General features: G+C 37.7%; 1 protein-coding gene across 1 annotated transcript; it reads left to right on the top strand.

Annotated features, from left to right (window-relative positions):
- Positions 1 to 34,945: 34,945 nt before the first annotated feature.
- Positions 34,946 to 119,048, top strand: LOC149234286 (putative receptor-like protein kinase At5g20050). The gene is made up of 4 exons (XM_089368212.1): positions 34,946 to 35,666; positions 36,663 to 37,648; positions 43,833 to 44,054; positions 118,839 to 119,048. Exons 1-4 carry the CDS (start codon positions 34,946 to 34,948, stop codon positions 119,046 to 119,048), a joined length of 2,139 nt encoding a protein of 712 aa, XP_089224338.1.
- Positions 119,049 to 144,179: the final 25,131 nt, after the last annotated feature.

The raw sequence follows: 144,179 nt of genomic DNA, 5'->3' as shown, positions 1-144,179 counted from the left end.
GAAGGGCTTATGTTCTTCATTTTAGTGTCCCCATTGGTCTCTCGGATCGGAAAGATACCCTCTACTCTTTCTCCATTCCCCTTAGCATTTTTGTTTTCAGCCATTGTCTCAGGAGGGATGGTGTCTTCCTCTTCTTCTCCTATAGGTTCTTCAAATATCTCAGGTTGTTCTCCTAAAGGATCTTCTGGATCACTGCCACCAAAGAAGAGAGAAGGGTGACTTTGTGATGTGATGGGGATGTTAGGTAGGAATTTCCTTGAATTATCTCTATTCTTATGAGGCATGAAAGGGAATCTCTTTTTGGGTAATTTTTGTTTTTCTGCTTGTACCTGAAAAACTTAAATTGATTGAACAAACAAATTGCAACTAACTGAAATGACTAATCTACTTTTACTTAAATGGAAATTGCAGAATTGAAATGAAAGCAAGGAAATGACTAACCTACTTTTGTTGAAATGGAAATTTCAGAATTGAAATGAAAGCAAGGAAATGACCAATCTACTTTTACTGAAATGGAAATTGTAGAATTGAAATGAAAGCAAGGAAATGCAGAGATGGAAAGAAACAACTACTCTACTTTTACTGAAACAAACAACTTAGTGGAATATTGCAGTAGAAAATAGAAGAAAAGCAGTAATCACAAAATACTCTAACGCTTCCCCAGTAACGGTGCCAAAAAGTGGTGAGCACCAGTATTGCAGCAAGAATGCTGCAACTCCTGGGGCTTCCTACTTTACTTTTATCAACCCAGTAGTTCGTAACAAACTTGGAAGCGACGGTGCTGTATGCACAAGTACTATCTCTTACTGCAGGCTGTCACTTGGTCAGCTAGCGCAAGATCACTAGGAGCTCAAGCCAACTTCTATGAGTTTCCAGAAGAAGCTTTTAACTGTGATGAAAGAAAGCTAACTCTACGGAGGTTATCCTACTTGTATAAAGAGAAAGAAGATTGGAGTATAAAGCAAACCCTAATTTACCCACTAACCCTACTTTTGCAGAAGGAGAGATAAAAACCGATGGAATGAATGCCATTACTTACTAAGGAGGTAAACTACATCTATTCAAGCTATTTCCAGAAAGAAATGAGAGAAAAAAACATCTTTTTGGGTTTTCATGTATTTTATGTGAAATTGTTATACTTGTAATTTATATGTTTGTGGGTGTGGCAAACATTTGGTGGCGATGGAAGGCAACCTTGGGGTTTGCAGAGGTGTAGGAAGGTGTGGAGGGGTCCTAAGAAGCCTCTAGTAACCTTCTGGAGACTTTCTCTACAATCGGACTTAAAAAAGTCACTTTCAGGAAATTCTACAGGAGGCTGCAGGGGATCTACAGGAGGATGCCGAGAGCTGTTTTTAGAGGTTTTAAAGGTGGAAAAATGGTGGGAAAGGGTAGCTGAATATTAGAGGGAGGTGTCAAGGTGTCTGAAGCTCATCAAGGAGGATTAGGAAAGAAAATGATGGTTGGATTCGTTCAAAGGACGAGAAGAAATCTTATGAGAGAAATGCAAAAATTAGGGCAGATTCGTGAAGGACTGTGAATGACTTGTGAAACCTTTAAGAAAAGAGATGATGATGCCTGCTTTATTGATGTATTATGAGCAGAGGTGTGTTGTAAGAGCTCTTCACATCTAAATACTGAAATTGAGAAAGAAAAGAACTAGCTGTACCCAATGAACAGAACCATATCTCATGTTAACCTAAATTCTGACCTAGAAAAATAAAATGATGAACAGTGCTATATGAACAGGAAAGCATGGAAAGAGAGTTATTGCAGAAACAGAAATGAACATGGCAAAATGGATCTAAAGCAGAGCATTAACTTTTAAATCAAACCACAACACTAGAAATTGCATGGAGGAAGAAAAATTGTGTTTTTAGTGGCAGCAAAAGTGCCTTGACCTCAGCTCATGGCCCCAAAGGGAGGAAAGGAGATCAAGGCTCTGTTGATGGCCTTTTTGGATCTTTGCCTATCTCTATTTAACCTACTTCAGCAACTGAAATGGAAACAGCTATGTAAACCAACAAAAACAACCTATTCTAACCAAGGGAAAATGAATCTATCTAACAGAAATTAATTCATGAATTGAAGCAAAAACATATAAGTACAAAGCAAGAGGTGTTGGGTAGCTTGGGTTGGGCCCTAACCCAAGAGCTTTAGCCCTCTGAAAGAAATCAGTGCTGGCTCAGAAAATATTTCATCTCCATTATCAAAATAAAAGTCACATTACATAAATTGTTCACAAAAGTAAGCTCGAAAATGAGTTGAGCAAGAGCTGCAACAAAAGTGTGAAAATTTGACTAACAACCAACTAAACTACTGAGCACCTAAGCCCTCCTATTTATACAACTGGAGCCTCCAATAGCTCTCTTAAAATCAAGGAAGCTCGGCTCCCAAGACTAGAGATAGGCAGCAGTTCTTCTTCACTTGCTCGGCTGCCCCTTTGATGCATCAATGTGGCTGCTTGTGCTCTAAGTTTTCTGAAGGAGGATTCGAGGTAGGGAGTCATAAATGAGGGGGACACCCTCCTACAAATCCTCTCCCTTGTTTTCCTCAAATATTGGCTACCAAATGCTCATTAATCCTTTGACTTTGTCCCAAAATTGACCAAAAATCTGCATAAAGCACACATTAGACTTCATGGCATAATGACTAACCCAATTCACTCTATTAGCATAAATATAATAAAAAACATGCAACAAACTAATGAGAATGGTGGATTAAGCTGAGTTAAGAGGCAAAATGAGCCCATATAATTACCCATTTATGGGGCTCATCACTTAGAAATTGTTTTAGGATCGATTTTGGATCATGGCCCGCCCAATTATACAACATATTATATGGGGGGTTCGGCAAGGGTGGCGACCCGCTGACCCAAATATATTTGGTTTTTTTGTATGGTTACGGGGCTTCGTTCGGGGGTGGCAGCGTTTGTCCACCTTCCACCCCATTCTTAATACATTTTTATACAACCGACAAGTGGAGGTGTCAGGGGTGGTGGCCCACCACCCCTATTTTATATATTTTTTTGTTTTTTAAACTATTATGGTCATTTTCAGTGTTTAACAAAAAAAAGGGATATTAGGCAAATTAAACATCCAACAAATTTTCCTACTTTTGGGAGCTAGGTTTCATGCCCTGGTGTCAGTCAAATTGTAGGACACTTAAACCTGGCCCACTGCCGAACTTTGACCACAACTTTGACTAGTTCTATCTCCTCCATACGAGCTTGGATTTGAGTTTCGTTCACACCATTGGAATCATGGTGATGAGCACTTCGATATGGTGTTGGTTTGGGAGAAACCTGACCACTTTGTATTTTGACCATTTCTGAGCCCTCTTGGACTTCTACATGTGTGTGGAGCCACCTGGATCAATGGAGGACTAGGATTTCAATGATCACAAGTATCCTCAATTCAAGCCCAGCTAGTACCTCCAATTTGTTTATTAGGAAGAAGCTGAAGTGACAAGCGTTGAGCAGATGAAGTGGATAGCAAGGATTTAGCACGCTGGATTGCTGAATATGCTTTATGTTCCACACTTTTGGCGCAACAACATAAACACAATATGTGTGCACCAACTATTGGCATTGGTACATGACGTGTGTCTGTAGATCAAAACACCAATCCCAATTGATGATATGTTAATCCGAAGGATTATTGCATTGCCTTACCAATGAGCGAACCTCGATGATGCATTTGTCGGGAAGTCTCAGGAGAAAAAGTTGGCCAATCAAATGAAATTTACTTTTGCTTAGTCAAGAATTCTTGGGGCTATGTTATTAGTTCTATTAATAATGAGTCTGTGCATTTTTACGCATCCATTTTGGCTGGTAAAATCATGAGGAAATGTCGAGCGGACGAAGTGTCGGCCCTAGTTGTATCCTGGGCTATGCAATGCAGCAAGGGGGTCCAATTTAACTGGCCTAGATATCTATGTCAAGATTTTTTGGATAACTTTCGAGAAGTGCATGAACAAGGGAAGAAATTACACTACGCATGGCTATTGCTCTTAGTCGTATTGGTAGCATGGAGAACGTCAAAGGAGTCACAGTTCCCCACTGTGGACCCTAATGTGTGTGAGGCTGAGAAGTATGCCTCACTCTGGGAATCTAAGGAACCAACCCAGGTTACAAAGAAAAAATGTTCTAGGTTCTATTTGAGATGGATCTACGCATAATCATCAACCAAAGGTCATGGCTATCACTTGCATTATTTCAACAATATAGAGACACTGCCGACTTTAAAGTGGATTTTCAGAGTGTCTTTATCCGCGCTAAGAAATACTTGGATGAAGGTATGGTATGAGTTACCATACTTATTTTCTGAAGAGAACCTCCTAATGGTCATCAGCAAGTGATCGAGTAATTTGCTCACCCCAGTTAGAAAAGAGACAAAGAAGGCGGGCACAAGGAAGACCACTAAAGGTATGCAGGATGAAAAATTAGCGGCCAAGAAGGATACAAAGAAGGTGCCTCCGATGGTCACAATTGACCTCGAGGAAAAGACTACACAGGAAACCGAGCATGCAATTGAGCAGGAAATTGATGAGGGGGATCAAGGTGGTGAAGACCCTATTGTGGAAACAGAGGACATTGATTCCCCGTTTAGAATAAGGAAGCGGCAAAAGAAAAGTGTTGGTGGTGCGCGGAAGAAGCAGAAGTGAAATAAATGCTCTAGTGCAGAACCATTGGTCCTCACTGAGTGGGACTTTAATGAAATTAGCGACATCGTCCACGCTGTGATGGAGGAGATGTGGGGGAATATTGAAGATCAATACAAGGCAGTATTGACAAAGGTCCAACAAGGCCTTAAATAATTGCAGGCTCAGACGAGTGTGATCCATCAACGAGCATGGTTCAGGTGAGTGTGAATCAAGTGAGTGCATTACCTTCGATAGAAGAGATTACCACAGACCTCCGAGCAGTAAATTTTCCAAAAGGATCACTACACATTGAGACTGCAAAAGAAAGGGGGAGCACACAAAAATTAAAGAATATGAGCCCCAATCTTGCGGTGGCCCCCCTTCAAACGTTACACGTGCTACATTAAGGTGTCACAAATGAGCTCAAGGTAAAGGAGCAACGAGCTTTGTTGGTCATAAATGAAGTCAAAATCAATAACCAATAGATGTTTGAAGAAAATACTAAAGCGTTGCAAGATCGCGGGGAGGTAGCTGTGCACAGCCAACAGTTGGAAGAGGCCATAACCAAAGTATGCAATGAGCTTCCAAAGCTCCAGATCCCAACCGAGGTAGCTTCAACAGAAAAACTTCAGAAACTGGCAGCAACAATCAAAGAATTGAAGGAAGAGGTGGGCAAGGTTAGATTTGAATTGCAGATGCAGATTACAAAGCTTCATATGAAGTTGCAACCTACAACGCCACCCGGAAGTTTGAGAGAAACGCAAAGTGCCATAAAAGTTACTATGGAACAGATAGCGACTGTAATCAAGGATTGTAGTCAACTTTTTCAAGATACAATGGAAGTGTGGGCCTCGCTGCAAGAGGACCCACATGTGCAGAAGATCGAAGTGGAAATCAGAGACAAGAAACTACAGTTCGATGAGATTAAAGCCACGATGCGGACCTTAGCACCTGTGCAATGGTTCGCCCATCTTCAGGAAGGAACACTTCTGCAGGGACAGATTGATGAGTTGCGGAGGAAGGCACATATCATCTCCACGCAGACGCAACCTTAGGTAGATGAGGTTTGCCAACTCTCACAGGAAGTAGAGGGAAAATTGAAGAACATGCAGCAAACATAGAGGACAATCATCCTCACAGTAGAAGGGCCGATAATAGAGAAGCTCGTGGATGAAGTTTGACAGGCTGCAGAGCAATGCACAACATAACTTCATCCATTGAAGTCTGCATACAGAGGCCTAAAAGCAAAGATCGAGAGTGTACCAACTAAGTGACTCGAGGAAGAGTCACATATTTGTGTTGGGGTCCTATTGGGTAGGGGTCCTTGTTATAGACATTTTTGTGCCTTACATCACTAAGCATGAAATGTCAATAATTAAGGGATCCAAAGTCCCTAAACATGTTGTTCCTACCCCTAGAGGAACAAGGCCAGCAAACCACAGCAATTCACAAAAGTTCTCCACCTGAAAACACTAAAAAACAAGCCATTTCTGGATCATGTCAACTGCTCCACTAAGCATCTGCGTTGAATGTCAACTGCTCCACTGTCTACCTGCGTTGAATGTCAACTGCAAAGAAGGCTACCTGCGCTGAGCGTAACTGGACAAGTGGCAGACTCATTTCTCAAGGTGTCAATGCCCAGGAAGCTTCCAAAATGACACTTGGATCAGGGAATTCGACTGGTGATGAGTAAGAGGTTCCAAATCTCCAAGTGGAAGCAAGAACCTCCAAGTGGACTCAAGAACTGAAGTGGGAGAGGACACTAGTCAGCTCCATGCCAGCCTCAAGCTGACTCATCCTCTCTCCAAAACTCCTATATATAGATCTCTCTCAGGAGGTCATGGGGGGCTGGAATATTGTATTTGCAAAGAATTGCTGTTGGTTTGTGGTTGGATCATTGGGTGCTTATGCTTTGAAAGGGGCTGAAGAAGGAATTCTATTTTGCTGGGAAGGAGATGCTGGGTTGGAACCCTATGGGTTGTATCTCTTCCTGAACCTTGTTTATCAATCAATAAAGCTTCTTGGTTCTTTCCTATATGCTGGTGTTTATTGTATGATTTGCATTAGTGTATTTGATTTACTTCTAATCCTGAATCATTTATGAATATGTATATTTGCCTTTGTATTGTGTCCTTCTCGTGTTGCATGTAGCTGTTCTCTTGTCACAAGTAGTTGTTCTCTTGTGATCTCGTGGGAGCAAAAGCGAGGAGGGAAGTAGCTGTGGACACACAAAGAGGAGAGGATCTAGATCGAGGGACAACCGAAAGATAATGGTAAGTCCACCAATCTCCTCTCTTTCATATTTCATAAAGGAAGAAACCGAAGTAGCTGTATTCGTTTGTTGCTAAGGTACTGTCACACCTTAGGTGGATAGGATCGTCCTGCATAGGCATTTTTCCCCACAACAAATTGGCGACTCCACTGGGGAAGAACTTTGTTTTAGTCATTTTGTTTGTTTGCATCATTGTTTACCTCATAGACTTAACAGCAACAATCAAACTGCTTTGCAAAGTAGAATGTTGCTGCTTTGATCCTTCACTGGGTTTTTGTCTATGATTTCAACAATGGTCTCACAAATGACTTGATGATCCTTTGTGATAGTCTTTAGTACCCTCTCAAAGCATCCCTCTGTTTATACCTTGCTTGTGTTTCTGATTTGGCCTGAAACAGTTGATTTTTGAGCATTTTATGACCCGGAAACCAAGAGAAACGAGAGTTTCTCCTTTCAGCGCAGACACTGTGAAGGCAGTGTGCATTTCAACGCAGGTCCCGTGAAGGCTACCTGCACTGAATGTCAAACTGACAGTGTTACACTTGTTGAACCAGTGTGGCCTTGTGCAGCTGGGGTTCCTTGCTGTCTTTTGCCCTGTTTTGATCTTTGTTTTTGCAGCCTTTAACCAGCATAGGTACCAGTCTGATAACCCCTTTTCTTTGCTTGAATTCCGCCTCATTTTTGTACAAAAAGACTGTAAGTGTTTTTATGTGTTTGTGGCGTTATTTACAGTTTTCCTTTGCATGAGTAAAGTGATCATCCTATAGCCCTTGATTCAGATCTGATTGATTGATTGATTGTGATCTTAGGAGAGAGTTCATTGGCTGTTTGCAGTTTGATTATACATTTGCTTTTGCTTATTGGTTTGAGTTTGTCACTTTTGAATGTCAAAACAAGTATTCATTTCGAAAATCGCAAAGTGATTGTAATCTCTTCTACCCTTGTTGATTTTGGAAAAAGTAAACTTGTTTGTTTCAGTCATTTAAAAGCAAATTCAAAATTGTACAAAAAGCTTTCTTTGTAGGCATTTATACTAAGAAAGTGGAAAACAAACACCTGCATTGTGCATTTGCATTTTGATAAGTTTGCATGCTTGGTTTAGGAAAAGTGCATTAGAGTGTGCTGATTGCTCTTTGAGAAAAGATAGTCGCTCTCTTTTCCCTTAGTAGCTAGGATTTTCAAAGTTGAAAGATTATAAAGCTTGCTTATCATCTTAGACTGCATTTAGGAATTTGTACCATACATCTTGTGGTGATCCTGAAAGACAAACTTTAAAAAAGATCAACTTAAAATAAACTGAATGAACCTAACAACGCTTTGCAACATAACGCACAACATAGAGGTCTAGGCTAGAGACGTGTTCCGGCGTCGTTAAGCCTAGTGACTGCCGATCTCGTGGAAGGTGGGTGATTCCTCCTGAGGGACGATAGCACTAGTACGGATTTGTGCTCCCACGTACCGTCGCGTATATATTGGGAGACCCCTATAGGCATATATCCTTTATCCTTAGGAAGCCGTGTCGGCCGCCCTACTGATCGCAATGCAGTGAACACAGCATTCACGAAGATCGACCACCCATACCGTAAAAAGTATTCTGTGGTTTTGCGAAAAGTTTGGCACACCCTCTGCCTAGATCTCCAGAGCAGTTTCTTTTGGCCTTTTTCAGACTCTATAACAGAAAAAGTCCATCTGAGCATTTGTCACTTCGGGCTCGTTAAAACATCGAAGGAGACTAGAGTCATCTTTAGCTTTTTCTCGACTCTTTAAAACTGAAAAAGCAAGTTGTGTCTAAAGCGTCGTTAACAATTTATTTTAAACGGAACAATCACCCTTTATTCCTGCGTTGATCTTCGAAGTTAGTCTACCTTCATCACAAAGTTCTTGTAGAATCGCTAGGAAATCTTTTGGATAGACTAAATATGTCTGAACAACCGTCGACATCCAGGACTGTGTCGTCCGACACAACAGCGGCAGAGCCTCCTGCTGCTACTCCAACGATGTTCGCTGGTATACCATCTGTCCCGGAAAATTGTCAACAACAAGCTGGAGTCCAATCAGAGACTGTTTCGACGACATGGTTAGTTCCTATTTCTTCATCCGAATTATCATCTGGTATTTCTTATGTTGAAACTCAACAACTTGATCCAATGTGTCTTCAAAGGCCAATCTACCCTTTAAGCACTGGATTGCCACCATATGGAGGGCAGTATGCCTTTTCATTGTTCACCCCCGGAGAACAACCATATGGGAGTTTACAACAAAGTTCAGGTCAAACTGGAATTACATCCAGCGGATGGGTACCAATACTGCCTCAGCAACCAAGGGTTGCATATTCAATGCAACCAGTCCACCCTGTGTCGAATGCTGCCACTATACCTGGTATGTTGATTGCGTCGCAAGTACAAGCGCTACCTGTTGTATGTCAACCCCAAGTTTCTCAGGTTGCCATACAACAGCCTCTTGTCTCGACAACTCAATCACAACCTCTGGTTAGTGCCTCCTTATCTGGAGCGACTCAGGCTCAAACAAGTACTATGACTCCTCATCTTGGTCAATCATCCAGTATTGGACAACAGCAAATGGTCCAACAACCGGAGCTGGTTCAAACTCAACAACCGCAATTCCAGCAATCATATCAAGGACCCGAGCAACAAGTCATTGTAAGTAATGGGCAACCGTATAATAACGGTTATGCCCATCAAACTTGTCAAAGTTGCCAGCATCAAATACATTATGCTGGTATGCAAAGACCCACTGCTCAGGCAATTCCATCTTATCCTAGGTATGCTCCGCCTAACCTGAATCAACAGTTTCCCTTTGTAGCAACTCTAGAATTACCAGATCTAAACCGGCTGACGAATGATCCAATTGCTTATGCCCCTTGGTGGCCAGCGATTCCGCATAAACTTCCATCGGACATTCCTAAATTCAATGGAAATCCAGGTGAAGACCCATCGAATCACGTCATGACTTTTCATCTGTGGTGTTCGTCGAACACCCTGAACGATGATTCGATAAGGCTTTGCCTTTTTCAGAGGACATTGACGGGTCCAACGGCTAAATGGTATATTGAATTACCTAGAGCCTCTTTCGACAATTTCAGTTCCCTAGCCACGACTTTCTTAACCCATTTTCAATTACCGATAAGGTATGAAACTGGAACGGAAATCTTAACCAACTTCAAGCAGACGACGGCCACACATATATCCGATCATATACATGAGTGGCGTCGTCGTCGCAGGATGGTAAAGACTTACGTTCCAGATCAGCTATTAGCTGAATGGTTTATAAAGTCATTACTTCCTGCCATAACGGAAGATGTGGCCAAGGGGGGAGTCGTAACGGAGGAGCAAGTTATTGCTCGTGCACAATATCTAGACTTAGTATATACTCAGTCCGGCACGCTCTATGATAAAATACCTGACGCCCCTAGACCGGAATTTTCAATTCCTCCTCCTCCTAAATCAAATAGTGACTCTCATGCCGGCGATGGCGTGATTGGCGCAACAGACATGAAATCGACAAAGGCTATATCTAAAAAGGCCCGTATGATTTCCGGTCAAAATGCAAATGAGGAACTTCTTGCCTCGGAAGTAAGTGTCGTGTCGGACGACAAGGGCAAACGACTGAAGCAACCAGGGGGCAAGAAGAAAAAGAAAGGGAGAAAAAGGAAACCCCCTACGGGGTGTCATATATGCGATGAGGATCATTGGACAGCAGATTTTCCATACAAAGCTGAGCTTAAAAGATTCTTTAAGAGTTCGAAAACCTCAGTTGTGTTGACTGATCCGTTTCCAAGCCCGAGAACCGAACTGGTTGCTAATCAAAATGCTTCCCGATCTCAAGTGCTTATGTTGTCTGTATCAAAGCAGCAAAATGATGCTTTGACGAGGAATAAGGATTACAGGAATCCAAAGCTGTCGAACAACAAGGCTAATGAACAACCTAGTAGTTCGACAACAACTTTGACCGAAGTTGTGCCACCCATCGTCCCTGAGCCAATGATAAAGTCGCAAAAGGGAGCAGTACACAAATCGACATTTAATCCTTGTGCGAAAATAGCACAAATAGAGGACCTGGCCCAATCGCCGTCCGTTATGTCGACACTTGAGGTACCGCAAAATTACTTCTCCCAAGAGCAAGCTTTATTATCAGCAATAGGTGGAATTGACCCAATGGATTCCAATCTTGTGGCCTTTGATCATAAAGGATATGACCCTCAGTTACTAGCTCAACTAGCTTTCCTTATTCAAGTGAAAGCCCTCAACAAAACTGTTCATCGAACAATTATTGATGAGGGGGCATCTACATGCATTATGTCGATGAGTTGCTGGAAAACTTTAGGATCTCCAACCTTGTCGAGGTCTGCGACGACGTTAAAAGCACCTCGATTTGCGTTATTATGCTGGGGGTATGCAAACTTATCATCGAGCAGTTTTACCGCAGAATTTATGCTCGTTAAAAAATAGAAAAGCGAGATCCGAGCAGTTTTAGCACATAGTTCATGCTCGTTAAAAAATAAACATAAGATTGAGCAGTGTTTTGGCGCATTCAAGCTCGTTAAAAATGAACCCATCCCGGTAAATAACCATTGAGTATGTAACCTGATCAACCATAAAAGCCTTGGTCGTGTTTGTGTACCGTCACCTCCACCGTTCATTTGGCCGATCGTTTACCTCCATTTGATTGTTTACCCATTTTGAGGAACAGCTGCGAAGAGTGATTTCACCTAGCCATCCTTGTGACACTGCTGTGATTGCAAAATTCCAACCTGTACCTGGAATCTGCTGCTAACCCTGTTCGTCACTCGTTCCTCGAAAGATGAGTCATCTTTAAGCTCTTTTCTATTGACTCGTAAAATATGAAAAGATTGCCGAGTTTTGGCCTTCCAGCTCGTTAAACGACCGGAAGAGCTATCCCTCCTCTAGATTTTAATCTTTTTGGACCTGAGGGATTATTGCACAAAAAGATCGAGCGCTTGTTTTATTCGGCTCGTTAAAACTATCGAAAGCTCATCCCTTCTGTATTGTTTTATACTTTTTCGGACTTAAGGGATTAGATGACGAAAAAGGAATTTTGGAGTTAACTTTATGTACCTTTTTAGACTCTCTAAAAATGAAAAGGGCCGAGTTTTCCTTGTCGTTAGACTCGTTAAAATCACTAAATAGCGACAAACTTGTCTTTAGACGAGAACGAGTTTCACTATCGCTAGGCTCGTTAAAACATAGCGATGGGCTTGCCCGAAGGGCAAGTTATAGAACAAGCATATGTTATCCTCCTCAAGCTTGACAAAAATAAAGAGGTACTAGTCAGCAATGACTGGGGAAAAATTGGGAAAGAATCAAGAAAAATTTGATGGTAGCAGGTCGCTCTTGAACATGACACTTTTCCTCCGTACCACAATCGGGTTCAGTTGTTTCATTCACCGGTCACATCACCATGGTCTCGCCTTACCATCCATTCTTGGGGTAATGCTACCAATCCATCGCATCAGTGTCGCCATATGTTCAAGAGAAGTCGTTCAGAAAGAGTCAACCGGGTCCCATCCACTGCCATACATTATCCTTCATCCATTCATGACCGCCACCCTGAATCATATGTCACAGATCGTTTTCACCTCCATTAAAATCATTAGCTCCGTTCCGTGTCACTGATGTGGGATTCATTAAGGCCCTCCTTTGACGGACCGCTTCTTGTCGACATCAGCTCATTATCCAAGAAGTTGATCTAGGAACAACCCCTTCAGTACTTTGAAGCTTGCATGCCTCAATGGCAAGTTTCTCACTTCCGGCGACAGGTATACATCAATGACCTTCGACCAGAAGATTTTGCGTGGTGTTCGACGCCAAGTCCTTTATTCAAACCACGTGAATTGTACTGCAGTACCTTGAGGGTCATTATCATTATCGGTGATTCCTCTCGCGCTTGTTAACGGTTTACATCATTGACCGGTAATCAAGCGATGTCTTTCCATGTTCGACTTCAGCGCAATTCTCACATGGATCGACTTGTACTTAGAGTGAAGACCGAACGAGATTGAAGACCCCGGATCTAGTTTCATCCATCCGGGCTGCAATATATATTCAGGAAATATAAAGACATTTGACATGTACATCATTGCAGCAGATGATCATCCTACTCAAAGGATGATAGTTTCGCCAGAATTATCAGTCTACCATCAGACGATCGTCTGTTCTATGTACCAAAATGTATTTATAAAGCTGAGCATTGGAATGCCCGCCTCAACTAGATCATGAAAGTTGTATGAATCATAATGTATTGTATTGTATCTTATTACAGGTCTCCTCCCAGCAAATGGATGAACTTCGGACTCCCCTGGATAAAGCATTTCACCCGATAAACGGCCTCATACTTTAGGGGGCAACTGTTATAGACATTTTTGTGCGTTATATCACTAAGCATGAAATGTCAATAATTAAGGGATCCAAAGTCCCTAAACATGTTGTTCCTACCCCTAGAGGAACAAGGCCAACAAACCACAGCAATTCACAAAAGTTCTCCACCTGAAAACACTCAAAAACAAGCCATTTCTGGATCATGTCAACTGCTCCACTGAGCATCTGCGCTGAATGTCAACTTCTCCACTGTCTACCTGCGCTGAATGTCAACTGCAAAGAAGGCTACCTGCGCTGAGCATAACTGGACAAGTGGCAGACTCATTTCTCAAGGTGTCAATGCCCAGGAAGCTTCCAAAATGACACTTGGATCAGGGAATTCGACTGGTGATGAGTAAGAGGTTCCAAATCTCCAAGTGGAAGCAAGAACCTCCAAGTGGACTCAAGAACTGAAGTGGGAGAGGACACTAGTCAGCTCCATGCCAGCCTCAAGCTGACTCATCCTCTCTCCAAAACTCCTATATATAGATCTCTCTTAGGAGGTCATGGGGGGCTGGAATATTGTATTTGCAAAGAATTGTTGTTGGTTTGTGGTTGGATCATTGGGTGCTTATGCTTTGAAAGGGGCTGAAGAAGGAATTATATTCTGCTGGGAAGGAGATGATGGGTTGGAACCCTATGGGTTGTATCTCTTCCTGAACCTTGTTTATCAATCAATAAAGCTTCTTGGTTCTTTCCTATATGCTGGTGTTTATTGTATGATTTGCATTAGTGTATTTGATTTACTTCTAATCCTGAATCATTTATGAATATGTATATTTGCCTTTGTATTGTGTCCTTCTCTTGTTGCATGTAGCTGTTCTCTTGTCACAGGTAGTTGTTCTCTTGTGATCTCGTGGGAGCAAAAGCGAGGAGGCAAGTAGCTGTGGACACACAAAGAGGAGAGGATCTAGATCGAGGGACAACCGAAAGATAACGGTAAGTCCACCAATCTCCTCTCTTTCATATTTCATAAAGGAAGAAACCGAAGTAGCTGTATTCATTTGTTGCTAAGGTACTGTCACACCTTAGGTGGATAGGATCGTCCTGCATAGGCATTTTTCCCCACAACAGTCCTTGAGGTCTAAGTTTTGTCCGAGGCATGTAAACACTGCATTTTAAGGAGTGGAGCACGATTAGCATAGGGTTATAAGAGTCAAAGGAGCTTTAGGGCGGGCCAAAGCTCCTTTTTCTGTAAAGGGATGGGATTATCTAGAGTATTTTGAGTTCCACCCATGGTTTGTAGACCATGGTATTGTAAGGGTAAAAAAATATATAAAGGGATGTCTTAGAAAGTCTAAGGCAATAAATGGATGAGATGATATGTTTTTGAGTCTATAATTGTGAGATATTTCTGTATTCGCGCGAAGGGGAAGGTTCCTACAACTATGTGCATAGAGACCTTGGTAAGTATGCAGTTGTGTGCGTAGGCCCCTACAACTGTGTGTGTGGGCTCATAAAGATTGCATCTGTGAAGAATTGAACTAACAAAGAATAATTTGAGACAAATCTATGCATTTTGTTATGTTCACATAGTTTCTATGTTTTTGTCTGTTTATGGTTCATTTTTGTACATTTCTTTTGCAATTGCATCACAAAGGTTCAATTACTGTTTTATATGATGAATAATACATGTTAGACTAGTTACGCACAACTCACAAGTCTGTTAAGTAGGAAAACACTTTACGACTGTAACAATAAGGTTAATGGTTCGTGAAGGTCGAATTAAGCCCTAAACTGATAGAAACCTTACAACCACACTGCATAACCCCTCTAGATGCAGAAACCTGGTTCTAGCATCCCCTAATATTGCCTCGGGTGAGACTGTGGTCTATGCTACATAGATCGTTGCTGAAAGGGCTGGTAGTATATGGATTTGTGTGTGAGCGCAACTAACTCTGAACCTGGGTCTAAGCCCTTGAAGCCAACAATTTTCTTTGGAAAAAATAAATAGAAGACAATGATTTTACAATAACAAGTTATTATATTTTAAATAAACCAAATTATATTATGTTACTAAATCTCCTTGAAAATTAAGGAAATATATATACAACCAAAATCCTAGAAAATTGAGTATATATATATATATATATATATATATATATATATATATATATATATAACCAAAATTCTAACTCATAAATCCTCTAAACTTTCTCTTTATAACAAGAGATAAAAAATTGAACACCAATTATCTTACATTAAATACAAGTTACCTATATATGGCATAAACAAATTAAAATATGTTTATATATATATATATATATATATATATAGATAACTAACCAAAATTTTAGGCTTAGGCTTTGAAAGGGAAATTTGATTGGCAATAATTGTGATATGAAGCCTTTGTGAAGTATATTGTTTGAGGTTCAAATCCCCTCACTAGTCATTTGGGCTATGCGTTGAGTGACATATAGGTTCACCTAAAAATATAATGGTAGTGGTCCGAATCAAATCCATATCACTTGAATACAAGTCCACTCAAATTGCCAATTGTTGGAGTTTGCATTTTCCAATGCTTCATTTCCTTATGAGCTAAGTATGGTGAGTTGTAAGCTCACATAGGGACTTCCATCTATCCATTTTTCGTAGTTATCCTTATCTGACACTAGGGATCCTCCATTGCTATATAATGGAGATATTCTATGTACTTTTACACAAGATTGTGAGTAATTCAATACTCTTACATGGTATCAGAGCGGGCGATGCCTGCCCTACTGAATTCTTTTTTGAGTTTCATAATTTTTTAAGATCTGAATGGAGCATCGTGCTTGATTTTTTGAGTTTTGTAATTATTTCATGATCTGATTGATGATAATTTGGAGCTAATTTATCACGATGTCCCACCCTCCACAACTATTTTTGAGTTTAGTTTTTATGATTATTGGATTATTCAACATCAAATCTGCAGAGAGTTGTTCTTTTTCTCTTTTGGTGATCTAGCATCTATAGGTGTAGCAACTGCCTTTCTTAACGAGCAGCGAAGTAGTTCTGGAACGTTATTTTCTTGAGACGGTCAAGGAATCTACACCTGACCCTCTGATAAAAATCGAAATTATCTGGAGTAATCTTCTATGAGAAGATTCCTGGAACAAGGCATTTCAATCCACGGATTTTGGAATATGTATGAAGTGTCATGTAGAAGCCAAACCATTAGGGATTTGAAGCACCAAGTGGTTTATTATCTGAGGCAGGATTTAAATTATTTATGTTGGATCAGAATAAGATCCCTAGAATTGCAAGTCTACCAAATGCTCAAACACATACAAAAATTTGCTACACCATGGTCATGACCCTAGATCGACATTCCCTAGATGATTAGATTTGTAGTGCACATAAGAGAAGTTTGTGTATTGATAACACCATTTTTTGCGTCAAATACCACTCTGGTTGCTTATCTTTTTGGTAAGGAGATTTGGGATTCTAGTGTCGGACTTGCAGCAACGAAACCAGAGCCTTGGCCTAGGTTTGATTCCCCAATTTGCGTTTGATGGGGGGTGTTAGATTTTCACACTCATCTTGTTGGGAACCGATCACGTGGACTAACCGCCACTATGAGATCCACCCTGGGACCACTTAAAAAGGTAATGCTAATGGTTTGGAATTTCACTATAGCTTGTGGGTTTTTGGTGTAATGGAAAACCTAACATGGTATCAGAGCAAGTTTTGGATATGATCTTGTTGCTTCCTCATAACCTACATCCAACTGTGAGGTGATTGAAGGAAATGCCCTTGTTAATTGTGATAAACATATTGATGACATAACTGCTAATGTCATTCCAGATGAAAATGTTGTGGAACCCAACTTTGAGTCTACCAAAACAAAGATTGAGGCATCTCCACATCCTCATCAAAGGAAATCATCCAAGCATCAACATTATTGGTCAGCTAGTAGTCCAACACTTAGATCGTTATAGAAGAGACATGAAAGAATGAATTATGGGCCAGTGCTGACCATTAGGATCGTTTGTCGATGGATCGATGGATGGTCATGTTTTCATTTGAAACAATGCTTAAAGATTTCATATTGTCATGTTGCATCAACTATTCGTTGTTGATTTCCTTTGTTCCCTTAGTTTTGTTTTTTTTGGGGGGGCGGGTGGGAATTTGCTAACAATGGAGACTATTGATTCCCACTGCTTCTGCAGTTATGTTTTGGGGGACAAGTTAGATGGTGACAAATATTTTTGTGTTTATCAGTGTGATGTTGATGGTCTTCAAACAACTCTAGGAGTGTTTTTGTACAATGGTTGAGTTGAGTTTTCCATACTGACAAGCCTCATTGTTTGTTTGTTGGTTGATGGTGTTGCTTCTGTTTGAAGCCTTTGAAGGTTTTTTGGGATAAGTTGACAATGTTTGGCACCCTCGTGCCTCTGCAACAATCCTACCACAGAGATCGACTGACCTCATTGAGGTTTCATGGCTCTCATCTTCACAATTTTGGTACTTCAGCATTTCGTACTTTTTCATTGGAGCAGACGTATGTTCTTGCCATTGAGTGGATCGTTATGGGATCTACAATTTCAGCTCCATGATAATTTGAGCATTGGCATCTTTCTTTATTTTTGCGGGGAGTTTTTTCCTACAGGTTTTTCTCTCTTTCTCTATTTATGAGAATTTGTACATGGGTACCTAATCAAGCCTTGTTGTTGGGACTCATTCTTTGTTTTCTTTTTTCTTTAGTTACTCCATATGTTTCACTTAAGGGGTGGGGGGGTGTTGGAGTTTGTATTTTCATACGCTTCATTTCACTATGAGCTAAGTGTGGTGAGTTATAAGCTCACATAAAGACTTGCATCTGCCCAATTGTCGTAGTTATGCTTATCCGACAAAAGAGCTCATCCAATACTATATAATAGAGATCTTCTATATACTTTTACACATTTATGAGTAATTCAATACTCTTACACCATTCCTCTTTGAATTTTTTTTTTTAATTAAACTTTAAAAAAACTCGCACCAAAATCCCAAGTTTAAAAAACCTCAAACTTTATCTTTTATAATAAGAAAGAAAAATCTTAACCAATTACTTACATTAAACAAAAACATACCCCCAATATTATATTTCATGGATATATTCTGACCCATTAATTCGTGTTTGTAGTTTTTTAAATGTAAGTGGACCTAACTTTGATTAGGCTTCTTTTTTCCTCCTTTTCTCTACCAAAGTCGTACCACCCTGCATACTTCTGTTTCTTTTGAATTCTTTTTTCTACCACGCTTATTTCGCAGCACTGTTCATTCGTTTGCTTTTCTTATCCCTTTTTTTGAGCGAAGTTTTAGCTCTGCGAGCTTTCAAAGTAATCATGGACTCCAGACTCCTTTTTTGACGTTTTGCAATTGACTCCAGAGAAAACGTGTTTGTTACGTCTGGACTTGGAAATAGTGATGCATTCTACCGGTGTTCTCGCGATTTGGGTGGAATAAAAGATTCCCGGAAGCCCGAAAATACCGCATTAATTAGATAGCTCGATTCATGAACATCGAACTATCTAACCCTAGATAGCTCGATGTTCAGGAAGTTGTCCAACACCGTTTTTCATCTTTTTCAGTGGATATTTTCATTTCAAACTTCTTTTGAAATGATAATGGTATCCACTCAGAATGTTTTTACATTTTGGAGAATTTTTTAACATATTTTTCTTTTAATTCCTTTAAAATTTAGTAAGATTTTTTGGAATTATAAATTTGATTTGTATATTCTTAATCATCTAAGTTTCTAGATATTAAATTTATATAAGTAGTCAAAAATCTATTTTAAATAATAAAAATTAAAATTTAGTTAAAAAAATGTTTTGACAAATTCCAATTAAAAATTTTAAAATTTAATATTTAAACAACACCCCATTATAATTGTAATTAATGAATGATTTAAAACTATACTAAATTTTATAATATTGGTAGTCATCATAAATTAAAGAATAAGAATTATAATTCGTGAGACATGTGATATTAGAGCATTTATGTTACTAATTCATAATATTGTTAAAGCAAAAACCATAATATTGTATCACAATTCACTGTAATCTAAAATTTTTTATAATAATTTTTATTGTAAAGTAAAAATAATAAAATGAAATTAAAGTTACTCTAGGTTTTTTTTTTTTTTAAGAAAGAGAAATTCATATCTTTGGATGTTCACCTATCTATATTAAAACTAATTTATATAAAATAATTTAAATGATTGGTTATTTTAGTTTAATTTAATAGAATTCCTTGAGCTATTTAACAGTAGCTCCGCATTATTTTGTCTTCCAAATGTTGATTCCATGCGTATAATCTCACCCACTCCCGATGGAATTATATGTTCATCGCCTTCATCCTTCCCTGCCCTGAAACCTATTCTTCTTTATCTTCATTATCCTTACTGCATGCTATGCCATAGATCATAGCTATCATAAAACATACTTATAACCAGCAAATAACCATATATATATCAATGAGGGAACAACCATTAAAAACACATAATATCAAGCACATTTCCTCATGAAAATACCAAGGAAAATGGGCTCTTACTAACATATGAAAATCCAACCTGACTTCCACATACCACTCGACGATAGATTGGGCTGAATCAAATCTCTCTTTCAGCCAACCACCTCGCGCCATATTCCAAGCATGAATGTGGGATCCCATGCAACAAATCAAACAAAACCAAACCAGGGCTTCCAGAGGCCAAACCACCTCAACCCTCAACTAGTGACTCCACCTCACAGTTGGACATCACTGACCATCACCAGATCGGTCTCTACCCAAGTTGTCAAGGACTCTAGAGCATTTGTTCCAACCAAGGCGTCTAGGACTAGTAACTCAACCCATAATTGTTGCAAGGCTATAGAGTGTTTGTCCAACCAGGGCTTCGAGGACTAGTAACTCAACCCACCAAGGGCTCTAGAGCATTTGTCCAACCAAGGCTTCTAGGACTAGTAACTCAACCCATGTTGTTATAGGGCTTTTAGAGTGTTTGTCCAACCAAGGCTCTGGGAACTAATAACTCAACCCACGACCATAAGGAACAAGAGAACCAACTAGAAAACAAAACGAAAGAAACCCACAATAGCATCGTTATCCAGGAAATGATAAGGATAGGAAATTCCACTGTCAATCTAGACAATCCTTCATGCCAAAGACAGATCATAACCAAGAAACCACATGCATGTGCCATGCATTCCAAAACTACCAAGGAAATCATACATTCAACTCGGTACTTGCAAGCAAAATATGTTGTAGTTGTTGATCCTGATGTCCTCTTGCACTTTTTTGCTCTTCCTTTGCCTTCTTGCTCCAAATCCCAAGTATGCCACACTCCTCCAAGAGTGCTCCAAGAAACTCTAAGTTTCCAAGAGTATGAGAGAGAGAGAGAGGAGATAGAGAGCTCCAAGCTAAAAAAAGAAAAAAGAAAAAAAAGAAAGAAGAAGTGTCTATCAACTGATCCTCAAAAGCCTTTTTATTAATGAGGACTCTAATTTCTTCAATTTTCGATTATTTTCGTTCATTTTCCTCCTCACATATAATCTGTGACCTTTCACCTTCCTTTTCTCCTATTTTCCACTATTTTCATAAATAAAATGTCAATTAATGTCAATTTGCCTTTTCAAAGCTTTTGTCATTGCCTTTACCAATTTCCATAACCATTAGTTAATCACAAGTCATCCCCGTCACTATGTTTTTTCCCAACATTTAGCTTGGAATACATGTCCCATGACCTTGGTTATTATTTTTCCTTTATTAACTTTATTAAATGGATTATTCACGTGGCTTGTTACATACCCCACCTACTTTATTAAATTAAATAAATTAAAAAATATCTTTTCTTAATGCCTTTTCTTGACTTAAAAAGAAAAAGAAGTTTAATATAACAAAAAAATTAGTTATGTGATAGCTTTTCCCTCCAAATACCTAAGGGAGGTATATAACTAAGCATAAGATAAATAAGGGAGGATGAAAAATGTTAGTAAAGAGAGATATGCACAAGTTTTGAAAGTTACCATTTTTCCTCTGATTCATTTATTCTAAAGTGTTAGAGCTTACCTGTTTTGGTGACAATGGAAATCCTTTCAAGAGTGACAAGAAGAAAAGTGAGCTCATCAAATTTTTTATTCTTTCTAAAAGGTTGCTATTCATTTCTTGTATCAATAAGTGTTTTGAAAAGGTCTGATAATTCGTCATATCAGTGCTAACTAACATAATGTTTGCAGAAAAATTTGTTGTCCCAATCTTATCGAAAGATTCCATGCTACCCAACATTTCATTTTGCTTTATTATTTGCCATCCTCGATGTCTATATATGAATTTTGTTACATCTTAGACATTTTAAAGTGATTTATGGTCATGATTTTCACATAAATTGAATAAAATAATATGATGTACTCTCATTTTATCAATAAAATCAGCATTTTGACAACTGATATATCTTTGGCATATTTTCTCCAATGGTTTTTCCTTATATTTTTAATCTTTGAAGGCATATTCCTCTAATATTAACAACTAAATTTACTATTAAATTTATATCAGATTGTATAAACACACGTGTGTAGTCCTATGGCTAACAAGGTATGATTTTTTCATAAATATGCCTATAAATTTATTCATCAGTTTGTTGTTAGTTTGTTTTAATTTTAGTTATTTACTTACAACGATGTATATGTCCATTTATATAATTTCTTTTTTGTTTATTTTTCCATTGTATTCTTTAATTTTCTTATATAAATAGTTTTCCTTTGTTCCTTTGTACGAAGTTGTCGTAAATAATTGCAACATAATTTTTGGCATTAAACCCTGGGCCTAGTCCCATTATCTCACCAACCCATTGAGACTCAAGGGTGCTAGTATTGAAGCATAAAACTTTTCTCGTCAACGGAAAGGAAATGAAATAGTGAAAACCTTACTTCTATGAATAAATAAAATAGAAAAATATTGTAAAACACAAACCAACTAGAATGGTGGGAGTTTTATTTGAAGAGAGAGAGATGACGACTACATGCATTCGCAAAAGGATATTACAAGATGCCAAAAGAATGACCGTTTAACAAAAAGAAAGAAACCTAGAGGTCCAATACCCTAACCCTAAAAGATGAAGTGCCAAAAGGTTTATGAGCCTCGAGGTGATTAGTTTTCACATCATCTTCCCTATGGTGCAACATTTGAATATAATGCTTGTTTGGGATATTTGGTAGCTTATTGGAAAGAACAATAAAATGATTACAAGTTTTAGCCAGGGATTGGGTATACCATGGTAACCCATAGACACTCGAATGGACAAGAAACATCATTTATGGTCTCAAAATTTCCTCATAAATTTTGGACTCGGAAACCCGTAGAAAAACTACTAAGAAGAAGGGAACCATTGAGTTAGTGGAAGAGATGGTTGGCCACTAATATCCACTTGGGTTATCATGATCATGATAATCATTTTTATGATCATGATGGTGATGGTGATGATGATAATGATGATGATAATGACGATGACTATGGTGGTGGTGGTAATGATGATGATGACGATGACTACCCTTTATTGATAGGTTATTAGGTAGTATAATGATTATGGTGATGATGATGATAATAATGACAATGACGACAATGATAGTGATGATGATAGGTGTGTTGAGAAAGGTTAGTTAGGTCAGAGATATCACTGAGTTAGGTTTATTAAGTTAGGGGTTTAATATGTCATAGTTGTTGGGTCACTTTTTTGAAGGGTTTATTAAAACACATAGTTTCGTTAAATAATAGAAAGTTTATGTTTTGACTCTTTATAAAGTGAATATTATCAATTGTGGATAATACATAAATATTGTACTTAAACTATCATACATATAAAAAATGATGGTATGATAAATTGATATAGATTTACATTCTAGAAAGCCAAATATTAGGTTTGTTGCAATCGTTATATTTTAGATTTTGAAATATTAATATTTTTATATATATGTGAAAATTGTAATTTCCATTCTACTAAAACTGAAAATATATATGTTTTCTTTGAAAAAAAAAAATGATTTTACAATAACAAGTTATTATATTTTAAATAAACCAAATTATATTATGTTACTAAATCTCATTGAAAATTAAGGAAATATATATACAACCAAAATCCTAACTCAAAAAATCTCTAAACCTTCTATTTATAACAAGAGATAAAAAATTGAACACCAATTATCTTACACTAAATATAAGTTATCTATATATGACATAACCAAATTATATTATGTTATTAAATCTTCATAAATATATAAAATCAAAATTTTAGACTTAGGCTTTTAAAGGACAATTTGATTGGCGATAATTGTGATATAAAGTCTTTGTGAAGTATATTGATTGAGGTTCAAATCCCCTCACTAGTCATATGGGCTATGCGTTGAGTTACAAATAGGTGCACATAAAAATATAATGGTAGTGGTCTAAATCAAATCTATATCACCCAAATAAAAGTCCACCCGAATTGCCAATTGTTGGAGTTTGTCTTTTCCAACGCTTCATTTCCCTATGAGCTAAGTATGGTGAGTTGTAAGCTCACATAGGGAATTACATCTGTCCAGTTGTTGTAGTTATGCTTATCTGATACTGGGGCTCCTCCATTGATATGTAATGGATATCTTATATGTACTTTTACACAAGTTTGTGAGTAATTCAATAGTCTTACATGGTATCAGAGCAAGTGATGCTTGCCCTGTTGAATTCTTTTTTGAGTTTCTTATTTTTTTAAGATCTGAATGGAGTGTCTTGTTTGATTTTTTTATTTTTGTAATTATTTCATGATTTCGTTGATGATGATTTGGTGCTGATTTATCATGATGTCCTACCCTACTCAATTATTTTTTACTTTAGTTTTTATGATCATTGGATTATTAGACATCAACTCTACAGAGAGTTGATCTTTTGCTTTTTTGGTGATATAGCATCTACAAGTGTAGCGACTGCCTTTCTTAAGGAGCAGCGAAGTAGTTCTGAAACGTTATTGTCCTGAGACAGTGAAGGCATCTACACCCGAACCTCTAAGGAAAATGGAAATTTTAAGGAGTAATCTTGTGCAAGAAGATTCCTGGAACAGGTCGTTTCAATCCACATATTCTGGAATAAGTCCAAAGTGTCACGTAGAAGTCGAACCACTGGGGATTTGAAGCGCCGAGTGGTTTATTATCTCAGGCAGGATACAAATTATTTATGTTTGAGCAGAGAAAGATCCTTGGAATTGAGAGTTGATCAAGTGCTAAGACAAATACAAAAATTTGCTACACCACGGTCATGACCCTAGATCGGCATTCCCGAGATGCTCAACTTTTCAGTGCACATAAGAGAAGTTTGTGTATTGGCGACACCATTTTTTGTGTCAAATACCACTCTGGTTGCTTATTTTTTTGGTAAGGAGATTTGGGATTCCGATGCTGGACTTGCAGCAACCGAATTAGAGCCTTGGCCCAGGTTCGATTCCCCAATTTTTGTTTGAGGGGGGGTGTTGGATTTTCACACTCACCTCGTTGGGAATCGATCACATGGACTAATCACACTCTAGGATCCACCCTGAGACCACTTAAAAAGGTAATGATAATGGTTTTGAAGTTCACTAAAGCCTGCAGGTTTTTGGTGTAATGGTAAACCCAACATGGTATAAGAGCAGGTTTTGGATATGATCATGTTGTTTCCTCATCACCTACATCCAACTGTGGAACTTGAAGGAAATTCTCCTGTTAATTGTGAAAAACATATTTATGACATAGCTGCTAATGTCATTCCAGATGAAAATGTTGTGGCACCCAACTTTGAGTCTGCAAAAACAAAGACTGAGGCATCTCCACATCCTCATCGAAGGAAATCGTCGAAGCATCAACATTATTGGTCAACTAGTAGTCCAACATTCAAATCATTACAAAAGAGACATGAAAGAATGAATTGTGGACTAGTGCCAACCATGAGGATCATTTTTGGATGAATCGATGGATGGTCATGGAATCATTTCAACCAATGCTTGAAGACTTCATATCGTCGTGTTGCATCGATTGTTCGTTGTTGATTTCCTTTGTTCCCTCAGTTGTGTTTCAGGGGGGGAATTTGCTTGCAATGGAGACTATTGATTCTCGCTCCTTCGAAATTATGTTTTGGGGGGGCAAGTTAGATGGTGACAAACATTTTTGTGTTGATTAGTGTGATAGTGCTGATGTTCAAACAACTCCAAGAGTGTTTTTATACGATGATTGAGTTGAGTTTGACATACTCATAGGCCTCATTGGTTGTTGGTTGGTTGATGGTGTTGCTTCTGTTTGAAGCTTTTGAAATTTTTTTAGGAGGAGTTGACAGTGTTTTTTCGCCCCTGTGCCTCTGCAAAAACCCTACTTCAGGGATTGACTGACCAAATTGAGGTTTCATGGCTTTCATCTTCAAAATTTTGTACTTTTTCATTGGAGCAGGCATATGTTCTTGCCATTCAGTTGATCATTATGGGATCTACACTTTCAGCTCCATGATAATTTGAGCATTGACATCTTTCTCTCTTTTAGGGGAGAGTTTTTTCCTATGGATTTTTCTCTCTTTCTTTGCTTATGAGAGTTTGTGCATGGATACCTAATCAAGTCTTGTTGTCGGGACTCATTCTTTGTTTTCTTTTTTCTTTAGTTACTCCCTATGTTTCAGTTAAGAGGCGTTGGAGTTTGTATTTTCATACGTTTCATTTCCCTATGAGCTAAGTATGATGAGTTGTAAGCTCACATAAAGACTTATATATGTCGAATTGTCATAGTTATCCTTATGAGGAGTTCCTCCATTACTATATAATGAAGATCTTGTATATACTTTTACATAAATTTGTGAATAATTCAACACTCTTACACCAATTCCTTTTTTGAAAAAATAAAATCTTTAAAACTAACTTAAAAAAAAAATCCAACCAAAATCCCAAATTTAAAGACCTCAAACTTTGTCTTTTTATAATAAGAAATAAAGATCTTAACCAATTACCTACATTAAATAAAACTAGTTTATATATATTTTATATTTGCAACATAAACAAAAACATACGCAACCAATATTATATTCCATGGATATATTCTAATAGTTTTTTAAATGTAAGTGGACATAACTTTATTATACCAATATTATATTCCATGGATATATTCTAATAGTTTTTTAAATGTAAGTGGACATAACTTTATGAATAATAGGCTTGTGTTTTCCTCATTTCTCTCCCAAACTCGTACCACTCTGCATACTTTTGTTTCTTTTGAATTCTTTTTTCTACCACGCTTATTGCTTTTCTTATCCCTCATTTTGAGCCAAGTTTTAAGTCTGCTAGCTTTCAAAGTGTTCATGGACCCAGGTCCTTTTGCTTACGTTTTGCTATTGACTCCAGAGACTCAATAGCAACTCCAAATAGTGATGACTCCACAGTAAACGTGTTTGGTACGTCTGGACTTGGAACTCCAAATAGTGATGTGCATCGTATTATATTCCATGAATCATACGCTGCCTTTTTCTACCACGCTTGTTTCGCAGCATTGTTCATTCTTTTGCTTCTGAGCGAAGTTTTAGCTCTGCGAGCTTTCAAAGTCTTAATTGACCTTTTTTAAGTCCTTTCTTTACGTTTTGCTATTGACTCCAGAGAAAACGTGTTTGGTACGTCTGGACTTGGAACTCTACCGATGTTTTGGCGATTTGGGTGGAATAAAAGATTCCTGGAAGCCCGAAAATATGTTGGTCGATGGAACGTCAACCATAGATAGCTCGATGTTTACGAAGTTGTCGAACACCGCTTTTCATGGCGTTTTCAGTAAATATTTTCATTTTTTTGAAATTCCCAGTGGTATTTATTGGGAATGTTTTTACATTTTGCAGATAATTTAGTTTGTATATTTTTCACAATTTAAGTTTACAAACATTAAATTTATAAATAAAATTAAAAATTTATTTTAAATAACAAAAAATATAAAATTTAGTGAAAAAAAAGTTTTAACAAATGTTAACTAAAAACATTAAAATTACACATATTTAAACAACACCCCATTATAATTGTAATTAGGGAATGATTTAAAACTGCAACTGCACTAGATAATTTTATAATATTTAGTAGTCCTAAATTAAAGAATATTTCTAATTAAAATAATTAAAATTACACATATTTAAACAACACCCCATTATAATTGTAACTAGTGAATGATTTAAAACTGCAACTACAGTAAATAACTTTATAATATTTGTAGTAGTCCTGAATTAAAGAATATCTTTTGTAGTAATCATAAATTACAGAATAAAAATTATGATATGTGAGAAACGTGATATTAGCTAATTTATGATATTTATTCTTAATATTTATAACATATTAATTAATTTATGATATTAATTCTTAATATTGTTAAAAACTATATCTGTAAATTAATTTTTTATAATAATGTTTATTATAAAATAAAAATAATTAAATTAAATTAAATTAAAATTATTCTGGTTTATTTTTTATTTAATATTGAAAGGAAAAAAAATAAAAATCATATCTTCGAATACTCACCTATTTAAAATACTAATTTATATAAAATTAGTTTAAATGATCGGTTGATTTAGTTCAATCTAATAAAATTCCTTGAACTATTGATTTAGTTCAATTAAATAGAATTCCTTGAGCTATTTAACACCAGCTCCGCTTTATTTTTGTCTTCCCAATACTAATTCCATGCCTATAATCTCATCCTCTCCCGATGGAATTATATGCTCATCGCCTTCATCCTTCCCTCCCCCGACACCTAATCTTCGTTATTCTTGCTGCTTGTTGTGCCTCTCTATTCCCCTACTTCTTATCCTTGGACGAACAATACCAGTATTGCCAAAATACTAATCAATGTGGGAGTATGAATATATCGTATCCTTTCGGTGTAGGGAATCGTGGTTGCGGCCTCCCTAGCTTACAGGTCGACTGTGTGCAGAACTTCAGTCTAGTAATCGCAAGTCAGGGACAAAATTACACAATACTAGATTTTTCCGACCATTATAACACCATCATTATTGTCAGAGGTGAAAAGTGCAAATTCTTAGATGATCCCATTGACATGTAGATACCGCCTCCAAAACAAACAGACATCGCTTTGAAAATTGGCAGAGAAAACTGGACTCTGAACGTGTACAAGTGCAATAAACAGGATCAATTGGACCAGTCAAGAATGCTTAAAGGGAAATGCAATTCTAGTGTCTCTTACGGTTTGTATGACAATGGGAGTTTGATCCTGGGATGTTCTAAGAGACAAGTAACAGTTGATGTGGGAGTAATGCATGTGATTGAGAATGATACAAAGAGAGATGAAAGCTGTAGGTCATGTGAAGCAAGTCGGGGGTTATGTGGTTACCGTCAGAACACTTCAGATTCAACTGAACCGTTCGTGTGTTATTGCAAGGATGGACCCCGTACGGACAAATGCCAGGGCCACGGTATGCTCTATTTTTAAAGGGGTTGATGATGCATCAACACTTTTCAAAATTAGTATAAAAATCGCTAACATTTAAAAAAAATGTTCATACTTGATACTAAAAAAAAAAAAAAGTGTTAAAAATATGCTCCAAAAAAAAAGGGTTGATGTTGCATCAACACTTTTCAAAACAACATGAAAATCACTAACATTTAAAAAAAAAAGTCATAAGAAAATTTAAAGTTGTAAAAATATACTCCAAAAAAAAAGGTATACTCTTAATCACAACTTTTGAAAATAGGGTGACTTTTTGCTACTTCAAAAAAACGGGTACTAGGTAATTTTCTCATTTGATCGGTACCTATGTGACCAGCGAAGGTGGAGGACGAATAAACAGAACCTTGAGCTGGCAGGGGGTGTGTAACCCTGAGCGAGGGCATCAACAAGATTCTTTGAAGATTCCCTTAGAGGGCGAGAGGTGTCAGTGTCAGAATTGGGCAAGTTTATAGCGTTTTTTTGCACGATTTCATGCCAGGAATTCATAGCGAAGTCCATTTATCCAGTTGAGCTCTCCATTTTCGAGCCATCATCTGGATTAGGGATATAAAGGTCATTTTTGTGAAGTTGCTTCTAACATATTTCTTTGATGCCACTTAATAAAAGAAGGCCTCCCCACCGTTGAGCAGCGCTTAGAGATGTAGCCCACATTGGGTGAACTCTGTAATCAAATCGTTGTGTCTTTGATCTCATGATTGCTTATAGTTTTTGCTTCTTTTCATGTGGTTTTAATTTACCTAGTTAACATGTTCTGTTATATGTAATTCTAAATGCATCCTTGAAGTTAAAAGATCTAGATCACTGCCTTATGGGAGGCCACCACGAGGCTCTATTTTACTGGCTAAAATTTTGTTAACAGATCGATCGACCTTGGTGGGGTTCGGCCTCGAGACCTCTAGCAACACAGTTGTTTGACATACCAACAAACCACGTGGTAGTTCTTGTTATAAAAGGCCTAACGATTATTGTTAAATTGTTATAGTAGTTGGTTTGGTTGGGGGGTCGAGCCTGCAGGCTTGCCCAACTGACCCAACCTTGAGTCTTATGGAACTACACATAACCATGGGCAGAGCCAAGGTCGAAGGGGTAGGGAGTTAGCCCTGGCCCTGGTCCCATTTATTACACCGTAACCAATAGATAACACCACGGGAAGGGCGGGTGCATGGCACCTTGTGCACGCACATCTTGCATTGCTATAAACTGTCATATGACCTAGAGTGGGGAGTCGGCGAGCGCGTGGCCTCTGGCTCACACCCCCAGTCACATTGTTGCCATGTGATTACACTAGAGGCATAAACTTGGGGTGCGGGGGTCAGTTAAACGTTCGATAATTTGCACCAAAATCGGTGAAAATGTCATCAAACCTGCGCCAGTTTGTTGACTTGCATATATGCCAAAGACAGAATTCATTGCTAGTTTTAACAAAAGGCCAATTTTGCAAGACAATTAGTAGGGAAATGAAGAAAGAAGCCTAACTTGGTCATTTTCAGTCTTTTTTCGCCCAAGAAGAGCCTACATGAGGTATTTTGGGTGTTCTAGACATAATGATAATGTTGCTTTTGTGATTTGAGCATTTCATGTTGATGTAATTGATATTTTGAGCATATAATTTAATGGACCAACATTGGAAGATGGACTCGAAGATGTAGCCCAGGAGGGGTGAATTACATCACCAAATTGTTGTTTTGTGATGTTGTGTGTTGCCTATTTTTCACTGTTAAAATTTGCAAAACTTAACTAAATTTACTATTTTTATGTGCTTTTGCAATTTAGATCCATTGCCCATAAGACATAAATTAGCTTGCAAAAGTTTACAAGAAACCCTCATTTTTAAATTGCTAGATCAGTATGTCCTCATTTGAAACTTCTATGTTATAATAGACCAATTCATACTTCTATTAGTATGTCCCCATTTGAAACTTTTTTTGGATATTTTCCACCTTCACCTTTGGATACTTAATATGGGCAATAAGGAGGAGTGAGGGAGGATCTTACATAATATTCCTTAAGGGCCGTAAAAATTGTGGAGAATATTAGGTAAATCCTTCTACAAGTACAAGAGACACTACAAAAGTCATATGGAAAATACAAGGCTAGGAATGATCAACACGAAACGAAGGAGTTGTTTAAGGTGGGAGATAGAGTATGGTTACAGTTGAATAAGGAGAGGCTATAGGGTCTTTTTAAGAAAATCAATGCTCTTCCATATGGTCCCTTTGAGATACTAGAAAAATTTGGAGATAATTCCTATAGATACAATCTACCCCCATAAATGTGCATCTACTTAATGATGAATGTAGAGAATCTGAAACTCTATTAGCCTTCCACGGTATACTAAGAAGAGGTACACCCTTTCTGTAGAGGATTTGGAGGTAGAGGTTCAATCAAATTTGATGGAAGATACAGTTTGTAGAAGAGGTCCAAACAACAATACAAGGGAAACATGACCTTTCATAGATTAGGATAAAAAGATATTCTAAATGGTACATCAACGAGAAGGTGGAGGAAAAAATTCCTCACATCATAATTTAGTAGAATTTTTTGGAGACCAAAATCATCCCAAAATGGGGAAGTATGATCGAGATTGGATCATTATCTTATTTTTCATTCATTTTTATGCCTTTAGAGTGGGAAAAGGGGAAGAATCGACACACATGACCATTTTTATCAGTGGTCATAGTTTGGAAAGTTTTAGGTCAAAAAATTTAAGATCCATTTTGATTCCTTCAATAAGCACCTTTCATGGAATATAGTTCCTTAATATGGAACTACATTCCATAATGTATACCCCAATGCCTTTCCAACAATGTAGGAGTTGCCTCAAGCAAAGCTCATATGAGAAAGTCAGGCATCTTAGAAGTTGACCTATCAAAATTGACCACTATAATTCGAGGGGATTCCATGCCATCCCCCATTATTCTTGGAAAAGGGGCTAGCCACGTGATCATGATGAATAATACTCTAGAGGAGTTAATATTATAATTCCAGTTAAGATTTGAAGGAGTGAAATGTATCGACTAGTAGGATATCGAGTTGTGTTATAATCGGGCCATTGGGAGGAAAAAGGGTTTCATTCTATTGGAGTGGATTTTTTCCACAGATGAGTAGAGTGTTTAAGAGTGGATAAAGACAGAGAGAGAGAATAAAGAGGATTTGTGCACTTTAGTAGCCCATGGGTCATAGATCATACTTATTTGTACTTGTATCCATTTCCATTTAGAGAAAGAGACTGCAAAAAAGCCTCACCTTCTAGTTAGGTTTTCTCTCGAAAGGTTTCCTAAGTTATATTTTATGTTCTTGTGATTGTGAGTGATTGTATTTTTGAACACTTGTAGCTTAATAATTTACCTCATTTTATGAAAAAATTCACAACCTGAAATGTCCCAGAAAATATTTATAGTGAAAAAGGTAAGATGACTTGATTGAATGAGAAAAACCCTACGATTGTAGCTATGAGACCAAATTTAATGAATCAATCACCTTAAAAATGATAAAATGCCAATGAATACAATCTACTTCAAGGGGAAAACCTTCTTTTGCAATAAATCCCATACACAAGATGAGATGACAATAATACTTAGTCTCCTTTATGTGTGTGCATGTGTGGGGGGGACACAGTAGGGTACAATTATAATGAAAGATTACAATGAAAGGTTATGGTTGATATACTAATATAACATTAGAAATGTAATATTTCAATATCTAGGACTTAATAAACGATTTTATGTTTAACCATGATGACAGTGATGATGACCACATGATGAAGATGAAGATGAGTAGGATGATGACAATGAAGATGATGATGATAATGAAGATAATCTTTGGGTTAGTGGGTTGGGACAAGGTTTTTGGAGTTACAAAGAGTATTGAGATAGCTTTATTAGGTTATGGTATCATTGGGTTGGGATTATTAAGTTAGTTGATTAGGTGGTTTGTAATATGTTTTATTCCATTGGGGTCTAGGGGTTACTAAATTAGGAATATCAGGGTTTAATGTTAACAATCAATGGGTTAATGTTAAGGTTTAGGGGTTGTAGGTTCATTTTTAAAGACTTTAGCAGGTAATATGCATCTAAAGGGGTGATTGCATAAGGAGTGAAAAAGTTGAAGGAACCTGTGTCAACTAGGTATGATTTAGAGTGGTATGGGTCAATGGGTTATGTATTGTTGAGCATGTTAAAATATATTAGCATCAATACCATCATAATCATGATGATGATTCACACACCTTTGATGATGATGAGAATGATGGCGATGATGACGATGATCACTCTCTACTTAATGGATTATATGGTTGGGTCCCATCATGCCCATCAAGTTTGATGGCTTTATGGTTTGGAAAGTTTAGTCGTCATCATAGTGATGGCAATGATGATTATGAGAATAAGATGACAATAAAAATCATGATTAGTGGGTTGGTTTAGACCAGGTTAGCGGAGTTAGAGAGACTAATAAGTCAAGTTTATTACTTTAGGGGTTCAAGGGATTGTAGCTATTAGATTATTTATTTTCTTTTATTAAAACATCTTAGTAAATATTAAATTAATTATTATAATTATATTTTAAACTTTATTCTATTTATAATTTTATACCTATCAAAAAATATTAAATTAATTATTGTAATTATATTTAAAATTTAATCTATTTATATTAGTGTACACATCAATTTTTTTTTACTAAAATAAAAATAGAAATAACCAATTTAATTATTTTTAAAAAAAATTTATAACCATAAAAATCTATAACCATAATAAAAGAGAAATGCTTTTGAATAAAAAAAATAAAACCAAAATCTATCTTAAAGATACCTCTTCCTAACATTTTCTCTCTTCCATGCATTGTCTCTTTGCAATGGACATAACCTGAAACTTACATACATATGACATGTCTCCAATATAAAGCATATACAATTTTACCATAAACAATACACTACATTGCACCAAATCCGATCGACTTGGTGTCGCTCACCTAAAAAACTAATCGCTTGTGATATCCCATATCGTTTTTTAATATAAATATATGAGCCTTTTTCTCCGTTTTCTTCCCAAGAATTATTGTCTTTCGGATATAACTCAGGAAAGGTCGGATATAACTCAGGGAGAGAGGTATTGTTAGGATGGTTAGAATTTGGGTAGAAAAATTTCAAGTAATTTTGCAGTAAAAGTACTTGAATCATGTTTTTATAATAAAATTAAATTTAATATTATTTAAAATTTTTATTAGGTATAAAATTTAAAATTAATAACTATAATTTAGATTTACAAAAATATATATTATTGTATGAAAATATTGCCAAAATTTCTTAATTAAATTGTCAAAATTTCCTAATTTCAGAGAGAAAAAAAGCAGGGAGTTAGAACACGGCGAACTCAGCAGCCTTCTTTTCGGTAGGTCGTCTTTTATTTTGATTGAAGTTAGAGTACGGCTAACTCAGCCTTCTTTTGGGTATGTCGTCTTTTATTTTGCTTTTGTGCGAAGTTTTAGGTCTTCGGGCTTTCAAAGTCTTTGTGGACATTATTTTTACATTTTTCTATTGACCGACAAAAAGTGTTCCGGTGATTTCGGTGGAAGAAATGATCCCTGGGAATGCGATTCTCTCGGCACAGTGTTCACGATACTGTCCATACTCTGAAAATGGTTGTCTTCGGGCTTTCAAAGTTTTTGTGGACATTATTTTTACATTTTTCTATTGACCAGACGAAAAGTGTTCCGGTGATTTCGGTGGAAGAAATGATCCCTGGGAATGCGATTCTCTCGGCACACTGCTCACGATACTGTCCATACTCTGAAAATGGTTGTTGTTGACCTCAAAGACTTTGTAATGGAAAATCCCAATACTACTTTTGACAGCATCTTCCATAGATTTTCTTCTATGAAGATGGCTGTTGTTGACCTCAAAGACTTTGTAATGCAAAATCACAATACTACTTTTGACGGCATCTTCCATAGATTTTCCTCTTTGAAGCTTGTCCGTTGAAATGATTAATGTATGGAAGACTGACGAGCCAATGAAATTAATTTAAGAGGAAGGGGGATCCAAATTAAATTATTGGACGTTAATTTCGATTTCGTTCAGTTTAATTGGCTTTCTTTACTTATTTAACACTACCTACGCTTTATTTTCCTTCCTTTGCTGATAGCGGGTCAGTTTTTTCTTCTCAACCCTGATTATATGCCTGTTATCTCATCTTCTCGCGATGGTATTATATGTTCAACGCCTTCGTCCATTCCTGCTTCGACAGCTATTCTTCATTATCTTTACTGCCTGCTGTGCTTCTCTATTACCCTGCTCCTTATGCTTGGACCAACAATACCAGTATTGCCAAAATTCTAATAAATGTGGGAGTATGAATATATCGTATCCTTTCGGTGTAGGGAATCATGGATGCGGTCTCCCTGGCTTTCAGATCGACTGTGTGCACAACTTCAGTCTAGTAATCACAATTCAGGGCCAGAATTACACAATACTAGAATTTTCCCACCATTATAAGACCTTCGTTATTGTCAGAGGTGAAAAGTGCAAATTCTTAGATGATCCCATTGACACGCAGCTACCGCCAGAATGTACAGACATTGTCTTCAGAATCGGTAAGGAGAACAGGACCCTGAACGTGTACAAGTGTAATAACCAGCATCAATTGGACCATTCAAAAATGCTGAGCGGCAAATGTAATTCTAGTGTCTCTTACGGTTCGTATGACAATGGGAATTTGATTCCGGGATGTTCTAAGACACAGGTAACAGTTGATGTGGGAGTAATGCACGTGATTGAGAATGATACAAAGAGAGATGAAAGCTGTAGGTCATGTGAAGCAAGTCAGGGGATATGTGGTTACCGTCACAACACTTCGGATTCAACTGCACCGTTCGTGTGTTATTGCGAGGATGGTTCCCGTGCCGACAACTGCCACGGCCATGGTATGCTCTATTTTTAAATTTACCCAAAACTATTTCAGTTAAGATGTTATTAATTTATCCATAGGAACCACAGAAATAGGGCTGTTATACGTAGAATTATATGGCCAACCTTCATCGCTCTCATTTGAAGCTTGTAATGTTAATAACAATGGCTGAACCGAACTCAAAACATCTAAGGGGAGGGTTCCCCTTATCGTCGGCCGTCTTTACCAATTCAATGTCTCTCCCCGATTATGAAGTTTGCTTTTCTTGTTGCAACTGCCATTCTCCTCCTCTTATTCATGATATGCTATACGCTGGTTTGGAAAACTATCATGATATGCTTAATAACAGTTGAGATGAGTACCTTGCAACCGACAGTCCTCAACAATAATAGGGTTAGTAATCATATCCTGACAATTGTTAACAACAATCTATGGAAGGAAGACTACGCCGCGGGGTAAGTGCAAACCTTTAGATAACTACTCTCAATTTTTGGGACCCGCCTGTTATTTTCGTGTAGCTCATGGATACACCAATCTCCCGCTTTGGGATCAGTGCAACGAAAGTAACGGAAGAGTATATATGTATATGTTTTTCTGGATGTTGTCAAGTATTCATTCTCTTTGCAAAAACCATGCACCGTTGCTTTTACTCATAATAGTTGCCATGCAACGGTGCTTTTATTCATAATAGTGTCATGCACGGTTGTTTTTATTTATAAGAGTGGTTATGGTTGTGATCACGTAAAATTTTAGCGGCTAATATTTTCAGGTGGGTTAATTTTCTATCATTTAAAAAAATATTCTCTAATTTCTACTTTTATAAAAATGATTGCCAAATTTTACCATATAAAATTATTTAATCTTAAAAATCCCAAATACATCTATAAACATTTCATAGTTTACAACATTTCATAGTTTACCAATTAAAAAATAAAAAGATAGTAAAATTCTCAATATCTTTAAACTTCCAAAAAATTTATCATCCTTAATATTTTCTATGGCTGCGATGCAGGTCGAAAAATCAAATCGGCTATTGTAATAGGTACCTATGGTTTCTTCGAATTGAAAATCACTGTGAACTTGTCTCTTGTTTCCACTATTTTCGTTGGGGTTATTGCACAAAGATCGCATTCATATCGATCTTTTCATTCGACTGCAGGTTGCATCTTTGGAGGAGTTGCGCTGACAATAATAATAGTGCTGTCCTTAACATTTTATTGCAAGAAGAGAAGAGATCCTCCTGGTAGCTCTACTTCAAAGGTGGAGAAATTCTTGAAGGATTATGCTTATGAAATGCCAATGCCAACCAGATATTCACTCTTTGAAATTAAGAAGATGACCAACAATTTTGCGGAAAAGTTGGGCGAAGGAGGTTATGGCGTGGTGTATAAAGGAAAGGTTGGGAACGACATTTTAGTGGCTGTCAAGCTTCTTGATAAGCATAGGCACAGCGAAACCCAATTCATGAATGAAGTCGCCACAATTGGACGGGTCCATCACTTCAATTTGGTTCGTCTGTTGGGGTATTGCTTCGAAAGCCCCACAAGCGCACTGGTATATGAATACATGCTTAATGGATCTCTCGACAAGTTTACATTTGCCGGAAAAGAGAATGGGCAAATCTTAACGTGGGAGCAATGCTATTCAATTGCTTTGGGTGTGGCTCGTGGAATTGCGTATTTACACCATGATTGCCAAAAACGCATCATACACTTCGACATCAAACCTCACAATATATTGCTGGACGCCGACTTCACCCCTAAAGTCGTTGATTTTGGTCTAGCAAAACTTTGTGGGAAGGGAGACGACCATATATCGATGACGGCGGCGAGAGGGACGCCGGGATACGTTGCCCCAGAGTTGTGGTCGAGAGAAATGGGTCCTGTTACAGATAAATCAGATGTCTATAGTTTCGGGATGCTCTTGCTAGAAATTGTTGGCGGCAGAAGGAATATTGATGTCCAGGTGAGCCAGTCCAGCCAGTTATACTTCCCTGATGTTGAAATATTAATTTCCCCTGCTGCGTACTGTTTCCAGAAAACCAGTACGCTTCCCAGCACATATTAAAACAGCAGACACCTAGACAACAGTTTTGCCAAAGCAATTTTCCCTGGAACAGATAGAACCGTGCGATATGGATGGGCAACTGTTTGATTGAATGTACAGGGCCTGCAGCAATGAGTTTGACGTGAAGTTGAATCTTCATTGACAATCAGATTTATGAGTCAAGCGATAAATGAAATTTAATGCGGTTGACAGAGTTGGTAAAAATGGTAAACAACAGGTTTTATTGCGGACATGGGGAATGTACCGCAACATCCAGAAATCTCAGGAATTAGATTTATTTTTCTGCTGCTCCATACCTTGTCTTAATTTCCAGTCTTGTCATAATAATTTTAAGCAGTTTTTTCTAGTGTGCTGTTTTTAATGTAATGAGCAGCAGCATAGAAGTAGAGTGAGAGTAGTGTTAATCTCTTAGCAATGTAGCACAGCAGTGCTGGAATGTAATTTCTGTGTTTTGAAAAAGAATGTGCAGCAGCACGAGCTCAGATGAATGAAGCTTTCATGCACAGCAGTGCAGGGACTGTAAATGAAATGTAAGAGAGAAGCGGAGCAGCGCTTAAATGTGATTGTGTGCTGCAGAGAAGAGTAGAAGCAGCAACGAAGGCACATCAATGCAGAAAAGTAGACACAGCAGTGTGTAAGTTTTTTTTGAGGAACAGAGATAGAGCTCTCTTTGTAATGCACAGCAGTGCAGAAGTTTTTTTATGTGTGCAGCAGCATGAATGTATAAATGTATTTTACACACAGCAGTGTAAAATGTTTCAAGGAAGAAACAGAGTGTTACAGTAGCGTGTTACAGCAGCGTGTTACAGCAGCGTTCTGAGCTAAAACAGAGTGTTACAGCAACATGTTTTGTAAATGCACAGGAGTGCAGTCACAGCAATGCAAAGTGCAGACACAGCAGTCAAAAAGAGCGTGTTGATTTTTCAGAGGAGACAGAGTATTCTGGTTCTCTGTAATGTACAGTAGTGCAGACACAGTGATGTATTTTCTGTTTACAGCATGAAATTTTTAAGTCTTGCACTGTCTCTAAAAGTAGCCTTGTTGAATCCCTCTGTCAAGAGGAAAGTTTTTTAAAGAACATTCTTTTATGAAATTCCTGTAACAGTTAGTTTACTTTTAATAAACGCAAGTTAAAATACTTGACGTCAAAAATTTACGTTGCTGAAACACCACGAACAGCGTTGCTGAAACACCAGTTACAGCAACCAAAAAAACTGTGTTGCTGAAACACCGTTTCCAGCAAGCGATTTTCTGGGTTTTCTGTGTTAAAACAGAGTATAAAAACAGAGCATTTTTTTTGTCTGTTTGTTATGGAATTTTCATAGATCTCCAACATGGTATCAGAGCTAGTCCAGGCTCTTTGAAGTGTCAAAGAAGCTGAAGGAAGGGTTTATTGCGGTAGCAGCTTCACCAGCAGAGTGAAGGCTCAGCCAAGAAAGGATCCAGGTATTTCTCAGATTAATTTTCTGTGTTGTTGTTGAAGAAACAGTCAGTGATTTTAAAAACACAGTCAGAGATTTTAAAGCCTAGATAAGAATGGCAAGGTCAAAGAAGAAAGCCTCCAGGGCTGTTAAAAATGTGTCTCCCCCCTCTACTAAACTAGAAGGCAATCCATTAGAATACATTCTATTTGAAGTTCCAAAGTTTGATGGAAACTTTGATGTATGGGAAATAAAGATGAGGGCTTTCCTAATGTTTGAAGGGATTGAAGTCTGGGAGTCAGTGATTGATGACAACAAGATGGATAAAGAATCCATGGAGTATGATGCACAAGCAGCAAAGACTATCTTGGATGGTCTCCCTGATTCAGTGAAGAAGAATCTTGGAAAATATACATCAGCAAAGGATATATGGGACAGACTGCATGACCTTCATGCAAAGGGAGCACTGACCATGACAATGAGTCAAGAAGAACCCATCATAGAAGCTGAGAATGAAAAGCTTGACCTCATCAAGCTTCAAGTAAAAGAAAGGGATGAAAAGCTTACAAAGCTTAAGAAGGAACTTGATGAAAGCAAGAGGAAACATCATGAAGAAGTCATATCCATGACAAATCAGCTGAATGAAGCAAGGAAGCAGGCAAAAGGAGCTGAAAAGAAAATGGAGAGCAGTCAAGCAGAAATCTCCAAAATGAAGTCTGATATTATCTCCCTTAAAATAGTAGCAGCTGAAGCTACTCGTAGCAAGGAAGAAACTGAGGGACAACTAGCAAAGAAAAATAATGAATGTGAAAAGTTAGAAGAAGAGATTGTCCTCCTCAGGAAGAAGGTTGAAGGGATGAACAAGATCATGAAGAGCTCTCAAGCCTTGGATGATATGCTCAGCTATCACAGATCTCCATATGATAAATCAGGACTTGGGTATGTAGGTGAACCCTCAAACAAGTATGAGGATGCCTTAAGAAAAGGAGATGTGAAGAAGCCAGAAAGAGATGGTGATGCTCCTAGTTCCAGCAAAGGCAAGGAGAAAAATGAAGGCTGCAATAGAAGAAATCCTGCTCCAAGCATAAAACCAGCTCCAAGAAGAAATGTAGCTGATGTCAAAGAGGCAAAAGGCAATGGTTATCATCAAAGGATCTCAAGGCAGCAAGGCTTCAGAAGTACATCAAGGAAACCTCCATATACCAGGTATCAAAGTTCATTTTTTGGTTATTGTTATGCTTGTTCAAACTTTGGTCATATGGCAAAAGACTGTAGAGCATTTCATGGAGATAGATGTTGTGGTCCCCGACAATCTCCAAGAAATAATTTCACAAGAAGAAATCATGAATTCTTATTCATGAATAAAGTTGAATGCTTCAAGTGTCATAACATTGGGCATATGGCACGTGACTGTAACTTGACATGGGCTCCTATGCAAGCTAGACCCATGCAAAAGAAGAAAGTTAAACAAGTATGGAGAAGGAAAGAAATACAGTCAGAAAGTCTCTTGAGCTCTCCAGCCGATCTAAGTTTCTTTTGAGAAGATTCTGCTGAAAGAAGATAAAGCATACACTAAAGGGGAGCTTGTAATTTTGTTGCTGAACTGTCTTAACAATCACTCTTTGTTGAAGACCTTTTCATAAGGGAAAGATATGAAGTTAAATCTTCCATAGAAGCAGAGAAGAAAAGTATGCAAAGCAAGAAGAACCTCACAGCAGTGGGAAGACAGAACATAAAACAGCAGTTTGGAAATTTTTGTTATGGAGCACATGCATTGAAATGCATAGCAATGGAAGGTAGTTTCCTTCTATGTAATGTGAGAGAACACACTCACAGCAGAGTGAGTACAATACATAGCAGTAAAAAAAATGTAATGTTTTTCTTCATATGCAATGCAGCATGCAAAGGAATGCATAAAGAAAAACAGGGACAGCAGATTTTTAATGCACATTGGATGTATAAGAATGTGTGTGGCAGCAGAAAGCCAAAGGAATTGCACAGCAGTGCATTGTGTAAAAAAAATGATGAATGAAGACTAAGATTGTGTGAAGCAAGGGTGTAAAAAGAAAAGGCAGCAGCCTGTGTTATTTTTTTTGTGGAGAATGAAGTGCCAAGAGTATGGGCACACAGCAGTATGATGAAACAAAAGGCAGCCACAGTGCAAATTACAGAGGCAACGCAGCAACAAATAAAAACCCAGGGATGACAGAGTCTATGGTTATGGGTATGGACAGCAGTGCATAAGAAAAGGCAGCAGCGTGATGGCAAGAAGGAGAAGCACAGTAGTGCGAAGAAAATGAAACCAGAACTAAGAGAGAATGAAGAAATGTGTTTTTACACAGCAATGCAAATAAGAAAATGCAGCAGCATGAAATTTTTTGTTGAAGAAATGAAAGGTAATGGCACAACAGCAGTGCGAATGTAATCAATGAAGGGGAGCACGCAGTGCGTATTTTTGTTGTTGAATGTGAAAGGAATGCACAGCAACGCAAGAGCAATTTGAGAAATTATTTTATGCACAACAGTGCAGTGATAGAGAGAATGCTGAAACAACAGTGCTGAAACAGCAGTGCTGAGATAGAGTTGCTGAGATAAAGTTTTTTAATGGAATATGCAGCAGCATAAATGTATTGAAAATTTTACACATAGCAGTGTAATGTTTTTCAGGAGAAGACAGAGTCTGTAATGAATAGCAGTGTAGAGCATATTGCAGCCTAAGCACTATTGTGAAGATGCTCTCGCTGTGTTTTGGAGCAGCAATGCATTCTACAGGCGTGTTTCAGCAACTGTCTGCGAGATGCTGAAACACGTGTTTCAGCAACAGACTGTGTGACTGAAACTGTGTGTTTCAGCAACAGCCTGGCTAAAACTGTAATTTTCTGAGATAACAGAAATTGGTTTGTGGAACAAAAGCGTTCCTTGGTGAATCCCTCTATCAAGAGGAAGATGCTTTTTAGCATACACATGGTAAATCCCTCTATTAAGAGGATGATGCTTTTCAGCATAGTCACAGGTGAATCCCTCTCTCAAGAGGAAAGTGCTCTTCAACACATTGTTATGGTGAATCCCTCTGTCATGAGGAAGGTGCTCTTAAGCACAGTCTCAGGTAAATCCCTCTATTAAGAGGAAGACAATTTTAATTGGTTGTGGAACTGCATCAGAAGCAGTTGGTGAATTCCTCTATGTGAGGAAGTGTTTGGGTACGACAGAATGCCCAACAGTTGAAATTAAAGGGGAGTGTTGAAATATTAATTTCCCCTGCTGCGTACTGTTTCCAGAAAACCAGTACGCTTCCCAGCACATATTAAAACAGCAGACACCTGGACAGCAGTTTTGCCAAAGCAATTTTCCCTGGAACAGATAGAACCGTGCGATATGGATGGGCAACTGTTTGATTGAATGTACAGGGCCTGCAGCAATGAGTTTGACGTGAAGTTGAATCTTCATTGACAATCAGATTTATGAGTCAAGCGATAAATGAAATTTAATGCGGTTGACAGAGTTGGTAAAAATGGTAAACAACAGGTTTTATTGCGGACATGGGGAATGTACCGCAACATCCAGAAATCTCAGGAATTAGATTTATTTTTCTGCTGCTCCATACCTTGTCTTAATTTCCAGTCTTGTCATAATAATTTTAAGCAGTTTTTTCTAGTGTGCTGTTTTTAATGTAATGAGCAACAGCATAGAAGTAGAGCGAGAGTAGTGTTAATCTCTTAGCAATGTAGCACAGCAGCGCTGGAATGTAATTTCTGTGTTTTGAAAAAGAATGTGCAGCAGCACGAGCTCAGATGAATGAAGCTTTCATGCACAGCAGTGCAGGGACTGTAAATGAAATGTAAGAGAGAAGCGGAGCAGCGCTTAAATGTGATTGTGTGCTGCAAGAAGAGTAGAAGCAGCAACGAAGGCACATCAATGCAGAAAAGTAGACACAACAGTGTGTAAGTTTTTTTTGAGGAACAGAGACAGAGCTCTCTTTGTAATGCACAGCAGTGCAGAAGTTTTTTTATGTGTGCAGCAGCATGAATGTATAAATGTATTTTACACACAGCAGTGTAAAATGTTTCAAGGAAGAAACAGAGTGTTACAGTAGCGTGTTACAGCAGCGTGTTACAGCAGTGTGTTACAGCAGCGTTCTGAGCTGAAACAGAGTGTTACAGCAACATGTTTTGTAAATGCACAGGAGTGCAGTCACAGCAATGCAAAGTGCAGACACAGCAGTCAAAAAGAGCGTGTTGATTTTTCAGAGGAGACAGAGTATTCTGGTTCTCTGTAATGTACAGTAGTGCAGACACAGTAATGTATTTTCTGTTTACAGCATGAAATTTTTAAGTCTTGAACTGTCTCTAAAAGTAGCCTTGTTGAATCCCTCTGTCAAGAGGAAAGTTTTTTAAAGAACAATCTTTTATGAAATTCCTGTAACAGTTAGTTTACTTTTAATAAACGCAAGTTAATCTTTTCCTTTTGCTGTTACACCGTAACTCAAAAATACTTGACGTCAAAAATTTACGTTGCTGAAACACCACGAACAGCATTGCTGAAACACCAGTTACAGCAGCCAAAAAAACTGTGTTGCTGAAACACCGTTTCCAGCAAGCGATTTTCTGGGTTTTCTGTGTTAAAACAGAGTATAAAAACAGAGCATTTTTTTTGTCTGTTTGTTATGGAATTTTCATAGATCTCCAACACCTGAGTGGGCTTTCAAGCTGATTGAGAGTGGCGAGTTGGGGATGAGACTGAGAGGAGGAGAAATAGAGGCTGCAGATGAGGAGAAGGCGAAGAGACTCGCAAAAGTTGGATTGTGGTGCATTCAATACCACTCCAGAGATCATCCTTCTATGACTACGGTTGTCCAAATGTTACAAGGAAATGAAGAGAACGTCCCCAATCCTCCGTTACCCTTCAATGAAGAGAATGTCCCCAATCCTCTGTTACCCTTCAATTCCTCTAGTACCCTCCAGTACTCCTGAACGTCCTCTACGGTCTTTCATGGTGAATTCTTCGTCAATTGAAAATAGATCCTAGATCTCCATCTTCGAGCCTGTTTATATGCAAACTAGTCTTCGCATTATTTGTTTGTGAAAATGACTGGGTGACTGCTGTGGATGAAACTAAAGACCCCGATAACTTTGTAATTTTAAAGGAGAATCAAGAAAATACTTTGTAATATTGGGATTTTTAATGACATTATACTTGGGAGATATTCCTTTATGAGAAAACTACGACGTTGGAAAAGATTGTTTTACCATTTATTTGTGTAATAAGATTGGAATTTATTGAGAAGAATTTCTGGTGAAAATCACATCATAATTTATAATTATTTGTGATTAGCTTTGAATCAATAAATGTGGTTCATTGTAAATATAAGTTGGTCTTGACCATGAACCATATTTGTTAGTTCGAAATGAGTCTCAAATGAATCATGATATGATTTTAGTCTAAAACTCTCCTCAATAAAAATTGGAATTTCTTTAAAGAAAATCATAAAATCATATTTAGAAAAATATGTTTATGTAAAAAATTATTTCCATATTATTGCTTATTCTCTGGTAAGATTGCACTTTATTGACAATATTAAAGTATCTCAGTTTGTTTAATATGGTTTATATTATTATATATTTTAAAATTAACAAAATCCTTTCATATTTTCAAAAATATATATTTTTATTTTTAAAAATTATATATGCAACCGACTTTCTTAGCCTTTTATGTTGTCAAAATTACACTGAGCTTGGGAGGCTTCTCTCGAAGCTTTTTGAGCATAAGAATGAAATCTTAAATCAAACTAAATAATTGGTTTCTTTAGGTCCAATAGACTAAAGTTTGGTCTCAATGGACGTTAACCATCATCATCATCATCATTTTTATTTTTAAAAAATATATAAATATTTATTCCAGTCAATTCAATTTTTTTCAATATGTGTTAGACTTTAGAACCATCAACTAGTAATATTTTATAAATAACCTATAACTAATATATAATCTGTAAAATACGATTCCAAATTTATATAAATCATAATGTGGTATTCGGAAATTTAATATCTGATGCACATTCAATATTCATCTTTAATTTTCACATAAAAATTTCATTTTCTAAAAACTTTGAAATAATATACAATAACATTAAAAATGATTTGAAACATTAATTCAAAATGCTCTTATGATCTTGCTCTTATGATCTTAAGTTCATGTGGACATAACTATTGAAACCAATACAAATATCATACAACTAATTAAAAGCATAATGAGGATCCATTTTTTCTCTCTAAAGCTCGAGAAAGTAGGCTATAAGATTTGGAGGGGATAATGGTATATAAGTTAGTGTGATAAGAATCCACAACTATTCTACCATGTTTGACTCTCCATCATTCTCACCTATGATACTATGCACCCTATGTTGCTCCTAATATGCCCGTAAATTTTTGAGCGATGCAACACCCAAAGGTAGCAGCTTCACCTATCGAGGTTTTACCCATACCAGATCTCCGTATAAAAGTATATAAATTTGTATTAAATATAAATTAAAAACTAATCATATTTTCAAATTTTTAGTTATATTATTATTATTATTATTATTATTATTATTATACACTTCAAATTATATATAGTTAGAATTAATACTTATTTTAGAAATGGTTAACGTTAATGGGAGATTATTGAGATGTTCTTTCAACTTTTATATCTATGTTAGAAATAAGTTGGATTTCATAACACATTCTAACTACTTATTTTAGAATTGGTTAATGTTAATGGGAGATTATTGAGATGTTCTTTCAACTTTTATATCTATGTTAGAAATAAGTTGGATTTCGTAACACATATATGAATGTATTGTATTTGAGTTTGAAAATGTAATAATAAAAGGTGTGATTGTCTTCAACATGCATTCTTTCAATTTGTTAAGAACATGAGAGCAGACTATTTACTTGTTTTGTGAGTGATATTATTTTGTGAGTACTTGTTTTATGAGTGATATTATGTTGTGAGTTTTATTTCTTTGTGTTTTTGTTGATGTGTAACAACCCCGAGTTAAAAGTTCATGTAATAAAGCTAATAAAGACAAAATAAGACCAAGGTCATGGGACATGTATTTCAAGCTGAATGTTGGGAAAAACATCATAGCGGGTGTTCATTTGGTTTATTATGGCTAAGGAAATGGGCAAAAGAAATGACAAAGGCATTGAAAATGAAAAGATGCATTAATTGACATTTATGAAAATAATGGAAAATAGGAGAAAATAAAGGTGAAAGTCGAGGAGTAAATTGAACGAAAAAAGAGGAAATTGAAGAAAATAGAGGCCTCAATGATAAAAAGGCTTATGGTGATCAATTCACAGTTTTTTGTCAGTTTTAACTTGGGGCTCTCTCTCCGTTCTCTCTCTCTCTCATACTCTTGCACACTTAGAGCATTCTTAGAGCACTCTAGCATTGGAAAAACGAAGGAAAAGAAAGAAAAGGGAAGCAAAGACCGAGCAAGGAAGAGTTATATCAAGCAGCTACAATAGGATTACTTTACAGGTATCGAGTTACATGTATGTTTTCCTTGCTAGTTTGAACATGCATGGTACATGCATGTGTGTATTTGGTTCTCTTGATTTCACTGGCACGAGTTTTTCCAAGTGTGACAGTGGTTTCAGTTTTGTCTTGCCATTTTCGGATAGTCGTGGTGTGATGGGGTTTTTTAACTTGGTTGAGCTTTGGATTGCCGGATGGTTTTGGAACTGGGTGAGGTGGTCTTAGGAAAATTCTCAAGGGCCTAGGAATCCCTTGAACAATAATGATAGGATTGCGGCTTAGCTTGAGGGTGGAGACGGGAAAATTCCTCAAGGTATTGGTGAAAAATCCAGAGGCATCCAAGGTTGTTTAGGGCCTAGTGATTTTGGAAAGATTGAGATAAAGCCTGGTAATGTATGTTTTTATTTGGGCCTAGGAATCCCTTGACCGATAATGACAGAATTGTTGTAAATCCTAGTTGTATAGGTGAGGGTTTCGGGCCTAGGAGTCCCTTGACTAGTTTTGGTGGGATTGTGGTAAAACCTAAGGAATCCCTGGTTGTTTTGTTATGAGTCCCACATTCATGCTTTGAATATCGCACAGGGGTGATTGGCTGAAAGAAATATTTGGTTCAGTGCAATCTATGGTTGGGTGGTACATGGAAGTCCCTAGATTAGTTGGATTTTGCATATTTTAATGAGAGTTCTTTTCTCTTGTATTTTATGAGTAAATGTACTTGTTATGATGTGACTTTGATGGTCGTTCTATCGTAGTTATTATTATTGTAATATGCTAGTCATAAGCATGGTTTCATGACACACTTTAGTTATGGCTCTCATCATGTTTTGATTAGTAAATGAATGGATATTGAATGCACGACATAATAGATGTTATTGCAGCTATTATGAGAGGGAATTAGACCTTCTTGATGATTTCCAAATAGGTATGAGGCCCCTATGCTCAGATATGGATTTATAACCTGTAGATTACATGTTCACAATGTTTTTGGTGGAATGCCTATAATGGTTAGGCCCTGTTAGGTAAAATTATTGTCTTTATTTTGGATCAATGGCTTTGTCCTTGTGTCATTCATCATTCTGGAAATTTCTATCAAGTTCTGGGCAGAGGTCTGGATCCTAGCCCTAAAAAAGTGGTTCATATATCGAGGTCGCATGCATAAAACTGGGTAATTTAAACTGCAGTTGCTAGGACACAGGGTTATCCATGTTACTAGAGGCTTACAATTATTTCCTTGCCTTGTTATGCATGTGACTAATAGCCTAGGTCAGTGAAAAAGTAGTCTAGCTTAGGGTCTAGGCCTCTAGAGTGGTTGTTTAGCTCCTGGGAGTCCTGTAGCTCCTAAGGAGGGTTAGTAAATTTTTGGTTTGTCGATTCCACTTCCTTAACTGTACTTAGGAGGTTGAGTCATATCATAGTAACTCTTTGTCACATGTTTACCTTGGTAGACCAGTGAACTTGGGTAAATGTGGGAGGAGGTGGTTACAAATTGGTATTATTCATGCGACTAGAGGCTTACAGTCATTGGCCTGCCTTGCTATGCATGCGACTAGCAACCTAGGTCAGTGAAAAAATATTCTAACTTAGGGTTTGGGCACCTGGACTGGTTTTTTAGCTCATGGGGGTCTTGTAGCTCCCGAGTAAGGACAATAAAATTTCAATTTGTCGATTCCACTTCCTTAACTATACTTAGGAGGTTGAGTAATATCATAGTAACTCTTCATCACATGTTTATCCTTGTAGACCGATGAACTTCGGTAAATGTGGGAGGAGGTGGTTACATATTGGTATCCAAGCATTATTCAATACTTCGACTAGATGGGAAGAATGTGTTTTGCATGTATGCATGTCAGTTTTCTATGTGGATTTTATGCATGCATTGTCATGGTTATGGTTGTCATGCATGAGGTAATGGTATGCAGTTGGTATTTTCATGCATGAAGTTGGTATATTGATATGATCATGATTATACATGTATCTTCCTAATTTGGACTAAATTTGCAGATGAGATGGACTCCCCTGAACTTCACTGAGGTATGTTTATTATGTTTATATTTTGGTTTAGTTGACATGGTATACTTGTAGGAAGAATAAGATCATAGATGACTAGTAAAATGGTGGATTATAGTCTACGAGACTCCCTATATAGATTATATGAGAAACCAAAAGATGAGTACTCCCCTCACATAAGAGACACTTTGCGGAGTTTAAAGGCAAAGATCAGAAGTTGTAAGGAGGACAATGAAGAAATTATTCAGTCACAGGAAAGGCTTCGCAAGGCACATGAGAAACAAGCAGAGGCCAATGCAGTTATCCTTCAAAGTTTGTCAAACTTGGAGAGACATGGACAACCACAAACCATTTATGGGCAAGGGGACATGAATAATGGGGCATATGCCAGTAGGTCTCATGGTTGACACAAGCCAAATAGAGATGAAATAGTTAGAGATGGCAATTTCTTGGACACATCAGATATGAGAGGCAATATACATGGGTTCTACTCTAGTTCCAGTTTAGACAAGTATCATGGTCATCATAGCTATCATCCTTACAAGAGGAATGACAGTGAATATTTTTCAGATGAGTTCAAGAAATCCAAGCCACCTACGTTTGATGGAGAGTTGAAGAAACTAGAATATGTAGAGGCATTGTTACCTAGGATGAAGAAATTGTTTGCACTGCATGACTATATAGAGAACATGAAATCCAAGATAGCTATTTTCAACCTCAAAGGGAAAGAAAAAATATGGTGGGAAGATGTGAAGCATGTCAGAGACATTAAGACAAAGGAGTTCAGTTGGCATGAATTAAAGAGACTCTTAAGGAATAATTATTTGTTAGAGAGGTACTACAACAAAGCCAAGGTGTTCTATGAGCTAAATATGGGATCAATGATAGATGAGGAGTATATGACCAAGTTCTTGGAGTTATTGAGGTATGTACCATATCTTAAGGATGGGAAGGACAAGGTTCAAAGATTTGTTAGTGGATTTCCATTAGCATTTAAGGATAAGATTGAGTATGATGAGCCTCAATCACTTAAAGAAGTAATTGGAAATTTGAAGCACTATTATGAACAATCGAAGTGTAAGACATATTCTAAGCAAGTTTGAAAAGGGAATGACAAAGCTAAAGGTAAATGGCCACCGAAGAGAACAAGACCTCAGGTTTTCAAGTTTGTTGGTTTGGTTGTTTACAGGTTGTTGACAGGTTTGCAAGTTTGCAGGTTTGATTTTTTACAAGTTTATAGGTATACAAGTTTGCAGGTTTGGTTATTTACATGTTACAAGTGTAGTTACAGGTTACAGGTTATAGGTTAGTGTAGTTAGCTACATGTACTAAGAAGAGAGTTCATAATTGGGTAAGAGCTTGTGCATTTGAGTTGAACGATATGCCTACATCAACACATATAAATGTACTACCATTGGGATTGTACATTATGATTTTGGGTATGGATTAGTTGTATCTTCATAGGATTAAGGTGGACTGTTATGAAAAGGCTATTGAGTGCTTGGATGACAATGAAGAACAAATAATATTGTAGGATAAGAAGAAGGCAACATTGGTGAGGATGGTTACAACTATGTAGGTAAAGCGAAGTTGCAGGAAGGGGTGTGTATTGTTTGCAGTGCATATTTCTAGTGATAAAGGTAAGGATGTTGATGATGTAGAAGTCTCATAGATTTTAGAGTTGTTTCCTCATAGGGAAGTGGACTTTTCTATTGATTTGGTACCAGAGGCAACACCAGGAACAAAGGCACCTTACAGGATGAGCACTCTAGAGCTAGTGGACATGAAGTTGCAATTGAAGGAAACACTTGATAAGGAATAAATTGGGCCAAGTGAGTCACCTCGGGGTGCACCAATAATTTTTGTGAAGAAGAAGGATGGTACTCTTAGGTTATGCATTGATTATAGGCAATTGAACAAGTCGATGATCAAGAACATGTATCCCTTTCCACGGAAAGATGACTTGTTCAATCAAAGGAAGGGAACAACAGTATTATTGAAGTTTGATTTGAGATCAAGTTATCATTAGGTACACATCAAAGAAGAGGACATCTAAAGACTTCTTTCCAAACCAGGTAAGGGAATTATGAGTTTATTTTGGTTCCTTTTCCTCTGACTAATTATCCAGCTACTTTCATGTGTTTGATGAATAGTGTGTTGCATCCTTATTTGGACAAGTTTGTGATTTTATTCATTGATGATATATTGATATATTCTAATATGTGGAGGAACATTCTGAAAACTTAGCAGTAGTACTGAGATTGCTAAGATAGCATCAGTTGTATTCCAAGCTTAGTAAATGTAGTTTCTTTGAGACAGAGGTACGTTACTTGGGCCATGTCGTTTCCAGGGAAGATATTGCAGTGGATCTGGAAAACATAAGAGCTATCATGGAATGTAAACTCCTAGGAATGTGGATGAGGTTAGATCATTCATGGGGTTAGCAGGTTATTACAGAAGGTTTGCCAGGAACTTCTTGCGGATTGCATATCCCATTACATCATTGTAGAGGAAAGGAAAGAAATTTGAATGGACAAAGGAATGTGCAGTAAGTTTTGAGTAGTTGAAGTAGTTTCTTACAAATTCTCTAGTTCTAAAGATTGGAAATCCAGATAACGAGTTCGTGGTGTGTATATATGCTTGAAAGAGAGGCCGTGGTGGAGTTCTAATGCAAGAAGGACATGTGGTATGTTATGAGTCAAGGGAACTAAATGATCACAAGTATAACTATGTGACACATGATCTGGAGTTAGCAGCGAGCATTCATGCCTTGAAATTGTGGAGGCACTATCTTCTTGGTAGGAGATTTGTGTTGATGAGTGATCAAAGTGGGCTAAGGTACTTGTTTGAACAACCTAATTTGAATGCCAGGAAATCTAGGTGGTTGATCACTCTGAGTGAGTTTGAATTTAATATCAGGTACATTAAGGGTAAGGAGAATGGGGTTGCAGATGCCCTTAGCATAAGAGTGTAGGTAAATCAAATAGTAGTTATGAGTTCATATGGGACATATTTACAAGATCAGATCTTACAGGTGGGACAATAGGATGACAAGTACATGAGTCTTAGGCATAGGTTACAGGAGCAGGGTACAGGTGAATATGATGTGGACTATCATCTCACAACAGATTGTTTGGTAAGATTTAGGGACATGATCTATGTGCCATACAACAACGACCTCAAGAAGTTTATCTTGAGGGAATTTCATGTTAATATGTATTTAGGTCATCCAGGATATCAAAAGACATTGACAATGATGAGTAAGTTCTACTACTAGCCGTGTTCATAACATAACTCCATGTGTAGAATGTAACTCCAGTAATCATAATCACAATCCAGGGTCATCTGTGTGCAGAACGTAACTCCAGTAATCACAATCCAAGGTCATCCGCGTGTAGAACATAACTCCAGTAATCACAATCACAATCTAGGGTCTTCTGTGTGCAAAATGTAACTCCAGTAATCACAATCCAGGGTCATCTGCGTGCAGAACATAACTCCAGTAATCACAATCCAGGGCCAAAATTACACAATACTACAGTTTTTTGATAGAACCTTATTTATTGTGAGCGGTGATAAGTGAAAATTCTTAGATGATCCCATTGACATGAAAATACTGCATCCGAGACGTATACATATCACCAAGATAATTGTTTAGTCAATTTAGTGTCCTAAATTTCTTGCATAAATTATCAACCAAGGTTCATAAGCTTATGAAGTGTAGTGCACTATATGTGCTTAGTTAACCTTTCTTACTTCGTTGTTTTGTATTTTATATTGTTTTGGGGGTTTCTGTTCTTTGATTCCTAATGATGTACAATCTGAATTATGAGAAACTTAAGTGAATCTAATGGATTTCTTTTAAGGGAAAAATGTTCCTAAGTTAATCTAACTTCCTAAAGGTGAACCAAGAGTTGAAGCTAGTCAAAATCTAATTTAAAGAAAGGAAAAACAGAGCATCTATCCTATCTCATCATTAATTCTAAGTCATGAATCTATTTGTTAAAATTAAGGGCGAAGTTGTAATGCATGTTGAAATAAATACAGAGAATGAAATCAACTGAAGTACTTCTAGTTACTCTAGCCTTCAATTTTGAAATATAACCTTCTTGAGATGGGATACAAGCAACTCTATGTACTTTATGATCTAGAGAACTCAATGAAACTTGTAGAAGGTAACTCATTGATTTCAACCATTGTGTGAAGTGAATGTTTAACCATTTAGTTTAGGATGAGTATCAACTTGAAATGGTGTTAAAAAGCATTCATTAACGCAGAGGATTGAAAAATTTGTCCTAGGGAATAAATAAAAAAACAGTGAGTAAGCTAGACAAAAGTGCATTCTTATTACTTCAACCTTACTCAGTTTAGAAACAAAATCGCTTCCTTTCATAAAATGTGTTGGAAGAACAAGACTGCACAATTGAGTTTTAACATTATGCTATTGATCAAAACTAAAATAAATCAACCTAAGTTAGAAAAACTGCTAAAAGAAAAGTAACGAAATTAAAACTAAACAGAAAACGAATGGAAAGAAAACCTCCTTCCGTGCAGGGGCCCTCTGCAACTCACTTGGTTGAGCTGCTAACTAATTAAAAATGCTCTCTTAAATGATCATTGGAACACACGAATTATATTATAGAAAAGAACGAAGTAAAAAAAACAGAGCTGAAAGTCTGAAATTAATACATAAAATTCTCTGAACCCCCTCGGTTCTATACAACCATTATTTAAAAGGAAATAATCATAACCGTCTTTGAGGAAAACTAGCTACAGGTGGCTCATACGTATTACAACAAAACTGTGTAAACATCTGATCGGCTACAGGTGGTTTAAATTCAAGCGAGATGTTTGCAATAGAACCATTAACACAGGTGGTTGATCCGAGTTAATGCTTGCAACATAACTGTTATATTAATTGATTAACCACGAAAGAGCGGATGAAGAGTCATATTGTTTTCGGGTATCATATGTTTGAATCCACCTTTGACTATGATATTGAGCTTGCTTTCTTGTCGATCTGGGCTGAGTGAATAGGATAGAATCCATGTGGAGACGATTTTAGAGATGCCCATGTGAACAAATTCTTCATTTGACACCTGGAACCTGCTAGACCATGAAAGTAGCTACGGAATACACAGTTAGCTGCAAAATAGGTTTCGTTTTGTAGCTAATTTGCAAAAAATTATTCAAATAGCAAAATCATAAAAATATAACATGTCAATCATTTAATGCCTTCCTTAAGACAAAACCTATCATTTATCATTGATTGGGATCTGTAATCTTATGGAAAAGCAAGGGAAAAAGGTGAGAAAAGCTATCAAGGAGAGGATAATTATGGGGTTCAACATACCCCCATTGCAAAATCATTGCATGTCCTCATGCAATTTGCCAAAATTGTGAATTCTCCTTTCTTATTGGATTTGCTTAGACACTTCTGCTAGTACATCCAATTTTCTTCTTTTGCTCTTCTTTGAAGTGACTGCTATTCTGGGTTTCTTCATGAGAAGCCTGTATTTAAGGTTGATGACTGTTCTATTCAGACTTCTATTCTTCCTCTTCAACTTCCTATTTTTCTTATACCATAAGCCTAGATGCAGAATGGTATTATCATGAATAACCTTGTCCAATTTACTTTGTTCCCTCAAGGTTTCATTTTATTTCTTGGTATGTCTGTTCAATATCTCTAATTCATAGATTTCCTGTTTGAGAGAGTCAACTAGAGGTTCTTATAGATTGAGAGAGGGTTCTGGATTGACAGAGGATTCTGGATCCATTGAGGCACTTTTCTTCTCCAGTGATTCTATATAGTCATATATTTGTTGCTGTACTAGGTCTACACCTAGAGATCCTCTGCTGGGGTTGCCTTTGAAATAATGTTTATGAGAATTTTGAGGACTGTGTGTAGAGGGAATGTTATTAGGAGATGGTACTGGGGTTTCTTCTTCTAAATTTATGAAATCTGTCCCCTTTGATGATATCTTCTTTACCATACATCGAAGTCTAGAGCTCTTTCTAAGTCGTAGAGGACTTACATTCTCCTTCTTTGCACCCTTATTCTCCATTCTTATTAATTTTTCATCATCTTTTTATAATGAAGATTCAGGTTTGTTTTCAGTAGTTTCACTAGCTTTCTTTTTCATCTTCCCTTTTTTATTGATTTGCTTCCTAATCTCCATCAGTTTTTAGAGATTAGCTCTTCATCATTTTTCTGCATTGAGGACTCAGGTTTGCTTTGAATGGATATACCAGTCTTCTTTCTCCTACTCCTTCTAACATTACCTTCTTTAGGTGACTCTGGTGCCTCTTGGTAATAATTTCTTATCAGGAAATTTTCCCAGGTATCTCCTATGCTTTTCAAATGAAACTCAATCAGTATCTTTACCAACCCATGATGGTACATGGTTGTGTCTATGAATTCTATTTTCTTCTGTACATTTGAAGCCATCCTTCTTAAACTATTTAGCAGGAAGAAAGGAAGATTGATTTCTCCATTTTCTAGAAAGTTCATCAATAATCGTATATGGTAGACATACATGCACCCGAGTCTCCCCTCACAGGTGATAAATTTATGTAATATCAAAAGCATGCTTCTCCATTTACTTTTAAGAGATGAAATAGGAATTCCTTTTCTAAACACAAGGACATCCATACCTGGGTTCCTGTGGATTACTTTCCATGATTCACTGTGGAATTCCTTGTTTTTGAACCATCTTTCACCATGTCTTGGAAGTCTTGTAGCCTCTGTTATGAAGGATTATGTTTCTGCAAACTTAATGTCTCCAATTTCTACTTCTATACCATCAAAAGATCTAGCAAAAGATTTTGCGATCTCTTTATGAAAACCATCAAATTTTTCAATGAAGTTGAGCCATCCAGCCTTCTGCAACATTTCCTTGAGTTGTGGGTATCCTTCCATATATTTTGCTCCTACTGGCTCAGTCCTGACAATGAGTCCCATGGCTTCTGTTTCGCAAAATTTCTTAACCTTCAGAACTACTCTCCTGGTCTAGGAAATGGATTGACTGCGAGTATGGTGAAAACGAACTATGGGTTTGCGTGGAATAAGTAGATGGTGAGGGTTTGGAGAGACATGGACAAGTTGGTCACATCGTAGCCATGACCGTTAATAGATGGAGTTATTAGGGACTGTTAAGTACAGAGTATGGAGGATGTGGTATGATGAAGTTATTATGGACCGTTAGGTATCGAGTATGGAGGATGTGGTGGAGATGTGGTATGATGAAGTGGCAGTCAAATCAAATGATGAATCGTTAAGGAGACATACGATTATCCATATTATAAATGCCTTATGTTTTTAACTAGCTGTTTGAAATAAATTTTGCATTTTACCTTTAGAACTTAACCTTTCTGTTTGGTGTTTATCCGTAGGTGCCTTTTAGCATGTTTGGTCTCCAAAACTGGATTCTTCAATTTCCTGCATTCATGATTTATTTGTGAGTTGTACAATTGTGCCAGATGTGATAAATAAGTTGTAGCTGTAGAATCAACTTAGCTACGGAATGGAATCAACTACAGAATATGAAAAGAAGGAAAATTGAAGTATACCTATGGAATATGAGTGTAAAAATGAAATGGAAATGGGTTATGACAGTGAAATGGAATGAAATGTAAAAATAAAAATGGAAAATAGGGTGAGATGGAGAGAAACTATAAAAATAAAATGTAAATGAAATATGACAGTGAGATGAAATGGAACTATAAAATGAAATGAAAACAGAATGAGATGGAATGAGACTATGAATTTGCAGAATTTGAACTGCAAATGAATGTAGCTTTTTGTCACTGCTTATTACAAAAAGGAAATGGAAAATATAGGATGTCAGAAATCTCTGATTTTCACCCTGTATTTTCTGTATAAGTATGCCAATCAATGTTTGGTTTTCAAACTTATACAATTTACTATATATTTTATTATTATTTTTTTTTTATGATTATTTTTTTTTTGGAAAAATAAAGGCTAAGTTAGTGGAGAAGAAGAATTCTTCTTCACTAGATTTATTTAAGAGTTATTATGGAAAATCTTAAAAACTCCTCTCTTGAAATTGGCTTCTGATATATCTTCAATCGATGACCATTCACAAGAAAAGGTATTTTTATTTCATCTATTGTCCTTATCCTTACTGCTTCGTTATTAAAGAATTCTTCAATCTCATATGGCCCAAGCCAATGAGTCTGAAACTTCCCTTGAAAATCTTTGAATTTTGAATTGAACAAAAGTGCCCAATCTCTTGCTTGAAACTTCTTCTCGTTGATATATTTATCATGTCATTTAGCCCTTTGCTATTGGACTACACTAGTTCTTTGAACTACATCTTGCCTGATTTCATCAAGCTCATTGAGTTGCTCCAATCTATGTTTTGCTGCCTCTGATAAATCTAGTCCCAATTGGACTGCCATATTGAAGGTTTTGATTTGAAACTCTATAGGGAACAGGACTTGTTTCCCATAAACAAGTTCATAGGGTGTATGTCCGGTCGTGTTCCTCCATGTAGTTCTATAGGCCCATAAGGCTTCGGGAAGCCTTTTTGCCCAATCTCTTCTATGTAGATGCACTGTCTTAGTGAGAATTCCTTCAATCACCTTATTGGTAGATTCAACTTGACCATTTGCTTGTGGATGATAGGGGGTAGATTTCCTATGTTTGATCTTGTAATCTTCCACAAGACTTTTCACCATTTTATCTGTAAATTGAGATCTCTGATCTATCACAATTTCTATTGGAACACCAAAACGAGTGAAGATTTCCTCAAAAAGAAAAATAACTACAGATTTTTCATTAGCAAAAGGTAATGCTTTAGCCTCTACCCATTTAGTTACATAATCAATGCATACCAATATATACTTCTTTTGCTTAGATGGGGGATTAATTGGTCCAAAAAAATCCAAGGCCCCTTTTTCAAAAGGTTCAATGAGTACCTAAATTTGTAGTGGAATTTCATTTGAAGAAGCAGGTTTTCCTATCCTTTGGTAGCTATCACACCTCTTGACATATTCTTTGGCATCTCTGAAGATGGATGGCCAATAATATCCTAAAGAAAGGATTGTATAGGTTGTCCTCTTGTCAGCAAAGTGTCCACCACACGGTTCATCATGACATTCCTTAAGAATCTCAGGCATTTCATCTTCCCTAACACATCTTCTAATCATGAGATCTAGACCTGTTTTATACAATTCATTAGTGATCCATGAGTATCTTGCACTTATTTGAATGACTTTTCTTTTCTCTCTAGGAAACAAATGTGAAGGTAATTTTCTTGTGACTAAGTAATTGGCAATATCTGCAAACCAAGGGGTATGAGTAGTCACTGCAAAAAGATATTCATCAGGAAACTTATCTTCAACCGGAGTGTCATCTTTGACATTTTGAATTCTGGATAATAAATCAGCAACTGTGTTTTGTTTTCCAGGTCTATCTAGCATAGTAATGTTGAATTCTTGCAAGAATAATAGCCATCTTGTAACTCTACCATTAGTAATAGGTTTATTCATTAGGTATCTAATTGCAGAGTGGTCTGTATGAACAAATGTTTCATAGCCTGTTATATAATGTCTGAACTTATTGATAGCATGAACAACAACTAAAAATTCCTTTTCAGTTACAGTATAATTTAACTCGGTGGGAGTCAAATTATTACTTGTATAGTAGATGGCATATGGAATCAAATATTTTTGTCCTAATACAGCTCCCAGAGCTGTATCTGAAGCATTTGTTGAAATGTGAAATGGTAGTTTCCAATTTGGACCTCTCAAGATGGGTGCTTCAGAAATTTTTGCTTTTAAAGTCTCAAATGTTAACTGGTAATCAGGATTCCAATTGAATTCACAATCCTTGGTGAGTAATTTGAAAAGTGGGGATGCTATTTTAGTGAAATTTTCTATAAATCTTCTATAGTATCTTGTAAATACTAGAAAACTTCTAACATCCTTTTGACAATTTGGAATTGATAATTTAGAGATGACTTCAACTTTAGATTTATCAACTTTAATTCCATCTCCTGAAATGTGATGTCCTAAAACAATCCCTTCTGTAAACATCATAATGTAGAAATTGTCACTATAGATTAACCTGATAATGCAATATACTAAAGCAAAATACTTAATCTACTTCTACAATCAAACTTGCAGAAGCTTAATCGATTTGATCAAGATCAAACATAACACATATAACATAGAAGAAGAATCAATACACATGAAAAATAGAAGAATACTCTGGGGAAAGCCTCAGCTAAAAACCCCACTATATGTATTATCATACAAGGTGGAAATACATCAGAATTACACAAAGCTTTAGCTCTCACAGCTAGCCAGATCTCAGTACAATCCTCCTAGATGCTCATAGGCTAACAAGGCTTCTCACAAACCTTCTCCTCAGCCCTCCAAGCCTCCTATTTCCTTGCGTAGTTTCTCTGGGTGATCCTACTGTTACCAAGTGTAACATTGATCACTCACAGTGATCTCACACCCTGCTCTAACACACTATTAGAACTGCGAAATCCTCAAGGAACCTTATTCCTTCTGCATGGATGAGTTTCCTTTATAGGAAAATTTATCCAACTGATAGTACACTATCCCTGTCTTTAATCTCAACTGGGTCTTTGTCTGAACTGACATGCATGAGTTATTTATGAGAGAATCTTCAATTATCTGGAGTACACTAGTTTGATGCATGCATGCATTAACTGACTAAACTCACAATTAGTTCCTCCAACAGTTTGGAACTAATTTAACTGGACTTAACTCAATTAACTAAGCTAATTAATTACAACTGAAATACAACTCATCCTTATCTCCTTAATTAAGGGATAATCTCCTCAATCAAAGGAATAACTGTTGCATGACTTCACAAAGACTTCTAGCTTGAATTTCTCCAACTAATTAACTCAAGAAGAATTAATTAATTATTTTGCAAGCAGCTAGTGAGACTAAATTCGAATTTTGATTCACAATTATAATTCAAGGACAAACTAAAATTGGAATATACTGAATGTTATTTTTAGCATTTCTTGTTGCTATTTTCAACACTCCCTCTCAACCAAAAAGGAATTCAACTCGATCCCGATCCTGAACCTTTGGAATGTTCTCCATGCAACGCTTCTCACTAGTGTTGTTGCTCCAACAACTCCAGAAATAAAAAATATCCAACCTGAATCAGAATGATGCCTATGTCATCAAAGTCTCTGACTGTTATTGCCTCTGTTGACTGAAAACTCTGCCCTTCTACTCACTCAGCCTTTCTGCACTGTTTTCAATCCTTCTCTGTGCTCTTCAGTATCTGACTTCTCTAGCCTCTATCACTTTGATCACTGAGTGCATCAATCCCACTGATTCCTCCCGCTACTATCTACTTTGGGCTCTAGTAGCAAGGTACGATCCATGAGATAAAACCTCTCAATGGACCCTGCCCATGTTTAGCCTTCTTGGGATTATCACTTCACATCGACCCACCTCACACCTGGAGGTATTGTTGCATGTGATCGCTCTGTTGACTTCTCCAATTGTGGCTCCTCCACAATTGTCAGAGACTTCTTCTGGCACTGCATGTTGAGAGGTAATTTACTCTCCCTCTCAACCACCAAGTCTCCAACATTTGCCTTGCTCCTCAAGGCTTTGCATGCATCTTGAACCTCAAGAGCATACATGTTCTTGGCTAGCACACCAATATGTTTCATCTTTCTCGTCGTCACGAAATTTTCTGGAAAAAGAGCTGATTTTAAATCAATGATATCTCCCTCATCCAAACTCTAATTCAGCTGATTTTTTTTTTGAGTTTAGGTACTTTTTCGCAAGGAATCCAGATCTGCTATTTTTTTCGGAAAATTTTGCACAAAAATTTTCATATCTGCTCTGCAAACTCGCGGCCCAAATTTATTTATTTATTTATTTTTAACTTCGAATTCTCTTCTTCGTATACTGTTTACTGCTCTGATAAACTTGGCTCCGATACCATGTAGAAATTCTCACTGTAGATTAACCTGATAATGCAATATACTAAAGCAAAATACTTAATCTACTTCTACAATCAAACTTGCTGAAGCTTAATCAATTTGATCAAGATCAAACAGAACACATATAACAGAGAAGAAGAATCAATACACATGAAACACGGAAGAATACTCTGGGGAAAGCCTCAGCTAAAAACCCCACTATCTGTATTATCATACAAGGTGGAAATACATCAAAATTACACAAATCTTTAGCTCTGACAGCTAGCCAGCTCTCAGTACAATCCTCCTGGATGCTCACAGGCTAACAAGGCTTCTCACAAACCTTCTCCTCATCCCTCCAGGCCTCCTATTTCCTTGCACAGTTTCTCTGGGTGATCCTACTGTTACCAAGTGTAACACTGATCACTCACACTGATCTCACACCTTGCTCTAACACACTTTCAGAACTGCGCAATCCTCAAGGAACCTTGTTCCTTCTGCATGGATGAGTTTCCTTTATAGGAAAATTTCTCCAACTGATAGTAAATTGTCCCTTTCTTTAATCTCAACTGGGTTTTTGTCTAAACTGACATGCATGAGTTATTTATTAGAGAATATTTAGTTATCTAGAGTACACTAGTTTGATGCATGCATGCATTAATTGACTAAACTCACAATTAGTTCCTCCAATAATTTGGAACTAATTTAAGTGGACTTAACTCAGTTAACTAAGCTAACTAATTACAACTCAACTACAACTCATCCTTATCTCCTTAATTAAGGGATAATCTCCTCAATCAAAGGAATAACTATTGCATGACTTCACAAAGACTTCTAGCTTGAATTTCTCCAACTAATTAACTCAAGATGAATTAATTAATTATTTTTCAAGCAGCTCATGAGACTAAATTCGAATTTTAATTCACAATTCTAATTCAAGGACAAACTAAAATTGGAATATACTGAATGCTATTTTTAGCATTTCTTGTTGCTATTTTCAACACATAAAACATTTTTCATGGCTTAGTAAAAGGTTTGCTTCCTTACATATTTTAAGAACCTTTTCCAAATTTTCTAAAACTTCTTCAAATGTATTCCCTTAGACTGTAAAGTCATCCATATATACCTCTACACAATCATGTATAAGATCAGAAAAAATTCCTAGTACTGCTCTTTGGAATGTTGTAGGTGCATTACACAATCCAAAAAGAAGTACTCGGTAGGCGTAGGTTCCCCATGGACAAGTAAATGTGGTTTTATCTTGATCTTCAGGTGCCACTTGAATTCAATTATAACCACTAAAACCATCCAAGAATGAGAAATACTTCTTACCTGCTAATGTATCTAACACTTGATCTATAAAGGGCAAAGGAAAATGATCTTTAAGGGTAGCTTTATTCAATTCTCCATAATCAGTGCATACCCTCCATTTACCATTCTTTTTAGGCACAATCACTAGAGGGGAAACCCATTGGCTATCTGAAATTGGTTAAATGAAGTTTACATTCAACAGTTTTTGCAGCTCTTCTTTCACAATTTCCCTAAGATTTGGATTCATCCTTCTTTGAGGTTGTCTGATAGGTTTACAATTTTCGTCAATGTAGATGTGATGTATACAAGTCTTAGGACTAATTCCTTTCATGTCAGTATATTCCCATGCATATGCAGCAAAATGTTGTTGTAATGTTTTGATTAGCTTCTCCCGTTGTAATTTCTCCAAGTTATTATTTATGTTCAATGTTCTCCCTGGAAAGATTTCAATTGTAGAGCTACCAAATTCTTCCATAAAATAAAGAGACATCTGCCTAGATGACAAATATTCAATATTGGATTTTTCTTGAAATTGATCATGTTCATATTCTGGAGATGATTCAAAATTTTCCATTGTCTTCAAGATTTGACTATCTTCACTAATGTCTGAAATAGTAAAGAAAGGTTGAATGTCATTTTCATCATCAATCCATTCTTTGTCATCTATTTCTGTGATTCTTCTTACTGGAGGATATAGAGTGAATTTCTTAGTTGAATTACCATCAGAAATATACATGTCACTAGATCTACAGCTAATGAAAACATCAACTGTGGCCAACCAAGGTCTTCCTAATATAAGTGGATGTCCTCCTAGATTGTTCTTGGGGGTTAAGATCATAAAATCAACAGGGTATTCGCAAGAATCTAAGGACACTGAAATATCTTCTAACACACCATCTGGTTTGATTACAGATCTATCTGCTAGTTGCAGTAACGTAGGTGTGTAAAGAAGATTAGGAAGCTTTAGCTGTTCCATGGTTTTCTTGCTCATGATGTTTATTGCTGCTCCTAAATCAATCAATGTATTCAAAATTTCAACTCCATTGATATGTGTTTTTACAATTGGACTTCCTAGATCTACATATTTTTGTATGGCAATTTTTTGCATCATTATGTCTGTTATTTTTCTTACGAGGTGAATTCTTTTTATTTCTTTTGTTTTTCTTCCTAGTTTCTTTATGCTCAACTCCTTTATCGTTTTAGCTAGAATTGGAATCTCCTTAATGGCTTGTAACAAAGGGATTTTGACACAGAATTTTTTCAATTCATCTAGAAAATCATAATTAGGCAACATAATCTGGTTTTCTACCCCTCTATCAACTTGTAATGTTTCAGGAAAAGGAGGTGCGGAAGTAGATACTGGTTTCTCAATGATAGGAATTGAGTTCATTGGCTCTTTCTATTTTTCATTTTTAGTATTTTGGTTTTGGAGAGATGTTCCTTCAAAACGTTTATTGGGCTGTAGAGAATCTTCCTCAAAATTGTATTGTTCCTGAATAACTACAGAAGGCTTTTCGTTTTCTAATATCCTAAGGGATCTTAGTTGAACATCATTGAGATCTAGAAGAGTGATCATATAAGTTGGAAATTGTTGTCCTTCCACCTTGTAAGTATTCTGAGGATTTTTATTGTTGGGGTTTGGTAATGGTTGGGCAGGTAGCTGATTTGGTCTCTGCTAAAATGGTAGTAAGAGTTGAGGATTTTGGTTTTGAAGTTGAGGTTGCTGGTTTTGTTGTGGAATTTATTGTGGGAATGGTAGTGAAAGTTGAGGATTCTGATTTTGAAGTTGTGGTTGCTGATTTTGTTGTAGAATTTATGGGGGAGGATAATTCTGATATGATGGAGGATATTGATAGTATTGAGAGAATATTCCATAAGGATTTTGTATTCCTTGAGCCCAAGGTTGAGATTGAGATTGAGGTTGAGGTTGAGGCCAAGGTTGCTGCCAAGAATTCCAATTTGGTGGGGGCTGAATATACATTTGATTGTTAAATCCCTGATTTTGTGGCCCCTGCCAAGGTCTTCTAAAGACAAAGCAAAGAGATTCTGCTGGATTTGGAATTGTTTCTTCTTGAAAAACAGCCATAAGACCTGGAATTGAAGGAAAACCCTTGGTCTCATGGTTTTCTAAACAAATCACACAATTCTGTATGATTTTTGCATCCAAAGGGCATTCTCTTAAAGTTTTTTTTTTTTTTTTTTTTGCATTTGGGACAGAAAATAGCTAAAGCATCAGCCTCGGTTTTCTGCTTGTTTTGTAACTTAAGGGTGTCTATTTGTTCACTAAGTCTCCCTAGAATATCTGTTTTGAATTCATCAAGCATATTCCGAATTTCTTCCCTACTCACTGATCCAATTGCAGATTTATTCACTCTAACAAGAGAAGGATCTCTTGGACCTTTCCTAGTTTTGGATTTTCCTCTTAAGAGATGAACACATAATTCTCCTATGTCACTTAATGGGAGTTGAGAGATATCTCCCTTCCCCATCATGTTAAGGATATCTATCCACTCATCTCTAATGGATTTTAATAGAAGAGCATTTAAGGCATCTTCATCTAAGTTATCCATCTTTTCTCTTTTCAAGTTATAGTTGAATCTCTCAATTAAATCCTCTAAATTTTCATCCTCTCTTTGCATCATTTTGAACACTTCATCCTTGTGATTGATGGGCATGTAATAATCCAAATACTTGTCCAAAAACACTTTCTTCATGTCATTCCATGTTCTAATGGATTGAGTGACCAACCCCATGAACCACTTTAAAGTAGCTCCTTTCAACATTCAAGGAAACAACTTATGTTTTTGAGAGTCCTCTAAATAATCATAAGTTTTGCACAAGACTTCAAATTCACATAAAAGCATTTCAGGATCTTCACTTTTTAACCCATGGAAATTTGGGAGGACAGAAGGTGAGATATTTTTCATTGTGGCATTTGTTTCTTCATCAACTATAGGGAATCCAAAAGAATTATCAACTTCCATATTTCCTCTACCTCCTCAATTATTTCCTCTGCCTTATCCATTATTTCCTCTACCTCTTCCTCTACCTCCTCCTCCTCCAAACAATGTGAATTCTCCATCATCTCCTTCTTCTGCCATTATAGTTTCTTCAGAGTCAATATAAGATTCAACCTGCAAGGTTAATTGTTCTTTCTCTGGTTCCTCTATTAATGGTATGTGGGAGAGAGGTTCTCATTGTTCTTCCTCACTAGGTATTCTTAATTCTTCAACTAAAATATGTTCCCCTGTGGAGGTGAAAAAGGCTACTCCTTCTGTTGGAGATCCAAGATTTTTCTCCTCTAAGATTGCCTCAGTAGATGAAGTAGGAGATCCTCTTGATTGAATTCCTGGCCTTAGAACTTCAGGAGGTCTATGACTAGGAGTATGAGCTTGAGATGGAGGTGTATCTCTTCTTAGTCTTGGTGGAGTAGGTGGTGTTATAGGAATTGAACTCCTACCTCTAGCTATAAATCTACCCCTAGAGTCTCTTTCTCTACGCATATCATTTTTTTTTTTTTATGTAAGAGATGTGGTTACCTAATTTACACTTCCTCGGAAACGGCACCAGAATGTTTAGTCAATTTAGTGTCCTAAATTGCTTGCATAAATTATTAACCGAAGTTCGTAAGCTGATGAAGTGTAGTGCACTATATGTGCTTAGTTAACCTTTCTTACTTCGTTGTTTTGTATTTTATATTGTTTTGGGGGGTTCTGTTCTTTGATTCCTAATGATGTACAATCTGAACTATGAGAAATTTAAGTGAATCTAATGGATTTTTTTTAAGGGAAAAATGTTCCTAAGTTAATCTAACTTCCTAAAGGTGAACCAAGAGCTGAAGCTAGTCAAAATCTAATTTAAAGAAAGGAAAAACAGAGCATCTATCCTATCTCATCATTAATCCTAAGTCATGAATCTATTTCTTAAAATTAAGGGCAAAGTTGTAATGCATGTTGAAATAAATACAAGAGAATGAAATCAACTGAAGTACTTCTAGTTACTCTAGCCTTCAATTTTGAAAGATAACCTTCTTTAGATGGGATAGAAGCAACTCTTTGTACTTTATGATCTAGAGAACTCAATGAAACATGCAGAAGGTAACTGATTGATTTCAACCATTGTGTGAAGTGAATGTTTAACCATTTAGTTTAGGATGAGTATCAACTTGAAATGGTGTTCAAAAACATTCATTAACACAGAGGATTGACAAATTTGTCCTAGGAAATAAATAACAAAACAATGAGTAAACTAGACAACAGTGCATTCTTATTACTTCAACCTTACTCTGTTTAGAAACAAAATCGTTTCCTTTCATGAAATGTGTTGGAAGAACAAGACTGCACAATTGAGTTTTAACATTATGCTATTGATCAAAACTAAAATAAATCAACCTAAGTTAGAAAAACTGCTAAAAGAAAAGTAATGAAAATAAAACTAAATAGAAAATGAATGGAAAGAAAACCTCCTTCAGTGCAGGGGCCCTCTGTAACTGACTTGGTTGAGCTGTTAACTAATTAAAAATGCTATCTTAAATGATCATTGGTCAACACACGACTTATATTATAGAAAATAACGAAGTCCAAAATATAGAGCTGAAACTCTAAACTTAATACATAAAATTCTCCGAACCCCCTCGGTTTCGTCCAACCAATATTTAAAAGGAAATAATTATAACCGTCTTTGACGAAAACTAGCAATAGTTGGCTCATACGTATTACAACAGAGCTGTGTAAACATCTGATCGGCTACAGGTGGTTTAAATTCGAGCGAGATGTTTGCAACAAAACCGTTAACACAAGTGGCTGATCCGAGTTAATGCTTGCAACATAACTATTATATTTATTGATTAACCACGAAAGAGCAGATGAAGAGTCCTATTGCTTCCAGGTATCATATGTTTAACTCTACCTTTGACTATGATCTTTGTTAGCCTCCTGCTGCAGCAGGTTAATCATCTTTCATGATCGACATTTTTACATGCCAAATATGTCATACTTTGCTTGCTGCAATGCTCCATATTTGCTACAAATGGTCAGAGAAGTATCCATGAGAGTGTGCTAGTCTAAATGCCACTGCTGTGTTCCATTTTTGATGAGTTTATCCATTTTCATAAGTTTTCAGCTAAGGGAGGTCCAAACAACTTAATCTTTGTCTCCCTAGGTTTCAATTTCCTATTTTAGAATATAGAGAATAAACATCTGTCCAAACTGTTTAATCTTGGCAGATCTGTAAATAGGTAGAGAAACAAGGGTGCTCAACAGCCTAATCTGAGCCCCTGGATGCAATAAGTGTAGATTTAGATAGGAGGACAGCAAGAAGAAAAGAATGAAAAGCTGGGTATGCTAGTTCAAATGCACCCAAACCAAAAAGAAGAGAAAATGCTAGGTGAATAGGCCGGGTAGGTAGCTTTGTGGTTGCATAATCATGGCTTGTGATCCATTTCATATTGTCAAGTGTTATATCTATCATATCACAAGTTGAAGGTGATTTTTCAGTTGGATGACTTCAAGAAATGCATGTCTAACTTCCCCTTCTCCCTCTTTCCCAAATAACTCACTAACTTCCCCTAAAAGAGGTCAAGATCTGCTTGATACCTCTTAGATTCATCATTCTCCATATCATCTGCCTTGGTGAAGATCTGCTTCACTAAAGGAATGTTCACACTTCTTCTATCAGTCATTTTCACCCCATTGATAGCCTAAGACTTCATTCTTAGCGCTTTTTCTCATCATTATCATATTAACTACTAACTTTATTATGTAACTCCCTATCTCTTTTCCCTTCCCCTACTAAAACTATCTCTATAACTCCCCTATATACTTATCCCCTCTCGTTGGTTGAAAAATAACCATATACATCCTTGGGAATTGCTAAGTTTATCTGAAACTCAGCAAGAACCCTCATTGACCCCTCTGACCATCTTCCAAATGCATAAGGACTCATTCCTTTGCATAGTTTCCCTTCATATGTATAAAAATCATCTCTTTGGCCTTGGTTTGCCTTTATAAGGCATGAAACCCTCTTTGGCCACTAAACCCCTCTCAAAACCACATCACTTTCCCCCTAAATGCCTTTGGACTCCTTCCAAGGCATAAGAATATGCAAACCATGCAAAAACCATGTAAAAACCTTCAAAAAATTGAGAAATCCTCCTTTTTCGGGCCATCGGACCCCTTCCGATGCCCTAGAAATCCATTTAAAGCACTTTCATTACCCCTCCGAATCCATTTACATTTGAATTTTAATAAAATGCATGCTCCGATGAGAAAAGGATCTTTGGGACCCCCTCCGATGTGATATCGCAGTCGGGAGGGAGGTCTTGTGTTAAAACAACAACATTTTTGCATGCCCGATCAACAATGGCCGATGCGATATCGCTTATCCGCATATCGCAAGTATTTGAGGTTATAAGGCATGTGTTATAATGAGCCACCGATCGCCGATTGCGATATCGCATCGGCAGTCGGTGGTAGCATATGTTATATATCAAACAGTCCCGCCCCATCTGCCGATGCGATATATGTGTTATATCGCATATATATCATATCGCAACATTTTTTCGCATCGCAACATTTGTTATGACAGCACCCCGGCCCCCTCCGATCTCCGATCTGCCGATGAATCCAGGACCGTTGGATCGGGCCCCAGATCTGACGGTCCAGATCTTGTCGCGCGGCCCCCCACTTCGTATCGCCCCATATACTGCTCCGATTTGGCAGAGCCGATGAGTTATCAAATGCAGTGTTAAGGGTTTTCGGGTCCGCGGACCCATTCCACTGTTAAAACCGCCGATTTGGGTTCCGCCGATGGGTCGAACCCGAAATAAAATAAAGAGGGCCTGTATAACTTATCGGGTCCGATGGGTTTCGGCATTTCTATGTGGCAACCCCATGACCCCGCCGATAGAGAATTGCCGAGTTAATCTCAGCCGCCCATTCAGGCCCAGAGATCAACGACCCATATTTAATCGCATCACTCCTATATGGCTCCGACCAGCGGAGCTGAAAAGTAATAAAGCGCGGCATAAAGGCATATCGGGTCCGAAAGGGTCCGCACTGTGTGCTCCTATATCCCGGAGCCGAAAAATATTAAAGGGCAGTTTTAAAGGATTTCGGGTCTGCATATTGATTTTGTTAAAATCCGCCGATATGAAATCGCCGACGGACCGGACCCGATCTCCATAAAGAAAGGGCATATAAGCATTTCGGGTCCGCCAGGTTCATCGCTATTCGGAGGTTTTATGTGTTGGGACCAATGGTCCACCCCGATGCGATTTAGCGCCAGCCGTTGGATCTGCCTTCGTGCGATCCAACAGCCAGGATTTAATCTCCGCTACAGTGCCGCTCCCGCCTATGTTTTTCACGAATTTTACATAGAAATTGGTATTTTTCTGTGTAAAAGAAAAGGCGGCATTTGTTCATATTTTCACATATATGCCCGCGCCCGGCTCCCAATAAGGGAATTCATGCATCCCTAAGCTTTCTGAGATCGCTCCAAGACCTAGTTTTGCTTCAGATAGCCAGTCTCAGCCTCGGCACAATTGGCAACACTTTTTCCTCCTGTTTGCACCATTTTTCAAAACGTTTAAGGCTAGTTTTGATCGGCCAGAGCGCCGATAGCATTCCAAAGGCCACGGGAACCTTTGCAGCAGTCAATTTTGCATTAAAAGGTAGAAAAAGGGGCGATTTGACAGCGTAAAGTGTATTAGAGGAAAGAGAAGGCTCAAGTGCATGTCAAAGTGTATCAGGATGCGGCAAAGAGTATCAGTCCAGTTTTTCAAAGAAGATGAAAGCAAAGCAAGCCCAGCAAAGTCAACAAAGCATCATTTAGCCATTAAGGCTCACCAACACTTCTTTTGTTGCTTTAAAGCCACCTAAAGGCATAGATGAAGGCTTTCAAGGCAGAGTTATTGCAGAGACATTGTTCCCAGTCATATTTTTGGAGCAGCGCTGCTTCCTTAAATGCATAGTTATCACACAGAGGACAGCGCGTGGCTCAAGGAACTCTTTCAGTCCATTTGCGAAGCTGCAGGACCATGCGCAGCCTTAGAAAGACATTTGTATGAGGCTGCTGCCTTATGTGTAGCTGTTTTAGATATTTTATTGCATTTATTTCCAGCACAACTTAGCATTAGAAGCAGTTATTGCACAGATCTCTTTTGGCTCTGTTCTGATAGATATTTTGAGATATTTTCTCCCTTGACACCTGTTCAAGGGGATTTCTCCCTTGACACCTGTTCAAGGGGATGTTTGTAAATATTTTCTATTTAAACCACCCTCTGCACTGTTTTAAGGGTTGGTTGGTCGATAACTTCCTCTAGACTTGCATTGTATTTTCTGAGAGTCTCTATAATCAAAGATCGCTGGAATGTTTGGGAGATGAACTAACTGTTGTGTTTTAATGTCTGAAGAGTGACTATGGAATCCTAACGCTTCTACATAGCCCAATAAGTGTTTCTTATCTCTGTTTACAGTTTATATGTTTTATGCCATCATTGTTTCACTATCTAAATAGCAAAAAGAAAGAATAGTTTAGAGCTCACTTAGTTGTATTATGTTCTCAATTTCTGTGATTTATCTATGTTTTCCTCTGAATTAGTCCTGAATATGAATACTAATTTGCTCATATTTACACTAGTTCCTTCATATATGAATGTTGTTTAGGAATCCTTGATTGCTCCTATATAAATGTTCATTCACCTTCCCTTCGTTAGCATAATGAGAGCTACTTAGTTGCCTTTCATTCACTGACCTTCGTTCCATCTTTATTCTAGCTAGATATTGTTTTATGTGTAGCTATCGTGCTCTGTATTCCTCTTGTGACCAAGAAAACGCAACAGCAAGCCTAATCCACGACTCCATGCCCAATGGTTTGAACTTCTCACACTATGCATCCCAACTCTGTTTAAAAGAATCCTCCATCCCACCAAAATCAAAACAAAACCCAAGAAAATCATAACTAGCCTAAAATCAACCCAAAACAAAGCTAAATTATATAGAGAGATCCCTCTCTGATTGCAGGTAGGCTAGGACCTGCAGTCCAAAGATTGGTTTGTGGTTACCTCGGTCGTATCCTTTAAGGAGCTTTAAGGACAACCTGAGTGATAACATAATGGCGACTCCACTGGGGAGAATCCTCAGATAATTTCACAAATCAAGGTGGAAAGCTCCACTGTGAAGCAACCAGACCTTCAAAAGTTTCTTTCTAACCCTTATATTCTTAAAAAAATCCCCAAAAAACAAGCTAGAAGCTGGCTCCCAAAAAGAATTCACGTTATACAAGGTCAAATCCAGACCCAAATCCCCCAGCAGCTTTTGAAAATCCCAATATAATCCCAAGGAACCTCAGGAAGCTAGAGCGAAGAGAGGATTTTGCTGATAATAGTCCTGAAGCAGTTCACCCACGCTGTGGCCCAACCCCTATCAAAGTTTTATTTCATTCAACCCCTAGTTCCCCTTGTTCTTCATCCACCTCTCAAAGCACTCCTTCCACACCTCCATTCACTGCACATACTACCACTACTACTCCTATTATCCCAGTTGTTCCTATTGTCCCTCTTATCCCTGTGAATATGGCTAACAGATATGCACCTTTGCAATTGCCTGCAAATCCCGCGGCTATGCCTCAGGATTACCAAACTAAAATCACATATTTGATGGCACAAGTGCTGCACAGCCCTTCAGCATACAAAGAAAATGCAAAATTACTTTGAAAGCTATGAGATTGATGATGATGGTGTGAGAATGAAGATTTTTGTCCAAAGTTTGACAGGCGATATCAGGACTTGGTTTAGAGCACTCCCAACTAATTCCATAGTAGACCCAGAAGCCTTATACCAGTCATTTATCAACAGATGGGAGAAAAAGAAAGACCCCTTGCACATACTAGCTGAATACGATACAATTAAAAGAGGCCCTCAAGAGACTGTTTTGGACTATTATGCAAGATTCAATAGCGTTTATAATGCTATCCCACAAAACTTAAGGCCCCCACCTGACCTTGCCTTATATAAATTCCCTGATGGATTCGACTCAGATATGGCCTACGAGTTAAAAGAAAGAGCCCCTAACAGCCTTGCAGACATGCAAAATGTGGCTGTCACTGTGGAGGCAAATTTAATTTCCAAAAGAAATAGAGCTAGAACTAAGAGAAGAACCACCTTCAAAGAAGAACCCTTAGCCTTAGATTAAAAGCTAGATGCTATTATCAATGGCATGCACAGGCTGGGAGACAGAGTAGAGAGTGTTGAGAGGAAATCATCATGGGAAGGGCAACAGCCCAATACCATAAGGAACCCAAATTTCAGGAAAACTCAAAATCCAAACGCTGGTAGGTCTAGCCCAGACCATGATATAAGACCTCCTTTCCAAGAAAACTATACAGAAGCATCCACATCTAGTGATGCCATAGAAGACACTCACATGAACTTAATAGATTTGAAGGGTGAGCAACAAATTTTTCTAACCCAAGAAGACCAAGATGACCATGAGATAAATCAATTTCAGACTAAGTCTGGTGAGTCTTTTGACTTTAAACAAGGTTATGATTCAACTGTTTATGAAGTCCACAAACAGTATAAGCTGAGGACAAGAACCATAGATGTGCCCGAAAGAGTTAAACCAAAGGAGGGCAAACAACCCAACCAGATTAGAGGCAAGGCTATTATAACAGAAACAGCTGATATAATTGTCCCAAACCCGCACGAAGTGATTGTAGAGGACATAACAGACATACAGCCTTCTATTGATCGGCCTCTGCCACCTTCTTCCTCGAAACAGAACTTGAACAGCACTCCTAAAAGCCTTCCCAAAATAGAAATACCGCAAGGTATCACTCACCATAACACTGATAATCAAGAGGAAAACACAGAAAATACACTTGAAAAGGGGAAATCTGCTATTGCCAACACAAAGACTCCATTGGAGAAACCATTCAACTTAGAAGCAAAAATAAGCAAACTTAAGATTCCATCCCCTTATCTGAACTTGCAAAGCATGATGTGTATAGGCAAAAAATCCAAAGATCACTGCAAATGCCAGAGAATAGGGATGATGTAAATGTTTTAGATGATACATCTGAGTTGCTTTTTGGTCCAGAAGTTGATGGCAAATCAGCACATGGAGCTATTCTACCCTTTTATGTCAGTCTGCACATACATGATAAAGTTTTACATAATGCAATGTTTGACTCAGGTGCCTCACACAACCTTATGCCCAAAGCTGTAATGGAGAAGCTAAACCTTGATGTCACAAGACCCTACAAAGATCTATTCTCCTTTGACTCAAGTCAGGTCAAATGTTTAGGCCTTATCAAAGACTTGTGTGTCTCCTTAGTCCAATACCCAAACAAGACAATCCTCATGGATGTGGTGGTTGCTAACATTCCACCAAAGTATGGCATGCTGTTGTCAAGATCTTGGGGGGGAAACTCCAAGGATCTCTCCAATTAGACCTCTCCTATGCCACTATTTCAGTCTTTGGGCAACCAAAGAGACTATATAGAGAAACACTGATGAAGTATGTGGTAAGTAGTGAGGAAAAGCCCCAGAATTTCCCTATCTATTCAATCCATTCTGATATGGATTCTTTCATTTTGTTTAATGATGAAACAATTCCACCAACTAATAAGAGGCCTTTGCCTTTAGAACAAGAAACATGCATCAATCAAGAATCGGTTGCTCATACCCAGGAAACTGTCAAAACAGTCAGCACAACCAGCATACAAGAAGAACCACATGAAGCACAAAACTTAGGTCTGCCCAATCCTAAAATGACTGAAACTCTTAATGTCAACCACAAGCAAGAAATCACATGGTATTTAGAGTTTGATGGTTCTGTTAATAAGCTAGGAGCAGGGGCAGGAATATGGATTCACAATACACATAATAGCCATGCAGAGGGTCATGCTTACAGACTTAACTTCAGATGTACCAACAAAATGGCAGAGTATGAGGCACTCCTCTTAGGCCTTAAGCTGCTCAAAGCTTTAGGAGCTGCCGAAGTTTCCATTCTAGGTGACTCAGACCTAGTAATCTAACAAATGAAAGGCAACTTTGTTACCAATGATAGAAGGCTAAGAGCTTATAGGACTGCTGCCACTGCAATACTTGATACATTCACTGAATCCAAGCTTGCCAAGATTTCAAGAAATCATAACATTCATGCTCACATCCTAGCCACTTTCGCTAGTACATGCAAGCTTCCCTTTGAGCCAAATCACCATTTCACTGCTGAGATAAAACATAGGCCTTCTGTTCCAAATAACATTAAAGATTGGCAAGTGTTTGAGGATGATGCTCAAATCAACAATTTTCTTACCTTAAAACATGAGTTTTCAGGCCTAAACATTGATATGGATGCCATGGATGATCCCCTGCAAGTAATAAACCAAATCCAGCAAACTGTAACAGCTGAAACAGCTAGAAAATTACTACAGCCAACCACCTTTGATGAAGAAAACATAGAAGAGCTGAAACAGATGCATTTGGAGGAAATAGCCAAAACAAAGGCTGAAATCATTGATCTAAAGGACAATTTTCTCCCGGTTGGCCTCAGTCCACTAGAAGACATGTTTGATGCAAATGATGTGCCCAAAAAGCCAAAAATGTAGCCTATAAACACTGCCATAGAAGAATACAACATTGGAACAGCAGAGAAGCCCAAAATGATCAAACTGTCTAAATCTTTGCCTCCTGATAAAAAACCAAAGTATGTGGATTTGTTCAAAGAATTTCGAGATGTATTTTCTTGGAGTTATGAGGACTTGAAGTCCTATGACACCTCAATTATTCAACATACCATTCCCTTAAAGCCAAATCAAAAGCCCTTCAAACAGAAACTTAGGAGAATCAATCCTGTGCTTCTCCCTTTAATTGAGAAAGAAGTGAAAAGGATGTATGAGGCAGGAATCATAGCACCCATTAGATTTTCTGAATGGGTATCCAATCTTGTTCCCACAAGAAAGAAAACAGGTGAGATTAGGCTTTGTGTAGATTTGAGAAACTTAAACCAAGTCTCCCTTAAAGACCACTACCCATTGCCGAAAATGGACCACATCCTACAAAGAGTAGTGGGGTCATCTAGAATCTCTTTGCTAGATGGCTTTTCAGGTTTTAATCAAATACTGGTTCACCCGGATGACCAAGACAAGACAACCTTTACCACACCGTGGGGAACATTTAAATATGTGAAAATGTCTTTCGGCCTAAAGAACGCAGGTGCCACCTTTCAAAGGGCCATGGACATTGCATTTGCCAAGGAAATCCATGATTTCTTGGTTGTCTATCTTGATGATCTTACCCCTTTTTCCAAATCTGATCAAGAGCACCTAAGACATTTGAGACAAGTGTTCCTAACATGTAGGAAATATGGCATTTCCTTGAACCCCAAGAAGTCTTTATTTGGCCTTGAAGAAGGAAAATTACTGGGACATATCATTTCAAAAGATGGGATTAGAATTGATCCGAAAAGGATCCAAGACATATTGCAAATCCCATATCCAAGAAACATAAAAGAGCTGCAAGCATTCCTAGGAAAGATCAATTTCCTAAGGAGATTTATCCCAAATCTAGCCGAGCTGATAAGACTGTTGAGCAACATGTTAAAGAAGGATGCCAAGGTAAAATGGTCTCTTGAAACCAAGCAAGCATTTGAGAGTATCAAAGTTGCCCTAACTCAAGCCCCAGTCCTCACAAGTCCTCAATTTGATAGGGACTTTATCATATTTTCATTTGCATCTGATAATACCATAGTTTCTGTCCTATTGCAAAAGGATGACCAAGGAAATGAAAAGCCAATTGCTTTTTTCAGCTGAGCCTTAAGAGATGCACTCCTGAAGTACCAAATCATGGAGAAGCAAGCCTATGCCCTTGTTAAAGCAATCAAAGACTTCAGAATTTACATTTTATATTCACACGTGATTGCCTATGTCCCAAATGTTGTTGTAAAAGACATATTAACCCAAGAAGGATTAGAAGGCAAAAGAGGCAAGTGGATTGCTAACATTCTTGAGTATGACATAGAAATAAAACCAACCAAGCTAATAAAGGGACAAGGTTTAGCTAAACTGATGTCCTAAACAAACTTTCAAGCCTTAGACATCAACCAACTGGACAATGAACAGGAGCTGGCGACTCCACAGATCAGTGACACCTTTTTGCAATCCCCATGGTATGCTGATATTTGCTTTGTATTGATAAACCTGTGTGCTCCCCCAGGATTGTCCAGGACCAAGAAGAGATTTTTAAGAATGAAGGCTTTGAAATTTTGTGTCTTAGATGGTGCTTTATTTTGGAAGAATAATGAAGGCATATTTCTTAATTGTTTGACCATGAATGAAACTAATAATGTCATGAAAGAATTCCATGTAGGGGACTGTGGAGGACATCTATATTGGAAGTCCACTGCTGATAAAATTTTAAGGGCTGGTTTCTATTGGCCCTCTTTGTTTGCAGATGTAAAGAAGTTTTCTATCTCATGTCACAAATGCAAAATCTTTGAGGGCAAAAGAAAGCTGCTCCCCTTGCCTCTGAAACCCATCTCAACCGAAATGCCTTTTCAACAATGGGGTCTTGACTTCATTGGAGAAATCCATCCCTCCTCCTCAGGCCAGCATAACTGGATCTTAACAGCCACTGACTATTTCACTAAATGGATTGAGGCCATCCCATGTAGGCAAGCCAATGACACCACCATTATCCAATTCCTTGAGTGCAATATCCTTTCTAGATTTGGCTGCCTGAGAAGATCATCATTGACAATGTCGCTGTTACACTAAAAAATGTCACCATGAATATTTACAGTTAGTATGGCTCAATCAACAGTCATGCTACCCTCTTAGGCAAGTCTTATGCCTCTGCTCTCCATGTCAAACTCCAAAAAGAGAGAAAGTCTTGTATAAATGTATTTATCTCTGGGGACACAGGTTCTCTCAACCTTACCTGCGAGGACGCTCCCAATGTTCACAAAAGCTGCGTCCAAAGACGCTCTATATGTAAAGGGACAGGTGCGTCCCCCTGTAAAAGTTAGAATGCGCAAGTTTCATCTTTAAAAAGTTACTTGTGGTCATTTCTAGAGCATTCTAGAAGGTTGTTCGACGTGTATTGGGCGCCTCCAGATGGTTCATGCACTCCTATCAAAGAGGAACTTATCCCATCAATAGGGGAGCTATCCCATCCAAAGAGGGGATTATCCCATTGATGGTGGACCTGATTAACTTCCTCTTGAGCACTATAAATACAGGCATTGGGCCAGAAGGAGGGGAGGTTGAAGCTATACATTTTCTTTGGGTAAATGCTGTAGGAATTAGGACTCCCATTTAGAACCTTGTGAGGAGAGATTGTCTTTGCTTGATTCTACTTGGAAGTGGGTGAGCTTTGTCAAAGTAGAGGAAAACCCTTGATGGACCCTGGGAGGAACTTGCACAACACCAAGGCCAGGTTGTAAGAGTTTCTTTGTTTCGTTATTAATACAAACTGGTTCATTTTTCTCAATAGCTTGTGTTAATGAGTTATTTCATGTGTTCCTTGGTCTGCATGTTGAATATATGTTTTATTATATGAGATGCAAGTGCTTGGTAATTGTTTGATTGTTTGTGGTTGCAGGAATTGATGTGAAGGAGGAGCTCATCCGGATCGGCAAGGACGGACTACAACAACAGCGTTTTGGAATAAGGTAAGCCTAAACACTTGTAGTTTTCATGTTTTAAAAGATGTATTTAGAGAAAGATCACTCCATTTTGTCTTGTTTGTCGCTAGAGAGTTTAGACTCCTAGGGAGGTCAGTTGTGTCCGCACAAACGACTTTTTCCGCCATGACAAATTGGCGACTCCGCTGGGGATTCCATTAATGTGAAAAGTCTTTTCCTTTGTATGAACTTTGCTCTGAGAAAATTAGTTTATTTTTCTGGTTTTTGGCTCTGTGACTTTGTCTTTGGGTGGGTTAGCTTAGAGTTAGAATCCTTTTAGTTTTTCTTGAGTTTTTCAGTAGGACGCACCCTCTGAGTGCTGCACAGTGCGTCCCTGGACGCACTTTTGCTGTGTGCACAGAGCGGGCCCGCACCTGTTCTAACGGGTCGCCTGCGTCCCCCTGCTAAAATTTAAGAAAATTCCATTTTTTGCATTTTTGCTCTTAGATTTTGCTTTTTCTTAGTTTTTACTGCCCAGATCCATTAGTCTCCTGTCAAAGATGTTCACCTAAGCTTGTTTCATTGGCATTCCTGCTTTAAGCTTTCATAAATTGGGTGTTTTGAGTCTCTTTTTTGAGAAATTCTTGATTTATTTTCCTTTGGTCATTACTTGGAGGTTTCTATCAGTCCTTTCACAATTTTGCATCTTTTTTCTTGTGTTTTTGCAAAAAAATTTCCCCCTCATTCGCCGGGGGGGGCTAAATTGTGTATGAGTGTTAATCGCCTTTGAGTGTTTTTATTTTTTGATCTTTGGAACTCTCACCCAATTTTCTCGACTTGCACTTGATTGGTTCTTAGATCACATTAGAATCATCTTGTGTTTGAGAATTCTCTTGCATAGATCACATTTGCATAATTAGAATTCTCATTTTCAGAATATTAATGAAAAATGTGCATAGATTACATTTGCATACTTTTCAAGTGAATTGTGCTTAGATTACAATTGCATAGTTTCAATTCTGGAAAATCAATCGTAGATTTAGATCAGTTTTCTTTGATTTTAATTTACACAAAAAAAAAAAAAAAAAATGGTTTGGAATTGATTTGCATTAGTTTTTCTTGATAAAATTAGTGCATTAGAGAATTTGTTATATTTTCTCTTAGTGATCAATTTTTGCATTGTTGGAAGTGAATGGAAACTCTCTCCTTACTTTAGTTAGGATTCATCGAATTGAAAAGATTACATTATCATATTCGATTGCATTCAGTTGAGTCGGGTCATAACACCATTGGTTTCATATCCATTTACCCATTTGAGTAATAACAGCCTTAATAACACAGCGCTTAATTAAAATTCATCTAGTAATTTTTACATTTCTAGGGCTCTGAAGCACCAACATAGCTTAGGCTAGTGTCTTGGAGTAGGTGAGTACTTAACTCTCCAAGACAGTAAAACCAAACAAGTAGCTGATCTTGTGATAGAATCAAATCCAATTGTTACATTTACACTCTGGGAAAGCTCCTCTTAAAGGAGAAGCACGAGCTCGTGTCCGAACCAGTGAGGGGATCCATCCTCCCTCGTTGGGAACGACGCCAGACAGTACGTATTACAAACGGTAAACCTCGGATTAACCATTGTCGAGGAGCCAGGGGTCACTTATCGGTAAACCTTGGATTACTGTCAAGGAGCCGGTAAGGGGATTGAGCTTGCTACTCTGCCCTTGCGTGCTGTCGGAGTTTAGACTGTTCCCCCAGGTGTACTTGTGGCCGTTGGTAACCTTAGTGACCATAATCTTTAGGATTCTACCCAAGGTGACGGTGGAGGGAAGATCCCACTGTACCTGGAGCAGACGTCGGTTATACTCACTTGGATTTTCCGGGGGGTTCACTTCACTCGAGACGGTTAAAGTGGAGGAACTTGGTCCAGTCTATTCATTAAGCAGGTTGCCGGGGTAACTGTTCCACCCACCACTTCTGTACTGAATTCGGCGATGTTGGGCTTCATCACCAACTAGTGTTTTCGGTCCGGAAGGCTACTGTTTGTGTATGGTTTGACTCCTAGATTTGATAGCGCATGTTAATTTGTTTGTTTTTACTTTTAGAGACCATAGGTGTGAATTGTGAATTTTAATTGTTAGGTGTGAATTGTGAATTGTTAATTTTAGTTTTAAATTTTTAATAAAATTCACAGAAGTTGAATATAATGGCAAATGTTCAGGAATTTATCAACCTAGGAACCCCTCCTAATGAGAATCCTAGTACTTTTCCTTACTTTGGAAATGTTGGTCCTCCTTATATGGCTACTTTGTCATTACCTGGATTTACAATAGGTTTACCGATATGGTTATTTTCAACTTCGTTGGCCCAAAGTACTCCAATTGTTCCACCTCAACCGGATGCTTCACCTCAACAGAGTTCACCATCTCAACATCACCAACCTTCTGTTGACCCTTTACCTTCTTCGCCTAATTTTTCTTCCTCCATTTCTTCCTCTTCGCCTGGTAAAAGCCTTGATGCTAGTAACCAGGAGGCTAAGAAGAAGAAGAAAGGGAAGAAGAAGAAGAAGAAGAAGCAAGATAAGAAAGAAGTCAACCAACCAACCACGACTGTAAGTGTTAGTTGTGTTGAGGAAAATTCCGACATGCACCGTAAACCCAAATACCCTTGCAAGCTTTGTAAGGGTGACCACTTCCTTGTCAATTGTCCTGGTATTCCAAAGGTCTTGGAAGTTTGGTCAGAAAAATCTCATCAACTTTCCATTGATCCATCAACCAGTGATAGTCAGGTTTCTGGGAAAAAGGGTAAAGTTAGGTTTCCTTGTAAGTTATGCAAAGGGAGTCATCAAACTCACATTTGCCCTCACATGGATGAAGCCTCATCTTTGTTGGAAAACCTTACTGTTCCACAGCAAGAATTTCCAACTGGTTACCGTAAACTTTCTCCCAACCTACCGTCAAATGACGGAGTGATTGATTCAAATTCAAGTACAGTCGATCACACTCTCCCATTGGAGAGTGAAACTCATGTCACTCAGGTTGATGATCCATTAGTTGATCAAGTGGTCGATTCAATTTCACATTCGGTCGATCACACTCTCCCTTTCGAGAGTAAATTTCATACCGCTGATGTTCTTCTTGTTACATCAGATTCTTCTATGCCGGGGGGCATTTCACCTGTTTCTACAGAACCCCCTCCAAGTACTGAGGTCTTTTCCTTTGATTGGAATAGACTGACAGAACCTCGTCTTCCTTCCTCCATCCCTTTCCAAATCATTGTCAAAGCTGGTGGTAGGGACATACATCGTACGCAGGTAGATGAAGGTGCTTCTGTTAGTATTTTATCCTCAACTGTTTGGAGAGCTTTGGGTTCCCCTCAGCTTGCGCCTATTACGCAGAATCTGAAAGCTTTTAACCGAACCATTAGTGAACCTTTAGGGATCCTTCCTAAGTTGTCTATTACCTTGGAAGGTAAAACTGTCTGTATTGATCTTATGGTAGTTCGAGGTCCCTTGGATTTCAATTTACTCCTTGGGCGAGACTATGTTTATGCAATGAAAGCTGTCGTATCGACACTCTTTCGCGTGATGTCTTTCCCTCACAATGGCAGTATTGTGACTGTAGACCAGCTTTCGTTCCCTAGTCTTGTTTCAACTACCAATAATGTGACACCCCTAAATGTTCCTGATTCTAAAGTGGTATCTACCCTGCCACGGGTAAATTATGTGGCAACTGGTCCCATGTTTTCAGTTACCGATGTAAGTGAGCCTCTCACTGTTTGCTCATCTTCCTTTGATTTAGATCCGGTAATTGACATGGCAAACTCTATGGGATTACTTGAACACGATGTTCTTATCCCTTTTGAGTCCCTTGACATGTGTTCCTTCCAGAGAAGTATTCTTCCTTCTGATGAAGAATTTTTGGAAGCCATGATCAGAGTGTGAGGATAGTTTGTTCCTCTCTCAACCTCGTTAAAAAATGAAACTGGATGGTGCGAGGATAGTTTTGTTCCTGTGTCAACCTCATTAAAAAATGAAATAGGATGTTGTGAGGATAGTTTCTTCTAGTCTCAACCTCATTAAAAAATGAAACTGGAAGTCATGAGCATAGTTCCTTGTCTTGTGTCAAGCTCATTAAAAAATGAAACAAGGAGTTGTGAGGAAAGTTCCTTTTACTGTGTCAACCTCCTTAAAAAATGAATCAGTGTGTGTGAGGATAGTTTCTTCTAGTCTCAACCTCGTTAAAAAATGAAACTGGAAGTCATGAGCATAGTTCCTTGTCTTGTGTCAAGCTCATTAAAAAATGAAACAAGGAGTAACGAGGATAGTTTTTTCCTGTATCAACCTCGTTAAAAAATGAAATAGGCCAGTGTGAGGAAAGTTCCTTTTACTGTGTCAACCTCATTAAAAAATGAATCATTGTATACGAGGATAGTTTGTTCCTATCTCAACCTCGTTAAAAAATGAAATTGGATGTGGCGAGGAAAGTTCCTTTTACTGTGTCAACCTCGTTAAAAAATGAAACAGTGTCCACGAGGATAGTTTTTTCCTGTATCAACCTCGTTAAAAAATGAAACAGGCTAGCATGAGGATAGTTCTTTTACTGAGTCAACCTCATTAAAAAATGAATCAGATAGATTTTAGGTTATGTAGGTAGATTGTAAAAAGTAGGGTTTTGAGGATAGTTCCTGTTACTGAGTCAACCTCGTTAAAAAATGAATCAGGTATGAGGATAGTTCTTTTCTTGTGTCAACCTCCTTAAAAATGAAACAACTCCCTTTTCAAGTTAAATATTGAAAGTAAACCTTCATTTCATCCAGCCGGTTGAATGCAATGAAGCCTGGGGGGCATGTACCTCGCTTTGCATCATTATGCTGGGGGCATGCGAACTTTTTGAGCATAGTTCGTTGTCTTGTGTCAAGCTCGTTAAAAAATGAAACAAGGGTAGGTTAAGTAGATAGATTGTAGAGAGTAGTCATGAGCATAGTTCCTTGTCTTGTGTCAAGCTCATTAAAAAATGAATCAAGGATATGAGCATAGTTCCTTGTCTTGTGTCAAGCTCGTTAAAAAATGAATCAAGGTTTTTAGCGTAAAGTTTTTGTTAGGTAGATTGTAGAGAGTAGTTATGAGCATAGTTCCTTATCTTGTGTCAAGCTCGTTTAAAAAATGAAACAAGGGTTTTGAGGATAGTTCTTTTCCTGTGTCAACCTCTCTAAAAAATGAAACAACTCCCATAAGTCTTTCCAAGATCTTGAAAGTAAAGCTTCATTCCATCCACCTCATTGAATGCAATGAAGCTTGGGGGGCATGTACCTCGTTTTGCGTCATTATGCTGGGGGCATGCGAACTTGTAACAAGCATAGTTTTTCGTTTCAAGCTTGCGTAAACATGAAACCAAATCCGAGCATAGTTCTTTTCCTGTGTCAAGCTCGTTTAAAAATGAAACAAATCCTCCTCTACTTGAGTCGAGAGATTGACTAGATCTCATAAATGTTAAGTAGTATATTTAGGTTAGTTATTTCAGTTTTTTGTATAATTTTCTTATAGTTTTAGGTCGAGTCTTTCAAATGATCTCGTAACTCAACCTTCATTTCATCCAACTGGTTGAATGAAATGAAGCTGGGGGGGGGGCATGCGCTCTAACAGTTATGCTTAGGGGGCATCAAGCACAGTTTTCTCTCTGTTTCAAGCTTGTGTAAAAATGAAACTACTTTGAAGCATAGTTTTTCTCTGTTTCAAGCTTTTGTAAAAATGAAACCTATTTCGAGTCAATTTCGGTTATTTTCAAGACTCGTTAAACTCATGAAAATCTCGAGATTATTTTGCTATCTTTCATTCTCGTAAAACAAATGAAAATGCCGAGTTCTTTCCGTCTTTTCCTGCTCGTAAATTAAATTGAAAGTCGGCCATATGAGTACATTTTTTTATCATTTTTTCGAACTCATTAAAACTTACGAAAAAATGAAAACCATGAGTACTTTTTTATCCCTTTTTCGAACTCGTTAAAACTACGAAAAAGTGAACCTTGGAGTTCTCTTTTAAGCCCTTTTCTGACTCCTAAAACATGAAAAGATTGCTGAGCGTTTCTTTTACACTCGTTAAAACGGAATTAAAAGACGGTCCCATTATAGCTCTTTTTTTACCGTAAAATCAGGAAAAGATTGCCGGGTTTTTGTCGTTTCAAACTCGATACGGAAATAAAACGACGTGTCCTTGATCGCTTTTTACTTTTCAGGTCAGAGACACTAATCATGAAAGTACTCCTTGGTCGCAAGACTAAGCGGTTCCCCCAGGTATTATTTTATACTTTTTCGGGCTTGGGGGACACAAATTTACGAAAAAGTTCAACCCTGGAGTCTTCTTTAGTTTTTTCAGACTCTCTAAAATTGAAAAACGCCGAGTTTCTCCTATACTGGACTCGTTAAAATTTCACAGTAAAGGACCTGTTCAATTACAAACAGGAACGAACCACTCCTTCCTAGGGTTCGAATCAAAACTAGGTTGGACTCATCCGAAGGATGAGCTTATAACCAAGCATATGTTATCCTCCTCAAGCTTGTAAAAAATAAAGAGGTACTTGCCAGAAATGGTGGGGGAAAAGAGAGAAGAATGAGCCTATTTGTTATCCTTTGTCTCAGAAGAAACCTTATTACCACTCTTCAACACGACACTTTTCATTCACCTGGGTTGGGAAATCCTTTGCCTCACAGTTGATCAAACCACATTGAAAGTCTTCAGCCGGGTTCCGGGGATTAACTTTGAGTCATTCGTTACCAAGCCATCTGTTGTGTCGTTATGTGTTCAAGAGGTCTGCAAACAAAACTTTCATCTGCAAAATACTTATCATCCATTTGACCATCCCTGAGTCAGTCCTTACAACAACATTTCTTCAACTTGAACAATGATTTCGTGTTGCGGGCTTGCCTGCAATGAGTCGCTTTCTATCGACATCAGTACATTATCTAGAGAGATGACTTAGAAATCGTCAGTACCTTGAAGTCTGCATGCATCAATGGCAGGTTTCTCGCCTTTGACGTCAGTTTACATCATTGACTTTTGATCGAAGGATTCCGTGAAATGTTCGACATCAACTCATTCATTCACATCTCATGGATTGTACTGGGTACTTTGAGAACCATTGACATTACTGGTGGTCTCTCTCACGCTTGTTAACAGTTTACATCATCGACTGGTAATCAAGTGGTTTCTACCATGTTCGACATCAACTCATTTATTCGCATGGCTAGAATCGTACCAATTCGGGAAGTAGAAATGAAGACCCTGGATCTAGTTTCCACCATCCAGGCTGCGAGGAGTTTTGTATTCATTATCTAAGTAGACTAATCATAAACAGATGGCTGCGTCCATACTATGTCTACAAAAGTCTATGATTGTGATGTACTGCAAGATCATTCCTGTATCAGAGTAGTTAGTCTGTTAGTTAAAGTTTTGATCTGAGTATGGGAATGCCTACCTTAGTGATGATATAATCTTATACATGTATTTTGTGTTGAAAATTGCAGGTTCTGACCAGGCTCTCCACAGGATAATCCTTGAAATGATAAAGCACTTCACCCTTCCTAGATATTACAAACCCTAATCTATTCCAGGCTTCGCACTTTAGGGGGCAATCTGTTACACTAAAAAATGTCACCATGACTATTTACAGTTAGTATGGCTCAATCAACAGTCATGCTACCCTCTTAGGCAAGTCTTATGCCTCTACTCTCCATGTCAAACTCCAAAAAGAGAGAAAGTCTTGTATAAATGTATTTATCTCTGGGGACGCAGGTTCTCTCAACCTTACCTGCGGGGACGCTCCCAATGTTCACAAAAGCTGCGTCCAAAGACGCTCTGTATGTAAAGGGACAGGTGCGTCCCCCTATAAAAGTTAGAATGCGCAAGTTTCATCTTTAAAAAGTTACTTGTGGTCATTTCTAGAGCATTCTAGAAGGTTGTTCGACGTGTATTGGGCGCCTCCAGATGGTTCATGCACTCCTATCAAAGAGGAACTTATCCCATCAATAGGGGAGCTATCCCATCTAAAGAGGGGATTATCCCATTGATGGTGGACCTGATTAACTTCCTCTTGAGCACTATAAATACAGGCATTGGGCCAGAAGGAGGGGAGGTTGAAGCTATACATTTTCTTTGGGTAAATGCTGCAGGAATTAGGACTCCCATTTAGAACCTTGTGAGGAGAGATTGTCTTTGCTTGATTCTACTTGGAAGTGGGTGAGCTTTGTCAAAGTAGAGGAAAACCCTTGATGGACCCTGGGAGGAACTTGCACAACACCAAGGCCAGGTTGTAAGAGTTTCTTTGTTTCGTTATTAATACAAACTGGTTCATTTTTCTCAATAGCTTGTGTTAATGAGTTATTTCATGTGTTCCTTGGTCTGCATGTTGAATATATGTTTTATTATATGAGATGCAAGTGCTTGGTAATTGTTTGATTGTTTGTGGTTGCAGGAATTGATGTGAAGGAGGAGCTCATCCGGATCGGCAAGGACGGACTACAACAACAGCGTTTTGGAATAAGGTAAGCCTAAACGCTTGTAGTTTTCATGTTTTAAAAGATGTATTTAGAGAAAGATCGCTCCATTTTGTCTTGTTTGTCGCTAGAGAGTTTAGACTCCTAGGGAGGTCAGTTGTGTCCGCACAAACGACTTTTTCCGCCACGACAGTCGCTGCTTTCAAATCCAAAAGGATGATCAATTTTTGCCATAAATTTCAAATTACTTTAGGCCATTCCATAGCCTATTACCCTCAAGGTAATGGCTTAGCCGAGTCATCTAACAAGAGCCTGATCAGTATTATCAAGAAGATCTTAGAAGAAAACAAGAAGAACTGACATAGAAAGCTCACAAATGCCCTATGGGCAGACAGATTATCAACCAAGAAATCCATTGGGATGAGCCCTTATGAGCTAGTATATGGCATGGAGGCCAGATTTCCTTCATCACTGGGAATTCCTATTATCAAGCTACTGCAAGAGATTCAAGTTGAGCCAAATGATATACAAAGGAGGATAAACCAAACAATCCATTTGCAGCAGACAAGAGAGCAGGTCTATGACAGAGCTCAAATTATGCAAGAAAAACTCAAAAGGATGTTTGATAAGAGAACTAGGGCTGAGAATTTCTGTGTTGGCAACAAAGTTCTAAGGTGGGACTCACGAAGAGAAGACAAGGGAAAACATGCAAAATTCGATTTCCTTTGGAGAGGGCCATTTGTTATTTCTGCTGTTCAGGGAAATAACACACATTTCCTCAAATCTGTAGAGGGCAGCACTGCTGAAGAAGGCCCTGTAAATGGTCGTATGCTGAAGCATTATCATGATCCCTTTTGTTGAACATAACGCAGCTTTGTAAATATCTCTTTGTACATTGATATTTGTATATATCAGCACTTTTGTTTTTATTTTGTATAAACAGTCCGATTTTTAGAGGAGCAGCAACAAAGTTTGTGAAGACACAGCCAATGCAAGTCCTCTATTTTTAAGCTCTGTCTCTGCAGTAATCTCAGCAAAACAGCAAGAGCAGCGCTGTCATATCACAGTGATTTATGTTAAAGAGAAGCTGTTTGCAGCTTGTAGTCTTCAAGTCAACAGTATCAAAAAGAAAGGAGGATTTTCAGTCTACTTCAGCACCCTTTCAAAGACAAGAAAAGAAGAGCTCCAGTTTTATTCCTTTTTTTGTGTTTATTTCACAAGGCAGTTCTCAAGCAAAAGTGTATGCAATATCAAGCACGCAGAAGAAAGCAGGTGATGCTTTATTTTTCATAGTGTTTCAGTTAAGGAGGAGTGCTGCATTCAGAAGTTAAAGTTCTAGTCATTCAACAGTTAGCATAGAAGAAATTTTCAATTAACAGAAACTACAGAGGATCAAGGCATTCTGACCTGCTGTTCTTGGCTTGTCACAAGGAAAATCCATCCCCAAGTGGAGCCACTGTTAGCCTCCTGCTGCAGCAGGTTAATCATCTTTCATGATCGACATTTTTACATGCCAAATATGTCATACTTTGCTTGCTGCAATGCTCCATATTTGCTACATATGGCCAGAGAAGTATCCATGAGAGTGTGCTAGTCTAAATGCCACTGCTGTGTTCCATTTTTTATGAGTTGATCCATTTTCATAAGTTTTCAGCTAAGGGAGGTCCAAACAGCTTAATCTTGGTCTCCCTAGGTTTCAATTTCCTGTTTTAGAATATAGAGAATAAACATCTGTCCAAACTGTTTAATCTTGGTAGATCTGTAAATAGGTAGAGAAACAAGGGTGCTCAACAGCCTAATCTGAGCCCCTGGATGCAATAAGTGTAGATTTAGATAGGAGGACAGCAAGAAGAAAAGAATGAAAAGCTGGGTATGCTAGTTCAAGTGCACCCAAACCAAAAAGAAGAGAAAATGCTAGGTGAATAGGCCGGGTAGGTAGCTTTGTGGTTGCAGAATCATGGTTTGTGATCCATTTCATATTGTCAAGTGTTATATCTATCATATCACAAGTTGAAGGTGATTTTTCAGTTAGAGGACTTCAAGAAATGCATGTCTAACTTCCCCTTCTCCCTCTTTCCCAAATCACTCACTAACTTCCCCTAAAAGAGGTCAAGATCTACTTGATACCTCTTAGATTCATCATTCTCCATATCATCTGCCTTGGTGAAGATCTGCTTCACTAAAGGAATGTTCACACTTCTTCTATCAGTCATTTTCACCCCATTGATAGCCTAAGACTTCATTCTTAGCACTTTTATCATCATTATCATATTAAGTACTAACTTTATTATGTAACTCCCTATCTCTTTTCCCTTCCCCTACTAAAACTATCTCTATAACTCCCCTATATACTTATCCCCTCCCCTTGGTTGAAAAATAACCATATACATCCTTGGGAATTGCTAAGTTTATCTGAAACTCAGCAAGAACCCTCATTGACCCCTCTGACCATCTTCCAATTGCATAAGGACTCATTCCTTTGCATAGTTTCCCTTCATATGTATAAAAATCATCTCTTTGGCCTTGGTTTGCCTTTATAAGGCATGAAGCCCTCTTTGGCCACTAAACCCCTCTCAAAACCACATCACTTTCCCCCTAAATGCCTTTGGACTCCTTCCAAGGCATAAGAATATGCAAACCATGCAAAAACCATGTAAAAACCTTCAAAAAATTGAGAAATCCTCCTTTTTCGGGCCATCAAACCCCTTCCGATGCCCTAGAAATCCATTTAAAGCACTTTCATTACCCCTCCGAATCCATTTACCTTTGCATTTTAATAAAATTCATGCTCCGATGAGAAAAGGATCTTTGGGACCCCCTCCGATGCGATATCGCAGTCGGGAGGGAGGTCTTGTGTTGAAACAACAACATTTTTGCATGCCCGATCAACAATGGCCGATGCGATATCACTTATCGGCATATCGCAAGTATTTGAGGTTATAAGGCATGTGTTATAATGAGCCACCGATCGCCGATTGCGATATTGCATCGGCAGTCGACGGTAGCATATGTTATATATCAAACAGTCCCGCCCCATCTGCCGATGCGATATATGTGTTATATCGCATATATATCATATCGCAACATTTTTTCGCATCACAACATTTGTTATGACAGCACCCCGGCCCCCTCCGATCTCCGATCCGCCGATGAATCCAGGACCGTTGGATCGGGCCCCAGATCTGACGGTCCAGATCTTGTCGCGCGGCCCCCCACTTCGCATCGCCCCATATACTGCTCCGATTTGGCGGAGCCGATGAGTTATCAAATGCAGTGTTAAGGGTTTTCGGGTCCGCAGACCCATTCCACTATTAAAACCGCCGATTTGGGTTTCGCCGATGGGTCGGACCCGAAATAAAATAAAGAGGGCCTGTATAACTTATCGGGTCCGATGGGTTTCGGCGTTTCTATGTGGCAACCCCATGACCCCGCCGATAGCGAATTTCCAAGTTAATCTCAGCCGCCCATTCAGGCCCAGAGATCAACGGCCCATATTTAATCGCATCACTCCTATATGGCTCCGACCAGCGGAGCCGAAAAGTAATAAAGCACGGCATAAAGGCATATCGGGTCCGAAAGGGTTCGCACTGTGTGCTCCTATATCCCAGAGCCGAAAAATATTAAAGGGCAGTTTTAAAGGATTTCGGGTCCGCATATTGATTTTGTTAAAATCCGCCGATATGAAATCACCGATAGACTGGACTCGATCTCCATAGAGAAAGGGCATATAAGCATTTCGGGTCCGCTAGGTTCATCGCTATTCAGAGGTTTTATGTGTTGGGACCAATGGTCTGCCCCAATGTGATTTAGCGCCAGCCGTTGGATCTGCCTTCGCGCGATCCAACGGCCAGGATTTAATCTCCGCTACAGTGCCGCTCCCGCCTATGTTTTTCACGAATTTTACATAGAAATTGGTCTTTTTCTGTGTAAAAGGAAAGGCGGCATTTGTTCATATTTTCACATATATGCCCGCGCCCAGCTCCCGATAAGGGAATTCATGCATCCCTAAGCTTTCTGATATCGCTCCAAGACCCAGTTTTGCTTCAGATAGCCAGTCTCGGCCTCGGCACAGTTGGCAACACTTTTTCCTCCTGTTTGCACCATTTTTGAAAAAGTTTAAGGCTAGTTTTGATCGGCCAGAGTGCCGATAGCATTCCAAAGGCCACGGGAACCTTTGCAGCAGTCAATTTTGCATTAAAAGGCAAAAAAAGGGGTGATTTGACAGCGTAAAGTGTATCAGAGGAAAGAGAAGACTCAAGTGCATGTCAAAGTGTATCAGGATGCGGCAAAGAGTATCAGTCCAGTTTTTCAAAGCAGATGAAAGCAAATCAAGCCCAGCAAAGTCAACAAAGCATCATTTAGCCATTAAGGCTCACCAACACTTCTTTTGTTGCTTTAAAGCCACCTAAAGGCATAGATGAAGGCTTTCAAGGCAGAGTTATTGCAGAGACATTGTTCCCAGTCATATTTTTGGAGCAGCGCTGCTTCCTTAAATGCATAGTTATCACACAGAGGACAGCGCGTGGCTCAAGGAACTCTTTCAGTCCATTTGTGAAGCTGCAGGACCATGCGCAGCCTTAGAAAGACATTTGTATGAGGCTGTTGCCTTATGTGCAGCTGTTTTAGATATTTTATTGCATTTATTTCCAGCACAACTTAGCATTAGAAGCAGTTATTGCACAGATCTCTTTTGGCTCTGTTCTGATAGATATTTTGAGATATTTTCTCCCTTGACACCTGTTCAAGGGGATGTTTGTAAATATTTTCTATTTAAACCACCCTCTGCACTGTTTTAAGGGTTGGTTGGTCGATAACTTCCTCTAGACTTGCATTGTATTTTCTGAGAGTCTCTATAATCAAAGATCGCTGGAATGTTTGGGAGATGAACTGACTGTTGTGTTTTAATGTCTGAAGAGTGACTATGGAATCCTAACGCTTATACATAGCCCAATAAGTGTTTCTTATCTCTGTTTACAGTTTATATGTTTTATGCCATCATTGTTTCACTATCTAAATAGCATAAAGAAAGAATAGTTCAGAGCTCATTTAGTTGTATTCTGTTCTCAATTTCTGTGATTTATCTATGTTTTCCTCTGAATTAGTCCTGAATATGAATACTGATTTGCTCATATTTACACTAGTTCCTTCATATATGAATGTTGTTTAGGAATCCTTGATTGCTCCTATATAAATGTTCATTCACCTTCCCTATGTTAGCATAATGAGAGCTACTTAGTTGCCTTTCATTCACTGACCTTTGTTCCATCTTTATTCTAGCTAGATATTGTTTTATGTGTAGCTATCCTACTCTGTATTCCTCTTGTGACCAAGAAAACGCAACAGCAAGCCTAATCCACGACTCCATGCCCAATGGTTTGAACTTCTCACACTATGCATCCCAACTTTATTTAAAAGAATCCTCCATCCCACCAAAATCAAAACAAAACCCAAGAAAATCATAACTAGCCTAAAATCAACCCAAAACAAAGCTAAATTATATAGAGAGAGCCCTCTCTGATTGCAGGTAGGCTAGGACCTGCAGTCCAAAGACTGGATTGTGGTTACCTCGGTCGTATCCTTTAAGGAGCTTTAAGGACAACCTGAGTGATAACAATCTTAAGCTTTCTTTCTTGTCGATCTGGGCTGAGTGAATAGGATAGAATCCATGTGGAGACGATTCTAGAGATACCCATGTAGTCGGATTCTTCATTTGACACCTGGAACCTGCCAGACCATGGAAGTAGCTACGGAATACACAGTTAGTTGCAGAATAGGTTGTGTTTTGTAGCTAATTTGCAAAAATTTATTCAAATAGAAAAAACATAAAAATATAACATGTCAATCATTTAATGCCTTCCTTAAGACAAAAGCTATCATTTATCATTGATTGGGATCTGTAATCTTATGGAAAATCAAGGGAAAAGGGTGAGAAAATCTGTCAAGGAGAGGATAATTCTGAGGTTAAACAATAATTGTTAGAGAGAACACGACTTTGTATGTGTACAAGCGTAATATGCGGGCAGGGTCAATTGAATTACCATCCAACAATGCTTCTAAGGAAATGTAATTCTAGTGTTTAGTACAGTTTGTTTGACAGTGGGAGTTCGATTCCTGGATGTTTTAATGGCACAACTAATGGTTGATGTGTTATTAATGAAACATAGGTACAATGATACAAAGAGAAATGAAATCTATAAATTATGTGAAGCAAGTGAAGGGATGTGTGGCTACTTTTACAACACTTCAGATTCAACTACACCGTTCATGTGTTATTGCAAGGATGGACCCCGTACAAACAGCAGCCACAATCGCTGTATGCTCTATTTTTTAAATTTACACAAAATTACTCGGAAGTGTTGCATCGTTGCTTCAGTTAAGTTGTTAATTCATTGCCACCAAGGAAATGGGATTATTACAAAGACAATTAAATGGAAACTTCTCAATTGAACGGAATGAGGATCTGAATACACCCCTCCATTCTGCACGCTTGAACCCAAATATATTGTAGATTTGTTTATGATATTATCAAGCATTCATTGTATTTGCAGAAACTATGGATTGTTGCTTTTAACTCATAATAGGTGTCATGGCTGTGTTGCAGGTCAAAAAATCAATTTGTCCATTGTAATAGGTAACTATCATTTCTTCGAAATGAAAATCATTGTGAAATTGTATTTTATTTCCAATATTTTCATCGGTGTTATTGGACAAAGGTCATATTCTAATCGATGTTTCATTTCACTGTAGATTGCATTTTTGGAGCAGTTGCACTAACAACAATATTAGTGATATTCTTAACATTTTATGCCAAGAAGAGAAGACATCCTCCTGGTTGCCCTACTTCAAAGGTGGAGAAATTCCTTATGCTTGTGAAATGCCAATGTCGACCAGATATTTATTCTTTCAACTTAAGAAGATCACAAACAACTTTGCAGAAAAGTTGGGCGAAGGACGTTATGGCGTGGTATATAAGGGGAAGCTTGGTTATGGCATTTTAGTGCATATCAAGCTTCTTGATAGACATAGGCATGACCAAACCCAATTCATGAATGAAGTCGCCACAATTGGACAGGTCCATCATTTCAATTTGGTTCATCTGTTGGGGTATTGTTTCGAAAACCTTACAAGTGCATTGATATATGAATACATGGTTAGTGGGTCTATGGACTATTGAGATATTAATCTCATCGTCTGTTAGGTGTCATCACATTTGATTTTGTTGTTTGCTAGGTGTCATAAAAAATCCAGTTTTACTTCAGTTCTACTCCATAGGCGTCGAGTCCTACTTCAACCATTTATTATTAGTGTTTACAATATAATCTATTTAGCCATTTTGAATATTGAGAAGAGCAATCTATGCTCCACTTTTTTGTTTTCACTCTTTGTCATGGTATCAAAGCACCAAGTTGCATAAGACTCAAGAGAGAGCAATACTTCAATTTTTTTTGAGCTCGCAAAAAAGAAACAAAGGTTATAAGAGGCCAAGGAAAAAAGTGCAATGGCACACATGTAAAAACTCCGTGTGTCGTTTTCACAACTCAACCAAGAAGAAACTGCACAAAAATCTCAAACTTATGAATTTGTGGAAAAGTTAAAATATCTAACCTCGTGCATCGATGGAGTGCACAAAGCTTCCCAACAAAAACTTATCGGAGCTGCGCAAATGTTGGAAGAGTGTTATTTTCAAAAGGTACCTTAATGCAGCACTAGGTAATTGACTTCCGTAAATGCAGCACCATGTCAAATTATAGAATGAGTCAAATGTCAAATTGCATAATCGATTGTATTCACGCACATGTTGAAAACCTCATCGTATTAATTTTTTTTTTAAAACGAAGGTTCAGAGGTTTCATTATTTTATATTGAATTTGTGATTTAAAAAAACACTCCTTTATATTGTATTCGAAGCCTTAAAAAAAAGGGTAAACCTTTTAAAAAAAATGTTTTTTAAAAAAATGGGTCTTTTAAATTGTAAAGGGAGATGTTTTTTACGGTGGAGTTATGAAAAAATATTTTTTAATAAAAAGAGGGAGCATATTTTATTAAAAACCTTTTTTTTTCTTTTCTTTTTTAAAGAGAAGGAGACGGGTTTTGATATTCAAAAGTGGACTTTTTAAGATTTTTTTTAAACTTTGAAAAACGATTTAAAAAGAAGGTGCAAATCCATATTAAAAAAAAAATGGTTTTTTTCAGTGCTTTGCCACAAACTCTGATTTTGTTTGGAAAAATTTATGAGTTTTGGTCTTTAAGAATGAAGACATTTATGCAAGCTTAAGAGTGTTGGGGTACACTTTAAAATGTCTATGTAGAGCCGACCTAAGAAGCATGGGCGTCCATAACCAATAATCGGAGGAATGCAACTATTGAACTCAAAAAGAAAAAACACAAAGCCAAATGTTGGATACAAAACTCAGTCGATGACTTTATCTTCGACAAGATAACTAGCGCATCCACAAACAATGAAGCTTGGGAAATCTTAAAAGTTACGTATCAAGGCAATGATACAGTGAAGACCATGAAATTGCAAACATTGAAAGCTCAGTTCAAAAATCTGAAGATGACTGACATAGAGAATGTGAATCAGTTCATGAATAGATTCATGGGAATAGTCAATCATAACAAACTCATTGGTGAAACTAATACAGATCGAAAAATTGTTGAAAAAGTCCTTCGAAGCCTGCCCAAGAAATATGACATGATTGTAATAGCCATTATGGAATCCAAATATTTTACAACTTTCTCAGTAGAACAGTTGACTGAATCACTTCTCGCACACGAAACAAGACTCAACTTGGCAAAAGATTCCATGGAACAAGATTTCAAAGCACAACTTTCTTTTGGTAGAGGTAGAAGCAGAGGATATAGAGGCGACAGCGAGCGAGGCAGAGGTAGATCAAAACATCATCATGCAACAGGGCAGTGGATACCTCCACAAAACCAAACTTAGAGAAGCAGACTGTGGAGAAAATCTAATGTCCAATGCCATTACTGCAATAAATTTGGGCATTATGAATATGAATGTAGAATGACATAGTCAGATCATCAAAGGGGCAATGTCAATCTCTCCAACAATGAAGGAGAATCCTATGAAACAATGTTTCTTTCTTCCCATATTTCTAAAGACACTCACAAAAAGGACCTTTGGTTGCTGGACAATGGCTACAACAATCATATGATAGGTAACAAAAATATTCTTTCTTATCTTGATGCTTCCATAACATCAAAAATTACTCTTGGAGATCATTCTTGTATTAAAGTTGAAGAGAAATGCATTGTCCCTATTCTTACTAAACAAAATCAACACAAATACATTCGTAATTTTTATGTTTCATATCTGAAGCATAATCTTATTAGTGTAAGACAATTGATGGAACATGGTTATGATGTAATAGTTTAAGGGAACACATGTTATATCTATGAAAAATCTCCCAATAGAAGACTGATAGAAAAGGTTGAACAAACCAAGAATAAGATGTTTCCATTGACTCTTAGAAGTCAAAATCTCTCACAATCTTTTGTCCACAATTTGTCAAGAATGGATGAGTCTCAATTATGTCATTCTAGATATGGCCACATCTCATTAAAGAGTCTAAGTCTGCTTCAAAAGCATTCAATGGTCATTGGTCTCCCTAATATGAATGAAAAAGATTGTATTTTTGAAATTTGTGTTCTAGCAAATCATAGAAGAGATAGCTTTCCCACATCTTCCTCTAGAGAAAAAGAGCCTTTAGAGCTAGTCCATAAAGATATATGTGGCCTAATGCAGACATAGTCTATTGGTGATAGTCTTTATTTTCTGTCATTCATTGATGATTATAACAGGAAGATATGGGTGTATTTTCTGAAAAATAAATCAAGTTCTTTCTCAATATTTCAAGAGTTCAAAGCAGAAGCAGAAAAAAGAGTGGAAAGCCTTTGAAAGTACTCAAATCTGACAGAGGAGGACAGTAAAGTTCTAATGAATTCAAAGCTTTTTTTCAACAACAATGAATCATCATGAAAAAAGCAACAAGATATACTCCACAACAAAATGGAGTAGCAGAAAGGAAAAATTGGTCAATCATGAACATGGCTAGATGTATGTTTCATGAGAAGAAATTGTCAAATAACTATTGGGCTGAAGGAATTTCGATAACAGTGTATGTTCTCAACAGATCTCCAACAACCAGTCTCCAAGAGATAGTACCTCAAGAAGCATGTGATAGTAAAAAGGTAAATGTATGTCACTTTAGAATTTTTGGATCAGCACCATTTTCACATGTTCCTTAGCAGCTAAGAAAGAAGCTCGATGATAGGAGTGAAAGATGTATTTTCATAGGCTATAGTGAGCAGTCAAAAGCCTACAAACTTTACAATCCAGTTACCAAGAATTTTGTTTTAAGCAAAGATGTAAATTTTTTTGAAAATAAATCTTGGTCTGATCATGTTGATGAAGCTTCAAATCAGGCTTTTTAGCCACCATAGGCATCAAGATTACTAGTTGAAGAAGAACCATCCCATTCTGAAAATGGTACATATTCAAGTAGAGAATCCACTAGTCATTCAACATCTTCAAAAGACAATCATAAAATAAGAAGCATTAGAGAAATATATGAGCAGGAGCATGAGTTTGACCAACATAATATGTTTGCATTTCTTCCAACTCAACCAACCCATTTTGAAGAAGCAGTTAAAGAAAAGCATTGGGTTGATGCAATGAACCAAGAAATTTTTACCATAGAGAAGAATCATACTTTGGAATTACCTGATCTCCAAAGAGACAAAACCAGAATTGGTGTAAAATGGATATATAAGATGAAGCTGAATAAAAAATGAGAGATTGAGAAACATAAGGCAAGGTTGGTTGAAGAAAGATTTTCACAACAATTTGGTATCGAATATGGTGAGACATTTTGTCTATTAGCAAGATTAGACATTGTCAGAACCATTTAGTCCACAACAAATCAACAAAAATGGAAAGTCTATCAGCTTTATGTAAAATATTCCTTCCTAAATGGTATATTGTATGAATAAGTTTATGTTGAGCAGCCTCCGGGTTTTGAATTTCCAGGAAAATAGCATAAGGTATATAGATTGAATAAAGCTTTGTTTGGTTTGAAACAATCTCAAAGAGCTTGATATATTCACATCGACAACTATCTCATCAAAAGTGGTTTTTTCGGAAGCAAGCATGAGCTAACTTTGTATACCAAAGCTGATGAAGGTAAAATTCTTATTGTACGCCTTTATGTAGATGATTGATTCAGATTTTGTGGGGAGGCCCCTAAGATCTAAAAAATTGAAATGGATCTTGGGGGGGGAGGGGGGCCAAGATCTGAAAAATTGCAATGCCAGAAAGAAAATGAGAGAACACATAGTAAATAAAATAAAAAAGAATTTTTTTTTATTAAAACAAATAATAACAGTAAAGACTACATTGTGGTAGACAATCTATCTTTTTACAAAATGTGACTTGTTACTTATAACATTTTTTGGTTACAATACCATAGGTAAATTCCATGGGTGGGTAAATACCATGGGTGAATGAATACCATGGGTGGATGTCACTTACAATACCATGGGTAAATTCCATGAGTGGATAAATACCATGGGAGGATGAATACCAAGGGTCGATGCCACTTACAATACCATGGGAAAATACCATGGGTGAATGAATACCATGGGTGGATGCCACTTACAATATCATGGGTAAATTCCATGGGTGGATGAATACCATGGGTGGATACCACTTACAATACCATGGGTAAATTCCATAGGTGAATGAAGACTATGGGTGGATGAATACCATGGGCGGATGCCATTTTCCATTCAGATCATTCCTCCCTCCTTAAGAAGAAATGGTCCCCATTGCGTGAATTTCCCTCCTCAGAAGCCTACGTTGAATATGAAGAGCCACTAAAGAGAAGGGTTTTGTGTGGTTAACCCATAACCGTGATGAATGAAAATCCAAGGATAGAGTACCCTATAATTCTTGCGACCAACTATGATATTAACAATGTGCGGCTTAGAAAATGGACTTCGATGAAGTGTGGATTTGTGGATGAAACATTGTTACTGATTGAATAGGAACTATCGCCTCCCCTCTCCCCTTGCCCACTCGGCGCCCACACCACCCTCGGCTCTACCCCTCCCTCTCCTCCCCTCCCCTCTTTCCTCGACAACCTTACCCACACCCCTCTCCCCTCCCCCACTTGTCCCTCACACACCCCTCCCTCAGCTCCCTCCGCCTCTCCTCCCCCTTTCCTCCATAACCTGACCCGCACCCCACTATTGGCCCTACCCCTCCCTCGACACCCCTCTCCCCTCCCCCACTTGGCTCACCCCACACCCCTCCCTCAGCCCCCTACGCTCCCCCTCAGCCCCTCCCCGCCCAGGTCCCCAGCCAGCGGCCAAGCCACTTGGCCGCTGGCTGGGGACCTGGGCGGGGAGGGGAGAGCAGTAAGGGGGTGAGGGGGAGAGGAGGGCGATGAGGGAAGGGTGTGGGGTGGAGGCCAGGTCGGGGAGGGGAGAGGGGAAGGGACGAAGGGGGTGGCCCGAGGGTGGGTGACGGAGGGGAGAGGAGGGAGGGGGTGGTTCAGGGAGGCGAGAGGGAAGGGCCGAGAGTGGGGAGGCGAGGGGGGTGAAGGAAGGGGGAGGAAGGGACGCGGGTGAGGGAGGAGAGGAGTCAGGACGGGGGTGAAGGAGAACAAAGGGGAGGCATAATGTTTTTTTAATTGTTTTTTATTTTTATTTATTTTTTTAAAATTGTTTTTTTTATTATTTTTATTTTTTAAGTTGTTTTTTTTCTTAATTGTTTTGGGTTTTTTTTTTTAATTTTTTTAATTTAATATTTTATTTTATTTTATTTTTATGTTATTTATTTATTTTTATAATTTTAATTTTAAGAAAATAATTCTTTATTTTTATTTTTTATTTTTTATTTTTAATTTTGTTTATTTTGTTTATTTATTTATTTTTAATTTAAATTTTTTTCTTAATTTTTTTATTTTTTTCGTAATTATTTTAAGTTTTCGTTTTGTAATGAGGTTTTATTATTATTATTATTTTTAACTTAAAAAAATGTTTTTAGATTTTTTTTGTGTGGATAAATTTGTTTTTCTTTAAATTATATATATTTTTTTTTTAAAACATTTTTTTTAATTTTTTAATTTATTTATTTTTTGTTTTTTTTTCATTAATTTTTTATTCAAAATTTTTTTTTTTTTACGAGTTAATTTCGGTTTTTTTTTTTTTTACATTTTTATAGGTTTTTTGTTTTTCCTTTTTTATATATTTTTTTGTATTTGATTTTTTTTTGTCATGTTTTTTTATTTTTATTTTTATTTTTATGTTTTATTACTAACATGTTTTATGTTTTATGTTTTATGTTTTTTCTTTGTCATGTTTTTTTATTTTTATTTTTATTTATATGTTTTTTTATTTTTTGCTATGTTTTTTAATTATTTTTTTTATATGTTTTTATGTTTTATTATTAACATGTTTTTATTATTTTTATTTTTATCATGCTTTATGTTTTATGCTTTTTTTTTTTACATTTTTATAGGTTTTTTGTTTTTTTTTTCTTTTTATATATATTTTTTGTATTTGATTTTTTTTGTCATGTTTTTTTTTTTTTTTTTTTTTTTTGATGTTTTATTACTAACATGAAAATCACCAACATTTAAAAAAAACCATCCACACTTGATTCATTAGAAAATTTAAAGTGTAAAAACTAAGCCCTCTAAACAAAAATGGTTGATGCTCATCAGCACTTTGAAAATCAAGATGAAAATCACTAACAAAAAAAAAATGTTCACACTTCATACATAAAAAAGTTTTAAGTATAAAAAATAAGCTCTCTAAAAAAATGTGTCGATGCTACATCAACACTTTTCAAAATCAGCATGAAAATCACTAACATTTAAAAAAATGTGTTGATGCTGCATCAGCACTTTTCAAAATCAGCATGAAAATCACTAACATCGAAAAAAAATGTTCATACTTGATACATAAGAAAATTTAAAGTGCCAAAAATATGCTAAAAAAAGTGCATTCTGGCATCACCACTTTTCAAAATCGGGTGATTTTTTGGTACTCCAAACAAACGGGTACCAGTTGAAGAAATACTTAACTTTCGATTTTGTGGAGGGTTTGTCTCTGGAGCACGGTCAACCCTAGCTGCCATTGCTCCTGCAGAGCTCTCTCGACAGCCTCCCTTGCTCCTGCAGAGCTCTCTCGGCAGCCTCCCGCTGCTGAGACCAACCAGAAAGAGAGTGGAGAAAGCTCTGCGCGGTGAGCCTCTTCATAAAAAAAAATTGAGTCCAACCAGCATGGATGCCGGAGGGGGCACCCCTCCCCTCCCTCCTGAGATTGATGTCTTCAAATGATTGGTAGCCTCCTATGGAAAGAGAAAAGAAAACTCGAACCAGCAGAAATTTGTCAAGAAAGCCAAATCCATCCCCTCAGTAGAACTGCCTGCGGAACACCCGTGTCAGACTGCGTTGAACCTGGCAGAACGAGGGCTCATTGGACAATTCACGGGCCTCTGGCCCTCTCCCAAAGCTATTGATGGATGGGTCTAGTGTAATTGGAAGCCCCTTGTCTCTGAAGGAATCCGAAGCCACATGGTAGGTAGAGGTTACTATGTTTTCGTTTTCGAATCAACAGAAGATCGAGATCTTATTTTCCGAAACGGTCCATATTTCATGGGCCCCCAAGGGCTCTATCTGAATAAATGGACACCGGACTTTGATCCTTCCGAGGGCACTCGTTCAGCCGTCCCTGTGTGGGTGAGGTTACCCCATCTTCCTCTTCATTGCTAGAACTCGGAATATATGGAAACAATAGGGAACAAATTAGGTAAATACATTGATAGGGCTGAAAGGAGAGAACAATATTTGTGTGCCAGAATATGTGTTGAAGTCGATATGAAGATAGGATTGCATGAGGTGATCAAGTTGACCATAGCTGGCTGGTCTCACATTCAGGAACTAGATTATGAACAGCTCCCCTTCAAGTGCTGACATTGTCACGGCTATGGTCATTTCGCTCGAAACTGCAAGAAGAAAATTGAGGAAGAATCTAAAAAAGAAAAGGGCGAACAATGGACACAAGCCAGAAAAGCAGGCACATCCAAATAGACCAATAGAGTGAAAAGGAAAGGAGGGAATCCAGAGACTGGAGGACCCTCTGCTGGGAAGAGTTTAACCGAAGATCAAGCCACAACAAATGCCACCATCTCAACAAATCCTTTTGCTGCTCTAAACCCTCCAGAAGACCAACCAGAACTTGAAGAGGGAGAGGTGCAACAGTATATGGAATAGATAGCAGATGCAGAAATAAACTCAGGATCTCAAGAACAAACTGTAGAAGCCATTATAGAAACCCCTTGTGTAGATGCAATCCAACAGGAAAATCAGGGTCCTCCAGTAGGCGCCTTTTCCCCACCCTCTTATGCAGAAATGACCAAAAAGAAAAAGTTGATAGATAGTCTTGGTTCTTCCGAAGATGAACCTCTTGAGCAATCCAACAAAAAGGCAGGAAGGAAGTCTCGCAAGGAGATCAGAGAAGAAGAGGCGGAGCGACTAAAGATGCAGGGCAGTCAGTCCACAATCGAAATGTCACTAGGCAGAAACACAAGGACCAGACCCCTAAAGGGTGGGCCTGCACCGCCCCTCTCTAGTAAATAATGTAGATTGTCTCTTGGAATTGCAGGGGTCTAGGAAACCCTCTGAAAGTTGAAGCAGTAAAAGATCTATTAAGAATGGAAACCTCAGACATTCTCCTACTCCAAGAGACAAAGATAGAAGAAGATGCTCTTCTATCTTTAAGTCGAACCAAATGGAAAAAGAACTCAGGAAAAGCGGTCAGTGCCCGAGGTACTTCAGGGGGCCTTGCAACCTTATGGTCAGAGGATATGTTCCAGCTTAAAAGCTCCTTCGCAACCCAACACTGGATATATACAGATCTTCTACATCTCCCAAGTAAGATTTCTTTAGCTCTCTTCAATATTTATGTTCCTGTTAACTTCCTGGAAAAGAAGGACTGCTGGAATTCTCTCTCAGACTTCCTAGAAATCTATGCCCCCCCAAACATCATTCTGGTGGGGGATCTTAACATCACACTAGACCCAAACGAGAAAAATGGCAAAGTATGGGGTAAAGATCCCTTCCATGCCTCGGTGGTGTCTCTGATTCTCGCATGGGACCTTCTGGACCTCAAACCTAAGAAAGGTCGTTATACCTGGACCAACAATAGAGTTGGTAATGCCAACATTGCTGCCTGTTTAGACCGGTTCCTAGTTCAAAGTACTCTGCTGGAGGGGAAGCATTTAATCTCTTAAAAAATTCTGCCCAAAATAACATCTGATCATAACCCCATCTTGCTGCTGATAGAGAAAGAGGAGGACTTGGGCCCTATTCCCTTTAGATTCAACCCTCTTTGGGTATCAAGAGAGGGCTTTATGGACATAGTGGCTCACGTTTGGTCGCAACCAGTTGAAGGATCCCCCAGCTTCGTGTGGGAACAGAAACTCAAATACACTAAGTTTGCATTAAAATCCTGTGCAAAAAAAAACCCCTTCCCACTCCAATGAGCCATAGACAAAAGACAGTTCAGGCTCTAGCTAAGATTCAGTTAGGCATGGAAGGATCTGAAATCACCAAAGCTCAGCTGCTCATCGAACAGAACGCCCAGTTCAACTCTTTTCTTTCCTTTCGACAGGAAGAGGAATACAGGCGCCTTAAGTCTTGCAGCCTTTGGCTCCAAGCTGGAGACAAAAACACAACTTTCTTTCACAGACAATGTAGAGCCTGTCTCTCTCGGAATCACATCACCGAAATATCCAATAGGGAGGGGGAAGTCATCAAAGGACAACCTCTCATAAAACAGGCAGCCACAACCCATTTTCAGCATTTGTTCCAGGAGGATGGTTCTTTCGATGAAACCCTGGCTACCGACTTTTTGTCAAACATCCCCTCTCTTGTCATTGCAGAAGTAAATGTTGGGTTAATGATGCCTTTTTTTGAAAAAGAAATAGTTGAAGTCATTTGGTCAATGCAGTCGGATAAAGCACCTGGGCCCAATGGCTTCACCATCCATTTCTACAGAGCTTGCTGGAATGTAATAAAACTTGATCTTCTCGGAATGGTAAAAGCCTTCCAAAAGAAAACCAAAGTGGGATTGTGCACCAACTCCACCCTCCTCGCCCTAATCCTAAAAGAAGTTAACCCTGAGACTTTCGATAGGTTCTGGCCAATCTCTCTATGCAATGCCTCCTACAAGATCCTTGCCAAACTCTTAGCCAATAGACTCAAGCCTCTGTTAGGGACCCTAATCTCCTCTCTGCAGGGTGGTTTCGTCAAAGGAAGGCACCTCATAGACAATGTGATCCAAGTGCAAGAAGCTCTCCACTCTAGCCACACTCGGAAGGAAAAAGACATGCTCATCAAGTTGGATATGTCAAATGCTTTTGACCGGGTTAAACTTTCATTTCTCTATAAAATCCTCCTCTCCTTTGGTTTTAGTGCTGAATTTGTTAACTTGATAAAAGCCTGCACACAAAGACCTTGGATAGCCCCCTTGGTCAATGGCAGACCTGCTGACTTCTTCCAAGCTTCTAGACGGCTACGCCAAGGATGCCCATTGTCACCCTTTCTTTATATCTTGTTGGTAGAATCCCTAAGCAGAACGCTGACAGCGGAAATGGAAGTAGGTGTTATTCCAGGTATCAAGGCAAGAGGGGTGGATCCTATAAACCACGCCCTCTTTGCGGATGGCTCTCTCCTATTGGGAGGGGCCTCGATTAATATAGAAAAGGCTTTCAAATAAATCCTTCAACACTTCTGTTTAATCACAGGAGCCTTGATCAATAAAAGAAAAAGTACGGTTTATGGCTGGAATGTAGATCACCCAACTATTCTTCGAATTGCTTGCACATTGGGATACCCTGGGTATGACAAATGGGAAAAGATCAAATATCTAGGCATTCCCTTAACCTTGGGACCAAGCCCTCCCTCCCTTTGGACAGAAGTAATTAGAAAGATAAAAGCAAAAATAGCATATTGGGGAGGCCAATGGCTAACAAAGGCAGGGAAGTTGGTTTTGATAAAGGCAGTCCTCTCCACCCTTCCCATCTTCCAGTCTTCCCTCCTGTTAGCTCCTAAGTCGATCACGGAGCAAATTTCCAAACTCCTTCGGGACTTCCTATGGAACAGGGGCAAGGGCAACCAGAGCAAGTTACATTTGGTAAGATGGGATATCCTTAATAGACCACTCTAGCAAGGTGGGTTACAGATACGGGATCCAGGGTTAGCAAATCTGGCTCTCGGTGGAAAAATCATATGGCAATTGTATGCAGATAAAAATCATCCTGTCAACAAGATCCTTTGGAAGAAATACCTAAAGGGAGGCTCCCTGAGAAACCTCAAAACAACTTCTACTCCAACAGGAACAACAATATGGAATTTAGTCAGAAGAAGCGTCGACCATATACAGCAGCATTTATACAGAATACCGGGCAATGGACAAAGAACATTACTGTGGGAGGATACCATTCAAGGGAATGCCCCGTTGGCCACCATAAATTCCTGTAATGATTTAAAGATCTGGCTAGTGAACAAAGGCCTCCTTCGGCTTGCAGACATATGTTCTTGGGACAGCAAAGGGAATTGGGCAGGATGGACTTTTCCAGGGGTTCCTGACCCTCTGAAATCACAAAAAAACTTGCTCTGTGCATCTCTCTCTGGCCTCGCCCCTGTCCATCGTTCATCCAAAGATAAATGGGGGTGGGGTAGAACTAGAATTTATACAGCAGCTCAGGGATTCTCCTCTCTACAAGTTACATATGCATCATTGCTGACACTGAAGCTCTGGAAATCTGTTTGGTCTCCCTTTTGCCTACCAAAGGTGAATTTCTTCACTTGGTTACTCATGCATGAAAAGGCACTAACAGGAGAAAATCTGAACAAAAGAGGGTTCCACGGCCCCTTTAGATGTTGCCTATGCACTTCTTCTATTGAAACCTTTGACCACTTATTGGTTGACTGCGTTTTCACACAAGAAGTCTGGAAGATGGTCCTCCACGAACTTAGCGTACCCACCCCCTCCCAGACATCAGTCATTTCTCTCTACACCTCATGGGTAGATCAAAACCCTGAAAAAAAAAAAAAACACAGGCTGGAAAAACATTTGGCAAGCTATTCCAAAATGCCTTTGGTGGAAGGTGTGGTTGGCTCGAAATGAGTGCGTTTTCAACAACAGGTTCCCGAATTTAGTGGAAGTGGCTGTCAAAATAAAAGCTCTCTTGTTGGAAATAGTAAATAAATCACTTTTTGCCTTTATTTTATTTGCAGAAGTCTCTGTGTGGCTAGGACCCTACGTGACAAGAGAAAGGAAAGATTCAATCAGCAAACTGATGAAAGCTCCTACTTGGCGCCTGCGTCTCACTGAAGGTGACTTTCTTACGTGGTGGCAGGGGACCTCAAAAGCCACACTCTTCTTTGATGGAGCGTCCAAGGGGAATCCAGGCATTGCAGGCGCAAGAGGATTGATTCTTTCACCAGATAGATCGAATAAAACCAACTACAGTTGGGGCCTAGGCATAAGTTCGAACAATCAAGCAGAGAGTTATAGCCACTTAAAAGCTTGCCAGATTGCGAAGGAGTTAGGCTATAAAATAATCCAAATATTCATAGACATGGAGTTTCTGATTAATCTCTTAAACTTTGAAAATTATTTTCGTAACCCAGCTCTAAACAAAACTTTGTAGAGAATTCGAAACACTTTGAAAGACTTCGACATAGTTTACTCATACCATATTCTGCGGGATTTAAACAAGCAAGCAGACTCACTGGCAAATAAAGGCTGCCTGCTATCTCAAGGAAAACTTAGACTTAATGGAGGACCCTGCGATCAACAAAAGGCAGATCTGCACTCAAAGGCCCCGATATTCAGATTGAGAGTGGTAATTGGAACTCAGAAAGTCACATTCAGGATCGCCAAGCAGCAAGCAGTTGGAACAGCAAGCAGAAGGAATATCAAGCAGAAGGAACAACAACAGATGGTAGAAAGAACAGTCACAAAAGGAACAACAACTAGAAGGAATAGCAGCAGAAGGAACAACATCAAAATGAATAACAAGCAGAATGAACAACAACAGAAGGAATAGTAGGCCGAAGGAACAACAGCAGAAGGAAGGAACAACAAGCAAATGAGGAACAACAACCAGAAGGAACAACAGCAGAAGGAACAATACCAGAAGGAACAACAAGCAGAAGGAACAGTAGCAGAAGGAACAGTAGGCCGAAGGAACAGTAGCAGAAGGAACAACAAGCAGAACGAACAACAACAGAAGGAACAACAAACTTAAGGAATAACAAAATGAAAACACAAGGAAAAGGCCACAGAATTTGCTCTTCCAGAGACAATATGTAAAACAGAAAACAAGAATAGCCAAAGAATTCAATGAACTTTTGAATATAAGCATAGGAGAAGGGACTACGTCCTCAGCTCAGTCTCATTGCTTAGTTTTAAAAGCTACTGTCGATTGTAATAGGAGCATGCTTCACTTTTGGCAATAAATACACTAACCATTCTTGTTTAAAAAAAAAAAAAAAAAAAAAAAAAAAAAAAAAAAAAAAAACGGGTACCAGTTCACTTTCTCATTTGATCGGTAACTATGTTATGACCCATAACCATGACAAAGGAAGATTTGATGATAGAGATACCTTGTAATTCTTGTGACCAACTGTAATACTAACAGTGTGCAGTCTAGCAAATGGGCTTCGATGACAAGGATTTTGTGCGATTGACCCATAACAGTGATGTTAATTATTGATGAAGTAGCAAGTGCTTACATAGCTTGGGGTGGAAGGGAATGTCTCCATAAAACCCAAGCCAAATGCTGCTATACTGAAGCTGATGAATGTGAAGCAGGTGCCTACTAAAGCGGGGTGGAATGGCAAGTCTCTAAAGGGAACCCGCTCCGAATGTTGCTACAGATTTAAAATGGACATAATTCGATCAATATAACTCAAAATCTTTGTGATAACCTAGTGTTGGAAACATAATTACCATTCTGCATCTCGTGATGGAAATCTTTATCTGGACACTCTCCAATATTATATTAACACTACAACTGTTCCGCCGTCACAAAAGCTCTGAAAAAAATCGCTCATGTTAAATAACAATATCTCCCACATGCAAACTCCGATTCGACCCATTTTTTTTAATTTGGATATTTTTCAGAAAGAATCCAGATATGATTTTTTTCAAATTCTTTTTTCTACCACGCTTATTTCGCAGCACTTATCATTCTTTTGCTCTTCTGATCCTTTTTTGAGCGAAGTTTTAGCTCTGCGAGCTTTCAATTTGTTCATGGACCCAGGTCCTTTTTTTACGTTTTGCTATTGACGCGAGAAAACGTGTTTTTTACGTCTGCACTTGGAACTCCAAATAGTGATGTGTATTGTATTATATTCCATGGATATGTTCTAACCCACTACTTCGTGTTTGTAGTTTTTTAAATGTAAGTCGATATAACTTTATGAATCATAGGTTTCTTTTTTCCTCCTTTTCTCTCTCAAATCGTACCTGTGCATACTTTTGTTTCTTTTGAATTCTTTTTTCTACCATGCTAACTTTCATTATGTTTCTTTCGAATTCTTTTATCTACCACGCTTATTTCGCAGCATTGTTCATTCTTTTGCTTTTCTTATCCCTTTTTTTGAGAGAAGTTTAGCTCTGCTAGCTTGCAAAGTCCTCATGGACCCAGGTCATTTTTTTCACATTTTGCAATTGACTCCGAAGAAAACGTGTTTGTAGTCCAGAGCTCCAAATAGTGATGTGCACCCAGGGTTGGAAGTCGATGGGTAAAATATGCCCATCGGAAGTCATTTTAACCGTAAAATACGTTTAATAATTTTATATTACCGTTTCACATGATGTGTCTTGAAACATCCAGAACGTTTTTTTGACGATTTAATTATTTTCGAAAACGCCTTTATACATGATCACCTATTTACCCAGATTTTCCCACAGCCGCCCTCTCACGCTCTGGCAGGCTCCAACTCTTAGATGTAATTAATTAATAAGATCCAGCAATATACATTCAATTCCACCATTTAGCAGCACTCACGCTCCTCTTCGATGTAATTAGTGAGATCAATATGCATTCAATTCCACCATTCTGCGGCAGCCCTGGCATGCTCCAACTCTTCGATGTAATTAATGAGATCCAACAATATGCATTCAATTCCACCATTCAGCAGCACCCAGTAGCTATCCAAGTTAGTCATTGTGTTGTAGGTAATGAATAAATTAGATAGGCGAGTGACGCCATCATAGGATTTGAGATATTGGATTTCGACGGAGAACTATTCTTTGGGTTATTACATGTGCATTTACTATCAAATCTCAACGCCGCGAACCATTATGTATATAAATTAACCCATAAAAATATCGAAATCCGGTAGCAATGAAAAATAAATCAAAACAAGGCAACTAGCGAAATGGGTTGTGTTTATGTTAGGAAACTTTATAACGGTTATATACCTTTGGATTGTGTTTAGGTTAGGGAATTTTATAAAGGTGAATTATACTTTTACATAGATTTTTTTTGTTTTTTTAAGAAACTTTATAACAGTTAAATGAGACCTTTGGATTGTGTTTAGGGTTATTACATGTGCATTTATTATCAAATCTCAACGCCGCAAAGCATTATTCATTGGCCATTTAACATAAAAATTAACCAATAATAATATCGAAATCCGGTAGCAATGAAAAATAAATCAAAACCAGGAAAAATGGGTTGTGTTTATGTTAAGAAACTTTATAACCGTTAAATACCTCTGGATTGTGTTTAGGTTAGGAAATTTTATAAAGGTGAATTATATACTTTCACATAGATTTTTGTGTTTTTTAAAGAAACTTTATAATAATTAAATGATACATTTGGATTGTGTTTAGGTTAGGAAATTTTATAAATGGCGAATTATATTTTTACATAGATTTTTGTGTTCTTATTGTTTATGTATTTTTACTTTTGATGAGGTGTATTTTTATTTGTTTTTGTGTTTTTTTAGTCTCAAACATTTTGTGTATTCTTATTTTTATTGATGGGTATTTTTTAGGAACACTTTGTAAATTGTTTTTTTTTTAATTATTATTAAAAATAAAAAATAAATTTCACAAGTTATATTTAATTAAATTTAATTGCAAAATGGTGTTTATTCCTAATTACTTTATTTTTTAATATTGCAATGAAATCTATTTATTTATTTTTATTTTTTTCATTCTTCCTCCTAAATTATATTTTTAACCATTAAATTTTTTAACATTTTTTTAATTGTGTTTACATGAAAAACAAGTATGGTTTATTATAACGTAGTCTTCAAGTGCCAACTACTAGGTGAAGTAACATCTATTTAATTGTGTTGAAATGAAGCAAATATGATTTATTATGTAATTGTCGTAAAGTTCCGATTATGAGATGATTAACTTCACCTCATTTATTATAATGTTGTGATGAAATCCTAATTGAGGTGATAAACTTCACTAGCCTTTGGTTTTTATTTTTATGTTAATTGTTTAATTTAAATTTTACTAAGAATTTCATAATAAAATTTGGAAAAAAACTAAAAATAATTTTATTTTTAATTAATATTAGTGTGTAAAGAAATTCTCAATTAAATTTAGTTTCAATATGATACAAGTTGTAATTATGGCTAACAAATAATTAAATGAAAGAAAGGAGTTGGAAGTGTTATTCAAATGTAAGGGAAGGAAAATGAGTGAAAACGTGTCTGAGGAGGAAAATGAGTGAAAATGTGTTTGAGGAATAGAGTATAAAGTGTATATTATAGAATTTTATGAGATATAATTTTACATAAAAATCAGGAGGAAAAAAGAATTCCAACATCCTAAATATGTTAAAAATTTACTATGTAAAATGAGATAAATTTACACAAGTTGCATTTTTTTAGGAAGTATACCAATCTTTGCTCTAAAATGATGAGAACTTAACACATAAAACAAGGAAATAAAGGGAAGTTAGTTTAAAATGAATAGAAATTAGCACACAAAACAAAGAAAAAAAGAAGTTAGTTTGAGGATGAGACATTAGGAGTGGAGTGGAGGCAAACCTATAATTTCACATGAAAATTAGAATATGTGCACCATGGGATGACTGAAATTACATGAGGGTGACATGATAGTCATGCCAAGGTAAAGGGTAAGGATACTTTAAAAGATGAGGAAGAGGATATAGTAGTTATTGACTATAGATTTACTATTACATATATGGGAAAGAGGGACATAAATTATTAGAGAATTTATAAACATGTAATGTAGGATGGAAATGAAAATGTAATTTAATCAACTTTGCCTTATACTAGTTTTTTTGGGCGGAAATCGAAAATGTAATTTAATCAATTTTTCATTAGACCAACATTTTTGGGTTGATTTCACTGGACTAATTTTTGCTACATGTTAATGATGTATAAATCATTTGTATTTGTATATCTATGTTAACAGTTTCACCAACCACAACTTCTTTGCTGGGTGGAGTCCTCATAGTAGCTCCCATGAGGAGTGGGATTTGACAACTTAGGTAAAGAGTGATACTTAATTGAGTCTAATTGGAATTAATAATAACAATTGTGTACAAATAATAATATGGCTATGTACAAAAATAAAAAATAATATAGTCGTGTATAAATTAAATAAAAAATAAATGGTTGTCTAAAAATGTCCAAAATACGGAAAATTCACTTATGAAAGACTATATAATTTTTTGTACAAAACTTACAATGAAGTACTTTTATTTTAATTTTTAACAATTAATTTGATTTTCAATTTGGTTATTGAGAAATTTTGATATAAAAAGATATTTTAAAATAGAAAATATGTTATCATTATTAACTATAAAGAAATGATCAGATTCAATGGTCATTTTGTATTTTTTCTTATGATAAATATGTGAAATTTTTAACATAATTGTGTTATTGAAGGGTAAGTTTTTACTCAAAACTTCATTAGTGAATGATTAATTTATTATCAAAGCATTACTCCTTAAAGGTAAAATTTTAAACATAACGTCCTTTGACTGGTAGTATGAAGATCCAAAGCGTCAAAACAAAATTGCCTGACAAATAAAGAGAAACCCAAATTCCAACCCTCGGTATCTATTAAGAATATTTTTACATTTTACATATATATTTTTTTAATTTGCTTAAAATTTAGTAAGATTTTTTAGAATTACAAATTTCATTGATATATTCTTCACAATGCAAGTTTACATATATTAAACCCATATATAGAATTAAAAATCTATTGTAAATAGCAAAAATTAAGCTTTAGCTAAAAAAATTAACAAATTCTAATTAAAAACATTAAAAACACACCTATTTAAACGACACCCCATTATAATTGTAATTAGTGAATGATTTACAACTACAACTGCACTAAATAATTTTATAACATTTGTAGTAATTCTAAATTAAAGAATACAAATTATGATTGGTGAGACATGTGATATTAGTTAATTTATGATATTAATTTTTAATATTGTTAAAAACCATATCTGTAAATTCTTTTATAATTTTTGTTATAAAATAAAAATAATTAATTAAAGTTAGTCTGGTTTATTTTTTATTTAATATTGAACGGGAAGAAAAATTCATATCTTCGGATACTCAATATCTATATTAGAGCTAATTTATATAAAAATTAATTCAAATGATCGGTTGATTTAGTGATTTAGTTCAATTTAACAGAATTCCTGGAGCTATTGATTTAATTCAATTTGATAGAATTCCTTGCTTCAGATACTCACTATGTATATTAAAACTAATTTATATAAAAATTAATTCAAATGATCGGTTGATTTAGTTCAATTTAATGGAATTCCTTCAACTATTGATTTAATTCAATTTGATAGAATTCCTTGCTTCGGATACTCATTATGTATATTAAAAGTAATTTATATAAAACTTAATTCAAATGATCAGTTGATTTAGTTCAATTTAATAGAATTCTTTTAGCTATTGATTTAATTCAATTAGATAGAATTCCTTGAGCTATTTAAGACTAGCTCTGCTTTATTTTTGTCTTCCCAATCCTGATTCCATGCCTATAATCTCATCGTCTCCTGATCAAATTATATGTTCATTGCCTTCATCCTTCCCTGCCCCGACACTTAATCTTCATTATCCTTACTACTTGTTGTGCTTCTCTATTGCCCTGCTCCTTATGCTTGGACGAACAATACCAGTATTGCCAAAATACTAATAAATGTGGGAGTATGAATATATCGTATCCTTTCGGTGTAGGGAATCGTGGTTGCGGCCTCCCTAGCTTACAGATCGACTGTGTGCAGAACTTCAGTCTAGTAATCGCAATTCAGGGCCAGAATTACACAATACTAGATTTTTCCCACCATTATAAGATCTTCGTTATTGTTAGGGGAGAGCAGTGAAATTCTTAGATGATCCCATTGACATGCAGATACCGCCTCCAAAACATACAGAGACCGCTTTGAAAATTGGCAGAGAAAACAGTTGCATCTTTGGAGGAGTTGCATCTTTGCAGGTTGCATCTTTGGAGGAGTTGCGTTGACAATAATAATAGTGTTGTCTTTAACGTTTTATCCCAAGTGTTGAAATGTAATTTCAACTGTAGTGCCAGCAACCACAAACAGTTTTTGGAAACCGCCTGATTTCCCCGCATCGCCTCTTGCCAAACGCTGGTATTTTCCCAAGGGGCAGCAATCACAATCATCAATTGACACGTGGCCACAGTAACTTTTTCAAAACCAACATCCCCCGACGCATAAAGCTCGGTTGAAAGGGACCTCCGAGGAATTTCTGATAGCTGTTTGATTGAAATCAAGGTTTGAAGCCGTCCGCTTGAATCAAGCTTTAATGTATAGGCCTGCACCATTACGTGACGTGAAGTGAATTCTCATTGACCGCCAATTTTGTCAGTAAAGTAATTTAATGAAATTTATTGCAGTCATAGAATGTAGGTAAAAGTTTTAATTTTATTGTTTTTTTATGCACGGGTGTAATTCTTGTTTTACGGGACAAGAAAAGGTAAAAAGTCATATGTTTGTTTTTGTTCAAGTTATGCAATGTAATACGCACACCAGTGCGAAGAAGAATGTTTTTTTTTAAGGGCATATGTAATGTAACGCAGCAGCAGCGCGAGGGTAATTTTCTGTTGGTTGAATGTAATGCAATGAAAAGACAATACGCAGCAGCGTGAGAGCAAGAAGTAAAAAGAAAAATTACACACAGCAGTGTAAATTTTTCTTGAGAGACAGAGTAATTTTCAGGACAGAGTGAAGTTTTTTTTACTGCATCTGAAGCAGTCTTGGAGAATTCCTCTGACAGAGGAAGAATTTTGTAATAGCTATATTATTAATGAATACAAGTTATTTAATGGGTGTGAATCTCTGTTCTCTGGAAACAAATTTTTAGCTTCCCTGTGTTAAAAAAAACAGAGCATTATTCTCTGTTATGTTCAGTGAATTTTGTTATGGAATTATCAGATATTCCCAACATGGTATCGGAGATGATCAAGGCTCTTTGAAGGTGTCAAAGAAGCTAAAGGAAGGATTTTTTGTTGCAGCAGCTTCTCCAGCAGAGTGAAGACTCAGTGAAGAAAAAATCCAAGGTATTTCTCAAGTTAGTTCTTGTGTTACTGTCCTCATAGTCAGTTATTTTAAATACATAGTGAAGTATTTTGAAGCATAGTTAAGAGTGCAAGAATAACCGGAGCCAGCACTAGCATGGGTATCTGTAATACCCAACTCCCACAATTTAATGGGAAAAACTATGACTATTGGGCAATAACTATGAAAGATTTGCTTGCTTCCCAAGATTTATGGGAATTAGTTGAAGATGGTTTTGAAGAACCAGCAGATGAAATGAGTTTAATAATTTAACTCAGGCAGGGAAAGATCTATTGAAGAGAAACAAGAAGAAGGATTCTAAAGCCCTCTACTTATTGTATAAAGAAGTGCATGAGAGTGTGTTTCCAAGGATAACAGCAGCCAAGAGATCCAAAGAAGCATGGAAAACTCTCAAGATAGCCTATCAAGGCATGGAGAAAGTGAAGACAACAAAACTACAGTTGCTGAGGAGAGATTTTGAGACTCTTTGCATGAAGGAGTCAGATAATATTGACTCATTCTTCACACATGTGATTGGTTTGGTCACATAGATAAGGACTCATGGAGAGATTCTTGAAGAAAGGATGATTGTGGAGAAACTATTGAGGATCCTACCCTCAAGGTTCGATGTGATTGTCACCACCATAGAAGAGACAAAGGATTTCACAAACTTCTCAGTTGATGAACTACATGCATCACTGATAACACATGAGCAGAGATTGAGTAGAAATGAAAACTCATCTCTAGAACATGCCTTTAAGACCCAGATGTTCTTTGGAAGAGGAAGAGGTCAAGGCAGAGGAAACAAGAGAGGAAGAGGCAGAAGCCAAAACAGAGGTGGAAGAAATAGTCCAACAAATGCTCAAGGAGCAGCAATCCAAATCAGAACCAAGGCCAAGGCAGCAACCAACAAAGTGGACAACATCATGCTCAAGGACAAAGGTATGATAAATCCAATGTCCAATGTCACTATTGTAAAAAATATGGGCATTATGCAAATGAATGTAGGAAGAAGCAGCATGATATGAGTAATAGAACTAGTGCGAATTTCACTAGAGAAAATATCAGTCAAGATAATTTGTTTTTAGCCTATAATATGACTGAAGAAAAGAGTGAAGATGTATGGTTTCTAGACTCTGGTTGCAGTAACCATATGATAGGAAACATAGCCCTGTTTTCTATGTTAGATCAAAGTGTGAAGTCACAAGTCGCACTAGGGACTGATAATAAAGTTTCTGTTATGGGAAAAGGAGAAGTAAATGTCTTAACAAGGAAAGGTGAAAAGAAAACCATATAAGATGTTTATTATGTTCCTAGAATGAAATGTAACCTCTTAAGTATTGGACAACTTGTTCAAAAGGGGTACAATGTTTTCTTTGTGGATGATGTATGCACCATCATGGATAAAACACCCAACAAACAATGTATTGCTGAAGTGAAGATGACAAGGAACAGGATGTTCCCTCTCAGAATGAAAGCAGATTTAAAAAATGGAGAAGAAATAGCAGCAGTGACACAAGAGGCTTTCCAAAGCGAACCAAAAGATGAAAATTGGTTGTGACACTTGAGATTTGGACATCTCAACTTTGGAGGTCTTAACTTGTTGAATAGAAAAGGAATGGTAAGAGGATTACCATTGATAGAGAAACCAGATAGCCTTTGTGAAGGTTGTATCTTGGGGAAACAACACAGAGAAAGTTTTCCATCTGGGAAAAGCATAAGGGCAAAAGTACCCTTAGAGATTGTCCACTCAGATTTATGTGGACCGATGCAAACTCCATCACTTGCAGACAGCCACTATATTTTAACATTTATTGATGATTTTACTAGAAAAACTTGGGTTTATTTCCTGAAGAACAAAAGTGAAGTGTTTGAAAGATTTTGCAATTTCAAAGCACTTGTAGAAAACCAATGCGGGCTGCATATCAAATTTCTAAGAACTGATAGAGGAGGTGAGTATATCTCCAAAGAATTTCTACGTTTTTGTAGAGAAAATGGAATTCATAAGCAGTTTGCCATGGGGTACACTCCACAGCAAAATGGAGTTGCCGAAAGGAAGAATAGGACAATCATGGATATGGCGAGGAGTATGTTAAAGGCAAAGCATCTGCCAAATGATTATTGGGCTGAAGCTGTACACTGTGCAGCGTAGATTTTGAATAGATGCCCTACAAAAGCAGTCATGAATAAAGTTCTGGAAGAATCATGGAGTGGGACAAAGCAAGGAGTCACCCACATGAATTTTTTTGGATGTGTGGCTTATGCACACATTCCAGATCAACTAAGGAAGAAGTTGGACAACAAAGGGGAGAAATGTATTTTCATTGGATACAGTGAGGAATCCAAAGCTTATAGGTTGTATAACCCATCCACCAAGAAGCTTATTTTGAGTAGAGATGTTCAGTTCATTGAGGAGGAAGCTTGGGATGGAAGCATAGAGAAGACAGTGAATGTTAAAAACTCTTTGTCACATGATGAAGATGATGAGGAGATGGCTGAAATACATCCCCAAATAGCAGCACCAACACAAGGGTAGCAAGAGACACCCTTGAGGAGAAATGAAAGTTCTTCTCCAAGCACATCACAAGGAGGAAATTCAAGTGCTTCTTCAAGCACTTGTACACCAAATGAAAGAGGTAAGAAGTTTAGAAATTTAAGTGACATTTATGAACAAGAGGCAGCAAATGAAGGTATGAACTCTTTGTTTGCTTTATATTGTCATGTTGATGACCCTGTTCATTTCGAAGAAGTAATTAAGGATAGGAAATGGATAGAAGCTATGGATGAGGAGATCAATGCCATAGAAAGAAACAAGAAGTTGAACTACCAAAAGGAAAAGAAGTCATTGGATTTAAATGGGTCTACAAGACCAAGAGTAATGCTGAAGGAAAAATAGAAAGACACAAGGCAAGACTTGTTGTCAAAGGATATAAGCAGCAGTATGGGAGAGACTATGAGGAAACTTTTGCACCTGTTGCTAGAATGGAAACCGTGAGAGCAGTGCTGTCCATAGTAGCACAAAACAAGTGGAAAGTTTACCAAATGGACGTGGAGTCAACATTCCTAAATGGAGTGTTAATGGAAGAGGTTTACATTGAACAACCTCTAGGCTATGAAAGGAAAGGCTAAGAGCACAAAGTGTGCATATTGAAGAAAGCTCTTTATGGGCTGAAGCAAGCACCAAGAGCATGGTACAGTAGGATAGATTCCTATCTACTGGAAAATGGATTTGAAAAGTGTGAGGGAGAACCCACTCTCTACATCAAGAAAAGGATGGTAAAATACTAATTGTTGTGTTATATGTTGATGATGTTATTTTCACAGGTAATGATGATTATCTTATTGAAAATTTCAAAACAGTCATGAACGAAGAATTTGAAATGACTGACATGGGTCTGCTGAGATACTTCTTAGGAATAGAAGTAGAACAAAATGAAAATGGGATTTTTATCTCACAAGCAAAATATGTTAATGAAGTGTTGGAAAGTTTTAATATGCAGGAGAGCAAAGCAGCAATCACTCCCACAGTGATGGGATAAAAACTCAGCAAAGAGGACAGCAGCAAGGAATTTGACGCTAGTTTGTACAAGAGCATAGTTGGCAGCCTCATGTATTTGACTACAACTAGGCCAAATATAATGCATGCTGTTAGTTTAATTTCCAGATTCATAGAGAGGCCAAAAGAAGCACATTGGCAGGCAGCAAAAATGATTCTGAGGTATGTTAAAGGTACTAAAAGGTTTGGCATTTTATATACTACTTCAGAATGTTCAGATTTAATTGGATACACTGATAGTGATTGGGCTGGAAGTGTAGATGATCGGAAAAGCACATCCGGTTATGTTTTTCACATGGGTTCAGGAGCCATTTCATGGGCTTCTAAAAAACAACCTATTGTAGCGTTGTCTACTGCAGAGGCAAAATATGTGGTAGCTACAACAACAGTGTGTCAAGCAATTTGGATGAGAAGGATGTTAAGGAGCTTATGCAAAGAACAAGCAAAAGGAACTATGATTTTTTGTGACATTAGCTCAGCTATTTCATTATCCAAGAATTCTGTGTTTCATACGAGAACGAAACACATTGACACAAAGTTTCATTACATCAGGGAATTGGTAAACAATGGAGAAATTGTTTTAAAACACTGCAGGACTCAGGAGCAGGTTGCAGACATTGTGAACAAACCATTGGGGCAGAAAAGTTTTGAATTTTTGAGGAAATGTCTGGGTATGACTGATAACCAAGCAGTTGAAATTAAAGGGGAGTGTTGAAATGTAATTTCAACTGCAGCACCAGCAACCACAAACAGTTTTTGGAAACTACCTGATTTCCCTGCACCGCCTTTTGCCAAACGTTGGTATTTTCCCAAGGGTCAGCGATCACAATCATCAATTGACACGTGGCCATAGTAACTTTTTCAAAACCACCATCCCCCGGCGCGTAAAGCTCGGTTGAAAGGGACCTCCGGGGAATTGCTGATAGCCGTTCGATTGAAATCAAGGTTTGAAGCCATCTGATTGAATCAAGCTTTAATGTACAGGCCTGCACCATTACGTGACGTGAAGTAAATTCTCATTGACCGCCAATTTTGTCAGTAAAGTAATTTAATGAAATTTATTGCGGTCATAGAATGTAGGTAAAAGTTTTAATTTTATTGTTTTTTTAATGCACGGGTGTAATTCTTGTTTTACGGGACAAGAAAAGGTAAAAAGTCATATGTTTGTTTTTGTTTAAGTTATGCAATGTAATATGCACATCAGTGCGAAGAAGAATGTTTTTTTTTAAGGGCATATGTAATGTAACGCAGCAGCAGCGCGAGGGTAATTTTTTGTTGGTTGAATGTAATGCAATGAAAAGACAATACACAGCAGCGTGAGAGCAAGAAGTAAAAAGAAAAATTACACACAACAGTGTAAATTTTTCTTGAGAGACAGAGTAATTTTCAGGACAGAGTGAAGTTTTTTTACTGCATCTGAAGCAGTCTTGGAGAATCCCTCTGACAGAGGAACAATTTTGTAATAGCTATCTTATTAATAAATACAAGTTATTTAATGGGTGTGAATCTCTGTTCTCTGGAAATAAATTTTTAGCTTCCTAGTGTTAAAAAAACAGAGCATTATTCTCTGTTCTGTTCAGTTAATTTTGTTCTGGAATTATCAGAAATTCCCAACACCAAGAAGAGGAGATCCTCCTGGTAGGTCTACTTCAAAGGTGGAGAAATTCTTAAAGGATTATGCTTATGAAATGCCAATGCCAACCAGATATTCACTCTTTGAAATTAAGAAGATGACAAACAACTTTGCAGAAAGGTTGGACGAAGGAGGTTATGGCGTGGCTGTCAAGCTTCGCACAGCCAAACCCAATTCATGAATGAAGTCGCCACAATTGGATGGGTCCATCACTTCAATTTGGTTGTCTGTTGGGGTATTTCTTCGAAAACCCCACAAGCGCAATGGTATATGAATACATGCTTAATGGATCTCTCAACAAGTTTACATTTGTCGGAAAAGAGAATGGGCAAATCTTAAGGTGGCAGCAATGGTATTCAATTGCTTTGGGTATGGCTCATGGAATTACGTATCTACACTAATTATGTTTTAGGGGCAAGTTACATGGTGAGAAATATTTTTGTGTTTATCAGTGTGATGCATATCATGTTCAAACAATTTTGTACGACAGCTGAGTTGAGTTTGCCATATTTACAAGTCTTAGTGTTTGCTTGTTGGTTGATGGTGTTGCTTCTCTTTGAAGCCTTTGAAGATTTTTTGGGATAAGTTGACAATGTTTGCCGCCCTTATGCCTCTGTGACAAGAAGCCTTTGAAGGTTTTTTGGGATAAGTTGACTACCCTTGTGCCTTTGCAACAATCCTACCAAAGAGATCGACTGACCTCATTGAGGTTTCATGGATCTCATCTTCACAATTTTGGTACTTCAACATTTCGTACTTTTTTTTTTTTTTTACAGAAACGGATAGAGGATCTATTAAATACTTGGCCTTAATGCCAAAAATCGGATTACAAAAGGTGAGTCTGATTCCACAAGAACCACACAACCATGCAAGGCCATGCCGTTTATGCTTAGCTCACATCTCTTTTTGCCTACTACTATGCAGTCTATTTCTGAGATTTTCCCAACTTTATGGGTACATACAAACTGCTTTAACAAAATGCAGTAAAACATGATAGCTATCTAAATTAAGGAATTGGTTCCCATGATTCTTGTCCTCCTCTGAGTAAGGCTCCAGCCATAAGGAGGGCAGCTTTGTTGGCTTCGATGTCCGCCTCCTTATTGTTAGCTCTCAACACATGATAAAAATTCAACTTCTGGAAAGAGTCTCTAAGATCTGTTACTCTGAAAATCAGCCTTGCAAGCCTTAGATCCGTTGGCTTAGAATGAGTCACCATAATATTAATTATTACCTGGGAGTCCCCTATTACATTTGCCTCCCTGATGTTCAACATTTTCATAATCTTGAGACCTTGGAAAAGAGCCAAAGCCTCAACTTGTATGCTAGAAGCTATGCCCAGACCCCAGGCGAAACTGTGTATCCTTATGCCATCGGGATTCAAAATGACGCCTCCAGCTCCAGCTCTTCCAGGATTGGCCTTTGCAGCCCCGTCAAAAAAGAGGGAGAATCTCTGCTGATTTGTGGCCCAGTCTTTGAATTCATTTGCTGAAAGTCTTATTTGCCAATCTTTGAGGAGGGAGATACTATTTGCACTATTTTGGAACTGGAGTCCAAGAAAGGAGCCCCAATTTATATCTTGCTGACTACGATTTAAGTCATCTTTAATATCTCTCAGATTCTCTTTAAGATGGCTTTTAATCTTGACTACCACCAGCTTGGCCTCCTGTTCATAGCTTCTAAAGATCCTTTTATTTCTCTCTAACCAAACCTGCCAACAGATAATTTTAAGGAGAGCAGTCCAAGAAGCTCTGATGATTTTGTTTTTTAGAGGAGTCCTAGGATACCTTTGCAGCCATTTAGTAAAAATATCAGGGATGGAGGAAGGCAACATGATGCTGAAACTCAGAGGTCCCAACAATTTTGTCCAAATCTGCAAAGTAAAGGTGCATTCAAGCATCAGATGAACTACGCTTTCCTGGTTTACCTTACAAAGGCTGCACCTTGAAGGACCGTGAAAACCACGTTTCTGGAGGTTATCATCTATCAAAATTTTGGAATGACAAAGCAGCCAGCTGAAGAAGTCGATTTTAGGCAAGGTGGGATAATGCCATATCCCTTTCCAAGGCTCAGGGTTTGTGGCCACATGGGGACGCTCACATAGCTTGGCGTAACCTTGAGCAACAGAGTATCTGCCAGTCTGCGTACCCCATCCTCTTGTGTCCCTTTTTCGAGCCAGCAAAGGAGACAGGCCATGGAGCTTGGAAATCAGGGTCTCGCGCTCCATAGAAAGTTCTGGGGGTGTTTGAAGATTCCAGCCAGCCCAACGAGAGTTCTGCCAAGTTGAAATGTCCCATAGAGTTCGCAAACCAGCCTCATTCATCCATCTGCACAGCGTTTGGAGTGAACGACAGTCTCCCAGAGGCTCGTTATTCAAAATATTTTTCCAGAGGTTGATCCTTTTTCCATTACCATGAACCCAGGAGGCATGATCTTTGATGAGAGAGCAAGGTTTGCTGCAAAACTTCAGGAAGGATGTATTTGTATGCTTCTTAGGGTGATCTAGGCAGCGAGAACGCTGGCCTTTGAAGTATTTTTTCCAGAGAGCTAATTGCGCCCAGCTAGGTTTAGGGGCAATAATTCTCCAGATTAATTTAGCTCCCATTGCTACATTATGGTAGCCAAGATTCTTGAAATTCAAGCCTCCTTCCAATAACGGTTTGGAGATACATTCCCAGTTGACTAGCGAAATCTTTTTCTCGTTCTGTTTGCCCCCCTTCCAAAAGAATTTTCGGATGGTCTCCTCCATTTTTTTGAGAATGCCAGTTGGAGCGAGAAGGATAGAAAACTAAAATAGGGGAAGACTGGAAAGAACATATTTAATGAGGACTGACTTACCAACTATGTTAAGCCAGGAATAACCCCAGGAAAGCAGCTTGTTCTTGAATTTCTCCAATTGGGGAGCTAATCTCTGCTGTAAGCTTTTTTGAGAAAAACCGGGAGGCCCAAATACTTGAAGGAAGTCCAATTTGAGGATGCTGCAAAACCAAAGGTTCTGGATATGGAGTTGAGCAAGCTGGAAGTGATGTTCCAGCAATAGATATGGCATTTTCCTTTGTTTAGACTGCTTCCTGATACCAAACAAAACTCATCCAAAGCTTTTTTAAATCTGGAGGCAATAATCCCAGAAGCTGCTCCCAATAGCAGCGTGTCATCCGTGAAAAGAGCATGATTAATGGTTTTCACACCCCTCACTATACAGAGTCCAACAATATCCTGATCTGCTCTTTTTTTGTCTAGGTAAAAACTGAGAACAGAGGCTTGAAGAACAAATAAAAGAGGTGAGAGAGGGCACCCCTTCCTGAGCCCTCTCGTGGCTTTGAAAATGTCAGCAGCTCTGCCATTAATTAAAGGGGCAATCCAAGGCTCCGAGATGCAAGCTCAAATCCAATTTATAAAATTCTCACCAAATCCAAGTTTATGTAAGACTTTCAGCAGAAAACAATGTCTAACTCTGTCAAAAGCATTTGCTAGATCAAGTTTGACAACCATATCTTTTTCATTGCGACTCAAGCTTGAATGGATTGCCTCCTGGACCAGAATGAAGTTGTCCACAATCTGTCTACCTTGAATGAAACCTCCTTGACCTTCTGGAATGATTTTGGGGAGGATGGGCTTCAGTCTGTTAGCGATGACTTTGGTGATCAATTTGTAACCTATATTACAAAGCGAAATCGGACGAAACCTGTTGAAGGAGTTGGCTCCCTTCTCTTTGGGGATGAGAGCAAGAAAAGCAGAGTTCGTGCTTCCTCCGATTTTCTTGCAAACTTGGGATTTTAGAACCATTTTGTAAAGATCCTTTTCCACAATGGACCAGCAAATTTGGAGGAATCTGGCTGAGAATCCATCCGGCCCAGGGGCTTTGTCTGGATTCATGGCAAATAAGGCAGCCTTGACTTCATTCTTGGTGACTTTAGCTTCAAGGAGGTGGTTCATATCAGCAGAAATTAGGGAAGGGATCCCGTCCAACATCTCTGAGTTTTGATCCAGAATTATCTCTTCGCTATACAGACTTTCAAAATGAAGAGAAGCTGCTTTTTTGATGTTTGCATTATCCTTGTGAATGATGGTACCATCTTTGATTTCAGAAATGGAATTGGTACATTTCCTGGCCTGAGCTTGTTTGTGAAAGAAGGAAGAATTCCTGTCCCCTGCTTTGAGCCAAAGACTGCGAGACTTAAGTCTCCAATATTCTTCCTCAGCTAGACATGCCTTATGATAGTTTTGCTGAAACAGAGCTTCTTTATCTAGGATCTCTTTTGTTATGTCCGCTGTTTCGACTTGGAGCTGATGGAATTCCAGTATATGCTGGATTTTTTTCCTTTCATTGGTTGGGTTTGGCAGAGATTTGGCCCAAATTTTCAAAGCCCTTTTCACTCTTCTGAGCTTTTCTTCCCAAACGAAAAAGGGAGAGCCTTTGACCAGTTGCATCCAAGTGTCCTTAACTACTTGCATGAAGTCCGATTCCTTAGCTCAGAGTGGGCTAAATTTGAAAGGTATAGGTCCAAGGTCAAGCTGAGACACGAGTTCCAGCTTGATGGGTTTATGATCCGAAGTGCTGCAAGGGAGAATATGCACTCTAGCCTCTAATCCAAGCAAAAGAAAAGAGCTTTGAATTAAGAATCTATCCAATCTAGCAGCAATGTGGCCAGGACCAATTCTTTTATTAGTCCAAGTGTACTTACCAGAAATTGGCTTGATGTCCAGCAGGTCCCAGTCCTGTATAAGATCCTCTACCCATTCCCTTGCCAGATCTCGAACAATGTTGCCTCCTCTCTTGTTTGCTGATAAGAGAGTGAGATTGAGATCTCCTGCTATGATGATATTCTCAAGATTAACTAGATCTGCTTGGGTTCTTATGGAGTCCCAACAGTCCTTTTTTTCCACAGCGTTCACAGGGGTGTACACATTGAAAAGGCTGATTATCTCTTTTGAATCTATGTGCTGCAATTTTAAGAGCAGCCAATGAGTATTGAGGGTTTCAGAGACGAATGTGAATTTGCTAGCGTTCCAAAGAGAGCCCAACCCTCCGAAAGCCCCTCAGGCTGAGATTGCTTTCGCCTCACATTTTTTCTAGAGTTTCTTACTTGCCTGAAGGAAGACAGAGTCTTCCAGTTTGGTCTCCTGGATGAGAAGTATGTCAGGAGTTTCTGTTCTTATTAAACTTCTGATGGCTTCTTCTTTGATTCTACTCCCCATACCTCTACAGTTCCAGGAGACTATCTTCATCATTTGTATTTCTGATTGGCTCCATTGGAGCCTTGGGGCTGGTTTCTCGTCATCTTTGCTTTTGATGCTAGTAACTTCTCAAGGGTTGATTGGCTACCTTGAAGCTTATCCTTGAAAGTTTCCTGCTCTCTTTTTAGATAACAATCGTTAAATCATACACAATTACAGAAACACAATCATATTATGCACAACTGATGCATGTGTAAACAAACTCGCACATGATTACATTCAGATTACTCTTTTAAGTAGAGTTTCTGAGATCCAACTTATTCCTAAATTAGATAGAGAGGTTGAGAGAATTTCTCAACCATCACAAACCAACTTCTTAAATATGGAATGTAAGCATTAACTCCAACATCCCCCCTTAATGATTACATTACATGAAAATAACAAAATAATCAAGCTTATCAGTAGATGCTTCATCAAGTTGCCTCATAACCTTCGGAAAGGTGTAGTTGGAAAGTTGGATTCCCGAGTTCCCTCAACTCCCGAATCAAGGAGCTCCCGCAGTCAATTACTGGAAAGCATCCCAATCTGTCGCATAACCTCATTAGGAAACCACTTCCATGTCTACCACTAATGAGGGATCCTTCCCTAGATCCACAACTGCCATACTATCTGGACAACCATCCATATTGAGCCTTACTGCTACTTAATCTTTAAGTACTGGCATCCGACACATAGTTGAACTGCTGGTTATTTTAAAAGAGTTTAATAGGTTCACTCTCTTCATCATCAGATTTCCATTGGTATTCATCTGTGGTTATATTTGCTGATTCTTTCCCTTTTAACACATCAGTAGCACGACTTCTGCAATTCCACACTGTATGCCCAATTTTCCTGCAATAGCAGCATTCAATGTCACCTTTGTTTGCATTTTTCTTTCTCATCTTTGACTTTGTCCACAAGGCATTTTCTACATGAGAGTTCTCTTCGGCATCCTCTGGTTTCAGTCGCTTTTCCTCCCCCAGAAGTGCTGCAATTGTCTCTTGCAATGTTTGTGTAGATATTTGACTCAAAGTGAAAACAACATTACTATAACTTGAAGGAAGACTATTTAATAATACAGCTTTAGCATCTTCATCCTCCACCTTAGTCCCAGCTTCACTTAATTGTCTTAAAAGAGACATTAAATTATTTATATGACTGGACATAGATGTCTCCTCATTCATTTTCAGACTAAATAATTGCATCTTTAAGGAAAATTTTGCATTTGTAGATTTTACACCAAACAATTGAGCCAAATGTTCCCATATTTCCTTTGATGTTTTAGTAAGATCTACATGATGTAATTGTGAATTAGAAAGAGAAAGTCCAATAATAGACTTAGCTTTGTCATCTCTATTTTTCCATTCAAATAACTCTTTGGCATCTGTAGGTGCTGCTTCTGAACCATTCACTATTCCCCACAAGTTTTTATTCATTAATTGCAGTTGTATTTTTACTTTCCACGAGGGAAAATTCAAACCACTGAATTTGTCTAACACCATAAATTCCATGATAAAAGAGAATACCTTTTCTAAAATGGAGAGAAAAATCCTGTTGAGGGAAAAAAATGAATTTACAGGCTTGAAAATCCTCACCTCTTTCGATCAGATTCAATTATCACTGGGCATTTGGAATCGGCTGTCAATTATTTTCTTAGTCTGTGTCTGATCGGGTGCCCCAAAACAGCACAAGATCATTTGCCCAGGAGACGGCCCAACGTTGAGGATCCCAGCATCCTCATATTCATCAACTGAAGAACACGACTTTCTCCGCTCGTGGACGTGTGGATTTGGAGGCTTGGCGGGCAGAAAGTGTGGTAGACCCGAGTTAATGTGACAATGAAGAAGACATTAAACCTGTGTTTCCACCATTTAATCCCCGACCGCAGCAGAGATTCTTAATAAATGACACCAATCAAGGATACGCTAACACAATAAATCTTCCTATCGGCCTTCCAATACTTGTGCATGAGACGTATGGCCTCTCGGCTTAAACATCGACCTGAAATAAAGATATGCAGGCATGCAATTAAATAGCTCGAAGAAGGTGTTGTGAGATCTGTCGAATTTGATGATGCACAACCTTGCTTAACACTCCGAAAACCACAATTTTGATAAGAATTCTACGCGGCCGCCTTCTACAAACTGTGCGAGATCAGACGCATTTTCTATTTCATAAGGAAGACCAGGTTCAGGTCCATACTAGCTCTGATACCAAGATAACAATCGTTAAATCATACACAATTACATAAACACAATCATATTATGCACAACTGGTGCATGTGTAAACACACTCACACATGATTACATTTAGATTACTCTTTTAAGTAGAGTTTCTGAGATCCAACTTATTCCTAAATTAGTTAGAGAGGTTGAGAGAATTTCTCAACCATCACAAACCAACTTCTTAAATATGGAATGTAAGCATTAACTCCAACATTTTTTCCCGATCTGATTTGCGGCCTCTTGTGGATCTCCTTATCGTTGCTTGAGATTCTCCTATTTCCCCCTCTTCCTCCGAGCACTCTGATTCATGCTCATCTTCCTCTTCTTCAACAGTGTTTCCTTTGGAGCTCCCAGCCATTGCCATTGCTGGAACACCACTTTCAGCCATTACCTCTATTGCTGGAACACCATTTCCAGCTTGCTCAACTCCATTTCCAGAACCTTTGGGGGTGCCTTTAGAGGGTGAGGTTGATTTTTGATTTTCTGGTTCCTGAGTTTCCTCTACTTGCGAGCTTAGAGGGGCGAATTTGTTTTCTTGAACCATTCTGGGCGGGGGTTGCTGAGGGGGGGCCTGAGTACCTTTTCCGTTTGGACCGACCTGCTTTTGAATTTTCCTGGTGCGCTTGACCTGATTCCAACCTTCTTCTTTTCCCTTATCTGGTTCCACATTGGTTGGGCATCCTCTGGCGAAGTGGCCGTAGACATGATATTTTCGGCATTTGAAAGGCAGCTACTCGTAATCCAGCTTTTGCAAATGGGTCCAGTTTCCTACCTTGATTTTGATGGCTTCCGGGAGACCCACCTCTAGGTCTACTTCTACGTAGATACGAGCACAATCATATTGAGCTTTGCTGTTTTCCCTATCTATGAATTTCCCAAGGGCGTTTCCGATGTGTTTCAACGAATCCCAGTTCCAGCAATGGACTAGGAGATTAGGGAGTCTGACCCAGACAGGAACAACCGAGGGGACATCCACTGCAGGGTCGAAATCCAACATCCATATGTTGAGGAACAAACCCTAGGGGCCCATGAAATAGGGGCCATTCTGAAAAATCAGATCCTTATCTTCCTTTGAGGAGAATTCGAAGAGGAAAAACCCTCGTCCTAAGAAGTATGAAGTGACGCCACCCTTGATCAGAGGAGCCCAATTCCTGTTAACCCAGGACTCCGTGGTCTTAGGAGAAGGCCAAAGACCTGTGAACTGGCCCACGAGAGCCCGCTCAGCTAAGGAGAGGGCAACTTGAATCGGGGTCTCTGGCGGCAGGGAGATTTCAGGAATGTCATCCAGCCTCTTGACAAACTTGGCTGCTTCACTCTTCTTCTTCTGTGGCAAGCCAGCCAAGAGCCGAGAGAAAGCTTCGGCAGCTGAAGGCGGGCCTGCCTGGGGCGAGCTCGAGGCCTCCATGAGGGCGGGCCCGGCTTAAACATCCTACCCAGCAGAGGCTGAGCGCTCTGAATCCGCAGAAAGACTAAGGGGAATGCAGAGGAGGAGGGCAGAGGGCCCAAAGCCACAGGCCGCAGAGCAGCAAGGGCGCAGGCACCGAAACGCAGCTAGGGTTCCATGGACTCCAGCGTGCGTTTTTCGTCCGAAGAAAAATTTCTATTTTTTCTTGGACCACTATAAAGCAATGTTACCAGACTCGGAATTGGCAATAACATTTCGTACTTTTTCATTGGAGCAGACGTATGTTCTTTCCATTGAGTGGATCGTTATGGGATCTACAATTTCAGCTCCATGATAATTTGAGCATTGGCATATTTCTCTATTTGGGGGGGAGTTTTTTCCTACGGGTTTTTCTCTCTTTCTCCGCTTATGAGAGTTTGTACATGGGTACCCAATCAAGCCTTGTTGTTGGGACTCATTCTTTGTTTTATTTTTTCTTTGGTTACTCCCTATGTTTCACTTAAGGGGGGGCGTTGGAGTTTGTATGTGCCTAATTGTCGTAGTTATCCTTATCTGACAAAAAACTCATCCAATACGATATAATCGGGATCTTCTATATACTTTTAGAAAAATTTATGGGTAATTCAATACTCTTACACCAATTCCTCTTTGAATTTTTTTTTTTAAACTAAACTTTAAAAAACTCCAACCAAAATCCCAGATTTAAAAAACCTCAAACTTTGTCTTGTCTTTTATAATAAGAAATAAAAATCTTAACCAATTACTTACATTAAATAAAACTGGTTTATATATTGTATATTTGCCATAGCCACCATATATATATATAGGTAAACAAATACATACCCCACGAATATTATATTCCATGGATATATTCTAATAGTTTTTCAAATGTAAGTCGAAATAACTTTATGAATCATACGCTTCTTTTTTCCTCCTTTTCTCGTTTTTACATTTTGGAGAATTTTTTTAGTATATTTTTTTTAAATTTGTTTAGAATTTGGTAAGATTTTTTGGAATTATAAATTTGATTGGTATATTTTTGACAAAGATATTGAATCTATATATATTTATATATAGTCAAAAATCTATTCTAAATAACAATCAAATTAAATTTTAATAATTTTTTACAAATTTTAACTAAATTTTTTAAAACTTAACATATTTAAACAACACCCTTTATAATTGTAATTAATGAATGATTTAAAACTGCACTAAATAATTTTATAATATTTGTAATAGTCATACATTAAAATTTTAAAACTTAACACATTTAAACAATACCCCTTATAATTGTAATTAATGAATGATTTAAAACTGCACTAAATAATTTTATAATATGTTTAATAGTTTTTAATTTTATAATATGTTTAATAGTGTTTAATTTTATAATATGTTTAATATGTTTAATACATTTAAACAATACCCCTTATAATTGTAGTTAATGAACGATTTAAAACTGCACTAAATAATTTTATAATATGTTTAATAGCTATAAATTAAAGAATAAGAATTGTGATTGGTGAGACATCTTATATTAGATAATTTGTGATACTAATTTATAATATTGTTAAAAAAACCATAATATTGTATCACAACTTACTGTAAGTTAAATTTTTTATAATAATTTTTATTATAAAATAAAAATAATAAAACTAGTTTATTTTTATTTAATATTGAACAAAAAGAGAAATTCATATCTTTGGATATTCATCTATCTCTATTAAAACTAATTACACCGTAAGGCATTCTCCTTTAAAAAGCACTTTCCTCTAATACACCTATCATCACTCTCAACCATTGGATTATATGATTATATGTTAGACAATTGGAGAATGTTAAAGTCATTGGATTGAAAGTAGTTGGAAAGGTTTTTGAGATAGTTGTTCCCATACGGATTATGCTGGTTAATCAAGGTTCTGGACGCAAACCCATTCTACTGTGAAAACCCATGCCATGCGTTGCTTCTCTATGCCTCCTATCTGCAATTTTAACTGGTAAGTTTTTTTATTTTCGTTTAAGGTTGTAGAATTTTTCAAAGCCATCTCACCCTATGCATGTTTAGTTTCCGAAGTTCGGAAGAACATAGTAGATGGCTCGAAGTCTCTCGGAGGCATAGTCCTTTGCATTATAGGTTTGGCTCTTTAAGGTTGCAAGGCATTGTCCTTTGCATTACATGTTTGCCTTTTTTATGAATAAATGGATGGCCATTGCATTACATGTTTGCCTTTTTTCTTCAACAAATGAATGACACTACAGCTGAATCCAAAAACTCCTTAGTTTTTAATTACATAAGGAAATTTCTTTACTATAATCACATTGAAGAATATTAGTCATGGTTAGTAGCTGTCGAGGCTATTTTTGCCAATTTGGCACACTTCTCATAGTTGTCAATCAAAGGTGAGAAAATGTCTTTGGTTCCACGATTGGAACAAACACTTTCATATCTATACTGGTTAAACAAGGTTCTGGAGGCAAACCCATTCTTCACATTCGGCCATGGAAATCCATGGGATTCATTGTGTTTCTATGCCTCCTATCTGCTCTAACTGGTAAGCTTTTTTTTTACCTTTAAGGTTGTCGATTGTTTCTCAATTTTTTTCCCTTTAGTTGAGGTTAATTAACCCTTGCTCCACTGTTCGCACGCTAGGGTTATTTCAAGATGAGGCTTACCCATTCTGTAGGCTATTTAGCCAAATATCAATGCCAATTTTTTCTATGAAAGCTATTAAAGAAAGTAATAGACAAGACCTTAGCAGAACCACGTTATGCAAGCTAGAAGTGAAAATAATTAGCCTTCTTTTAGCACCTTGTACATATACTTGTGAGGTTTGTCCGAAGATGAATGTTATGATTGTATATTTGATAATGGATTTATTTCTTCTTTTCTGTTTGTCATAAAAGAAGTGTATTCACCGGACAAGGCCTTGTTGCTTGGTTTGTTGTGAGAAGGCAAGGGATGTGTTTTGTGGATTGAAGTCTTGAAGAGTGCAAGCATAGGATACCTTTTGCTGCTTCTGTTATCGATCTTACCACTCTATATACTACCTTCCCATTGAACCAACATCGACAAAACCTACCCTACCTGAGGATGGATCAACACCAAAAAAAAATTCAAACCTTATGTGCCTTCATCGATGTAAGAACATGATCCTGTTAGATCGATGCAAAACTAAGATTTGAGGGTGGTTTCGTCGGACCCTGCACCCCAACGTTTTGTCGAATGTGAGATTCAGATTTGTGTTATTCTCCTCACGCCAGACACATTGGATTGAATCAGAGATCAATCTAACCCTAGTTAAAATATTAAATATTGATAATGGCATTGTTCGTTATTATTACAAACTAAGGAGGATCGGAGATCAATCTTCACCCTCTTTACAATAGAAAAAGATATTATAGATGGTATGGAATTGGAGTGAAGGGCAGATAACACAAGAAGAAAAGATACTTTACGGAAAACTCAATTATAACAATATCACTGGCTAATTTGGCAACTTGTGAGTCATCGCCAACACTTCTATGATCTCATTCCAAGGTACCCATTTCTCCTCACGGACTCTTGGATTGTACTGTGCAAGGATTAAAATAAACTAAATGCTTCCATATATATCAGATCTTACACAGGATAATCTGTCGATACTTAATTTTAGCATTTCTTTATTCTGAACCCAAATCAATCCTGACTAAACCCAAATCAATCCTGACTTGAGCTAGCATTGAAAAAGGTCTCGTGGATATACAAGTAGGATATGAATTTATTTCAACATTTATTTAATATGAACCCAAATCAATGCTGACTTGAGCTGGCATTGAAAAAGGTCTTGTGGATATAAAAGTAGGATATAAATTGAAAACACTCTTTCTCTCTATAAATATATTTAATTTTGCACCTAATGCCCTATACAGACATAGTTATCAATCACCTGCATATTCAGTCAGGCTTTAGAATGCACCCAACTTTTATATACATGTGTGCATACTGTCATTGCGAATACACATGGAGTTATCAATCACTTGCATGTTCAATGAGGCTTTAGAATGCACCCCACTTTTATATACATGTGTGCACACTGTAATTGCATATCCATTTTCCTTTATTCAATCTTTAGGCACCATAATAGGCTCCCTACAAAAAGAAAAATAAGCTTTTAAAGAATAATTATTTGCATAATGGTATGGTAGGTTTCTGATTACTTATTTCCTTTTTCCACTGAGGTTGAAAGAGAGGGGAGGGGAGAGGTCTTGTCATGCGAGCCCTCGATCATCGTGAAGGATCTGATGCATTGGCCGAGAGGATCATTAGGAGAGTGCCTGGAGTTGATAGAGTTTGACTGTGATGGAGCATAGGAGGATCCTTAGATTGAGGAGACCCATCTTTGCTAACATAAGGCTAGGAGGAAGAAACTGCAAATAGACGACTGGTTTCTTGGTAGAGCTTGGAGAGCGGTACTTTATGATGAGGAAGTCTGTATATGTTTTTCTCTTAATTGGAGAGACTTGTAGATTTTTGAAAAACAATTGGTGATAGTGGGGTCATCAACACTTCCAAATTTTCTTTTCTAACAAGAATTTTGAGGCAATCGGAACTAGGATAGTTGTATGAGTGTTAATCTAAGAATGAAATTTTCTTTTCTAACAAGAATTTTGAAGCCATTGGAACTAGGACAGTTGTATGAGTGTTAATCTAAGAATGAATTTGATGCAGTAGTTGAATTATCACCAGTCTTCATATTGGCTACCTTGGCAACAATAATGGGAAGTCAGGTAGTCATCTTAGCTACCTTTTCAATAATCAAATTATACTCAACTTTGATTTGTTTTCCACGGGTGTAAGTTATGCACACCTCAAAAGCAGATGTATGGCAAAATATACATTACAGAATCTAACCAAATGATAAAACTGGAGTTTTAGGCAGGCACCCACTATTGCATAACAGACTTTATATAGAATAGAATCTCATAGATGTAAAAACCAATGTACTGAGAGTACAAAGAAATGTTAAGATACAATGGAAAAAACTAACATATTCGTATTCTTTTGAGATATATATTTGAGTACAGATCAAAATGCAAAGACACAATTTAAAAATACACAGCATATGATGCAAGAAAAACCATTTCCACTTCAAAAAATCCATTGCAGTTTCACCTTTGTGTGAGATTATTCGTTTTTTCTAACTTCTATGAAATGCCAAAAAACATTCACATTTATTGAATATCAAACGATAAAACTATAGTCTCGGGCAAGGTACCACTATTTCACAACAGACTTGTCACATCATAGAAACCCACATGAGGTAAAAACCATAGTACTTAGAGCACAAAATACAGAGAGAAATATTAAGATACAATGTTAAAAACTAACACATTGATATACTTTTCATATAGATATTCAAAGATACAAGACACAACATATGGTGCAAGAAAAGCCCTTCCCATTTTTAGAAAAACCATTGCAGGCTCACCTTGTAGGCTTGTTATGAGACTAATTCCCAAAAACGCATATTAAATTTTATTGAATATTTCAGACCTCCTACACAACGATAGGGATTTGGATCTTTAAATTTCATTATCTTGCATAATAGACTTAATACGCCATAGAAAACCCAAATGGAGGAAAAAACAATTTCTTCCTCAAATAGAATAAACCAGAGTCCTAGCTCCCTTCTAGGAAGTACTAGTAGTCTGTACACGCCCTAAAAGAATATATAAAACCAACTACAAAGAATAAGTTAAACCATATCAATTCCTTGCTCTCCCAAGTCTCACAAGTCCACATTCTCGAACTCTTGTGAAGCCGATACCCTCCTCTCAGCCTGAGCTGTAGGGTTTTTAAGACCTAGCTTGACCATCTGAGACTCATCCTCCTCCTTGACATTAACAAAAATAGCATGATCAACATTATCCCCTCCAACAGGCTCTCCCTGAACCTTAGTAGAGCCCCATTTCATGCCCTTCTTCTTCCCATCCAGATCTTCATAAAAACCAACAAACACACAGTGATGAACAATGCAGGCCAGTACCAGGGCAACCCACTAAATGCAAAATCGAAAAAGGGAGAGAACTGCATCAAATTGAACCAAAGATTTTCCTCCATAGTCATTGGGGTTTGATCTAGTGGAAGGCCTAAGATGATTCAAGCACAAATTGGTCTGTGTGAAGAGGACCAGGGCTTGACAACCCTAAAGAACAGCAGTAATGGCAGTCATCACAACTTGAAATGTGTAGCACCCGGGCTTTGTTGAGGAAACAAATCCTGCTATCCTTGAGATAACTGTGAGCATATCTATTACCAGTGAAATCCATCCTTACCGGGTGGGATGGATGCCACCCAGGCATTCAAATTCATAAATAAATGGTTAAAATTCATCATGATAGGCTTTTGGGTGTTTTGTGAAGCTTTTTATGTTTCTTTGAATGAACTTTTAGTGCTAGCAATGTTGCCAAACAATGTTAGTGTGAGATGCAGTAATGGGTGTGGTAATGTCTCTGATGAGGATTCAAGAATATTCGACTGAATAGTTTGAGATGGAGTAATGGGTCAGGTAACACCTCTGATGAGAATTGAAGAATATTCAACCACCTGTCAGGCTTTACAACTCTAACATGCCCCCTGTTTTGGTCTAACAAGACCCCTCTTTTGGTAGCATACTTTGAACATGTCACCAAAGGTATTATCTGCACTAAAAGTTGTAGTGAATTCATAGCAACTCTTAGTTTTAAGGGCATCCAGGTTCCCTTGGTTTTCGATATTTAGCTGAACATCAATTCCAATATTTTCTATGAAAGCTATTAAATAAAGGAATAGACAACACCTTAGCAGAACCACGTTATGCAAGCTAGAAGTGAAAATCATTAGCCTTCTTTCAGCACCCTCTACATATATACTTGTGAGGTTTGTCTAGAGATGAATGTTATGATTGTATATTTGATAATGGAGTTATTTCTTCTTTTCTGTCTGTCATAAAAGAAGTGTATTCACCAGACAAGGCCTCGTTGCTTGGTTGTTTGTGAGAAGGCAAGGGATGTGTTCTATGGATTGAAGTCTTGAAGAGTGGGAGCATAGGATACCTTTTGCTGCTTCTGTTATCGATCTTACCACTCTATATACTACCTTCCCATCGAACCAACACTAAAAAAACCTGCCCTACCTGAGGACGGATCAACACCGAAAAAAAATTCAAACCCTATGCGCCTTTCTTCATCGATGTAAGAACATGGTCCTATTAGATTGATCCAAAACCAAGATTTGAGGGTGGCTTCGTTGGACCCTGCACCCCAATGTTTTGCCGAATTTGAAATTCGGATTTGTGTTATTCTCCTCATGCCAAACACATTGGATTGAATCAGAGATCAATCTAACCCTCCTTACAATATTAAATATTGATAATGGCACCTTTCGATATTATTGCAAACTATGGAAGAGCGGAGATCAATCTTCACCTTCTTTACAATAGCAAAATACATTATAGATGGTATGGAATTGGAGTGAAGGGTAGAGAACACAAGAAGACAAGATACTTTGCAGAAAAATCAGTTGTAACAATATCACTTGTTGATTTGGCAACATGTGAGTCATCGCCAGCACTTCTATGATATCATTCCAAGGTACCCATTTCTCCTCATAGACTCCTAGATTGTAATGTGCATGGATTAAAATAAACTAAATGCTTTCATATATATTAGATCTTACATAGGATAATTTGTCGATAATTAATTTTAGCATTTCTTTAATCTGAACCCAAATCAATCCTGACTTGAGCTAGAACTGAAAAAGGTCTCATGGATATGCATGTAGGATATGAATTGATTTTAGCATTTCTTTAATCTAAACCCAAATCAATCCTCACTTGAGATGGCACTGAAAAAGGTCTCGTGGATATACAAGTAGGATATGAATTGAAAACACTCTTTCTCTATCTATAAATATATTTAATTGTGCACCCAATGCCCTATTATGCACATGGTCATACAGACAAAGTTATCAATCACTTGCATATTTAGTCAGTATTTAGAATGCACCCCACTTTTATATACATGTGTTCACACTGCCGTTGCAAATACAGACAGAGTTATCAATCACTGGCATATTCAGTGAGGCTTTAGAATGCACCCCACTTTGATATACATGTGTGCACACTGTAATTGCAAATCCCTTTTCCTTTATTCAATCTTTAGGCACCATAATAGGCTCCCCCCAAAAAGAAAAATAAGCTTTTAAAGACTAATTATTTGCATACTGGTATGGTAGGTTTCTGATTACTTATTTCCTTTTTCCAACATTTCTATGATGCCGTGAAAATATAAGATGGATAATTTTCTCATTCTCCAATGAATGATCATAGATATTAAGTTAGTGGGACTAAAAGAGTATTGCCAATGTCATTCGTAGTGCGAATGCAAAGGTAACTGCTATAGCTACCCTGATAGCAACACGAAAATATCTAATAATAAAACTACAAAAAGCTAAGATATTCCAAGAAAGAGAATGATAGAGACGAATAATGAATATATAGTGAAATCTCCATAAGAACATGTCAAGTGGTTATGGAACTAGAAGCTGAGGCTGGAAAAGAGGGGAGGGGAGAGGTCTCCTCATGTGAGCCCTCAATCACTGTGAAGGATTTGATGCATTGTCTGAGAGGGTCATTAGGAGAGTGCATGGGGTTGATGGAGCTTGATTGTGTAATCCCAGGATGGAGCCTACATGGAGCCTTAGATTAAGGAGACCCATCTTTGCTAACATAAGGCTAGGAGGAAGAAACTGCAAACACAAGACTGGTTTCTTGGTAGAGCTTGGAGAGTGGTACTTTATGCTGAGGTAGTCTGTCTCTGGCATTGGGCCCTCTTAGAGTTTCTCTATTTGACGATCTAATGAAGTCTATCCTGAGCTCTAGGATGGGAGCTCCTTGACAGTGTCTTGAAAGTAGAACAACCGAGTAGGTTGGGGGGGTGAAGAAGAGATTAGAGGATTCTAGATAGAGATAAGCACTGAGGATTTTGATCTATAGATTCTATACCTAAGAATCTCCCTTAGAAAAGAGCTACAGATCTCTATTTTGGATAATGAAAAATTGTGAAGAGGGAGCCACTTAGATCCTAGTAAAGGCATTAAAACTTCACTATGATTTTGTAGAAATGTGACAATTCAAGGCTAGGAGATCCTTTGACTTAGCCTCTTACAAATGGGAAAGTTGATAGATCCTATCTGAGCAACGAGGGTCATGATTGGTCTTGCTCCAAAGCTGATGGGAGACCACACAAAACTAAACTAGGGGGAACTTGAGGGCATGCATCTATTTTTCTGAATACTTTGGACTTGTTGATGCTTTAGCAGATTAAATTTCTATTTAATAGTTCACAATCTTATTGATATTTTAATTTCTTTCTGCAGGACTGATTGTCTATGGTTTTAACAAATTGTGTTCCAAGTAATCCCTAAACGCTGAAAGAGACAAAAAATTTTAACGACATGAGTCGGTTTTGTATTATTCTCGGGATTGTCCATAGTCTAAATATTCTTTCACTATTGACTCTGATATGAATATGATTGCACATGAAATAATGCTTATTAAATCTTTGTATCAATCCAGTAGGACATGAGACATTTGTCATCATAACAAATTTCGAGGGTTGGGGGTATAGTAATATAGATACTCATGCCTATTTTGCAGCACTCGAAATTTTGCGGGGAAGCTTTATTTGCAAAAGGTGAAAGATAGGTCCCTCATTAGTATTTATGTTAGGGAAAGTTGATAGATCATATCTGAGCGATGGGGGTCATGATTGGTCTTACTCCAAAGCTGGTGGGAGACCACACAAAACTAACCTAGGGGGAACTTGAGGGCTTGCATCTATTTTTCTGAATGCTTTGGACTTGTTGATGCTTTAGCAGATTAACTTGCTATTTAATAGTTCACAATCTTATTGATCTTTCAATTTCTTTATGAAAGACTGATTGTCTATGGTTTCGACAAATTTTGTGCTAGGTAATCCCTGAAGGCTGAAAGAGACAAAAAAAATTAAGTACATTAGTCGGTTTTGTATTATTCTAGGGATTGTCCATAGTCTAAATATTCTTGCACTATTGACTCTGATATCAAACCACCAAGGAAAAACTTGGAAGATGATTGCACATGGAATAATGCTTATTAAATATTTGCAGCAAGCCAACAAGACAGGAGACATTTGTCATCATAACAAATTTTGAGGGTTGGGGGTATAGTATATAGATACTCATGCCTATTTTGTATCACTTGAAATTTTGCAGGGAAGCTTTATTTGCAAAAGGTGAAAGATAGGGCCCTCATTAGTCTTTATGTTAATTATTTTCAAATTTCAACCAATCTAATAACATTCATACATCAACTTTTACCAGATATTTCGTTCTTTCTAGTGTGTTAGAGTCAAATCAATTTAATGTATGGCTATGTGGTAGAAATATCCATGAGATTGATGCTCTCAGAGGCTGTAAAGTGTTACAATCTTCTACTTCCTTGTTCCCTTCATTAAAATCCAATTCATATTTGACATGGACGAGATAGTTCTCCATAGTTAGATTTGTCATTTAAATTGATATTTCCAAAGGTCTAAACTACGTGCAATATATTTGAGGTTATAAAATTATTTAAAATGTTGTTGTATAAACTTTTGTTCATTTGAACAGAAGGCATAGTTTTCTCTTTGATTTATGGCATTGTAATTATCATGTTCCGTGCCTTTTCATTTATTATTTGGCTTTCCATATTATTGGAATGAAATAATTGAGGTCTAGGATTGAAGGGTTTTCTTCTCAAATTTCTTCCTCTTGAAGGGAGTTTTGCCTAATAGATACATACTGAGAATAAATTTCTTTTGTTCCTTCACAAACAAGTCTTCCCTTTTCAGTTAATGCAAATGCAATCTTGGGATAACTCCACTGGGCTAAGTCACATTATCGACTGAAAAGAACCATGTACATGCAATGATGAATTTCTAGCCAAATCTTAAGGAGACTTATATTAGCAATACCCAAGGATTTACCATCCATCCTGCTTCACGCATATAAATCTCACAATAGCTTGATTTTTATCTCTGTTCTACCATGCCCTTCGTTCATGCCTTTTTCTCAAATGAGTGAATTTGTTGCAGTAACCTAATCTGTATCTTTGCTCAATTGTTTTCATTTCTTAACTACAATACTGATTCTATTTGGAAACCGTAGCTCATTCTCATTCAGTTCATTTGGCTTCTTTCTTAGGTAATAATTTTGTAGAAAACTATAGAAATTTCAATCATTGACTCATTCTTTTAATTACTTTGCTAGAATACATTAATACGACATTACAACATTGTGCTAAGAGCCGATATATTGGAAGTATGTGATTGGTAGGGAATATTTAATGAGCTCATGGATTATGGAAACTTTTATGCTAATTTCGACTGCATATATTTCTGAAAGTGACGGTGATGTTACTTGTGACATATTGATGTTTGGATTTGTGTGAATTTTATCACGATGAGCCCTGTTTGGATTAGTGTGCATTTTTGTTTTCTTCATCTATGCTCTTCTTCCATATGCGCTACCGACTTACAACATTTCCTTTGAAACATTTGGTGCAAATGCTAGTTTATATAAAAATTAATTTAAATGATGGGTTGATTTAGTTTAATTTAATAGAATTCCTTGAGCTATTTAACACTAGCTCCACTTTTTTTATCTTTCAAATGTTGATTCCATGCTCATAATCTCATCCTATCCCCATGGAATTACATCTTCATTGCCTTCATCTTTTCCTGCCCCAACACCTATTGTTCTTTATCTTCGTTATCCTTACTCTCCCCACGGAATTATATGTTCATTGTCTTCATCCTTCCCTGCCCCGATGTCTATTCTTCTTTATCTTCGTTATCATTATTGCCTGCTATGGCATAGATCATAACTATCATAAAACATACTTATAACCATCAAATAACCAGCTATATATCAATAAGGGAACAACCATTAATGCCACATAGTATCAAGCACATTTACTCATGAAAATACCAAGGAAAAGGGGCTCTTACTAGCATATCAAAATCCAACCAAGTCAGGGACTTTCACGTACAACCCGACCATAGATTGGGCTGAATCAAATATCTCTTTCATCCAATCACCCCCGCGCCATATTCCAAGCATGAATGTGGATCTCATGAAACAAATCAAACCAAACCAAACTAGGGTTTCCAGAGGCCAAACCACCTCAACCCTCAACCAATGATTCCACCTCATGATTGGACATCACTAACCATCACCAAATCGGTCTCTACCCAAGTTGTCCAGGACTCTAGAGCGTTTGTTCCAACCAAGGCTTCCAAGACTATTAACTCAACCCACAACTGTTGCAGGGCTCAAGAGCGTTTGTCCAACCAGGGCTTTCAGGACTAGTAACTCAACCCACAACTGTTGCAGGGCTCAAGAGCGTTTGTCCAACCAGGGCTTTCAGGACTAGTAAATCAACCCACCAATGGTTCCAGAGAGTTTGTCCAACCAAGGCTTCCAGGACTAGTAACTCAACCCACATTGTTACATGGCTTCCAGAGTGTTTTTCCAACCAAACCTCTGGGAACTAATAACTCAACCCACATCCATAAGGAACAAGAGAACCAACCAGAAAACAAAAGGAAAGAAACCCACAGTAGCATGGTTATCTAGGAATTGGCAAGGATAGGAAAATCCACTATCAATCCAGGTAGTCCTTCATGCCAAAGACAAATCATAACCAAAAAACCACATCATGTTCCATGCATTCTAAAACTAGCAAGGAAATCATACATGGAACTTGGTACTTGCAAGCAAAATCCTCTATAGCTGCTTATTTCGATGTCGTCTTGCGCTTTCCTGCTCTTCCTTTGCCTTCTTTATCCAAATCCCAAGTATGCCACACTCCTCCAAGAGTGCTCCAAGAAACTCTAAGTGTCCAAGAGTATGAGAGAGAGAGGAGAGAGAGAGCTTCAATTTAAAACTAAAGAAAAAAAGTTTGTCAACTAATCCTCAGAAGCCTTTTTGTTAATGAGGCTTCTAATTTCTTCAATTTTCCATTATTTTCATTCAGTTTCCTCCTCACGTGTAACTTGTGACCTTTCACCTTCCTTTTCTCATATTTTCTACTATTTTCATAAATAAAATGTCAATTAATGCCAATTTTCCTTTCCAAAGCTTTTTCCATTGCCTTTGCCAATTTCCATAGCCATTAATTAATCACAAGTGATCCCCATCACTATGTTTTTTCCCAAAATTTATTTTGGAATACATGTCCCATGACCTTGGTTGTTATTTTGTCTTTATTAACTTTATTAAATGGATTTTTGACTAGAGTTGCTACAAACCCCACCTACTTTATTAAATTAAATAAATTAAAAAATATCTCTTCTTAACGTGTTTTCTTGACTTAAAAAGAAAAAGAAGTTCAATATAACAAAAATATTAGTTATGTGATAGATTTTCCCTCCAAATATCTAAGGGAGGTATAAAACTAAGCATAAGATAAATAATGGAGGATGGAAAATGTTAGTAACGAGAGATATGCATAAGTTTTGAGAATTATCATTTTTTCTCTCATTCATTTATTCTAAAGTGCTAGAGCTTACCTTCTTTGGTGACAACATAAATCCTTTCAGGAGTGACAAGAAGGAAAGTGAGCTCGTAAAATTTGTGATTCTTTCTAAAAGGTTACTATTCATTTATTGCATCAATAAGTGTTTTAAAAAGGTCTGATAATTTGTCATATCAGTGTTTTTTTTTTAAATTCTACGTAAAAGCTATCTAATTCATATATTAACTGTACAAGTGAAAATTACAAACTGTGAGGCAAGTCTTCCAGGGCTTCTGAGAGCTCGCTGGGAACCATAAACCAAATTCTGAGGTCTCCCTCTCGGGAAGGCCTTCACAAAACAAAACAGACCAGGCATTGATATAACGCTCCCACGCAGGGGCAGCACCAGACCATATAAGCAGAACCAGACATAAACATCAGCGGGCTTCCATTGGAGCCTCAGGAGGAGGATTCAAAACATTACTGCCCACGCAGGGGCGTATCGCCAGATGGGATTGACTTAATAACCAGGGGCGAATTACCAGATGGGATTGATTGAGCAACCCGACAAAATTGAAATTGAGAATTGACACATTGAGAATGAGACCCGACCAGCTTCCAAACAAAATTACAGCAGGCGAATAGGTAGACAACCACTTCCAGCCATCAAAACGAAAGCGCAAGAGAGAATTACCCGTGTCAATTTTGATCCTCTCGATGTGTTGAGGAAGAAGGAAGGGACGCGAAGGCATCAGCTTCTCCGGCAAGGCTGTTGTCCTCCACGATGTACGCCCAGCCTTCTCCCTCTGGTTTACCCTTCCACATCTTGCGCCATGTCTCGTCTTCAATACCCTGAGGAGCAGGCCCCAACGGAGGAGACGTTTCGTGCTGACCAGCCTCAGACGCTGGTGGCTCCAAAGCGGAGCTATGTTCCCCTGCCTCCGGTAATCCATGGACAATTTCTTTGCCTTTGCCCTCCTCTTGCATCTTCTGCGGGTCTTGAGGGGCAGATTCCCCATTTCCTTCCGGAGTTCTGGTAAACATAATTGAGATGTGGGCACTGAGCCCTGGGGAGCTCTCAGCCTTCGGCAATGTGAAAACCACTGAGCCAAAGGAGGGAAGTTCTGATTTGTCCTCATCAGCACTTCCAACCTCCAAAAACTGGCTGATTGGAAGTGGAGTGGCTTTGGCTCTTCGATGGCAGTAGCAGCAACAACAGTGGTGATGTTCATCCACTGCTGGAGCTCGCGAGGAGGAGCCTCTAGCTGGACTTCTTCTACACGGCTGTCGCTGACGGAGTTTAGCCATGGTGAAACTGATTCTGCTCTTGTGTGTGTGCAGGTGAGCTTGGAGTCGAAGACTGAACCAATTACCTCCCAAATCTTTCTCTGGTGCCCAATTTCCTCTCTGAGACCCGTTCCTTGGTGGCGAGGTGGACCAATTCCGGTTCTCACCCAGCAATTGAGCCAAGTGCTTCCGGCTACAGGACCAGCAACCAGAGAGGCTATGGCGGCGATAGTAACCACCAGACACCCGACGATGAAGCGGATGGAGCTGCCACCGCCTCGGCTCTCTGCAATTCCTTCTTTCCCCAAATTCGCCCGACATACATTCCCTGCAACCTCCATTGCTCTTGTTATGCTCTGCCTCATGCTCTCGATACAGGCGCGCATTAAGTGCTCTGTACAGCCCCATAAACCTACCGCCCTCACCATTAACTCCATTAAACGCAGCAGTGGGTTCAGGTTCTGGTTGACGGCCTTCATATGGAGGCCGTATTGTTTACACGGGGCAGCCCATGCATGGCATGTGGCATGCCCATTGTTGCCGTCCCGCCACCCGCATCCGGGGATTTGTCATATCAATGTTAACCAACATAATTTTTGCAGAAAACTTTGGTGTTCCAATCTTATCGAAAGATTCCATGTTACCCAACATTTCATTTTGTTTTATTATTTGCCATTTTGGATGTCTATATATGAATTTTGTTACATCTTAGACATTTCAAAGTTATTTATGGTCATGATTTTCATAGAAATTGACTAAAATAATATGATGTACTCTCATTTTATCAATAAAATCAGCATTTTGACAACTATTATATTTTTGGCATATTTTCTCCAATGGTTTTTCCTTCTATTTTTAATCTTTGAAAACATATACCTCTGATATTAAAAACTAAAGTTATTATTAAATTTATATTAGATTGTATAAACACACCCGTGTAGTCCTATGGCTAATAAGGTATGAATTTTTCAGAAATATGCCTATAAATTAATTCATAAGTTTGTTGTTAAATTGTTTTAATTTTAGTTATTTACTTACAACGATGTATATGTCCATTTACATAGTTTCTTTTTTGTTTATTTTTCCATTGTATTCTGTAATTTTCTTATATAAATAGTTTCTATTTTGTTTATTTTTCCATTTTATTTTTTAATTTTCTCATATAAATAGTTTTCCTTTGTTCCTTTGTATAAAATAGTTTCTTTTTTGTTTATTTTTCCATTGTATTCTGTAATTTTGTTATATAAATAGTTTCTATTTTGTTTATTTTTCCATTTTATTTTTTAATTTTCTCATATAAATAGTTTTCCTTTGTTCCTTTGTATAAAGTTGTTGTAAATAATTACAACATAATTTTTGGCATTAAACCCTGGGCCTAGTCCCATTATCTCACCAACCCATTGAGATTCGAGGGTGCTAGTATTGAAGCATAAAAACTTTTCTCGTCAACAGAAAGGAAATGAAATAGATATACATAGAAATATAACAGAGAGAACAATAATATAGTAAACACCTTACTTCTATGAATAAATAAAATAGCAAAATATTGTAAAGCACAAACCAATTAGAATGGTGGTAGTTTTCTTTGAAGAGAGAGAGAGATAATGACTACATTCATTCACAAAAAG

The sequence above is a fragment of the Pinus tabuliformis genome, chromosome 8 (genome assembly GCF_031772625.1).
Source record: "Pinus tabuliformis cultivar Carrire ecotype Pingquan chromosome 8, CPIR1, whole genome shotgun sequence".
In the NCBI taxonomy this organism is placed as follows: domain Eukaryota; kingdom Viridiplantae; phylum Streptophyta; class Pinopsida; order Pinales; family Pinaceae; genus Pinus; species Pinus tabuliformis.
This window is presented reverse-complemented; position numbering and strand designations above follow the sequence as displayed.

Coding starts and splice junctions, on each gene's coding strand:
- LOC149234286 (XM_089368212.1), top strand. CDS start 34,946: ATGGTATTATATGTTCAACGCCTTCGTCCATTCCTGCTTCGACAGCTA. Junction 35,667..36,662: donor CGACAACTGCCACGGCCATG/GTATGCTCTATT, acceptor GCTGCGATGCAG/GTCGAAAAATCAAATCGGCT. Junction 37,649..43,832: donor GCCAGTTATACTTCCCTGAT/GTTGAAATATTA, acceptor CCAACACCTGAG/TGGGCTTTCAAGCTGATTGA.